This window comes from Lissotriton vulgaris, chromosome 6, assembly GCF_964263255.1.
Source record: "Lissotriton vulgaris chromosome 6, aLisVul1.2, whole genome shotgun sequence".
NCBI lineage: Eukaryota > Metazoa > Chordata > Amphibia > Caudata > Salamandridae > Lissotriton > Lissotriton vulgaris.
This window is the reverse complement of record NC_141694.1, coordinates 225,939,139-226,083,317: the sequence shown is the minus strand read 5'-3', so window position 1 is coordinate 226,083,317 and position 144,179 is coordinate 225,939,139.

Here is a 144,179-nt window from a genome sequence, read left to right as displayed (position 1 = left end):
TGTACTGGCGGTGCATTGGGGTCTGTGCGTTTAAGAATCGGAATGATAGGTGAATTACAGATATTGGAGTCGGTCTCTACGACCACTCCTTGGGCAATAAGCTCTTCAATGATTTTCAGTAGAGCCACTACAGCATCGGGTGGTAACTTGTATTGTCTGATTCTGGGTAGAACAACTCCTGTCTTGAGTGTAACACGGTATGGAGTGATATGCATACAACCTACGTCAGCTGGGCCTTTTGCCCATAGGTGATCTGGTACATTTTTCAATCTGACATCAAAATCTCGTAAAACATAATGACCCTTGAAATCCCGTAGAAAGAGTCTAACTCCCTCCGGGGAACAGCATATTATAGCTCCTAGAGCCTTCAGTGTTTTAATTCCTAACAGATTTTCTGGGCATGAGTTCGTAAGTAATAAATCTGTAACTCGTGATAATGGGCCCACAGCTAATGGTACTGGTTCCGATACTTCATTTACAATAGGCTGTCCTGAAAAACCAAGGGAAACGTTCTGTGAGCCTGAGAGGGGTGCCCCTGGGACTTCATTATGACTGATAGTGGTGCGGCTTGCCCCTGTGTCAATTAAAAACTTTCTGTCTTTTCCCAATACGTGACTGTGTACATAAGGACCTTCTTGATCTACAGGAATTTCAATAAGAGGCAAACCACCTTCCCTCTCTAGGCTGTTTCATGTATATCGGGGGTAATCTGGATATGCAGATTGGGCATACTGGTACATTTGTTGCGAAACTTGCTGAGTCGCGGCAATGGGCTGTGGTCCTGCTATTGTCTGTGCTGTATGAGATGGAGCATGCATAGGCTGTGTATTCTGCATTGGCTGTACATTTTGTGAGGTCTGTTGCTGAACCTGATCTTGTCTAGGCGGATGCGGTCTTTCTTTAGTTTTACCTGTTGAGATGTTATGTTTCAGGACTGGGCATTCATGTACATAATGACCTGGCTGTTTACAGTAATTACATGTCCCCTTAACGGGAGCTGTATTATGACTTGTCTGGGTCCCACCTTTTCTCTGACCGTCGGCTGGAACTGTCTGAGCTACTAACATTTTCATTTTCGTGTCTTTCATACGTTTCTGTTCTTGATCTTGTTCTTCTCTAATTCTGTTCTGATGATATTGTAACATTTGTAACATCTGGGATGGCGTATTTGCCTGCCAAGTACTTTCAACCTTGTACACTCTATTTTTAACTAATGGTAGGGAGTTCTCGACTAGTTTTGATACAAAAAGGTGTGGATATGATTCGCTGCTTGGTTGTAGGCCACTATTTATAATGAAACATTTCTCGAATCTTGAATAGAAGTCACTAGTATCTTCATCATGTTTCTGTTTACAGGACGAGATGGCGTCCCAATCTTCCTTTCTAGTTGTCAATAATCTTGGCAAAACCTGTACTATTAAACCGGGTAATGCTTTAGTCTTGTCCCCAAGGCCTACTCCTGGGATTCGTTTGCTTTCCTCGTCTTCTATTTCTGCCCATGCAATCTTTGTGTCCCCCACCTCCCATTCTTTTTCCTTTAATTTCTCGTAAATGCCCGTGGGCAACAGTACTTTTAACATTTTCATGATATCATCATACGTGTAATCCCCCATCAGTAACATGTCTTTAAGCTCTCTGTGAAAACCTGCAGGGTCTTTATCATGGCACGGAACTAGTTTCTTCATTTCTAACAGCTCTAACTTAGTCAATGGCGTGTGCACATATACACGTTTCAAGGCATGGTCCGCACCCATAACTGGGTGTACTTCTCGTAAGGGGTTCTGGCTTTCAATGCCACTCAGGCATTGCATGTGATACGTTTTCCTTTCTGGGGGCGGAGCGGGAACATATTCAGAACTTATGAAAGTGTTATATTTATGTCGTTGTTCTAGAATTATTTGTATTAACTTGGTACTGAAACCTCTCCATCTATCCATGAGTAGTGCTTCTAATGTTTCGTGTAAGGGACCTGGATCAGAATGTTGGTTTCTATACTTGATGAGGAGGTGCTGAATCATGTATACACCTGCTAATTTCTGCTCGTCTGGGGAGAGGTTCAAGAATGTCTGCGCTAACGTATCATCATGATATATGTCTGGGTTTTCGGCCCATAACACGGCTGACCGGGCTAGTTCCTGTTCATCCATAGAATTGAGTACATGGTACCCCATTCGGTCTCGAAGCCTTTTATCAGTTTCCTGGAACAGGTGTTCAGAAGAATTCGGGTTTGTTAAAGCAGAGAGAAAAACTCTCTTGTTTTCTGGACGGATGCCTTTCCTAAGGTAAGTTCCCTTACCTACATACGCTATAGTATCTGTAGCTCGTTCTGGTTCTTCAGGTTCTTCTTCTTCCTCGGAGGAAGCTTTTTCTTTCTGGTGTGCTGTTATTACTGCTTTTCTGATTTTCTTGTACATACTGGCTATGCAAGCCCCCTTGTCATGTTTTCCTTCGGCTATATTTTGACCCCACTTGTTTAGTGCATCTAATTCACTTTGATCTGTTCCGGGCCTGTCTCGTTCTCTTATTAGGCAATTTATAAAAAATCGTAGTATTTGTGCTTGAATGTCAACTTTCTGTTTCTCCATGGCATCCTTGATACTGTCAGGGTCTTTCCCTGTCTGAACAAACTCATATATTCTATCTAGACGGTCCTTCATTCCTACATAGCATAGCAAGATATCAGTAGCAGATCTTAACCGTAGTGATGCCAATATCATTAGATCGTTTTTACCGGGTACTGGATCATATCTGCAAACGGAAAGGTTTTCTTTAAATGCGTCAAGTCGGGGTGACTGGAACGTGAGAGGACTCTGCATATCCCTGAGATTGAATCTGTGTGTTAATGGCGGGGTCCGTAGACCCGCGGTCGCACCTCCTGAAGCGGATGCTTGGGCATTGTCTCCCTGTGGAGTCTGTACCTGAACTTGAATTTGTCGTTTGGTAGGATCAGGTCGGAGTGGTTTCGGTAGGTCAGTTTTCGGTATGGGAAGTGGCGGAGCTGGCGGAACATGATCTGGGGGCGTAGTGCCACCCCCGTCCCTGTCAGTAGGCAGGGCACGAACAGGCAAATTGGTGTAAGCTGGTGCTACATCCTCTAGATAAGAATTTAGGAATATGTCTTTAGTAGTCTTATGCATTACTTTAGTTGGAACTAATGGTGGCGGTAAGTTTTTCGGTATTTCTGATAGGGCCTCAGGTGTGCCCTCGGCCGCAAGATACATACCGTTTACAAGATTATTTCGGGCACGGTCTATTTGTTCTGTTTTTACTCGGATCCCTTCAATAACTAATTCGTTTTCTTGGGCCTTTTCTGATTCTTTAAGTCTGTCTTCTCTACGGAGTGCTTTCTCAGCACGCTTATGTGATTCCTTACGCCAAAATTCTATGGCGTCTTTCTGTGATTGTCTAGCTTTCTTTTTCCATAATGCTTCTTCTACCTTCATGATGCACTCGGCATCCCATGTTCCGGTAACAGGCCATCTGTGTCTTTCGTCTAGGTGTTTGGTATAATCGGCCCATAAATCTAGATATAATATGGCGTCTATGCCATGTTTATGATACATAAAGTTACCTGGAGTGTCCCTAGGGGGAATAGGAATTTCTTCCTCCAGTATCCCTTTCCTAGTTCCTATCTGCTTTAACTTGTTGAAAAACGGCATTTTGTTTACTTATTTCTGAATACTCGATCCTTACTACTTAATACTGGTTACAGCTACCTTATACAAGAAACACAAAAATGCACATTAAACGGTCACATTCATACCACGACATTAATCACATGAAAAGACATTTTTGAGACATAGATGACTACCCCCTATACTAGATGTACTGCTCAACAGTACAGATACACTGGTGTAACAGTGCAGAAATTCAGAATACTAGATATACTGCTAAACAGTACAGATACACTGCCTAAAAACAGTGCAGACCGGACTTGTGTACCCAAACCCGTCTAGATACGTCCCAGCAATGGTACTCACCGGGAAGCACGGAAACTGAAGGCCTCGGAAAACTCGATTGGACTGGACTCGACACTTCGGAAAACTTCGGAAAACTTCTGAAAACTTCGGAAAACCTGGTGGGCCTCTTGACACCTCGGACCTTGCTTCTTTCGGCTAGGCTCTGGTCGGGATCCTCCGCACTCCTCACCGCCTCGTCTGGGCACTGATCGCAGTCTTCGTCACCTCCGTGGGCCAGAGGGAGATGCAGGAAATCCTGCCAGTACGCGTAGATTCCGTCTAACTGATGGCAGGGGACAGAGCTTGCAATGCGCCAACCGGCGCGTGAGGTGGGGGAGGGGTCCCTGTTCGGGCGCCAAAATGACGTAAATAATGAATTTACTCTCTTAATTTCTATGCAGGTAAGTATTTAATCAATAATAACTCAGATCGGAAAGAAAAAACCAGAGTCCGTGGTGTTAGAGTTTCTAAGGGTTTTATTCCTCAAAAAGGAATGGTCGTGACCAAGATATCGGATTCTGAACACCACAGGGGTGTCAGAAGGGATAGATGAGCGCGCTGCAGTTTATTAACAATACATAGCTTATATACTTAATTCACATCATAAGTAATAGTGCAGGAGGCGTAACAGCTGAGAGAAGACAAGATAACAGTATACACGTGGTACTAGTACGTATTCAAGAGGCGTGAACTAGGCGTGAACTGGAGGTGTATGCTAGAAAACGTCACTGATAGGTGACGCGGGTGGGTGGCATCAAGCAGAAATGTGGCAATGTCAGCAGAAATCGGAAGCTTGGATGCGCGCGCAGCTGCATGACGTGTGCTTGGAGGGGTGCAGGGGACTTGACATTTACACTGACGGAAAGAGACAGAAGTCTGGCATGTCAGATCAACTTGTACTTCTATCATATCTGATATCTGATGTTTAGGAACCATATTATCTGGGCGGAAAGGTCTCTAGGGCAGAAGCTATTCTATGCTAACTGTGGATACGTGTATAAGCGCCTAAGTGTCTGCATGAGAAGCGTAGGGGGCACGGGGCCTTCCATGGAAGCATGGTAACAGAGGCTATGAATTACTTGCACTGAGACAGGTCGGCCCTTTGGCTCTGCAGCTGGGGAGGATGTTTACTGAAGCTGGTAGGCAGGAATGCATTTTCGAGGAGCGGACAGATAACTCGAAGGTTATAGTCAGTCTTGACAGAAAGCAGGCTGAGCTGAGCGCGAGGGGCCGCGCTGGGAGTAAGTCAGAGTTCACGGGTACAGATGCAGCCTGGGCTTGAGGCTGTCATAGTCAGAAGCCAGAAAAAGAGGCTCGATGGCAGAAATTCAGGGCCTACTCTGTCAGAGCAGGAAAAACATGTAGAGTACACTACAAAAAGACGTTGGCATAGCATACTTAGGAACGGACTATTTAACCCATTCAGGGTGGGTCTGAAAGAGGACAAGTTAACGTTGGACGCAAATGTATTTGCGTCTTCATAGCTGGCACAGGAGGGAAGTTACATGCACTTTAAGCTGGTACATGGAGTCGGTGGGGTACGCGCTAGGGAACATAACTTGACCATAAAATTTATATTTCCTCAGTAAGTTATTCTACAGCGTACATACCATCATGTTAGAAAAGGAAAGAGAAGATTTTATTTATTTTTTTAAATCGGGGGGGCTGTATTTTCCCCATTCATTGGAGCAGAGGCAATTTCAGGTGGGAGACAGCTAAAATTAAACAATATTTTGCATAAAAACTCTGGAGTTTGCTACGTGAATGTATGCTATAGTGCCCAAACTCCCCCATCCACCTTCCTTCCCCATAAGAGACAACTCCAGAACAGAAATAAATAGTTGTACACAGGGGCGTAGCGAGGGGGGTGCCCTGCGTGTGGGCCGCCCCGGGTGTCATCACTGAGGGGGCTGACAAAATGGCAAAAATATGTATTCTAAACACACGTTTTTGCCATTTTGTCAAAACAGGGGTGACAAGAAATTTTCCGCACCAGGTACCACCTGATCTTGCTATGCCACTGGTCTCTTTCAACTTATATGCATAAATAATAGGTCTAGTTGGAGCTTAGAGTCTGAGGTATTTGCAAATACTTTGCAGCTTCATAAAACATGGCTGATTGTTCGTGATGCAGCCAGCGGTAGAAGTGGGCGGGATCAGAAGGGCACGGCGTGCCCCTACTTAAAAAAATTATTTGAGTCCATTCCCCTACTTCTGTCTTTCAAAAAAAGCATCCCGGGACGGCAAGAATAGTTCTACTTTAAAACGATAACTTTTTCAATCAGCTTCCTGGGGCGGCTTGCCCTTCTTTTGAACTCCAGAGGCTGCAGCAGCCCCTCCCTGAGCTCACACAGGCTGTGGGCTGGCCCATTGTCATTACGATTAAGGCTGATTACACCCTTTCGAATGAAAATGCGCCTGCCCTCTGCCTTTAGCATGTCATGTGCCAGTGAGATCCTTGTTAGTGATTACAGAGGAGGTTTCCCCAAACAGAGTACTGTGGGGAACTTGAACCCTTGTGTAATTTGTCAATGTTGTACACAGAGTGAACAGGGCAGGAGCAGTGATGGGACAGAAGAGACAACAGAAAAGTAGAGGTGATGAGCAGGAGAGGTGATGGGGTAGGAGAAGTGACGGGGCAGGAGAAGTGATGGGGCAGGAGCAGTGACAGGACAGGAGCAGTGACGGGGCAGAAGAGGACACAGGAGAGGAGAGGTGATGGGACTGGGGCTGGAGAGGTAACCGGGCAAGAGAAGTAACAGGCAGGAGATGTGATGGGGCAGGAAACGTGAGAGGGTCGGAGAGAGGACGGGGCAGGAGAGGTGACGGCGCAGGAGCAGTGACGGGACAGGAGAGGTGACAGGAAAGGAGAGGTGATGGGGCAGAGAGGTGACCAGGCATGAGAAGTAACAGGCAGAAGGAGCGACGAGGCAGGAGAAGTGACGGGGCAGGAGCGGTGACGGCACAGGAGCAGTGACGGGACAGGAGAGGTGACAGGAAAGGAGAGGTGACAGGGCAGGAGAAGTGAGGGGGCAGGAGAAGTGATGGGGCAGGAGCGGTGATTAGGCATGAGCAGGAGTTGTAACCGGGCAAGTGCAGTGAACGGATATGGGCAGTGACCTGATAGGAGCACTGAATGGGGCAGGTGAACTGATGGGACAAGAGAAGTGATGGGGCAGCAGGGGTGATCGGGCAGGAGTGCTGACCAGACAGGAGCAGTGAACGGGCAGGAGCACTGAATGAACAGGAGCGGTGCTAGGGCAGGAAAAGTGATGGTGCAGGGGCAGGAGCAGTGACGGGGAAGGAGAGGCAACAGGGAAGTAGAGGTAACTGGGCAGGAGAGGTGACAGGGCAGGAGAGGTGACTAGACAGGAGAGTTGACCGGGCAGGAGTGGTGACCAGGCAGGAGTAGTGACCGGGCAGGAGAAGTGACAAGCAGGAGAAGTGATGGGGCAGGAGAAGTGACGGGGCAGGAGAAGTGATGGGGCAGGAGAGGTGACGTGGCAGAAGAGGTGACGGGGCAGAAGCAGTGATTAGGCATGAGCAGGAGCAGTGACCGGGCAGGAGCGGTGGACCTACAGGAGCGGTGAACGGACAGGAGCGGTGAACGGACAAGAGCGGTGAACGGACAAGCGCGGTGAACAAAAAAACAATGGATTTAGGGCCAGATCTCTGTACTGGGGTGAATGTATGACATTGTTTTGTATTCTGTCCATCAGTTGTTCTTTTTGCTTTTGTCACCCAGAGTGGGACGGGTATGCCCAGATGTGGGTCCCGTGCTCTCCATGCCACTGGAATCAAGCTATCCTGGCTGATGAGAGCTGAATGCCCGAAACCGGTCCAAGGATGCTTGTTTCCAGTCCTGGGAGGACATGGCCTGGCAGTTCGGGCTGGACTGTTGCCATTGGGCGCAGAATCAAGACTGATTTGCATATGGCTGGGTCCCAACTGGAATGGCATAGTGAGCAAAAAAACGATGGATTTAGGCACAGATCACTGTACTGGGGTAAATGTATGACATTTTTCTGCATTCTGCCCATGAGTTGTTCTTTTTGCTTTTGTCACCCCGAGTGTGACAGGTATGCCAGACGTGGGTCCCGTGCTTTCCATGCCACTGGAATCAAGCTATCCTGGCTGATGAGGGCTGAAAGTCCGAAACCAGTCCAAGGATGCTTGTTTCCAGTCCAGGGAGGACCTGGCCTGGCAGTTCGGGCTGGAATGTTTCCATTGGGAGCAGGATCAAGACTGATTTACATATGGATGGGTCCAATCTGGAATGCCATGGTGAGCAAAAAACACAATGGATTTAGGCCCAGATCTCTGTACTGGGGTGAATGTATGACATTGTTCTGCATTCTGTCCACCAGTTATTCTTATTGCTATATTATGATTGAGCAGCTAGTTGACTGACATGAATATGAAGGAGCCTTTGTGGGTTACCGTGAGTCTAGATTCTCCTGAGGAGTCCCTTTCTCTTCTGAGCGCTGCTTAACACATGTGTACAAGAGGAGCTCTGTATTCATGTCCTCAATGTTTGAGACAAAAAGTACTCATGGATTTCTGAACAATGAGAGTAAAAGCATTAAGGTAACATGTTGTTCCTGCTTATATTTTGCACGCTTTACAGAAACCTGTATTCCCTATGAGAGTTTGCTTTTTTCTGAATTAAACCTCAAATAAACATGTTTATCCATTGTTTGAATTAAATAACGTTATAAGCTGTAACTGGTCAGTGAAATGCCAAACATACTAAAAATTGGTATGTTTTGCTATTTCTAGGCACAGCCGTGATTCCGCCCACTGATCCAATCTTCGGTTATACCGCCCCCTGATTCTCCACCCACAGTTCCCCTACTTTTTTTCCCCCACTTCGACCACTAGATGCAGCCCTTCGGACACGCCACAGCTGTGGTCCTCCTCCTAGATGAAGCGGCCATTGTGTTTCATTGCGGTACATTCACCCAGTTGTTTCATCATGGCCGTCATTAATGTTCATACATCCTTCCTACTTTACGCACTCTTGTAACTGCAAACAGCTCCCAGACAGTCTACAATAGCGCTGTTTGGCACAACTTCACTTTTGAATGTGTGTTCCTTGAGCACCTTTGTAAACGTCTGTTTTTCAGGTAGCATGAAAAAACAAAAGGGTTACAAGGCATGTTTGAAAAACACGTATGCGAGCCGAAACTTCTGTTGCTCTCCCTTTACTGTGGCTTCGCTGCAGAGTTGAAAGGGCTAATCAGAGTAATGAGTCTCTCTCATGGAGAATAGAATGAAATTGCTGTTCGCCTTTGTTCAGACACGTGTGACTCCTTTGAAGAAGCCGAGAAAGGCACCTGTAATTTGATTAATAAAGAAAAGACACGGCAAATTGTGTCTGATGCCGACACCGGGAGTGGGAGATAAAGAGGGGCAATGCAGTCTGTCTTGAAAGAGGTCAGGTTATCATAAGAGAGCGATAATTCTATAATACTATCATAGCGTGCTGTTTCCAAAGAATATAAAAAGTTAAAAGTTACTGTAACAGGAAATGTACAGATAGATTAGATTTTGGAGCTGAGACCTTCTTTAGTAAATATTTCATATTTCAACAGACATTGTTTACCAAAACCCATACTTGTGAGATTTATGGAGAATTCACAGAACCGCATTTTGAAAATTCTATTGTCACTATGAATCAATAAATGTCTTGTTTTGCGTTTTCTGAATAATTTCTGATTTTGTTTGCATTATTTATTGTGTATTATACTTTGTATAATTACGTTTTATTTGTAATATTTTTTAACAGTATTTCATTTTAAAGTGTTCTCTATTTGGTGGCCATTGGGCTTGTAGGTTAATAGGATGGGACATGATTTTGAATACATATAGTTTGCATTTGTTTAATTGGTTAAATGTGCTACTTATAAAAATGTTGGTTAATTGATTAATTGTGTTACTTATGTAATTATTTATTTAATAGCCTATTCTTTTTGTATTTGTAATATTTTCATTAATTATTTATAAAAATAGATTTTACAATTTATAGTATTGTTATATTAAACTTTTTGTATAATGGTAATCACTGTAGTTTAATTAACATGCTATTTTATTGACGGAGCATTGAACTTGGAGCGGATACGCATGGAAGGTGTGTTGGAATAATATATATTTGTTATTTTTTAATATTTTAAATGGATTGTGTTAATTATTTAAATACTTCATTTTATTTGGGGTAATTGTTTTATTTGTATTTTTAAATGTTTAGTTTGAATTAGTATACTTATTAAAATAGTATTAATTGATTAGGTATTATTAATATGTTATTTTAGTTGGGGGTTGAAGGGTTCAATGTAATGTAATGATATACATTTTGTTTTTGAATTGAAATAGTTAATCATTTAATTTAATAAGCAAATTACTTCATTGATTATATTTGAATTTGTTTTAAAAATAATGTATTTTTTATGTAATTACTTTGAATGCATCTATTTAAATAATGTTTCCGTTTTTGCTTTTAAAAAAATCTATCTTTTTGTTTATTTTGTTAACACACATACAACGTAACTCTTGCTAGGCACAGAGCCACAGGCAATTAAAATTAAACATAAAAACCAATATAAATATCGGATTTAAAACCGCCGTTTTAATACCCCGAACTGCAAAAAGCTTCTGGTGTCTCTTAAATTTGTTTTTAAGGTATATGGAGGACATAGACCTTAAAATACATTTTTTAAAGTCTTACCTTATGACTTGTGGTAGCCCCAGTACCAGGTCAAAGTCTTTTAAGATGAGTAAGTCCGTCTTATTAAGATTAGTAAGCTTCAAAACAAACCAATTGAAGCAATGCTGAATAGTTACATGAGTAAGTGTATGTCAGCGTGACTTTATGGTACGGGCTATTGGGGACATAACAATGTGGAAACTTTACAATGCACAGAGAACCAATTTATGCGTAGACGTTTATCAGTCCCAGTAAGCACTTCCTCTTCAATTTGCCATTAAAATTTGCCATCTTGTTCTTGAAAGATGTGATTGGGCTAGCACCCCTATTACAGTGGACGAAAATGTGGTCATCACAAGAGGCCGTATTAACAAGATCTTGTATTTCCAAAATGCCTGCTACTAGATGGGGCAGATCAAATATATTAGCTTAAATACATGAAGGTTTCTGTTGAGTGTTTGGGTCTGTATGATTTTTACAACTTCCCTCTTTTAATTTTTCCAAATTTTAAGCTATGTGTTAAAAAATCATATCTGAAGCATTGCATAAATAACCATGTTGACACGGCCCAAAATATACCATGCATTGTAAATTATGCGCAAGCATCAACAACCCCTGGCTTAGAGCCTTATTCGGGATGGCTTGTTTTTCCTACCTATCGGTACTGGCTTAATCTTTTCAGACTAAGCACTTTGCACTTTAAATCTGCCTCTCTCTCAATGGGCGCATGGACTAAAGACCTATGCTCCTGCAGGTGTGACAAAAGCTCAATTCAAAGCCACTAACTTTTGTTTTGACACTTCTACACAAGGCCAATGTGATACAGAACGAGGAAGGCTATTGTTTAAGCAGGCACTAGGCTCACTTGAAGTCTGCTTTGCTGTACTGAATTGTATAAAATCAGCATTTTTCATGAGGAGCGGTTATGAACCTTGAAAGTGGTTGTTTTGTCTGAATTTTTTATCGGCAATGCCTTTTAATCTCTAACCCTGAGCGGAGATCTTCGCTCCTCCAGCGGAGTGTGCAGAGATTTGCCTTCTCCGTGTTCCACGGGAAAGAGTCTTGGTGTCATAGTTGACAACATGCTTTCTTTTGATCGCCAGGTTCATAGAACAGTCTCATCCTGTTACTGGGTTATTAGGACCTTGAGGTAGATCTTCCTATTTCTCTCTCTCTCTTCACTAAAACAAGCAGCTGTTGCGTTGATTCTGTCCAGGCTGCATCACTGTAAAGCTATTCACCTGGTCATTAACAGGGGACCCATCCATAAGCTGCAACTTGCCCAGGATGCCGCAGTGAGACTTATTTTTGATCTGCCCAAATGTCACTCGATTTCTGCTACTATTCGGAAATTGCATTGGATTCCATCTGAGAAACATATTCTGTTTAAGGCCCTATGTATTGCTCACTGGGCACTTCACAAGGAATTAAACACCTCTTCCAACGCTACATCCCTACTAGACAGCTGCAATCTGCCAACAAAAATTGCCTGGTTGTGCCCAGATTTAGGAGGGCAAGGTGGGGAGGAAGACCCTTTGCTGTGGCTGCATCTAAACTCTGGATCAACCTCCCTATAGCCATCTCCTGTCTCGTGTTGCACCTTCTCTTCCATAAATCTTTAAAGACCTGGCTCTTTGCCCTTAAACTTTCTTAGAAGGTTAATACCTCTTTCCCTCTGACTGTGGTACCGTTTCAGCACCTTGACACCTTTGTTTCTGCTTAACAAGCTGGTCATTCATTCATTCCTTCATGATTTTTTCAAAAAATTCTCTACCAACTCTTTAGACAAATATTTCCCAAATCTTTCCAGTTTGGAGTAATAACTTAAATAGCAATTGCGATCAACATATCAATACATTTGGCAACAGGTGTCTTATGTTGGTATGGATCCTGACAACCTCCTAAGAATATATTGATAAGAAAAAGGGACGGCCAAAGCACAGACAGTACTTATCTTATGCCAGACCTGGACCCAAAATTGTCAGACAACCAAGCATTCAAAAAATGTATGCATGGTCGTGGCTTGAACGCCGAGCAAAATGGCTGCATATCACTGAGGCTTCACGATTCACTGACCTTTGCCTGCTCGTAATCAGTTAAATCTATCTGTACCAACCCAAAAAATATACTCACAGATCGGTAATCCATAGCGGTGTGGAAGTCAGAGTGAAAGAACGCACGTAGAAAATTTGGGGACAGAATTGAGAACCTGAGCTTTCCCCTTAAAGCCTGGGTTCAAGACAAGTAGAAATTGATGACACTTGCCAATTGCAGGAGTCCTCTAAAAGCACCCTGACAGACCAGGTGGAGTGGTTTACCTCAAATGCAGGTGGCGGGCTGTACCCATGAGGGCTCCTGTTTGAAGCTGGGACATGGGCCAGGATGTCTGGCTCTAGCCGAGCATTTTTTCACCCTCCTGAGGCGATAGCCGGGAGGTTCCTCTGTACTAACTCTACTTAAGCTCCTTTTAGCGAATTTGATTGTACTCTGCTTGACTTAATAAGCAGCGTATTTTACATTGGTATTGTGGCACTTTTAGAATAATTTCGAAGCTTTCATTCACAAAACTTCCCTCCTCCCTCCTCCACTACTCGGGCCACTCTCAGCTGAGCATAAACGCTGAGAGATCGGTCCCGAGTAGACGAAGTGCAACGCAGCGGCCATCTTGGGGGTGGTAAGCGCTCTGATGCGCTCTAGTGTTCTATAAAAGGGGCTTCTTGCTTTTGGCGCCTGTTCTAGCCGAGCATTTTTTCACCCTCCTGAGGCGGAAGCCGGGAGGTTCCTCTGCACTAACTCTACTTAAGCTTCTTTTAGCGAATTTGATTGTACTCTGCTTGACTTAATAAGCGGCGTATTTTACATTGGTATTGTGGCACTTTTAGAATAATTTTGAAGCTTTCATTCACAAAACTTCCCTCCTCCCTCCTCCACTACTCGGGCCACTCTCAGCTGAGCATAGACGCTGAGAAATGGGTCCCGAGTAGACGAAGTGCATCCAGCGGCCATCTTGGGGGTGGTAAGCGCTCTGACGTGCTCTAGTGTTCTATAAAAGGGGCTTCTTGCTTTTGGCGCCTGTTCTAGCCGAGCATTTTTTCACCCTCCTGTGGGGGAAGCCGGGAGATTCCTCTGCACTAACTCTACTTACGCTTCTTTTAGCGAATTTGATTGTACTCTGCTTGACTTAATAAGCGGCGTATTTTACATTGGTATTGTGGCACTTTTAGAATAATTTCGAAGCTTTCATTCACGAAACTTCCCTCCTCCCTCCTCCACTACTCAGGCCAATCTCAGCTGAGCATAGACGCTGAGAGATCGGTCCCGAGTAGACAAAGTGCAACGCAGCGGCCATATTGGGGGTGGTAAGCGCTCTGACGCGCTCTAGTGTTCTATAAAAGGGGCTTCTTGCTTTTGGCGCCTGTTCTAGCCGAGCATTTTTTCACCCTCCTGAGGCGGAAGCCGGGAGGTTTCTCTGCACTAACTCTACTTAAGCTTCTTTTAGCGAATTTGATTGTACTCTGCTTTACTTAATAAGCGGCGTATTTTTCATTGGTATTGTGGCACTTTTAGAATAATTTCGAAGCTTTCATTCATGAAACTTCCCTCCTCCCTCCTCCACTACTCGGGCCACTCTAAGCTGAGCATAGACTCTGAGAGATCGGTCCCGAGTAGACGAAGTGCAACGCAGCGGCCATCTTGGGGGTGGTAAGCGCTCTGACGCGCTCTAGTGTTCTATAAAAGGGGACGTCCTCTCTCCGCGTAGCGGACGCGTCTTGCGGACGCGCCGGACTCACGCCGGAGTCATGCCAGAGTCCTGCCCGTCTGCGCCCGTCAGCGCTAAGGAAGCGCCAAGGGCCACGAGTAATGTACCATACAATAGAGGCTCCGGTTTATCTAGAGCATATCTCCTATCCATAAATAACACCTCCTCGCACTGTCACAACACTCTTAAACCTGATACCTGGTATGGCCCAATCCACTGCCAACACTGCAAGACAACTTTCTGGCCAGAGTCAACATCTAATAGAAAGCCACAATCCTTTACCCTACGGGGGGGGCTTATAAATGCTAGATCAATGTGTAAAAACGCTCAACACACCCACGATCTAATTACGGAAAGGGACCTTGATTGGCTCTTCATTACAGAAACATGGTTAAAATCCTGGTGTAACCCAGACATAGCAGTGGCTCTCCCACAAGGGTTTCAAATCCAACGTTTAGACAGACAAGAACAAAGTGGAGGGGGTTCGGCTATTATCCATCGCGACACCATAACATGTACCATCCAGGATCTGCCAGACATCAAGGGGGCAGAGGCCATGGCCTTCTGCTTAAACATACACGATTCCCTGACATTCTCTGGTGCCCTGGTATATCGCCCCCCGGGACAACCTCATGATTTCCTGGAGAGTATTGGGAACGTATTGAGCGATCTTACGCTCAGATCTGCCCATTTTACATTACTAGGGGATCTCAATCTCCATTTAGACTCCTCAAAAGACCCAGGAGTAATTTGCTTCATGGATATAATTAATGTCCTTGGACTAACCCTGCTGACTCAAGAACCCACACACAGTGCAGGCCACATACTGGATTGTATCTGTTCAAATTTCAACATGCTGACTAGTAAATCCCCATTGGTCCAAACCTGGTCAGATCACAAACTCATTCCTTTTGAGCTGACTTCTAATCTGAATCATAATACCCAAGGAAACACAAAAATCAGAACTGTGGGAGGTAATAAACCTGACTGGAAAAAAGTTCTTGCACAACCAAATCTCCTGACAAATGTAATAGAGACCAAACCCATATTATCTGGCAAGACCACGACAGATAACCAATATTTCTGTGCCTGGATTACAGCTTTAAGCAAGCAGCCAGACCTAATGAAGGTGAAAACTGTAGGAGGCATCAACAACAAAAGGAGCGCCCCCTGGTTCTCCCCCACCCTAAAAATGGAATTAGGTAGAGTAAGATCATTAGAGCGCAGATGGCGCAGAAATTATGAGGAAGATGCCCGCAAGATCTATAAAGTAGCATGTAGGCAGTATCATGCCTCAATCAAATCAGCAAAAAAAGTTCACTTCACAGAGGCTATTGCCTCTTCGGAAACGGACAAAAAGAAATATTCAAGATTGTCAACAGCTTTACTAATCCTAGAGCACTTGCACAGGATATCCCTCCCTCGCTACCCCTTTACAATTCTATAGCCGATTATTTTGAAAACAAAATTCAAACTATTGTTAAGGATTTCCCTCCACCAACCTCGACCTCTCTTGACAATGAAACGATGGAAGTAAATAGAAAGAGTGACCCTAACAAGCCCCATCTAAATGCATTTACACCTATTCCTTTAGAAGAATCACATCAGGCCATTCTGTCTAGTAAATCAGGCTCACCATTTGATCCCTGCCCCCCCATGTTTTTAAGAGCTTTGGTCAATGAGGTAAAGCCCATAGTCAACAGTATCATCAATTCATCTCTGGCGACTGCAGAGATTCCACCTGAATGGAAATTAGCTGCGGTCAAACCTCTTCAGAAAAAACCTTTATCTGACCCCACGATTCTTTCCAACTTGCGTCCTTTTTCACTGCTGCCTGTGTTGTCTAAACTGACCAAATCCTTTGTCAACAGTCAACTTACAACATTCTTGGAAGACAATAACATCTTGCATACTAATCAGTCTGGCTTCAGGTCCAAACACTCGACCGAAACGGCACTCCTGTTCTCTGCTGAATCCGTGCGTTCCGCCATGGACCAAGGGAAGAAGGCCGTCCTGATATTACTCGATCTATCGGCGTCCTTCGATACGGTCTCTCACACCATCCTGATTGACGTCTATTCAGCTCAGGGATAGGAGGAGTAGCGCTGGACTGGTTTAAAAACTTCCTCAGCTTAAGACGACAAGTCACAGTGTTGGGCGAATTTAGCTCCGAGGGAAAATCCATCAGCACAGGGGTACCTCAGGGCTCTACCTTGAGCCCTGTACTTTTCAATCTATATATGGTACCCCCGATCGAGCTCATTTTCTCGTATCAGATCAGCACTATATCCTACGCTGACGATACGCAGCTTATCCTGGTACTTGACAGGGACCTGCCAGGAGCCGGAGAAAATCTTAAGGCATGCCTAACTGCCACATTTGAATGGATGAAGACCAACCATCTCAAGTGCAATTCAGGGAAAACAGAAATCTCACCATTTGGTCCGCAAAATCTGTTCTCCCCTAAGTAGTGGTGGCCTGAAGATGCTGAAGCTCCCCCAAATACCATCTCTTCTGCCCGCAATCTGGGTGTTAAGTTTGATGATGCATTATCATTCAAGCAACAAGCCATTGGGGTGGCCAGTACATGCTTCTATATCATCCGAATGCTTAGAAAATTCTTCGACATCCTCCCACTGTCAACTAGGAAAACGGTAGCGGTGGCACTCATTACATCAAGACTGGACTACTGCAACAGCCTGTATGCGGGAGCCAATAAGCCTGTGCTCCACAGGCTGCAGCTGGTCCAGCATGCCACCGCCCGCCTGGTCCTGGGCTGGTCCAGGAAATCATCTGCTTCAGCAGCACTACATGCCCTCCACTGGCTTCCCATCCATAAACGTATCCTATTTAAAATTTTGATCATTACTTTCAGAGCCTATCACGCACAATGACCCAGGTATTTTCAAACGTCACCTCCCCATTCGGAATCTGAGATCCTCTAACCTGAATCTGCTTGTTGTCCCAAAATTCAGACTAGCCACCAAAGGTGGAAAATCCATTGTGGTGCTAGGTTCCAGAGCATGGAACAAATGGCCTCTCTCGCTCCGGCAAATTTCATCAGAATCTCTTTTCAGGAAGGCCTTGAAGACCTGGGTCTTCACTCTTACCGATGCTGCCTGTAGAGCTTTAGTGTAGGGGATTTGTCCCTGGAAATTGCTCCAGCTAACCACCTTCTCCACTCTGGGTTGGTACCAAGCGCCAAGATGCTCCTTGGAGTGATAGAATGCGCTATAGAAGAGCCATTTTACATTACATTACATAAAGTGTCGAAAGGTACGCTGCAAACTAAACTTGACAAATTAGCTGACCGAAGCCGGCTGACACAGAAACATTGCTCAAAGGAAAGACAACCCCAGAGATGGGATCGGACAGTGGTGATCCAACACTAAAAGATGTCATGCCATAGCAAGTGTGCGAACATCGCTTGAACATAGAATGGACTCCATTACTATCAAAGTGACACTGATTAGAGCAGACCTCCAGAAGATGAGCGAGAAAGTCAAAGCCTAGGAGATGACCACTACTGAGTTAAGTGGAGAAGCCAAGAAAATGCATCAGGAAATTAGAGAACTCCAAGCAGTGCGTAAAATGACAGAAAATAAACGGGAAGATTATGAGGATCGATCGAGATGCAACAATGTTTGAATAATTGGAGTCCCAGAAAAGGCAGAAGGTCCGGCGTTGGACCTTTTTGTTGAAGACTTGATCTTCAACCACCTGTGACTGAAGGGCTTGTCCAAATTCTTCACAGTAGAAAGAGTGCACAGAGTACCAGGTGGCAGACCAAGACCGGGAGCCCCCCCCGCCCCAAGCCTGTTGTTCGCAGGCCTTTTAAATTTCAGAGATCAAGACACTATATTACAAACTTCCAGCTCTGCCCCTCCCATTAAATATGAAAATAGTGAAATATCCTTTTTTTCCGGAATTCACGATCAACGTGCAAAGACAGGGAGATCCTTTTTGAACATCAAGAAACAACTCAGGGAAAAAGGGCTTTGCTATGCTATGCAATGCTGTTTCCAGCGGAGAGAAAGACCTGGAGCGGAGAGAAAGACCTGGTTCTTCGACACATCAGAATCTGCACTGGAGTGGCTAGAGAGATGGAGACAGGCAAACGCCAAAATTCCTGACGTGGGAAAGAATATCTTCCATAAGAGACATATCTCCAAGTGGAAGACCAGTGAGGATAGAGCTGGCGAATGAAGTGGACATTCGGAGATCGCTCGGCTGTGGCATCGCTACTGAACTGTGAGGAGCCAGGGCCGGATGTATCAAAGGGTTTCACCCATTTTGTGTCTATGGGAAAATGTGTTCATACATATGGCCCTAAGAACCCTAAGAGACTGCACCAACATTGTTTGATTCCAAAGCTGGATGGGTAAAATATCTATGTGCATAGGCAATCGGCATTGGGCAAGAAGTTTCATCCCCCCCAATTTCAATCTAGTTTAGAGTCAGGGCGACAGGCACTCTGCACAGTTGGGGACATGAGCCGTTTTAAGCCCAGAGTGTGGGGGAGCAGGGAGAGGGGGCATTGGGTTACAATTGTTGTATTTTATAAGTTAGATGAAAACACTACACCACACACCATGGAACATAAGAATTATATAGTCAAGAGGATGACATCTGGCTGCCCTCATGGAAGGGTTTGACTCATCCTAACATTGAAGCTGTAAGCTCTGAGGGAATCATATTCAATAGGTATAAACATGGGGTTGTCAAGTTATAAAAGATTCAGGCTCCTGGCCTGGAATGTTAACGGCCTGAGGGACAATCTTAAAAGAGGAATAGTGTTGCAATTTCTTAAGTGACATTCCCCTGTGGTGGTCCTGCTCAAAGAGACTTATTTTGTCAGAAACACCTGTAAAGCGCTGACCTGGAAGGGCTACCGCTTGGTTGCACATTCTGGGTTTACCAAGGGGTCCAGAGGTGTGTGCGCTATGATTCACCATACCTGGACTTGCAATCTGGGAAGATACGCTGCAGTGTTGGGAACATGGGAGGGTGTTCCAATTACCCTGGTATCTGTATATGTACCCTCAGGAATGCAAGCACTGGCATTCAGAGATCAGGGAAGTCTCCTACTAACATTCCCTGTGGGCAGTCTACTAATGGGAGGAGCGGAAAAGAAGGCAGCACTGAATAATCAAAAGCTGCACCACCTAATTATACACAAGTCACAAATATACTTTTGGTCAAAGTTGCCCACCTCCCTGGTCCACTGCCAACAGACCCTAAAACTATAGGACACTTAAAAAAGTACAAATGCACAGTAGACAAATTAATCCAGACTCTTCGATGATGTTAACAATTATCCTTTCATGGATTCTTGGACCACATATGGCGTAAGATGATGGAATAGTACAGCCAAAAGTGCAGCCAACGCGTTTCTCCCTAAATTGGGCTTCCTCAGGGCTGAAAGCATAACATAGATACAATCACATATCCTGTTGGTAGCACAAGGCAATTACATTGTGTATAGCAATATAATAAAATACTCTTCAAAAATTCACATGTTTAACATTGCTACCAAACTCATTATTGTGATAATCTTTTAGGTATTTTTCACCAGTGATTAGAGTTCATCTGCATGTGGCAAGACCTGAAAAAAGAGCCCAAGAAGGAAAAAAGAAAAACAGAAAGTTTGTGAACACCCCGTGAGTTCTTGAAAGATTCAAGAGAAAAGCTCGACAACGAAGCCAGCATTGAACAATGAGCTATCTAAACTATTTCTAAAAAATTCCAAAATTGTCATACAGAATTAAATATTAACATCACTAAAAAAAACACAACCATTACATACACATTTGACACCAACTAGTGTTAACCAATTTAGTCCAAACACCACAACTAAACTCAGTCATCACCAGTAAAAAAGTACTCCAATATTTTAATGGTCATTGATAATTCACCCAAGCATAATAGAAAATCTGCTACTGGAATTTGTTATAATCAAAGAAAAAGTATGTTCATAAGCACGATGGTTTGTCTCCATGGGTTGCTTTGATAAAATGTTGTTAGTGACATTGTGGAAATTTCAGCTAGCCAGGGATGCCTCTTTCGGCAAATACTCGGGATATACCATCAATTGGTCCAAATCACTGATATTTGTAATGAGGGGACGAATTACCCCCTGTCCAAAAACTCCAAAGTGACTGAGGCCATAGAAGGCTTTAAATATCTCAGGATCTATATCACCAGGGATTCCAAGCTATATCACTTTCATAATCACCTACCACTGCTGCAAAGACTACAAAGTGATGTAGATCACTGGAATACTCTCCTACTGTCACTTCTAGGTAGAGCAGTGCTATTCAAGATGATATCCCTGCCCCGCTTTTATAGGTCTTGCATAACTCACCCATTCCAGTTCCCACATCATACTTCTCGGCCATAGAAAACATGCCTCCTCCGGGTGGGAGGTACACCCCGAAAAGCATTTTCAAAACTGGTGAGGGGGTGGTAAGACGGAGGAATAGGACTCCCAGACATTAAAAAATATTAGTGGGCCACCCAGTTGGCTGCCATCAATCAAGGTATATACCGGCCTCATGATGATCCGGGGTAGCAAATGGATAGATGGCTTTTGCCGATGGGATCCCATACTTGGGCCATGTATTCCAGACCTGGTAAATTACAACTAACGGGACCCACATCACACGTGGTCCAGATATGGAATACCACTCACGAAAGTCTGGGTTGGGCCAACAAACTCACACAGGCAACCCCTCTGTGGGACTCGGAATGGCTGGAAAACTTGAGGAAATCGAAAGGCTTTGATAAATGGGGTACAATAGGACTGTATCGGGTGGGAGACCTATGGAAGGGGGAGAGGTAGTAGCATTTTCTTAAATGCAAAGAGAATATGATTTGGCAAACATGGAAAGATTTAGATACCTCCATGTGTGTCATGCCTTATAAACAAAATCCCAGCGGGAGAGACACTCCCTGAGGCCTTGCTATTGGGAGATAGACTCCTGGCCGAATATATGCCGACATAGGCAATGTCACTGACCTATCGTAAATTGATTAACCACACTCCTGCCCCCCTATCCAACTCCGCAAGAAATGGGAGATGGATCTAGAGGAACTAGACGACGAGGACTGGCTACAGGCACTAGCGTCTCCCATAGAAGTCGCAATTTCATCCAGACTTAAACAGGTACCGTTAAAAATATTGCATAGAATCTATTACTCGGGCCAGCGCTTGTCAAAATGGTCTATAGTATGGGATCAAGCTGTGGGTGAAAGTGTGGCTAAGAGGGCACATTCCTACACACTTTATGGGGGTGCACCTATATTAATAGATATTGGGCAGAAGAATTCCACAGTATGAAAGAAACCCTGGGGAAGAAACGGGCCCTTGATGCCAAACAATGCTTGCTAAATGTATGGGAGCCAATGGATCTAGGTAGCAAGGAGAAAATATAGGTAACACTCGGCCAAATGGTTGCAAAAAGGAATATTGCCAGACTCTGGGGAGCACATGAGGTTCCAACAGTCAATGCATGGAAAAAAAACATGGACTGGTGCATGATCAGGGAAAAACCTGTGCTTATATATCCTGGGGATTCCCGAGAAAATGGAGGCAAGTGTGGGTTAAATGGAACACATACAGAGGAAATATCTGTACTCCTCTTCTTCTGGGCCCCACACCCTCGATCAATCAGAGACTTCAAAAAAATGACGAGTAAACTGCTTATTGATGCTAGTAGTGTGAAATCAGTATAACCGTTAAGAACCAATACTGTCTAACTATCCTCTGAAAATGTGTAGTGTGTAATGTTATTGCATTATTTTCTTTTCAATAAAAAGATTTTTTTTTAATTTGTGCATATCAGATCCAATTTAATTATAACATGACTGTGGTCCACTTGAGCAGCTTTCCCCGAACTATCACTTCAGACTAATTCATTTCAAATTCCTACACCACCTATACTGTACCCCAACACAAACTGTTGGTGTTGCGGAACCCCATAGGCAACCTTGCTGCACCTGGCCCAGGAGTGCCGGCCCATAGCTGGCTTTTGGGTTGAAGTGATTAAACACATAGAGGACATGACCGAACAGTATTTGCCGGGGAATCCTCTGGTGACACTGTTGGGATCTGTACACAACACCCCGACTGTCAGGTGACGACTCACAGCATTTCTACTCTTATTGGCGAAAAGACGAGTGGCTATGCACTGGAGTAAAACAACATCCCCTGCCATAAAAGCCTGGGTGATGGACATTACATATTGTAGAGATCAACTGACATGCTATTGGGAACTTTTACCTGCCCGATCTCGACCTAAAGATATTTGGGCCCCATTTACATGCTGGCTCCGATCCACAGATGGGGATGTGCCAAAATATGTTGCAGACATGAACAGACTGGATGCTGACAATTGGAAAGGGTCATGATATAATTTGTGAGACTCAGTAACCCTGGATGAGTATAGTGAAGCCTATGTTATGCTACACATGTTGAACATTATGTGAACACGGTGTCTTGCAATGTCATCTGTATCAACGGCGCTACCAAGCCATTGCTGTAATGTTTATGTTCTATGTTTGTAACTGTAAAGTCCAAAAATAAAAAATTATGACATGACCAACATGTGTCATGTGGAAGAACGTTTGTTTTAAAAAGAAGTGTAGGAATGTAAAATAATTTTGAATAAACAAAATAGAGTTTGAGGATCCATTCCCTAGCAGAGAAGGAGGTAGTATAAACTTTGATGCAAATTTTATCCAATGACTCAATAGGAAATGCAGTTCCCAAATACACTTCCCATTTTATTTCTATAACAGTTTTTTCAGTGGGATATATGGGTGAAATAAGAGTTTTATATAAAATGGAGGCCTTCCAACCATCAGATTACTTCATGTTATTGAACAAAGTATTTGTAGACCTACCAGGAAGACAGAAGAGTTTTCAAGACCTCCATAAAGAAGCTTAGCTAAAATATTATATTGTTTACAGCAGGAATTGAGTAGATGATAAAGTTAAGCTAGTTGAGAGAAAAGTATCAATGTAGAGTTGTGAAAAAGTTGGGAGACAGTATTTACACCTCAGAGTTTCCAGGCTTTCCAGAAGAGTGTGTTGTCATTGATTTTAAGCATGTTATTGTACTACAGTGTACTGGCAGAAAAATATCTGTGATAGAGAGGCAATTAAGCAGATTCAGTCTATGCAAGGGTCAATAAAGTGGCATGTCCCATAAAATTTGTTGAGAGGTTTTGTCATAAAAATATTTTCTTTAACTGAAATGTTGTGATGTAGACTTATCTTGGAGACTAGAAGCAACAAACTGGATACCCCACACCTATTTTAAGCTTAAAAGGTTGACAATACTTAATAAAGTTCAGGAAATTTACATCCCTGTTCACCTTAGTTTTTTTTAGAGATTGCAAAGATATCCTTGCCTTGTTCCATGGAATACTTGACAATAAACTATCATTGTTGGTAAAAAAAAGACTTAACAATCTTAATCAGCAACAAAACAAAGTTAATAATAGGTAAGAGCATGCCTTTTATTGTGTCATACATACCCCACCAAGAAAGGTGTATTGGAGACCATTTCTGTAGTAAACCTTCTAGACATTGTCCTAGCATGTCCAAATATAATTTGAGAGTATTAAGTATAGATTTTGAACACCAAATCCCAAGTCACTTTATTTTGGTCATATTCCAGCTTAATCTTACGTGTTGAAATGGGTATCTAACACAGAACATGTTAATGGATCAAGCCTCAGATTTGTCTATATTCATTTCACAATCAGAAACATTTGAGAACTTAGACAGTTCCAGAAAAAAGGCTGGCAGGGAAATCTCTGGTTTTTAAACATATCATAAGATATCATGAGCATAGGTGGTAAATTATTTAAGTTGCTTAGAATTATAGGTGAATCCAGAAATTGAATAATTCTGCCTAATGGGTTCAAGAAATGGTTCAAAAGCTAAGAAAAACAGCAATGGAGACAATGGGAAAGACTGAATTGTGCCTCTATGTAACTGGAAATTAGGAAAATATTACCATTTACTAAAACACCAGTCTTCAGAGAGCAGTATTGTCAGGGTTAGCTCACCTGAGAGCCTGGTTCAGAGGGAACACAAATCGCCCACCCACACACCTTAAGGCTATCTTTCAACACTTGGTTTAGGAATACGTTTTACTGGATAACCTCCAGGGGAAAGGGGTTTGAGATGGAGAGAGAGAGCAGGGCCAGTGTAAGACTTCGGCGGTCTTGGATTATGTAACTGCTATGCGTTCAGGTTCTGGGTTTTTTCTCCTCATGGATCAGTATACGACTATATTCCTTTGAGTATTCACCTAGTGAAGCTTGGGCATAGAAGGAAACATGAAAGATTCAGTGTTACACAATGGTAGATGTAAACATGCAAGCAGTCTTATTTTTACAATTATGGACAAGCTTAAAGATCACTCACCAGAGCTGGCAAGTGAGGAACCTTCGTCTTTACGTTACAGGTATGTACTCTTGTTCTAGAGGTTTCCTATTTTCTCATAGGGGCATCAAGAATTAGGCCTTAGAGTCAACAACAGTGCTAGTTTTGAATAGGGCACAATCCACCCTTTTGACTTGAAGGGGTTTCTCAAGGTAGCATAGCTTTCCGAAGAGTCTCTTACCAATAGTTTAAAAAAAATCATGATACAGCGCACTCACCTTGTCTTCGATTAGCTGCGTTATTCAGGTTATTCAAGGTATCCTAATCGTCAGTTAACTTCTCCTTTTTGTCTTTGTAGGAGTTCGAGATGCCAAGAGAAAACTACCTGTAGGTAGTGCTGTGGTCCTGGATGAGGGCACTGGTCGGGGTTGAGATGCTGTATCGGCTGCATCCTTCTCCCTAGGTAAGTATAAAGCCAAGTAAGAACTGGAAGATTTCGGCACAATATTTATAGTTCGTACCCAAAGACGGCTGCCAAATCTCATAAGCCAACAAGATCTCGAGCCCTGTTTGTTCTGTACTCTAGGTGTAAGGAGGCGCATACAGAGGGGGTGTAGATGTTGTGGGATTATTTATTTGCAGTGCATTAGGTACTGTGGCAATTGTTCCCTCAACGGAATGGTGGAACATAATCTATGGGAGCAGGAAGAGCACTACATGGACGCACCTGCTGGGTCATGGTGTGAGTGGCCCATGGGATTATTTCTGAAGTGCTGATGGGTCTGCTTTGACAGAAACCTCATGAAGCACAATCCTTTACAAGTATAATTGTGAAATACATCTTAACATATTAGGACCAAACCTCAAAATAAGCCATTGAAGAGCTTGATACATAAAGGGCCTTATTATGATGAAGCTAGGAAAGCCTCCGACCACAGGTCAGAGGCTTTCCGAGCCTCATTGCAGTTTCATTTCCAACCGCCACATTACAGTACAGGAAATGAAACCAGCCAGTCATTCCGGCAGGATTCCAACGGGCTCAAGGAGCCCGTCGGCCATTCAGAGACTGGCACGAAATCCCAATGGACAGTGTTTCTACCGTTTGGATTACGACGCTCCGTTTTATACAGGCTTTCCATGTTGGGCTTTCCAACATGAAAAGCCTGTCAGAAAGCGAGTTTGGTGCCCCTAGTAGGACCCCCTTCTCCCTGCGACCTCCAGTTGGGGACCAAGAGTGCCCCTTGGTGCCCCACTGTTAATCCCTGTACCGTGTTGTAGACACATGAGGTGCCTGCCACTCGGTGCAGGGATTAACAGAATCTCCCATTAGGACTCGTACCCTCCAGATATGCCCCCGCCGCCCAACTACCCTAGACATGCAAGATCCCCACATTTGAAATCACCAGAGATTCAGGTGGGGTTAAAAAGTCCATGTTTATTCACACATTGTATAAACATGACAAGCAATAACATGCATATCAAAATCACAAGTTATAGCATAACTACATTTATGAGCATATCAGCTCCATGAGCATATCAGCTCCATCACCTTCCCAACCCTAAGGGAGGAACACCATCTGGTTCGCATCTCGCAACTGGGTATCCTACGCCAAGTGCCGTGCACCTGCCCCTAAGAGTGGTGGGTCCCGCCCTTCTATCCTTGTCCGCCATTACCGGGGCCCACCTCTCGACCACCAGGCTGCCCAGGCTCGCCCGGGAGGCTCGAAATCTGTCACCCTAGCCTCCCCAGCCGGTGGTCACTTCCTCCCAGTGGAGAGCTTCCCATATCCCCCCCTCAGAGCTGGCCTATGGAGCCCGGCAAGCGGGCTCCCATCCATCTTGTTTAGCCACTATTTACTGATCGCAGGTCTCTTCTCCGCAGAACGCCCCTCAAACCATTAATCTAAGGGACGGGTGGGTGGGAATTTCGGAAAGCCGGCCTGGATCTCGAGAATGGCCAGGAGCCGGCGTGAGCAGTCAGGTATCCAGGAGTGATAGCGGGAACAGAGTCCCCAGTCACAGGGAGTTGACCCTAAATAGGCCCAGAGTCTCCACCCCTTGACCCTCGGGTCACGCGATATCGCCAGAGCGGAAATGGGCCGGCCGGACGCCGATTGGGCCGTCCGCCCGACCAACCACCAGAGACCAGGAGCGGGCGGGGTCCGGAGAGGCCGGGTCCTAAGTGCGCGCGTCGTGATTCTCCACGCTTGTCATAGGACCCGTACCCTCCAGATATGCCCCCGCCGCCCAACTACCCTAGACATGCAAGATCCCCACATTTGAAATCACCAGAGATTCAGGTGGGGTTAAAAAGGCCATGTTTATTCACACATTGTATAAACATGACAAGCAATAACATGCATATCAAAATGACAAGTTATATCATAACTACATTTATGAGCATATCAGCTCCATGAGCATATCAGCTCCATCACCTTCCCAACCCTAAGGGAGGAACACCATCTGGTTCGCATCTCGCAACTGGGTATCCTATGCCAAGTGCTGTGCACCTGCCCCTTAGAGTGGTGGGTCCCGCCCTTCTATCCTTGTCCGCCTTACAGGGGCCACCTCTCGACCACCAGGCTGCCCAGGGTCGCCCGGGAGGCTCGAAATCTGTCGCCCTAGCCTCCCCAGCCGGTGGTCACTTCCTCCCAGTGGAGAGCTTGCCATATCCCCCCTCAGAGCTGGCCTATGGAGCCCGGCAAGCGGGCTCCCATCCATCTTGTTTAGCCACTATTTACTGATCGCAGGTCTCTTCTCCGCCACAAGGGTGGCCAAGGCCCACAGGTCCGACACCCTCCCCACCTGCGTTCAGAATAAATGACCAGAGTTCTTGGATAAACGTATCAGTTCCATAGTCCGACAAATGCACCCCATCCTTGTGGTACATTGCTTCTCCGGAAATCATCCGGTGCTGGAGGTAGCGCAAGCGGCCCTTCACTGAGCACAACCTTGCTAGTTCGCCGTTCAATCGCCTCACCGAGACGTTCAAAGATCTAGGACGCACTCCTGGGCCCCATGCCCTGCGCGATATCATGCCAGACCAGACTAGTTTCGTTGATGGGAACACATGTCCCAGCCAGGCAAACTCTGCTAGTAGGGCTTCCTTGACAGCCAAGCGCCCCCTGTCGACCATGTTGTTGCCTCCAAAATGCAAAATAATCCAATCCGGTGGTTTGTGCTCTCGTGCCCTGAGCTCCTCGACGATCCGCCTCAAGTGTCGGATCCGCATCCCTCCAACGCCATGCCATACGAATTCGGTCTCGCCCAATGCGGCCGGTTTCACCACCTCTCTTCTCTGCAAGCGCACCGCAACTGGATGTTGACCCCCTTTCCTGTTTGGTCTGTTTTGGACCGTCTCAACCGCACTACTAGGCCCCCTGGGGAAATGGAGATATCCTTGAGCTGCAGGCCCCCCCGTGGTCTACTCTGGAGGCCCCCATAATCTCACCCAGGCGAAAGGCCTCATAAAAGGCCAGGCAGAAGGCCGCCCCCAGCATGATTCCCTCGAATGGTTACTGGCAAATAACAGGCAGTACCCCCAAAATATCAATCAAGGTCGGGAGATCCAAAGGCCTACGACAGTCCCGCAGTGTCCCGTCTAATCGGGCCCATCCCGCTAAGGCCTTCCTGATCAAGAATGAAGCCCCAGTATCCCGCTCCCCCGCCAGTTTAGCAAAATTTAGCCTATCGCCGCCAGGGAAGCCCTACCATAGGACACTGTTTTGCCCTGATCCCGCAGAACCTGTAAAAAGGCGTACATCGTTTCAGTTGAGAAGACCCTTCCCCCACCCAACTGTTCAACAAATGATTTGTAAACATTAAACTGCGACTGATAGGCGCGTTTGGTGCGATCACTCAGAGCGGCACCTACCAGCCCTAATTAAGCGGGGCTCCAATTTTCCACAGTGACGTAGGGAACGTCGTCATGCACTCTTCTGCCTGTGGGTGGAACCTCCGGAAGTCCTGCAACTTGGAACGAGACAAAGCGTCAGCAGCATGGTTATCAACACCAGGTATATGTGCAGCTTTAAAAGTCAAATTCAATTTCAAGCATGCCAACACCAGCAACTTCAGCAACCTAAGCACGTGTGGGCAAGTCGCCCCTTGCCGATTGATAACCTGAACCACTGCCATGTTATCTGACCAGAAGGTCACGACCCTGTCCCTGAAGCGCTCTGCCCACACCGTAACTGCAACCCAGATGGGAAAGAGCTCTAAAAAGGCAAAATTCTTAGTCAAGCCTGCTAAGTGCCACTCCACTGGCCAGACCGCCCCACACCAGGCAGGGCCCAAGATTGCCCCAAAACCAACACTACCAGCTGAATCGGTGTATAATCCTAGTTCTTTACTGGACACAGGCGGCGCGGGCCACACCACCCGCCCGTTGAAATCTGCCAGGAAATCCCGCCACACCTTGAGGTCCTCCTTCACCCCTGCCTTTAACCTCACCCGGTGATGCTTCCGGGTAAGACCCACCATCGCTCTGGCTATAGACCTCGAGAAAGGATGTCCCATGGGAATGATCCGCAAAGCAGGGTTGAGCTGCCCCACAAGCACTTGTAACTGGTGCAACGTCACCTTTGGACATGCCAATGCTACCTCAATGGCTAGAGAAAAGGCCTTTACTTTATCCATTGGCAATCTACATTCCCCCGCTACTGTGTCAATTTCAATGCCCAGGAAGGACATGCACGTGTCAGGGCCGACTGTCTTGCTCGGTGCCAGCGGCACCCCAAATTCCTTTAACATCGCCACCAGCTGGCTTAGGGCCAACGCGCAGGCATCCGACGATGCGGGACCCATTACCATGAAATCATCTAAGTAATGCACCACATCCGTACATCCTGACTTTTGCGAAAACACCCATTGCAGCATTGAGCTAAAGGTCTCAAAGTACTTGCAAGAGACCGCACAACCCATAGGCATACATCTGTCGTAATAAAATTGCTGTTGGACCTGAAAGCCTAACAAATGGTAATCCTCAGGGTGTACCGGTAACAAGCGGAATGCTGACTCAATGTCGGTTTTTGCCAGTAACGCCCCTCGGCCTAGCTCCCTCACTTTCTGAACCGCGGCATCAAAGGACGAGTACATCACTGAGCACACCGCCGGGTCGATGGCATCGTTTACCGATGCACCTTTCGGTGCGGATAAGTTATGGATCATTCTGAACTGTCCCGGCTCCTTTTTGGGCACCACTCCTAAAGGGGAGCAGACAAAGTTCTCCCAGGGAGGAGCCGGGAACGGGCCTGCTACTCGGCCTAAGGCCCGCTCTTTCTCTACCTTTGTGGCCACTACTGAGGGATGGGTTCTTGCTGAAACTTGGTTCCTACACTGGTTAATAGGAGGGACATGCGATGCTGGTATACGAAAACCGCTGGAAAAACCTTCAAACAACATCCTGGCAGCTGCCCTATCCGGATACCTGCCCAACCAAAAGATCAGTTTCTCAATGTCAACAGGAGTAGGCAGATTAGACTTGGGGAGGCTTGATATCCTTAGGGGCGTTGCCCCCCCCGTTCTTTGGATTTCTTATTGCACTTTGACTCAGGATGGGACTGGTGACCGCAGTAGGCGCATGAGTGCTTGAACTTGCACTGCCCAGGGGGCCACGTGCACCCTTTACCATTGAATACCCAGCATGTACCTTTCTTCTCGCCCGGCCCTCCCTGGGAAGTCTGAAAGGGCTGCCTAGCCGGGTGTTCCCTATTGCTTACGCTCTCTAACCAAGCATTGACCTCACCTTGATCCCAACAAATGGAGGGGTTTTCTACCTTCGCCCAGCGAAACTCCCTATCGTATGTCAGCCAGGCAGAACTGCCATGAGTGGCGTGCGCCTTTACAATCTTATTAGTATAAAACACCAGCGGAATCGCCAACTCTGGCCTTTTTTCCAACAACACCGTAGCATAGACGTGAAAGCCGAACAACCAGTTGGTTATAGTCTCCTCTATCCTAGGTCTCCGATCTCAGAAGGAATGATCCTTCCCATCCCTGTCCTTGAAATCCTCTTCTCGCCTCTTCGGCCTGATAAGGGAGAATATATCTACGTAAGCACCTCTCCAAATCTTCTCTCGCATTTCCGTACTAACATGCGTAGCTAACATCCCTGACTGGGACAACATGTTCCCCTGACTAGTTCCCACCTCGCTGCTCCTTAGCGTGGTGTCACCAGGCTTACCTCCTGTAGGTGGCACCGCTATCGCTGTCGCGGGGGGCTGTGCTCCAATCGCTACGCTGGGCAACGCTTTATGCGACTCGACTAAAAGCGCCAACTGCCTCTGAATATCCTGCAATGCGCCCTGTTCTGTGACCTGCGGGGGCACCCACGGTGCTGCCGCCCCAGCGCTCCCTCTCTCTAATACCCTTTCCGGGGCTGATAATTGGCCCACTAGGGTGGAAACTGACGCCAGCAAGCTATCCAACGGATCGCTAGCGGCTACCACTGCGGCCACCGGCTGCGGTGGGAGTGGTGCCGGATGGACCGTAACTAATGGTACTGCGCCTCCCGGCGCCAACGCCCTAAGCGCCTCCCTAATCTCAGGCAAAACTGACCCCACTGGGTCTGCTGGTGTGACCACACCCGGCTCAGGATCCGAAGGAAAGACCCGTTCTGCATCTAGAGGAGGAGTGGGGATGGGACCTACTGATCCCTCGTCCTGTTACCCCCCGGCAGGGCTAGGCCTATTCTTCGTCCCTTTCCCTTTTGGCTGCGCGTTGGCCTTCTTCTTTAATGGCGGACAAGCAGCCTTCGGTCGCACCCCCCTGCGCGGCCGCTCTACTACTTTAGGCTGCTCCCCCTGGGAAGAATCACTCTCGTCCCCGCTATCGGGGGTCTCCTTGCTCAACTTTTTTAGCAGCAATTTCATAATCTGCGCTAATTCAGGTTCAGAGTCCTTTCGCTTTTGTCCACCCTTTTTTGGCGCCATGCTAACTATCGCGTGCTTCGCACTACCTCGCTATAGCACCTAACGCGCCCTGAGTTCCCTGTTCCCACACCCCTAAGCACCGTTCACGCCGCCCGGCAGGAGCCCGCACCACGAAGAACCCTGCACACAGCCGTAAGCCCCGTAAGGCAGCGACACTCCAATCCCTACCCTGCACCCACCGTGACTCACGGCTGCCCACGAGGCCCCCGAGGCACTCGACCCCTTATCTGGCTACACGAACAATGCTCAGTCCTTCTGCTTCTAGAATTTCAGAAAGCCGGCCTGGATCTCGAGAATGGCCAGGAGCCGGCGTGAGCAGTCAGGTATCCAGGAGTGATAGCGGGAACAGAGACCCCAGTCACAGGGAGTTGACCCTAAATAGGCCCAGAGTCTCCCCCCCTGACCCTCGGGTCACGCGATATCGCCAGAGCGGAAATGGGTCGGCCGGACGCCGATTGGGCCGTCCGCTCGACCAACCACCAGAGGACAGGAGCGGGCGGGGTCCGGAGAGGCCGGGTCCTAAGTGCGCGCCTCGTGATTCTCCACGCTTGTCATTCTCTATGGGAGGTTGTACTATGGTCAGTTTACAGCTGGAGCACAAGCTCCCACTGAGAATTGAGAGTATGCGACCACACCATGTTTGTGTCACATTGTGATTGCAGTGTCTGGACCACCGACCGGCGATCGGTCAGTCCCGAGACTGCAACAGCGTTAGTCAGAGGCAACTCCGACCAACATTATAATTAAGCCCAAACTCCCAATTAACTCGAACAAATTATTTTGCAGCATCAAGGGAGATTGCTACCAGTGGGTACTTTCTTTTTGATTAAACAGCAACAAGTTTCCTTTTCCGAATCATATATTTAGAGTGAAAAAACTCCTGTCCGATCAATGTTCTGAAGTAGAAATGGAAAATAGTATAGGGTCAAGACTTAAACAAGTTACCAAATTTACAACACTACTTGCTTATACATTGGAATTGTGTATCTAAAACAAATTACATAAAGCTAGACAGCAGAATTCGATGTGTATCTTTTTTATTATATTATTGTTGTTCAATCACCAGTACATTATAATAATCATCATACACAATTAAAAATTAAAAACACTTAATCACGTTATTTATTAATACATGAGACCTGACAATAAAATAAAAATTACATTAGAAATATATGTAGTATTCTCTCCATCTCCATTACCTGTGTATTCTATGGAACTTAGAGTACTCTATGATTGGGGATTCTTATTGAGTCAGTTGCTGTCTGTTAGCTGATGGTTAAGGTGTTTATGAATAAACCTTATACTATGAGCATATTTCTTTATGTGATTATTCATAACTTTTCATTGGCGACGAGGATGGGATGGAATTTAAAGAGGAAGAGCACCTTAACATCAAGATAAGTGAATTCATTTTTGACGGACTGTAATATTCAGGAAGAGATTCGATATATGTTTAAGGAGAAGAGAAGAACATTTTTGGAATTATACTTTTAGAAAGAATTCAGAAGTGCGAGTAATTTGATGTCTGAACTTCCCCAGCGGCAGTTGTTCTGGATGGGAAATGTAGACTTTCCCCAGCGGCAGTAATTTAGTAAAGGTGGAGGAAGGGAAGGAATTTAAAGATTTAAATAAATTAATGCAAGTGCGAACAGGAGAAATATAATTGTAATTTACCCTTTCTCCAGCGGCTGAGTTTGAAATTAGAGAAGTAAAGGAAAACTAATGTAACTTCTCCAGCGGCAGTTTAATTTGATGGTATATTGGAGAAAGTAGAAAAGGGAAATTACTGAAGAAAATTATCGTAGAAACATAAGAAAAACTTAAGATTTGAGTTAAACATCGGAAAAGTAAAGAGTTGACCGTTAACGTTTTGTTTGTGGGGAGAGCTCTTTCCTGTTCAATGTTTGCAGGCAAATGATGACGTAGAGGAATCAGTGTGAGGGATTCAGCGAACGACTAGCGATGAACAGTGCGTGAGTAGGAGTGGCTAAAAAGACGGCGCATGAAGATACGTCATAACGCAGTGTAGTGGAACTTGGAAACTGCTTGAGATCGTGATCTGAGTAAAACTTGATTTTTGTAAGAACGCATCGTAAAAAAAATATAGTTTGAAGTTGGCGAGTGAAATGAAGAAATCTTCAGAAGTCCACATCTACGCAAGTTTTAAAAAAAACATTTTAATCGGGAAGAAGTGTTTGGGGTGTTTAGAGTGCATGTGTAAACAGAATTTGTTTTGTAATTTAAAGTCATAGTGATGATATGTAAGGGATGAAAAAAAATATTATTAATATATTATTATTATAATATTGGTTTAATCAAAATTGTTTGTACTTTGTCAAATGATATATACAAAAAAATGTGTTTGAGGAAGGAAAATTTGCATTTGATATTTCTATATTAGTGATTTATGTACCTTGATGATATAGTGGTATATAGAATAAATACCAGAGGTATTAGGAATAGCCTTAGGAAAATATATAGTGTATAATAAGAAATATACATTACTAAACTCAATATGCAAAATGTGACTACACCTCCATTTTTTTTGAGTGATCCAGGAGAACCAAGAGTAAAATGGAGTAAGTGGAAAAAGATATTTGCACACTATGCAAAGGTTTGTGGCACAAATTTAAGTGCGGAGAAGAAACATTATTTGTTGTTACATTGTCTTGGGGGTGAGGGACAGGAAGTGCCGGATTTGTCTCCACAGGAGCAAACGGGCTTGGATGAATATGAAGTGTGTTTGATGCAACTGGATAAACATTATTTACCTCGTGTGAGTACAATAATGGAAAGATATCATTTTGGGAAATGTGAACAAGGAAAAGATGAGTCAGTTGAGGAATATATAACTGCTCTAAGTAAATTTTCTTCTACCTGTAAATATGGTGCAGCGAATGAATAACGTATAAGAGATCAGTTTGTTTTGAAGTGTAGAGAAGATAAGATCAGGGAAGAATTATGGCTCAAGGATGAACCGCCTTTGGAAGAAGTAATTGGTATAGCAAAGAGAGTAGAACATATGTTGAAATGTGTAAATGAGTTAAAAAATTACAAAGGGAAGTTAGAAGAAAAGGTGGAAGAGGTGAAGGAGGATGTTTCTCAAATAAAGGAGGTTAAGTCTTTTGTAAAAAAATATTGGTAAAGAGGAAACTAATTTGGCTGGTATAACATGCTTTAGATGTGGAAAGTCAGGTCATAAGGCTAACTCAAAGTTTTGTCCGGCAATGAGTTTTGTATGTCATGGCTGTGGTAAAATGGGACATTTTGTAAAATTCTGTAAAACAAAGGAAAAGAAAGTGGTCAACAAAGAGATAAACTAGATAATATGTCAGATAAAAGATAAAAATGAGAAAGATCATCCTACTGGTATGGTCAAGATTGATGATACAGAAATAGAGATGAAATTTGACTCTTGTGCACGCATTACAATTATTCCAAAAGAAATTTATGAGGAATATTTTAAAAGGAAGAATAAGCTTTGTAGAATGGATATGTGTCCAGGTGGTTATGGAGGTGCACCTATTACTATGATGGGTTATTTTAATGCATCCATTGAAATGGAGAAGAGGATAATTGTGGGGAAAATCTATTTTTCAAAGGTTGGTGATTGTTTGATTGGGTGGCCTCATCAACGTTTATTGGGTGTGATATTAAATCCTAACTCTGATCCCCCATGTGCAAATTCAAGAGGTTAATTTCATTAAAGAATTTCCTGAACTTTTTTGTTCAGGTTTAGGATGTTTAAAAGGTTATAAGCATTGTATAAAATTGAAAAAAGATGCTGTACCTGTTATTGCAAAAGTTAGGAGAATTCCAATAGCAATACAAGAAAAGGTGGAGCAAGAATTAAAGAAATTGCAAAAACAAGACATCATTTCTTCTGTAGAAGCAATAGAATGGTTGGCGCCAATTGTTGTCGCAAACAAACCCAATGGCGAGATAAGATTGTGCTGTGATTTAAGATCACTCAAAAGGGAGGTTGTAGTGGATAAATTCCCTTTGCCTAATATAGATGAATTATTAACATCTTTAGGTGATTCAAAGGTATTCACAACTTTAGATCTAACACAGGCATATCATCAAATAGAATTAACGCAGGATTCACAAGATCTAACGGCTTTTATAACACCGATGGGTCCATTTAAGAATAAGAGAATTCCGTTTGGTCTTGTGTCGGCTGCGTCAGTTTTTCAACGAGTAATGGCTTCAATTTTAAAAGGGATAAAATCTGTGAAATGTTATCAGGATGATTTATTAATATATGGTGAAAATCAGGAAGAACATGACAAGACACTTGGGGCCCATTGTAGGTGTCCATTTACTGACCGGTAACGGCCGATTTCGGCCGTTACCGACCGGTAAATGGTCATTTCAGATGTAGGTGCCCTATTCTACCGAATCGGTAAATTTACAGAATTGGTAAATTTACCGAATCGGTATATTTACCGATTTGGTAAATTGGAGATGTAGGTGGGAGTCCCACAGGGCTTACCGAATCGGTATTTTACCACCCAATCCAATTGGGTGGTAAAATACCGAATACAGGTGTGCATGCACATCTGTGCATGCACACCTGTGCAATGTGACACACAGACATGCCCTTAGGGCATGTCTGTGTGCCACATGGCACACAAGTCTGGAATTGGGGTGCTGAAGGGTGTCAAAGTGACACCCCCTGCACCCTTGCAACATTCGGAATTTACAGAATCGGTAAATACCGGTTCGCTATTCCACATTGATTCCTATGGACTTCAAGGCCCATAGGAATCAATGGGGGATACCGATTCGGTATTTACAGAATCAGTAAATACCGAATCTTACCGATTCGGTATTTACCGATTCAGAATTACCTACATTTCCCCCCCTCTAATTTACCACTTCTAAATACCAAATCGGTATGATTTGGTATTTAAGAAGTAATAAATTAGAATTACCTACATCGGGCCCTAAGAGTGGTGCTGAAAAGATTAGAAAATGCTGGATTAACTTTAAAATATGAAAAATGTAGGTTCTCAGTCAATGAGGTGAATTATTTAGGCCACCATATTTCAGCAGTTGGGATCTCACCCAAAAAAGAGTTGGTTGACACCATTGAGAAACTGATATCACCAAAAAACAAGGAAGAAGTAGTTTCATTTCTTGGAATGGTTGAATACTATGGGAAATGTATAAACAATCTAGCAGGTAAATCAAGTAATTTGAGAAATCTTCTAGGAAAGAACAAAGAATTTATGTGGACTGAAGAATGTCAAAGAGAGTTTGAAGATATTAAAAAAGATTTGGTTGATGCTCCAGATTTGCAAGCATTTGTACCTTTTGAGGAAACTTTTGTAGTAACAGATGCAAGTAACAAGGGTTTAGGTGCTATTTTGAAAGAAAAGAGGAATGGTCAAGGGAAACTTATTGCTTGTGCTTCAAGGAGTTTGAGAGGTACAGAACTGAACTATTCAGTTATAGAAAAAGAAGCCCTGGCTATATATTGGGCCCTAAGAAAGTTAAAAAAATTTCTTTGGGGGATGAAGTTTAAAGTTTGTACAGATCATAAGCCATTAGGAGAAATTTTTATGATGAAAGGATTAGATAGTGTGTCATCAAGGATTCGAAAATGGGTTATTGGTCTTCCAGAATTTAATTACAGTATAGATTATATACCAGGAGTAGAAAATGTGTCTGCCAATTGTCTTTCACGATTGGTTGATGAAGTTCAGGGAGTTGATCACGAAGAAAAAATATGTGAAAATGAAGTAAATGTATGTGAAATATTCTCGGGTACAATACTTGAAGATGAGAGGTTGGAGGAGATTGGTAAGGATTCTGAAATTAGCAAAGTAATTGCTAAGGTTTTAAGTAATGCAGTTTGGGACAGCTCTTTTTCTAAAGTATGGCATTTAGTTGAAAATGAATTATCGGTGGAGAATGGAATTCTTCTGAGGGGTTCTAAGTTGATTCCTCCAAGTTCTTTGAGGAAAAGATTGATTGAAGAGGCTCATCAGGGTCATCTAGGGATTGTTAAAACTAAAGAAAGGATTCGGTGTTCGTTTAGGTGGCCAGGGATGGATCAGGAAATAGAGAGAGAAGTGAGAGAGTGTTTGCAATGTAGGGTAAGTGACAAAATTTTAGTTTCAAGTACATCTCCAATGGTCTGTCGCAATCTTCCCACAGGTGCTTGGGAAGATATTGCTATAGATATTGTAGGTCCACTTACTGGTGAACATCGAACACCGTATCTTATAGTTTTGATTGATCTATATTCTAGGTGGGTGGAGATTTCATCTGTTTCTGAAGTTACATCTTCATGTGTCATTTCTTTTCTTGAAGACATTTTTAGAAGGGAAGGTTTTCCAAAAACTCTTTTATCAGACAATGGTCCACAATTTTGCTCGAGCATAATGTCTGAATTTTTAATATCCTGTGGAATTCAACATAAAAGGTCTTCTGTTTATCACCCAGAAACCAATGGAACTGTGGAAAGGTTCAACAGAGTGATTAAAGAAAATATACCACTTTCAAGGGTAAATTCAATGGATTGGAAAGAGGAGTTACAAAAGTGCATTTTAGCTCATAGATTTTCACCACAGATGACAACTAAAAAACTCCATTTGAATTATTTAAAGGGAGAATTCCCAATAAGAGTTTGAGTCCAGCATGGATGTTTTGGGGTAAAGGAATAATAAACAATGGAATTGGTGATTGGAGACTCAGAGAAGAGAAATTGCAATTAAAAAATTAAACTTGTTTTGATGAAAGGAAAAGAGTAAAATAAGGGAAAGTTGTAGTTGGTGATGTTGTTAGGGTCAGAGCACCTGTAGGAGCTATGGCTTGGTCAAAATACTCTGCTCTAATGCATGTTATCAAATGTTTTAAAAACTCAGTTAAATTGGAAAATGGTAAAATATGGAACTTAAATCATGTTGCCATTGTTAAGGATTACACTGTTGATGAGAAATCAAATGTAAAAGATTCTGTTTGTTGTAATGATGCAAATGTATCTCAGCAAAGGTTTAGCTCTCGTATTAAGAGAATTCCAACTTATCTTAAGGACTATTTGAGTTAAATTCATTGCATTATATGTATGGATATTTGAATCATTGTATTCTGCCTTCATTTTAAATGTATAATGTTTTGTTCTTAATATCTTCTTGCCTTTAGTTCAGCTTCTGTTATATGTGTAGTATTCTCTCCATCTCCATTACCTGTGTATTCTATTGAACTTAGAGTACTCTATGATTGGGGATTCTTATTGAGACAGTTGCTGTCTGTTAGCTGATGGTTAAGGTGTTTATGAATAAACCTTATACTATGAGCATATTTCTTTATGTGTTTATTCATAACTTTTCAATATACACTTAACACAATGATATTCTTCAGAAACAAACTGTCAACGCACCGTTTCAGTGTTCTACAATATCATCACCTTTTTCAGGACATTGATTTCAAATATAAAAACCATCTAAACAGAGATATAATGACATTGAGTTATTAAGCAGTACTGGTGCTTTTATTATTTGTTATCACAATTCTTAGCTGGTTCTAATTTCTGTTTCTGTTTTTTGGATATTAGTCATAAACATTTGATCCTTTATTTACACCTTACATCTCATTGCTGTTCATTCCTGTTAAACACATTCTTTTGAATAGCCTAGTTTTAACTCTTATCTTCTAGAGTACATATTTAAATTGGGCTTCTCCGGTCTTCCTTATTGCGGTCCTAGACCTTTTTAAGGAGCTAAAAAGTTTTATGTTGGAATTGTTAAGTTTTCTGTAGATATAACATATCGTGGGTATTTTTACGTTTCAGTGACGTTTTATGTTACTTGTCTCACAGGTCTTCATTCATTATTCCGATTTGACATTTTTACAATTTTACGGTTTTTTTAATTTTGACCAGTCAGGTATTTAAGTACTGACAGTTCATTTCCAGATCAAACTTCTGGGTAATGTATAGTTAGGAACATTTGGAAAGTCTGAACAAGTTACCAAATATGAAGCCATAGAGGTACAGTTGGTATATGTTACATCTAATGTAAATATGTACTCTAGAAGATAAGAGTTCAAACTAGGCTATTCAAAAGAATGTGTTTAACAGGAATGAACAGCAATGTGATGTAAGCTGTAAATGAAGGATCAAATGTTTATGACTAATATCCAAAAAACAGAAACAGAAATTAGAACCAGCTAAGAATTGTGATGATGAATAATAAACGCACCAGTACTGCTTAATAACTCAATGTCATTATATCTCTGTTTAGATGGTTTTTGTATCTGAAATCAATGTCCTGAAGAATGTGATGATATTGTAGAAAACTGAAACGCCGCATCGACAATTTGTTTAGAAAGAATATCATTAGTTTAAGTGTATATTTCTATTAGAAATGTTATTTTATTGTCAGGTCTCATAAATTTAAAAAAAACTTGATTAAGTGTTTTTAATTTTTAATTGTGTATGATGATTATTATAATGTACTGGTGATTGAACAACAATAATATAATAAAAAAAGATACACATTGAATTCTGCTGTCTAACTTTATGTAATTTGTATTAGATACATAATTTCAATGTATAAGCAAGTAGTGTTGTAAATTTGGTAACTTTAAGTCTTGACCCTATACTATTTTCCGTTTCTACTTTAGAACAGTGATCGGACAGGAGTTTTTTTCCCTCTAAATATATTATTCGGAAAAGGAAACTGGTTGCTGTTTAAACTTATTCATCCATTCCTTTACCTCAAAAGGGTACCTCCCATTATATTTAGACTACTTTCTATTTGAAGCACCATGTATAAAATGTAAAAAAATATGTGAGCTGTCAGGTATCATTCGACCCTTGACAAATCCTGTTTGTTCCGGACAATTAGACAGAGCAGAATTTTCCCAATACACACTAAAGATTTGGCAAATTTCTTATAATCTACATTTATGAATGAGATTGGGTGATCATTTTTTCAATGTCAGGGTACTTTATTCTTTCTTGAGATTAGATATAATATAGCCTCTGTGAATGTGCCTTCTGATTTTCCCATTGAAGCAAAGTGGCTGAAGAAGGCGAAGAAATACGGAATTAAAAACCGCAAATAAAATTCCACAGTGAAACCATCAGGTTCTGGAGGCTTATCTTTAGGAAGTCTAGTCAAAGCTCTTTGAATTTCCACAATAGCTAACAGATGATCAACATCAGCGAAATAAATCAATGAACGCCTGCTATGCAGTAGGTCAGAAAAGTAGCTAGTTAATTTGGGAATGGAAGATGTCCCATCAGCTGTATATACTTTTTATAGTATTCTACAAAACATTCAGACATTGTCCTATCATCAAATACTCCTGGGCACTTCCAATGAAAAACCTTTTAAATTAGGATACTTCTTTTTTAATTCTAAGGTAATTGGCCAACAATTTGCCAGATTTATTTTGACCTCCATAGAATCTGACATTAATGTTTAGTAAAAAGCAACATGCCCCTTCTGTAGAGGCTTTATTAAACTCTATTGGTTTTCATCAATCAACTTAGCCAATCTTTGTTATTTTTGGTGATGTAAAAAGCAGGGGGGTCATTACAATGCCGGTCGGACCCACCATCTGAGCACCATCCTCATTAGCCCTTTTTGACCACCAAGGGCGGAAAGGTTCCCCCTGCCATATTATGATGCAACCACAGCTACAGTGGTGGTTGCAACTATGGGGGAGCACATATCTTCAAATATGTTGCTGCAAATGCATATATTGCATGAATTGTACACACTTACACAACATATGTGGGGATATTCCTTGTGCACCATGTACTCCATTACTGGAGTGTGGTGGAATGTGCACAGTCCAGTCAATGGAGATACATACTGGAGAAGGACTTACCTGGACTGCTGTACCACAGGATCGGAGTAATCTGGGTTCAGCTGCCCAGGTATTTTGGGGACTTAGAGGTAGGGAATAAAGGTGGAGACAGCTGGAGAGAAGCAGATTTGGGTGACTATGTTCCTCAAATCCTCTATTTCCGATGACTCGAGGTAGCCAGTCAAATCACCACTGTCAAGTCATTGGAAATCCACATCATACTCCGGATGGCGGTCAGAGGTACCTGTTCTGCACTATGGATGCTGTTGGTCCCCTGAGAGAGGTTGTTGGAGTTGATGGTCTTTCAGCGGTCAGTTGAAGTATACAATGCATGCATTGTAATCCAATGGTTGGACCGACCACAATCGATGAGACAGCGGAGGTCTGACCGCCTCTGATAGGACCACAGAAGTCAAACAGACCGGCATCGTAAGGAGGCCATATATTACAGAGTTTTAATATCTGATAACATTTGTATTGATTTTCTATGGGCTCCTTTCCTTTTACCAGTCACATAATTAACCATAAAACCTTAGTGACTGCCATGAAATATTCCCATAAAACTGTGATTCATCTCTAAAAAGCTTTTAGAAACATTTCAGATTTGGACAAGAAAATCTGATCAGCTAATGAACATGGCATGATCTGAAATTACTATAGTCCTTATGTCCGTATTAACTACTACAGAAAGTACATTTTACTTAAAAAATAATAAAGATGAGAATGCGTGTGATGCACAGTAAAAAAAAATATTACTCTTTGCTATCTGGATAAAGCATTCTCCATGTGTCTAATTAGGTCGTCTTGCAAAAACTTTGAAACAACTTTAGTGGAGAACTGGGGACCTATCTTGATAAAGAATTTCTATCCATAAAGGGATGTAGACCTGCTACCAAAACTCTGTCACTGGAATATATCATTACTTTTGACAAAACTTTGCTCCAAAACTGAATACTGAGATTGTTAGGGCCATACATATTCATTAGTAAAAAAGGTATATTATTAATGATTAGTTCAATAATAATCTGTTTTTCCTCAACACTAATGTCTGGAATGAAGCCTCTGATGCAAGAAAACAATAAGTCAATTTTTGTTATTGGTAGCTGAAGAACCTAGAACTTCACCAACACAATGATAACAACATAATTTCCTGATGTCATCAGAATTGAGATGTGATTATTGTAAAAATACCCATTGGGCTTCAAACCTAGCAAGATGTTCTTATTGCCTGTTAAAGGTACAATCCAAATATCAGAAATTATGGAAGAACTGCTATAACATTTACACTGTTTTAGAAAATCAAAACAACATAGAATGAAAAAGGAAAAGGAGTACAGGAAAAAACAACTACCTATGAGACCCATGGAGACATGGATGTTAAAATAACAGAAAGAAAAGACAACAAGTGCAATGCATACACAATCGTAGGGGAGGCTAAAAAGGCTAGTCTGAATAAAGAGAAGCGAGGATGGTGGATACTAGACATTAAATATGGGCTGTCCATGAACAAATACAAATAGACTAGCATGTAACTACAAATAACTCTACAAACACTATGAATATCAAATATAATACACAACAGGAGCCATACCAAACCAAGAGCAGTAAAAGCAGGACTTATCATACACACAAGCAAGTGATCCGCAGTCAAGGAATATAACTAAGCACATACAGAGGAACAGACTCATATCACATAGGGTAGAACCTGGAAATAAAAACAAAGATATTTATGTAACCGAAGGTTGATAGGAAATGTGAATAATTATATTAACATATTAGGTTCATACATAACAACTTTAAAAAACTGTAACGAAGAACAGAGAGATAAAAAAACAACAAGATGAAAAAACCAAGACACCGATCCATGACTAGGGTCAATTACAGGGCTTGCTCGGGTCTTCAAAAGAAGTAATGTCTCAAAATGTGACCCTGAAGATACAAGAATGTATAAGACCATAGAGAGCATTCATCTGTTTAAGATGAGGGCATTGATCAAAAAACTATTTTCTCCTGGTAGTCCTTGAAACATCCTGTGAAATAAATATTGTATTATTTCTCCATTGTAGACTTTTCTTATTTTGAGCAACACAAAGTCGATGGTAATTGCATTTCCTAAATGCCCAATTCGAATTTAGGAAATGCTTTGTACATGTGCTTTAGGAATCGCAAATAGGTAATCCCTATTTGGGATTCCTAAATCACGGTCAAAATTTGCGGTTTCTACTGTGTAGAAATCATAATTTGCGACTGGTTTTGGCCCTGTGTACATCCAAAAAGGCCATTTAGCATTTCTTAACTAGCCAAAAAAGCAATTCAGCCTGTTGAGAATTTCGGAGGGCATTGATTAAAATGTATATTGCTGCCAAAAGAGTTCTTATTCTGGGATGGAGAGACCAATGTAGATTGGGGATCCTTCTCAATCCATGTTCCCTTGATCATGTTTTAGCTAGATTCTGACTATGATCCAGTACATGTTTTAGAGAGAAATTCCAGGAGATGTTGTGATGAGTTTAATGGAAGCTTCAGGAGTATCAGTTCAAGATCATTCTTAAGGCTGACACTGTCTATGTCAAACAAATTTAAGGGGAGTTACTAAACGTTTTGGGAAAGAACTTCATGACATGTTTAAGGAGATGTTTAACGATTATATTATACAAGAAGTGGAGTCACCTGAATGGGTTTTTCCAGTTGTATTATACAAGAAAGCTGATGGCAAATTGCATCTGTACATTTGATTTAAGAGCACTGAACTACTGTGTAGTATTTGCTAATTACCCATTACCAAATATGAATGCAATTCTGTCTACGTTGGATGGTGCATCAGTATTTGCTACATTAGACCTAAATCCTGCATACTAGCTAGTAGAGTTGGCTAATGAATACAGACTTCTTGCCACCTTTATTACCTACTTGGACTTTTCTGTTTCATAATTTTACCATTTGAACTAACCTCAGCTTTGGCTGTTTTCTCCAGAACCAAGGAAGATCACATGGAGATTCTTAGTGAAGTGTGCTTCATACTTTAAAAACATGGTTTGGTTTTAAAAGCTGGCAAGTGTGTGTTATATTTTGGAAAAGGGTGGTGTTCTTTAGTGGTTGCGCAGTGTTTCAAGGGAGGCAAAAGACATAAGTTGCTTGTGTGACAAGGCAGTTCAAACTCAAGCTTCTGTTTATTCTAATTTCCGGAGACAGATATATTAAACAAAGAAAAATAAATGTTCTTCATATAAGTTCACAAATAAAAATGAAAGGGAAATAAAAGAAATAAGTCTCTAATGTCTCTTTTTTTATGAAAGTGTTCCTGGCTTTTGGTTCTTCTTCTTCCTCTGAGTTTTCTCTGGTCTCTGGTTGGGCTCCGTTGTTCCAGAAAGGAGAGGAAAGGCACCAGCCAGCAAAAATAAACAAAAGAAAAGAGGAACTGAGTTTGATTCTGACACTTATTGCTTCATATCAGTGCTACCACCACCAGTCTGCAAAATATCACCGCAGTGAGGGAAAAGGGAGGTGAGGGCACGTTCAGAACTCAGTGCCCCTTTCCCTCCCTCCTCTTCTCTGACTAGTCGTCCTCCCTCCTCCCAACCCATTTAGTCTCCTCAAAACTTGTACCCAGTGCACTTGCCTGGGACTGCGGTCCTTCTGGACCGCAGTGGGGGTTATCGGGGCGTCCTCTCCTTCCTTAGAACGTCCGGATATATCAGCGTTTCTCTGCAAGGCTCCACCAAGTTCTTCTCTGGTCATGCCCATGTTCTTCTCTCTCCCGCGCCTTGGCTCTCTGTATTCAGCGTTCCCGCTCTGCTCCTCAAACAGCCTTCGGTCTGCTCCTTCTCCCGTTGTTTTCTCATTCGACTCTCTCCGTTCCGATTCCTCAGCACTTTCAACTATGGCGTCTTACGTCATAGGAGGGCGCCACTCCTCCACTGGACCGCTAACCACCGTGTCGCAGGTAGGAGCAACGGTATCCATGTTGGAATTCCCAACTAGCGGGGATTCCATACTACAGTGTGTTTTGCTTAAGATTAAGGATAATTATTTAGGTCATTTTATATTGAGTCAAAGGGTTCTTCAGAAAGTAGATCTAGTAGAGTCTAACAAAGGTGCACCTGGCCCATATGCCAAAGAAAGGTTCCTCTGATTTGCATAACTCTGCAAATCCTATAGCAGGTTTATTGCAGAATAATGGAACTTTTGAGGCTGATACTGCTAAAGGACAGCAATTCATGTGGGGTCAGTCACAGCAAAAAGCAGCTGATTACGACAAGATTGCCATTGTTAATGTCCCCACTCTTATGCCTTGCTGTTTTAATAACTGTGTGGGCAGCCAAACACAGCGGACACGCCAGGAGGGGAACGGCTCCGACACCGCTGTTGCCGGACTACCATGTTGCGTGTTTATCTAGGTTCCTGATCGATACTGCAACCTTATGCCCCTATTCGGCTATAAATCCATTTATTCCCTATATTGGCATAACCGTTCAAGTGTGATATTCAGAAAGTCATCTCTGGCCTCACACGAACAGAGCCACATTCCAGAATAGTTCTCTGCCACTTCCTTTGCAACCAATTAGTGCAATGACAGAGCAGAAGTCACTATCTGATATTCCTAGATTAACACTCCGAGTTCTTCAACAAGATAAAAACTCAGCAAACCTGGAAATCCCTGCTTGCTGTGTTTTGATTAGTAATGGAACTCTAATGAGCAACTGATAGCTATCACTTCCTAGTGACATCTTTAATTGACGTCTTATGTCCAGCAAACTTGCGTCAAACCAGGCACCTGTCAGGTATAAATACTACCAACGTTGCCTTAAGCAATAGCCTGTTGCTGCAGCCTGCTACCCTGTTGCTAGCTGTTGTATGCTGTATGCACCCTGCTGCTGCAGCCTGCTGCCCCACTGCTGTTGGTGAAGCTACTGATACCATTATCGCTGCTAAAGCGCGAACGATGGTGTGGTGAGCTTAGGAGCTGAACAGCCGTCCCTCTGCGAAGAGCCCAGCACATTCCAAGCTGCCCGCGAACGCTGTCCCCCCTCCTCCTCTCGACGCGCTGAACAGAGAAATCCAGCTCCAGCGCTTCTAGTCTGCCCTCGCGGGTGACTGGGATACCGAGTTCCCCCTGAAGGAAATACCAGACTTCCATCATTCTATTCAGAGGTATGGTGTTGACTAAACCCTTAGATGAGAATTCTTGAAGCAAACCTTGGCAAAACCAACTTAACTTAAAGCTACTTACTTACTCCCCTTCCACGTGTTAGGCTTAGGTCAGGCACACTGGGGTAGGCGTAGTTAGAAGCACCAGTTGAGTATTTTAGCCTAATGTATATATGACTGTATATATGTTTTATTACTTTTAAACCATTATATGGCTAGGAAACCATATCAATGCTTTTACAGTATTATTTCGCAATACTTATCTTACTGTACGTACTTTTTATAATAACAAGTCTTGCAATTGTGGCAATACATTTCTCTTGTACGAGAAGAAAGACTGTTCAATAAATGTTAACCCTTTATTGACAAAGGCCCGTCTCTCTATTCTCTACATCTCGTGAAAGTAAACTGCACTAATCTGACTGAGTGAAATACATGTCTATTGTTTCACACGACCCTAGAGATTGACTCTTGATCTGAGGAGCAAAGTTGTCATGTTGCACGGTTGTTGGAAAGCTGAATCCCTTCTTATCTGTGCCAGGGAAGCTGATCACTTCCTATGCAGAGAAGAAAGTTTCCAGTGACCTCTGAGCTAGTTGGTAACAAACCCAATTAAGTTTAGCATAGTCAGTGGAGGCCTGGAATATCCGCAGTTCCACGTCGATACCACTGTTTATGTTATTCCAATGCGCAGGGCCTAGTGGGAAACTAGATACTACACTACATGGCGCCCAAACGTTTGGTACGGCGATAAACTAACGCAAGACGTTAGAGTAACTCAGTCGTGCATATTTCATACAGACCCCTTTCTCCCGTAAATACTCCAATAGACGTCTGGAGTGGGTGAAAGGTTAAAATCCGCCCAAACTCAGTAGGAAGAGATTCCTATGTAAAGCTCTGGTTTATTCAACGTTGAAGGATACAGTGTTCCAAAATATTGTGCACCTAATCTTTGTCTCCTTGGAGACCAACTCTGCAAACCTTGCATTTTAACAATGCCAGGAGAAAACGGAACCACTGGGGCCGCAGCAGATGCGACTCAGCAGGGTCCCGAATACACAGACCCGGATGCTATTATCATCCCGGTCCACTTAAGAAAATCTATAACTTTAAAACTTATAGAAAACGGACTGACACCTCAAGGTGGTACAGTAATTTTCGTGATAGAGGCTCACGAGTATCGGCAAACAGAGGTATTCTATTCATGGATAAACTTTCCAGCGGCAAACGCTACAACAAAAGAGTTTCACTATTACAAAATAGAGGAACCTCCGGAAGAGTACGCTCCTTTCGAGGAGATTGAAATTCCACTTACATTTCAAGAGCACCTGCTCTGGTTTAATGGCGCCCTAAAACACAATGATCACATTACCAGGCTCGGTCCACTAGGTAGACCAGGAGCAACGTGGCCGGTTCTAGCCAGCTACACACCACATCCGGACATTGTAAAAATGTCAAAGGAAGAGCTGTTAGTACAGCTAAAAACACTTATAAAAATACATAGGCAATTAGTCCAATATGTAATGTGGACTGCAACAGTCCAGCCAGCTGTTAATGTATCACAGCTGACCCCTCATCAGGGGAACACTAATAAAATTACACCACAGAACATACAGCCATGTCTTGGTAAAACACCCGTAAAACGGGAACAAATTCCTTTCTGGTTAGCACAGAAAATCACTCCAATAGAGGCAGTATTTCCTGATACAACCCTATAGAGAAAGACAGAATCTTGACAATCTGCCTTCCTATGGGAATCGCACCACACGTGGAGGACTGTGACACTTGGGGTACAGTCTTTGCTTCCATTTACACAAAAACACACGGTGTTCCGTCTATGGCGGTAATACCAGAAGTGCTAAAACAGATTCAAAATGAATACGGTCCAGAGCCCGCTTTAAATCTAGGTATGAAATTACTGAAAGGCTTCAAGCAGGTCTCGGCTATATTATTAGCCAACATAAAAGGAGAAGCAGCATCTGTGGCGATCCGCCAGAAGTTGAAGGAAACAGATATAAAAGATCCTGTTGAGCTTGCCAAAATCATAGAAAAATGATATGAAGAATTAGGTAGAGACAGCTTGGGTGGGAAACCGGTAAAGCCCCAACTGCTCGAAAATCCTGAAAAATTATTTATTAAAAATAATTCAAACACTCCTAAAAAGAGCTGGGATGGAAATAAACAATCCACTCCCAAGGAAAAAGTTTTCCAGTCCAGAGGAAGGTCTCCTTGACGGAGGGAAAGAACTCCGACTCGAGAACGCCAGTCTCCCCAGAGGGAGCCCTCTGAGAAAAGATATAACCTCAGAAATAGGGATAATCTGAAAAAACCTGATAGATATCAAAGTATTGATACACGTCCCTCTCGATCTTTTCCACAGAATTCGGAAAGAAGAGGACGGTCAGACCCAGGAGAGCACACCAAGTCCAAAGACAAGGAACCTGCTCAGAGTAAAAAATCTCAATTTCAGAAAAAGAAGGTAGCCAGTATTAGAGTAATCAACCATGCAGAGAATACTGAGGACACAGTTGAAAAACGGGGAGTGGGCATTGACAATGTTGGACAGTGCAGCAGAAATCAGTATAGCGCGCAAGATCTTGATGAGTCATCTGGAGACAGTGGACACACATGAATACATTCAGGTTGAAACTGCCGACACCAGACTTAGCGAGCCCCATAAAATATACGAAATAACATTGCGTATAGAGGGTGATAAGACTAGGAAAATAAGAGGTCTATTTTGGGATAAGCTCTCAAAAGGCTATGATATTCTGTTAGCTGAAAAAGATTGGCCCCCAGAGTTTGTCAGGGAGTGCCCTCGTGGCGAAGACGTGATTATGCCTGCCTTCTCGAATCACATTCAGATTCACAAAAAATATACATATGCAAGGAAATGGGCAGTGGCCCAGGCACCTGCATTATATAAAAATCAAGTAGGATGGGATGAGGACTCTACTCCTCACAAAATCCAATTAAAAAGTGAACCAACTGCCCAACGGCAGTATCCCTTAAAGCAAGAAGCTAAAAAACAAGTCAGGGAGATCTTAGATCAACTTGAGTACCAGGGGGTGATTGAAACATGCACCTCTCAAATGAACAATCCTTTGTTTCCTGTCTCCAAGCCAGACAATTCATATCGTCTAGTTTTGGACTACAGACACCTTAATACATGTTGTAAAACTTTTGCAGTACAAAACTCGCATAGTGCAGCCCTAATGAATAACATAGTTAGGAAAAAATATAAAACGACATTAGACATATCTAATGGTTTCTTTTGTCAAAACATTGCACCGGAAAGCAGATATTTGACCGCTTTCTCTGCATTTGGGTCGCAGAAAAAATTCTGTTGACTCCCACAGGGGTTCAAGAACAGCCCAGGACTATTCTCAGCTAGAGTAACAGAGTTACTACAAATATATGATGATGAAGCATTATCTTACGTAGATGATATCTATCTCACAGACGACGACTTGGATACTCACTTGAAAAGAGTGAACACCATTATACTTGGGTTCGCAGCAGAGGGTTACAAATTCAACTTTAAAAAGTCCCGAATTGCCCATCTGACAGTACTATTTTTAGGGTACGAATTATCAAGTGAAGGGAAAAGCCTAGCGGACAACTTCTTAGAGAAGTGCGCTGTACTCCAAGCTCCAAAAACGCTGAAGAATTTACAATCCATTCTAGGTTTTCTGAATTTCGGAAGAACTTACATTATAAATTACGCAGAGAGGGTTAAACCTCTCTACGAACTAATTAAACCTGATTTTAAACAAATCAATTGGACTCAAAAACACACAGAAATTTTGAGATCACTGCAAACAGACATGTTAGCAAAAACAAAATTAGATACACGTGACAACACGATCGATCTTGTAATCCGAGTCATCCCAGGAAAATGCGGGTTCACGTACCTAACCTCTAATGAGGGAGAAAAGGTACCAATTTCAATTAAATCTCACTTGTACAAACAAGCAGACAAAACATTCAGTCACACAGAAAGAACTGTGAAAGCAGTGCAAATCGCATTAGCAAATGAACGAGAACTAGCACACAGCAAACGGATTAATATCCTCACAGCGGAATCCGCCTTCGAGGCGCTATTCAGCCCATTAAACTTGCCTACAGTGTCACTGGATCCGAAATGGATACAGTGTGTAGATTCTCTAGGAGCGGAAGATGTGAGATACTATTTCGCTCCGCAATTTGAAGAACTGAATGATTTAGAATATGAAGAAGAATATCCTCTGCCAATCTAAATTCTGCCTCTCCCACAATACGCCTGTATAATCTATACAGATGTATTAGTACAGCATTTCAACGTAGAGAGAAAATCCTACGATGCAGCATATGCGATCATTAAAGGTCGTTGGCTGTGCGGTAAATTCAGACCGAAAGTAACAAAAACTGAATCTGTAAGAAACTGTTCGGTTCAGAGAACTGAAATCAGATGTTTAAAGATGGCGCTCGAAAATGCAGAACGTGAATTCCCGACACTTATCGTGTGCGATTCTCATTTTTGCGTCAACTCTTACAACAATAAACTGCAGAGGTGGATTGAAAATGATTACAAAGATGACACGGGTGCCACAATAAAGCATAAATTGCTGTGGAAACAGGTAGCTCTTTTATACAAAGAACTACAAAAGACTCACGTGATTCACGCACAGAGTCTTCAACGTGATGGCGTTCACGTTGCAGGGAATTCATTGGCTAATACAGCCACAGCGGAAGCAACTAAACCGGCTTCCGTAGCCACAAAAAAGCGTACAGAAAAATACATAGACGGGGAAACCATGCTGGCAGTAAGAACGACCGTAAAAGGCGACTGTGCAGCACTACCCATGAACTATCCACTCAATTATGCATACGTAATCGATGCAAACTCCGTTCCTTTTGCTCGAATCCCTGGAGTGGGGGACAGAGTAATTCCAAACAGGAGCAGGAGGGGCTTCCTCTTACTGGAAGCACACATGGGGTTGGGTCTGAGACACCAAACAATTAAGGTTTCTCTGAAAGAATTACAATCAGAGTACTGGTGGCCAGGAATGAGCATAGATATTCAATGTTTTGCTCAAAATTGTGAAAACTGCAACAGAGATCACAGTAATGAACAGGCCAGTGTAGTTTCAGGATCCCTGCTAGACAGCATAAGGCGGTCTATCTGCGCAATCAAAGAAGAGAAGCGCGTCCCAATGTACACAGTTAAGGCTAAACACACTTAAAAATGTGGCCTCCAGCACTCGGATGACGCCTAGAACTGTTATAAGAGAGATCTGCGACTCCATATCGGCATATACGCAATTACCACATTCCATTCTGACCAGGGTCCTGCTTTCAGCTCTCGAGCTTATAAGGAGGCCATGGCCAGCATGGGAATTGGGTTGCGGTATTCTTGTCCGTCGCACCCCGAAGGGAATAGTGTGGTAGAATGAAAAAACCGGGACATAAAGCGATCTATAACAGCGAAGGTATTAGGTTCAGGCGCTGGGTGGGTCAAACATTTAATAAGTGTCCACACTAGTCTTAATAACTTGCCAAGAAATTCTCTAAAAGGTTTCAGCCCATACAAACTATTGTTCGGAATTAGAATGAACATTCAGGACCTCGATAGTCAGATGTCAGTGGTACAAGAAAAAACAACAGACTTTGACATCAAAGATCGTTTGGCTGTTTTACAGGAACTGAATGAAACAAGAAAATCCTTAAGCAACATAAAGTTAAAGCAACAGCCAGATACCACTGACGAGGCACCACAAGCAACAGCCCCAGCAAGGCCTGTCTGGATTCCAAAGATTGGGGATCTAGTCAGAGAAAAGATTGCGGTGAAGAAGGAATTTGGGCCTTCTTACAGAAAAGCAGTACCTGTCTTGGCAGTCACCGGAACAAGATCAGTAGTACTACCGCCCCTTGTTGGTAAAAAGGAGAACAGAGTCGTGTCTATCGACCTGGTAAAACCACAAGCATGTGGCCTATAATCAACAGTAGGCCCAGTGGACTCCCAAGAAACAACAGAATACCCAAACTTGCAACAATCCAAGAGGTTCAAACTGAAAGACTAATCACATTCGATCAGCCTGCAGTGCACGGTGAAGGACTATGCAATAATGCCATGGAACTCGTGCCTCTTAGAACACAGATTGAAACAGTTCGTCAAGAAACAACACCAGTCTACACTAATGTGGCATCAGAAAGTGCTACGGAGAGACAGATTGAAAGAACAATCCCATCAATTGACAGAACTGCCTCTGGTTATTTCATCAACTTCGACAACTTCTCTGAAGATCAAAACGACCCCGAAGTGATGCCAGAAACAAAAAAGTATTTGAAAGAAAATACAACAGGACTCCTTCAACAAATCAAAGAATTATATCTGGATTCACTGTTGATTGAGCATTGGATTATTTCAGGGGTATTCATACTCCTACTATGCCTAATTTTAGTTTTAATTTTAGGAAAGTTTATTACAATTGAATGGACACAGCAAGTCAGAACATCAACCTAGTCCTGAAACCACACAGATCATCCCATGTGAAGAAAAGAGAACTGTCAACAGTAAATGTCACAGCAATTCCAATACCTGGTGGGGTAGTATGGGAGAAAACTGACTATGAGATCTATGGTCCGGTCGAAATCCTGAAGTATCCTCATCAACTGAAGGTTTCCTTAAGTGACTTTGTAAAACCTAGTACATTCTCTGATGATTGGGACTTTAACAGTATTAATGACATGATGTCTGATTTAGTAATGTCAGCTAGATTCACAGATCATAATTATTTACAAGGTTCATCTAGTTATGAGCAGACATTCTGTTACACACATTATGGTGATCCCTATTTGCATAAATCTGCACAGCCTAGAAATGTTTTTATGTATAATCAATGGGAACATTGTGCTACACCACCTAAAAGCAGTTCTAACGCATTTTTTGAGAAATTCAAATACTTCTCAGGGTTTAACACCAGTAATGCAGAAACGTTTTATTACAAACTGTTAGATAAAACAGGAATGAAAACAATGCTGACAAATTCTAAATTGATATATTCAGAAGCATTTTATGATAAAATGATGACATTTGGTTTTGATTATTGGAAAGATAACATTGAAACGAAAACCATTTGGGGTACAAAAGATTGGCAGGTACAGGGCCTTGAAGCACTATTCAGAACCTGCATGATACCAGAACAAATGATGTTTTTAAATGACACAATACCCAAACATCCTGTCTTGGCCTAGCTAAGATCAAAGACCTTAACAAACCATCTATACCAAAGCCAATACCTGAAAATATAACTGCAGATATTGAGTTAGACGTTTCACAAATTTTACATTTTAACAGAACACATCCTGATTGGAAAAAGTGGTTAATCTGGCCTACTGACACAAACAACTGTCAAGATAGATTCCTGAATAAAACACAGGGGTTAAAAATGACCAGACTAGACCCTAGATACTCCCAGAGACAACATCCAGGGATAATAACAACATACAGTGTAGGGAAACTCTGCCTTGAATGGCTAACATCATCCACACTGGCTGAAATTAAGCAACACTTGTCTTTACTAAAAGATGGTGCTGGTTTGCGCGATTTCATTCTTGGACCACGCAAACAGCGTCAAAAGCGTTTCATAGCGACCAGTATCTATGCTGCTTACAACGAGGCTTGGAAAGTCAAACAAATTGAAACAGCAGAAAAAATACGAGAAATTGATTGTATTAATTTGGAAAAATCACTTTCTGTAGTGGACAATGGGTTAATGACTCTGTCTTCCAGAATATATTCGTTGGACAATATTGTATCCTCTGCCTTTGATGTGATAGATAGAGACTTGCTAATGTTACAACATGGCCAATCTCAATTACGTTCTATTATACAATTGGGCTGGACGCTGCAAAATCTTCGTTCAGGCTATGTGCCTTGGCGTTTAATCAACACAACGTCATTATTTTCCATTTTTAACCTTACTGATAAACAGATCAGTTTGGCACAGAAAGGAGCAGACTATACAATCCTGAGCATCGAAAAACTTGAGAGATTACCATTGACAATGTCAGAGAGTCCTGTCATTGAATGGATAATACACAGAATTATCACAATTCCGATAACAACTTTCCGATTTAAAAAGTGCCTTGAATACATACCTACCGGCCAGTATGAACAATTGGGTAAAGGATATGTAAAATCTGAATGGAAATTACCATACACACATTCTTGCTATAGTGACAGCGTCAAAAATGTATTTGTTAGTGGTGACAACTGTAAACATTCCCTGAGCGGTACACTTTTGTGTTGAGGTATTAATTTACACGGAGCATGTGATGGAAATTCTAACAACCTTTCATGCCACCAGCTAGTCACACCTGCAACTCAGATAGAGCCCTTCTTTATGCAACTTGCAAACGGGAGTTACATTCTTAGAACGGATCACAGATGTTGTGGCCTTGTGCCAGGGAAAAGTTATCTAGTAAGCGTAACATCCATGGTCAAATGCTGTATGCAAGCATTGTTTCCGAGTGGGCCTGCAGACACAGTGACTCCCATCTGGCCTCGTCTGAATCTCTATTCTATATGAATTGATACTTTAAGCAAAATGAAGTCTGTGCTTTTGCAGACAACAGTGCCTATAACGTCATCAAAAGAGACGTAGGATCTTCTAGTTGCAAGGACAGCTACTGAAGTTCATGAACTTTTATCAACAAATTGCCCCGTGCATTTCGTAGAAATGCTCAGCCAACTCCTTAACATGTCTAGTGCCACAGGCATCCCAGGCATATTTAAGACGATTTTTACGGGACTGCTAACACCTTTTCAGGCAATTTTGGGAATCGTTCCTAATTTTGTTCACTCTGTTTTTGGCGGCATACCACTATTTTTGGGACTCGTTGCAGGGATTTTATTTTTGACCCTCCTGCTTCGTTATGGCAAGCCGAAACTCAGACATAGCTCCCATGCGAATGGAAGAGACAATCCTAGCAATGCGCTACCGGGACAGGATAACTAACGTCCTTGGACTGGCCAGGCTGAGAGATCTGAACAAGACCTGGTTCCTTTCATTCAGACCTATATGGCAGAACTGTATCTTACCGGTACTTCGATGTATGCTATGCGGAGATGAGTGCGTGTTGGACATCTGTGTTTCACTTCCATCAGCAGTACCAATGGACGTCGATACTTTGCTCAGTCCGATAACGGCTCACGCATTGTGTTGTCCCCAGCGGCTACCAATCCTGATGACAGCATTCGTTGAGACTCCTGTGCTACGACTAGGTGGTAACAGTGGAGCGAGTGACAAAAGCAACACCACCCAGGTACGACCTTCTGTGAGCATTGCTTCTCCCGACTATGATGACAGCAATCATTCTCACAGCAATCATTCTCACACCTGCCAAGTTACAGCACTATCGAATTTGGTTGAACTGTCACCTGATTTTGTAGACCAATTCTTTGAGAGCCTGTCTGATACGAGGTTCTCACCCGTACAGAAACAATAACTTTGGAGAAGCTTTCCGACACACAGCGTTCCCATGAACTCTGAATTCGGCCTGCAGTTTTGATCAACAAAAACTGCTAAAAGCGTTGGAACTCTATTTTCACGTTCAAGCATTAATTCTTTTGAATTGAAAATTTTTAATATTGACCTTTTTTTGGCACAAACAATTCTTTGCTTAACGTAAAAACTATTCTTAGAGAACACAAGCTTCAAACTTCTATTTCTAAACACATCTAGAGACATAACAAACTTACATCAGCCTCTAGCACATTTATTGCAATGCATTTATATGTGATGATTTATCTCGCCCTTCTTCTGTTCAGAGATATTTCATGTGTAATTCTTTTTGCATAATCGTTCATTGATTTCATATGCAATAATTTTTGAATGATTTCTATGCTTCAAAAACGTACAGTACCTAAATTTCACGTATTACAATATACGCCTATTTCGAATGCATTTATGTATTTGGGGGTGGGCAATGTTACACATGCATCCTATTGCTCTAGTTTTTAGTAATTTGATGGACATGAAAACGTGGAGTGGGTGTTGCGTGTTTATCTAGGTTCCTGATCGATACTGCAACCTTATGCCCCTATTCGGCTATAAATCCATTTATTCCCTATATTGGCATAAACGTTCAAGTGCGATATTCAGAAAGTCATCTCTGGCCTCACACGAACAGAGCCACATTCCAGAATAGTTCTCTGCCACTTCCTTTGCAACCAATTAGTGCAATGACAGAGCAGAAGTCACTATCTGATATTCCTAGATTAACACTCCGAGTTCTTCAACAAGATAAACACTCAGCAAACCTGGAAATCCCCGCTTGCTGTGTTTTGATTAGTAATGTAACTCTAATGAGCAACTGATAGCTATCACTTCCTAGTGACATCTTTAATTGACGTCTTATGTCCAGCAAACTTGCGTCAAACCAGGCACCTGTCAGGTATAAATACTACCAACGATGCCTTAAGCAATAGCCTGTTGCTGCAGCCTGCTACCCTGTTGCTAGCTGTTGTATGCTGTATGCACCCTGCTGCTGCAGCCTGCTGCCCCGATGCTGTTGGTGAAGCTACTGATACCATTATCGCTGCTAAAGCGGGAACGATGGTGTGGTGAGCTTAGGAGCTGAACAGCCGTCCCTCTGCGAAGAGCCCAGCAGATTCCAAACTGCCCGCGGACGCTGTCCCCCCTCCTCCTGTCGACGCGCTGAACAGAGAAATCCAGCTCCAGCGCTTCTAGTCTGCCCTCGCGGGTGACTGGGATACCGAGTTCCCCCTGAAGGAAATACCAGACTTCCATCATTCTATTCAGAGGTATGGTGTTGACTAAACCCTTAGATGAGAATTCTTGAAGCAAACCTTGGCAAAACCAACTTAACTTAAAGCTACTTACTTACTCCCCTTCCAAGTGTTAGGCTTAGGTCAGGCACACTGGGGTAGGCGTAGTTAGAAGCACCAGTTGAGTATTTTAGCCTAATGTATATATGACTGTATATATGTTTTATTACTTTTAAACCATTATATGGCTAAGAAACCATATCAATGCTTTTACAGTATTATTTCGCAATACTTATCTTACTGTACGTACTTTTTATAATAACAAGTCTTTCAATTGTGGCAATACATTTCTCTTGTGCGAGAAGAAAGACTGTTCAATAAATGTTAACCCTTTATTGACAAACGCCCGTCTCTCTATTCTCTACATCTCGTGAAAGTAAACTGCACTAATCTGACTGAGTTAAATACATGTCTATTGTTTCACACGACCCTAGAGATTGACTCTTGATCTGAGGAGCAAAGTTGTCATGTTGTACGGTTACTGGAAAGCTGAATCCCTTCTTATCTGTGCCAGGGAAGCTGATCACTTCCTATGCAGAGAAGAAAGTTTCCAGTGACCTCTGAGCTAGTTGGTAACAAACCCAATTAAGTTTAGCATAGTCAGTGGAGGCCTGGAATATCCGCAGTTCCACGTCGATACTACTGTTTATGTTATTCCAATGCGCAGGGCCTAGTGGGAAACTAGGAACTACACTACAACCACTCCCAGCAGCACGAGGGAGTGGCGCTGCAACCGCGTAACGCCACCAGCGCGCCCGGAGGCGCATAAGTGAACGAAGCGCCCGGAGGTCCTGGGGGCAGCCAAACACACCGGACACGCCGTGAGGGGAACGGCTCCGACACCGCTGTTGCCGGACTACCACTCCCAGCAGCACGAGGGAGTGGCACTGCAACCGCGTAACGCCACCAACGCGCCCGGAGGCGCATAAGTGAACCGAGTGCCCGGAGTTCCTGGGGGCAGCCAAACGCAGCGGACACGCCATGAGGGGAACGGCTCCGACACCGCTGTTGCCGGACTACCACTCCCAGCATCACGAGGGAGTGGCGCTGCAACCGCGTAATGCCACCAGCGCGCCCGGAGGCGCATAAGTGAACAGAGCGCCCGGAGCTCCTGGGAGCAGCCAAACACAGCGGGCACGCCGTGAGGGGAACGGCTCCGACACCGCTGTTGCCGGACTACCAATCCCAGCAGCACGATGGAGTGGCGCTGCAACCGCGTAACGCCACCAGCGCGCCCGGAGGCGCATAAGTGAACAGAGCGCCCGGAGCTCCTGGGGGCAGCCAAACACAGCGGACACGCCATGAGGGGAACGGCTCCGACACCGCTATTGCCGGACTACCACTCCCAGCAGCACGAGGGAGTGGTGCTGCAACCCCGTAACGCCACCAGCGCGCCCGGAGGCGCATAAGTGAACAAAGCGACTCTCGCCCCGTGAGTCGCGCGCGGGAGCTGCCCGGGACAAGGGCGGGACAGTCTGTGCAGTCCGGGCAGAACGAGGCTGGGCTGGGCCACTCCCCTAAGAAGAGACCCACAAACTTTTAATATTATATTGTCACTTCAGTCCTAAATTACGGAAGTGCATAGAAGTTATAAAATTGTTGTTACCGCTTTCTTGCCTAATAATAGCGGGGGTCTAAAATATATTGTATCAAAAGGGACAGCACTCCGCTATTAGTTATGGCTAAAAACAAAGCAACCATGGACAACTACCTAGTTAAAATTGTAAGTAAAATTAACAATGACAGAAGGAAGTCACTGGGACGGGATAACCCGCCTGAGTTGATAACGACTGTATCAGATGCCAGTGGTGGGCCGGATTCACTCCCCCCTTCCACTACTGATGCCATACCCAGCACTCTTATAATGGACCCTCAGGAGGCAAATTTGATTGATCAGGACGATTTGGACGACGAGGCACCTGACGATCCTATGGACCCTACAGGTGTTTCTACCTATTGCTCCCCAGTCAAGAGAGCAGTAAGAAAATGTAGGAAAACAGCGCCAAAACGGGGAGGAACACACCCCAAGAGGAGTACTCCCAGCTACAAGGGTACTATGACCACTGACATTGCATTAACATAAACTCTGATCTCCTAGATCACATTTCTAAGTTGATGGAAGCCAAACTAGAAGTTTTTGTCAAGCCTCTAGTGGCTAAAATCGATGCCCTTACTACTGAAGTGGCTAGACTGGGGGAGCTGTTAAGTCATGGAAAAATGGGTGACCCGCTCCCTCTCGGGCTTCCTGGAAGAAATTGGATGGTTCGATGAGACACAGTTTGGCTTTCGTCCGGGGCATGGGACGGAATCCGCACTGGTAACCGTATTGGACAATCTTCGTTCGCGTGTCGACAGTGGCCGGGCAGCCTTCTTGGTGCTGCTCGACATGTCGGCCGCGTTCGATACGGTTTGCCATCGGACCCTTATCAGGAGGCTCGAGGAGTGCGGGATCACAGGGGGAGCAAGAGACTGGTTGGTTTCCTATCTCAGCAACCGGCAGCAGCTGGTCGCGCTTCCTCCATTTCGATCGGAGCCACGGAAAGTAGGGCAGGGGGTGCCACAGGGCTCCGCCATCAGCCCTATACTTTTTAATCTGTACCTCTGCCCTCTGGTCCAGCTTATAAAATCTTTCGGTATCTCGGCTTTTAACTACGCCGATGACACCCAGCTGGTCTTTTCCCTGGAAGGAAATAATGCGGTCCCGCTGGAGACATTCCATCGTTGTATGGCAGCCACAGCAGACTGGCTGCGGGCCAACTCCTTACAATTTAATAGCACAAAGACGGAGGTACTCCATTGCTCCATGGACCGGATTCCGCGGTCACTCCCAGAGAACTTTTGGCCTAATACCTTCCCCGAGCCAGTGTCTGCTGCGGAGTCAGCTCGCAACCTGGGGGTGATCTTTGGTCCAAACTTACAATTTGACTTGTACATCAATAAGACCATCTCCTCGTGCATGATGCTGCTACACATGCTGCGTAAAGTTCTGCCCCTCCTCCCCGCCCAGGCCAGACCGGAAGTAGTCCGCGGGACCATAGTGAGTCGTCTAGACTACTGTAACGCGCTGCTTCTGGAGGCCCCAAAAAATCTGCTGGGGAAGTTGCAACGGGTGCAGAATATGGCCGCCAAGCTGGCTCTCTCTCGCCCTAACTTTAGCTCTTCCACCTTAGCGTTAAGGGACCTACACTGGCTGCCGGTACACCTGCGCGTACTGTATAAAGCGGCGTGCCTGGTGTTTAAGGCAGTACATCGACAGGGCCCAGTGCCGCTGCAGAACACGTTTGCCTGGTACTCTGCCCCGCGGCTCCTCCGCTCTTCCTCTGCACCTCTGTTAGTGGTCCCTAGGTTCCAGAGAGTCAGGATGGGCGGCCGCTCATTTAGTGTTGCAGCGGCCAAACTCTGGAACTCCCTGCCACTCTCTTTGAAAGGCCATAGGGAATACTATCCATTCAGAAAAGCCTTAAAAACGCACCTCTTCCCCAGAATGGTCTGAGCAGTGATTAGTGTGGGGGACCGAACTTCAAGCGCCAGGATGCCCCCTGGGTGACAGGAACGCGCTTTACAAGTATACCTACATACATACATACATTCAACCAATAATGAGAAATCTAAAACGCGGGATAGGAGTGTTCCAACTAACAATATTGTACAGCCAATAATGGTGGGTGAACCAAACATAGCCATAGCTAAGGTGATGAGCCTAGTGGATGGGCAACCTACTAAGACCAAATTGTCCTCAACAAGCATGGAGGGGCCTTCCATTCCAGCAAGGAGAATACAACCTGCCAACCTCCCACCAGCTTGTGAACCATATGTAGTTGTACTTTCAAATGTTCCACCTGTACATCTAACTGAGTCCAATTCCCGGCAAGAGTCACATGACTCACTGAAGCATAAGACTGTTTCCTGGCTGCATAAAAACTGTGGGTTCCCGATACATTTCTCTGACCAGATATTATCAACTAGACGAGCCCTCTGGATTGGAAATGCCAAGAAAACTTGCAGGGGTGATTGTGTTATTGTTAATTTTAGACACCCCCAGCATGTTGCGACTGTATTGCTTAGAGCTGCTTCCCTAAAACAGGATGAGAATGGTGTTGGTGAAGCTACTGATACCATTATCGCTGCTAAAAGCGCGAACGATGGTGTGGTGAGCTTAGGAGCTGAACAGCCGTCCCTCTGCGAAGAGCCCAGCAGATGCCAAGCTGCCCGCGGACGCTGTCCCCCCTCCCCCTCCTCGACGCGCTGAACAGAGAAATCCAGCTCCAGCGCTTCTAGTCTGCCCTCGCGGGTGACTGGGATACCGAGTTCCCCCTGAAGGAAATACCAGACTTCCATCATTCTATTCAGAGGTATGGTGTTGACTAAACCCTTAGAAGAGAATTCTTGAAGCAAACCTTGGCAAAACCAACTTAACTTAAAGCTACTTACTTACTCCCCTTCCACGTGTTAGGCTTAGGTCAGGCACACTGGGGTAGGCTTAGTTAGAAGCACCAGTTGAGTATTTTAGCCTAATGTATATATGACTGTATATATGTTTTATTACTTTTAAACCATTGATGGCTAAGAAACCATATCAATGCTTTTACAGTATTATTTCGCAATACTTATCTTACTGTACGTACTTTTTATAATAACAAGTCTTGCAATTGTGGCAATACATTTCTCTTGTACGAGAAGAAAGACTGCTCAATAAATGTTAACCCTTTATTGACAAACGCCCGTCTCTCTATTCTCTACATCTCGTGAAAGTAAACTGCACTAATCTGACTGAGTGAAATACATGTCTATTGTTTCACACGACCCTAGAGATTGACTCTTGATCTGAGGAGCAAAGTTGTCATGTTGCACGGTTGTTGGAAAGCTGAATCCCTTCTTGTCTGTCCAGGGAAGCTGATCACTTCCTATGCAGAGAAGAAAGTTTCCAGTGACCTCTGAGCTAGTTGGTAACAAACCCAATTAAGTTTAGCATAGTCAGTGGAGGCCTGGAAGATCCGCACTTCTACGTCGATACTACTGTTTATGTTATTCCAATGCGCAGGGCCTAGTGGGAAACTAGGAACTACACTACATGGCGCCCAACGTTTGGTAAGGCGATAAACTAATGCAAGACGTTAGAGTAACTCAGTCGTGCATATTTCACACAGACCCCTTTCTCCCGTAAATACTCCAATAGATGTCTGGAGTGGGTGAAAGGTTAAAATCCGCCCGACCTTAGTAGGAAGAGATTCCTATGTAAAGCTCTCGTTTATTCAACGTTGAAGGATACAGTGTTCCAAAATATTGTGCACCTAATCTTTGTCTCCTTGGAGGCCAACTCTGCAAACCTTGCATTTTTACAATGCCAGGAGAAAACGGAACCACTGGGGGCGCAGCAGATGCGACTCAGCAAGGTCCCGAACACACAGACCCGGATGCAATTATCATTCCGGTCCACTTAAGAAAATCTATAACTTTAAAACTTATAGAGAACGGACTGACACCGCAAGGTGGTACAGTAAATTTCGTGATAGAGGCTCACGAATATCGACAGACAGAGGTATTCTATTCATGGATAAACTTTCCAGCGGCAAACGCTACAACAAAAGAGTTTCACTATTACAAAATAGAGGAACCTCCGGGAGAGTACGCTCCTTTCGAGGAGATTGAAATTCCACTTAAATTTCAAGAGCACCTGCTCTGGTTTAATGGCGCCCTAAAACACAATGATCACATTACCAGGCTCGGTCCACTAGGTAGACCAGGAGCAACGTGGCCGGTTCTAGCCAGCTACACACCACATCCGGACATTGTAAAAATGTCAAAGGAAGAGCTGTTAGTACAGCTAAAAACATTAATTAAAATACATAGGCAATTAGTCCAATATGTAATGCGGACTGCAACAGTCCAGCCAGCTGTTAATGTACCACAGCTGACCCCTCATCAGGGGAACACTAATAAAATTACACCACAGAACATACAGTCATGTCTTGGTAAAACACCCGTAAAACAGGAACAAATTCCTTTCTGGTTAGCACAGAAAATCACTCAAATAGAGGCAGTATTTCCTGATACTACCCCTATAGAGAAACACAGAATCTTGACAATCTGCCTTCCTATGGGAATTGCACCACACGTGGAGGACTGCGACACTTGGGGTACAGTCTTTGCTTCCATTTACACAAAAACACACGGTGTTCCATCTATGGCGGTAATACCAGAAGTGCTAAAACAGATTCAAAATGAATACGGTCCAGAGCCCGCTTTAAATCTAGGTATGAAATTACTGAAAGACTTCAAGCAGGTCTCGGCTATATTATTAGCCAACATAAAAGGAGAAGCAGCATCTGTGGCGATCCGCCAGAAGTTGAAGGAAACAGATATAAAAGATCCTGTTGAGCTTGCCAAACTCATAGAAAAATCCTATGAAGAATTAGGTAGAGGCAGCTTGGGTGGGAAACCGGTAAAGCCCCAACTGCTCGAAAATCCTGAAAAATTATTTATTAAAAATAATTTAAACACTCCTAAAAAGAGCTGGGATGGAAATAAACAATCCACTCCCAAGGAAAAAGTTTTCCAGTCCAGAGGAAGGTCTCCTCGACGGAGGGAAAGAACTCCGACTCGAGAACGCCAGTCTCCCCAGAGGGAGCCCTCTGGGAAAAGATATAACCTTAGAAATAGGGATAATTTGAAAAAACCTGATAGATATCAAAGTATTGATACACGTCCCTCTCGATCTTTTCCACAGAACTCGGAAAGAAGAGGATGGTCAGACCCAGGAGAGCATACCAAGTCCAAAGACAAGGAACCTGCTCAGAGTAAAAAATCTCAATTTCAGAAAAAGAAGGTAGCCAGTATTAGAGTAATCAACCATGCCGAGAATACTGAGGACACAGTTGAAAAACGGGGATTGGGCATTGACAATGTTGGACAGTGCAGCAGAAATCAGTATAGCGCGCAAGATCTTGATGAGTCATCTGGAGACAGTGGACACGAATGAATACATTCAGGTTGAAACTGCCGATACCAGACTTAGCGAGCCCCATGAAATATACGAAATAACATTGCGTATAGAGGGTGATAAGACTAGGAAAATAAGAGGTCTATTTTGGGATAAGCTCTCAAAAGGCTATGATATTCTGTTAGCTGAAAAAGATTGGCCCCCAGAGTTTGTCAGGGAGTGCCCTCGTGGCGAAGAAGTGATTATGCCTGCCTTCTCGAATCACATTCCGATTCACAAAAAATATACATATGCAAGGAAATAGGCAGTGGCCCAGGCACCTGCATTATATAAAAATCATGTAGGATGGGATGAGGACTCCACTCCTCACAAAATCCAATTAAAAAGTGAACCAACTGCCCAACGGCAGTATCCCATAAAGCAAGAAGCTAAAAAACAAGTCAGGGAGATTTTAGATCAACTTGAATACCAGGGGGTGATTGAAACATGCACCTCTCAAATGAACCATCCTTTGTTTCCTGTCTCCAAGCCAGACAATTCATATCCTCTAGTTTTGGACTACAGACATCTTAATACATGTTGCAAAGCTTTTGCAGTACAAAACTTGCATAGTGCAGCCCTAATGAATAACATAGTATGGAAAAAATATAAAACGACATTAGACATATCTAATGGTTTCTTTTCTCAAAACATTGCACAGAAAGCAGATATTTGACCGCTTTCTCTGCATTTGGGTCGCAGAAAAAATTCTGTCGACTCCCACAGGGGTTCAAGAACAGCCCAGGACTATTCTCAGCTAGAGTAACAGAGTTACTACAAATATATGATGATGAGGCATTATCTTACGTAGATGATATCTATCTCACAGACGACGACTTGGATACTCACTTGAAAAGAGTGAACACCATTATACTTGGGTTCGCAGCAGAGGGTTACAAATTCAACTTTAAAAAGTCCCGAATTGCCCATCTGACAGTACTATTTTTAGGGTACGAATTATCAAGTGAAGGGAAAAGCCTAGGGGACAACTTCTTAGAGAAATGCGCTGCACTCCAAGCTCCAAAAACGCTGAAGAATTTACAATCCATTCTAGGTTTTCTGAATTTCAGAAGAACTTACATTCTAAATTACGCAGAGAGCGTTAAACCTCTCTACGAACTAATTAAACCCGATTTTAAACAAATCAATTGGACTAAAAAACACACAGAAATTTTGAGATCACTGCAAACAGACATGTTAGCAAAAACGAAATTAGATACACGTGACAACACACGTGATCTTGTAATCCGAGTCATCCCAGGAAGATGCGGATTCACATACCTGACCTCTAATGAGGGAGAAAAGATACCAATAGCTTACAAATCACATTTGTACACAAAGGCTGAAATAAAATTCAGTTCAACTGAGAAAATTCTAACTGCGGTTCAGACTGCTGTAGCAAAAGAAAGGCCCCTAGCACAAGGTAAACGAATAATAATCGTAACACCTATACCGGCTTTAGAAGCGGTAACTAAAGCAAGAATTCCTAATGCTAAAGCTTTGCATCCAAGATGGATTCAGTGGGTTAATTCTCTTGCTGCAACAGACGTAGTTTACAAATTTGATCCTAACTTAAAAACACAGGAATTTTTACAATATGAATATGAATGTCCCCTGCCAATTGAAATCCTGCCTCTCGAAGAATACGGAAGTATTATATATACTGACGGATCAGCACAACCCGCAGTTGGGGGTAAGCAAGCTTACAGTGCTGCGTGCGCGATTGTTAAAGGTCGCTGGCACAAAGGTAAATTTAGACCAATGGTCACCAAAACACAATCTCTAGGAGATTGCTCGGCTCAACGAGCTGAATTAGTAGCATTTAAGATGGCGCTAGAAAATACCGATCGCGAATTCCCCACACTAATAGTGTGCGATTCTTTTTATTGCGTACAATCTTATAATGAATACTTGCAGAATTGGGTGGAAAACGGTTTCAAAGATGCAAAAGGTGGCACAATAAAGCATAAAATGCTTTGGGAACAGGTAGTTCTTTTGCAAAAAGAACTACAAAAGACTCACGTGATACACACTCTGAGTCATCAACGTGATGGCGTTCACGTTGCAGGGAATTCTTGGCTGATGAAGCCGCGAAGGCAGATGTGCAAATGGCTTCCGTAGCTGCGATAACTCGGTCACAAACAAAAATAGACAGCGATATTCTACAAGCTGTCAGTGCGTCAGTAAAAAATGATAAGAAAACACTCCCAAAAGGCTTTCCTGAAAAGTACTTGTACTTAACAGATACGAATAATGTTCCTTTTACTCGAATCCCTGGAGTGGGGGATAGAGTAATTCCAAACAGGGAACACAGGTTAGGACTAATCAAAGCGGCACACGAAGGGCTTGCTTCTGCACACGCTGGCGTTTCCGCAACAATATCGCTATTAAAACAGAGATATTGGTGGCCTCGCTTGGGAATACAAACTAAAAAGTATGTATTAGAATGCGACATATGCCAAAGGATAAAAGTATCAACAGTAAAACGACCAGCGCAGACACCCCTTCTTATCTCGGATAAACCATTTGCATGTGTTTACCTGGACCACTGTGGTCCCCTACAAAGGGACGGCAACTATAGATATATCATGGTAGCAGTGGATTCCTGTACGAGGTTCATATGGATGTGGCCCCAGCGCTCGGCTGACGCTAGAACGGTTATAAAAGATTTGCGAGTCTTTATCGGCACATACGCAATTACCACGTTCCATTCTGACCAGGGTCCTGCTTTCAGCTCTCGAGCTTATAAGGAGGCCATGGCCAGCATGGGAATTGGGTTGCGGTATTCTTGTCCGTCGCACCCCGAAGGGAATAGTGTGGTTGAAAGAAAAAACCGGGATATAAAGCGATCTATAACAGCGAAGGTATTAGGTTCAGGCGCTGGGTGGGTGAAACATTTAATAAGTGTCCAGACTAGTCTTAATAACTTGCCAAGAAATTCTCTAAAAGGTTTCAGCCCATACGGACTATTGTTCGGAATTAGAATGAACATTCAGGACCTCGATAGTCAGATGTCAGTGGTACAAGAAAAAACAACAGACTTTGACATCAAAGATCGTTTGGCTGTTTTACAGGAACTGAATGAAACAAGAAAATCCTTAAGCAACATAAAGTTAAATCAACAGCCATCTACCACTGATGAGGCACCACAAGCAACAGCCCCAGCAAGGCCTGTCTGGATTCCAAAGATTGGGGATCTAGTCAGAGAAAGGATCGCGGTGAAGAAGGAATTTGGGCCTTCTTACAGAAAAGCAGTACCTGTCTTAGCAGTCACCGGAACAAGATCAGTTGTACTACCGCCCCTTGCTGGTAAAAAGGAGAACAGAGTCGTGTCCATCGACCTGGTAAAACCACAAGCATGTGGCCTATAATCAACAGTAGGCCCAGTGGACTCCCAAGAAACAACAGAATACCCAAACTTGCAACAATCCAAGAGGTTCAAACTGAAAGACTAATCACATTCGATCAGCCTGCAGTGCACAGAGAAGGACTATGCAATAATGCCATGGAACTCGTGCCTCTTGAGACACAGATTGAAACAGTTCGTCAAGAAACAACACCAGTCTACACTAATGTGGCATCAGAAAGTGCTACCGAAAGACAGATTGAAAGAACAATCCCATCAATTGACAGAACTGCCTCTGGTTATTTCATCAACTTCGACAACTTCTCTGAAGATCAAGACGACCCCGAAGTGATGCCAGAAACAAAAAAGACTTTTAAAGAAAAAGCAACGGAACTCTTTCATCGACTGAAGGAAATCTACCTTATTTCACCTTGGTTAGAGTTCTGGTTCGGTCTAGGTGTATTTTTCCTCCTGCTTTGGCTCATCATGGTACTTTGTTTGGGAAAATTCATTGAGGGAAAATATATTACAATGGACACAGCAAGTCAGAACATCAACCTAGTCCTGAAACCACACAGATCATCACACGTGAAGAAAAGAGAACTGTCAACAGTAAATGTCACAGCAATTCCAATACCTGGTGGGGTAGTATGGGAGAAAACAGACTATGAAATATATGGTCTGGTCGAAATCCTGAAGTATCCTCATCAACTGAAGGTTTCCTTAAGTGACTTTGTAACACCTAGTACATTCTCTGATGATTGGGACTTTAACAGTATTAATGACATGATGTCTGATTTAGTAATGTCAGCTAGATTCACAGATCATGATTATTTACAAGGTTCATCTAGTTATGAGCAGTTATTCTGTTACACACACTATGGTGATCATTACTTGCATAAATCTGCACAGCCTAGAAATGTTTTTATGTATAATCAATGGGAACATTGTGCTACACCACATAAAAGCAGTTCTAAAGCATTTTTTGAGAAATTCAAATACTTCTCAGGGTTTAACACCAGAGATGCAGAAACATTTTATTACAAACTGTTAGATACAACAGGAATGAAAACAATGCTGACAAATTCTAAATTGATATATTCAGAAGCATTTTATGACAAAATGATGACATTTGGTTTTGATTATTGGAAAGATAACATTGAAACGAAAACAATTTGGGGTACAAAAGATTGGCAGGTACAGGGCATTGAAGCACTATTTAGAACCTGCATGATACCAGAACAAATGTTGTTTTTAAATGAAACAATACACCAAACATCCTGTCTTGGCCTAGCTAAGATCAAAGACCTTAAAACACCGTCTATACCAAAGCCAATACCTGAAAATGCAACTGCAGATATTGAGTTAGACGTGTCACAAATTTTACATTTCAACAGAACACATCCTGATTGGAAAAAGTGGTTAATCTGGCCTACTGACACAAACAGCTGTCAAGATAGATTTTTGAATAAAACACAGGGGTTAAAAATGAGCAGACTAGACCCGAGATATTCCCAGAGACAACATCCAGGGATAATAACAACATACAGTGTAGGGAAACTCTGCCTTGAATGGCTAACATCATCCACACTGGCTGAAATTAAGCAACACTTGTCTTTACTAAAAGATGGTGCTGATTTGCGCGATTTCATTCTTGGACCACGCAAACAGCGTCAAAAGCGTTTCATAGCGACCAGTATCTATGCTGCGTACAACGAGGCTTGGAAAGTCACACAAATTGAAACAGCAGAAAAAATACGAGAAATTGATTGTATTCATTTGGAAAAATCACTTTCTGTAGAATACAATGGGTTAATGACTCTGTCTTCCAGAATATATTCGTTGGACAATATTGTATCCTCTGCCTTTGATGTGATAGATAGAGACTTGCTAATGTTACAACATGGCCAATCTCAATTACGTTCTATTATACAATTGGGCTGGACGCTGCAAAATCTTCGTTCAGGCTATGTGCCTTGGCGTTTAATCAACACAACGTCATTATTTTCCATTTTTAACCTTACTGATAAACAGATCAGTTTGGCACAGAAAGGAGCAGACTATACAATCCTGAGCATCGAAAAACTTGAGAGATTACCATTGACAATGTCAGAGAGTCCTGTCATTGAATGGATAATACACAGAATTATCACAATTCCGATAACAACTTTCCGATTTAAAAAGTGCCTTGAATACATACCTACCGGCCAGTATGAACAATTGGGTAAAGGATATGTAAAATCTGAATGGAAATTACCATACACACATTCTTGCTATAGTGACAGCGACAAAAATGTATTTCTTAGTGGTGAAAATTGTAAACATTCACTAAGCGGTATACTTTTGTGTCAGGGTATTAATTTACACGGAGCATGTGATGGAAATTCTAACAACCTTTCATGCCACCAGCTAGTCACACCTGCAACTCAGATAGAGCCCTTCTTTATGCAACTCGCAAACGGGAGTTACATTCTTAGAACGGATCACAGATGTTGTGGCCTTGTGCCAGGGAAAAGTTATCTAGTAAGCGTAACATCCATGGTCAAATGCTGTATGCAGGCATTGTTCCCGAGTGGGCCAGCAGACACAGTGACTCCCATCTGGCCTCGTCTGAATCTCTATTCTATACGAATTGATACTTTAAGCAAAATGAGGTCTGTGCTTTTGCAGACAACAGTGCCTATAACGTCATCAAAAGAGACGTATGATCTTCTAGTTGCAAGGACAGCTACTGAAGTTCATGAACTTTTATCAACAAATTGCCCCGTGCATTCCGTAGAAATGCTCAGCCAACTCCTTAACATGTCTAGTGCCACAAGCATCCCAGGCATATTTAAGACGATTTTTACGGGACTGCTAACACCTTTTCAGGCAATTTTGGGAATCGTTCCTAATTTTGTACACTCTGTTTTTGGCGGCATACCATTATTTTTGGGACTTGTAGCAGGGATTTTATTTTTGACCCTCCTGCTTCGTTATGGCAAGCCGAAACTCAGACATAGCTCCCATGGGAATGGAAGAGACAATCCTAGCAATGCGCTACCGGGACAGGATAACTAACGTCCTCGGATTGGCCAGGCTGAGAGATCTAAACATGACCTGGTTCCTTTCATTCAGACCTATATGGCAGAACTGTATCTTACCGGTACTTCGATGTATGCTATGCGGAGATGAATGCGTGTTGGACATCTGTCTTTCACTTCCATCAGCAGTACCAATGGACGTCGATACTTTGCTCGGTCCAATAACGGCTCATGCATTGTGTTGTCCCCAGCGGCTACCAATCCTGATGACGGCATTCGTTGAGACTCCTGTACTACGACTAGGTGGTAACAGTGGAGCGAGTGACAAAAGCAACATCAAACAGGTACGACCTTCTGTGAGCATTGCTGCTCCCGACTATGATGACAGCAATCATTCTCACACCTGCCAAGTTACAGCGCTATCGAATTTGGTTGAACTGTCACCTGATTTTGTAGACCAATTCTTTGAGAGCCTGTCTGATACGATGTTCTCACCCGTACAGAAACAATAACTTTAGAGAAGCTTTCCGACACACAGCGTTCCCATGAACTCTGAATTCGGCCTTCAGTTGTGATCAACAAAAACTGCTAAAAGCGTTGGTACTCTATTTTCCCGTTCAAGCATTAATTCTTTTGAATTGGACATTTTTAATATTGACCTTTTTTGGCACGAACAATTCTTTGCTTAAGGTAAAAACTATTCTTAGAGAACAGAAGCTTCACACTTCTATTTCTAAACACATCTAGAGACATAACAAACTTACATCAGCCTCTAGCACATTTATTGCAATGCAGTTATATGTGATGATTTATCTCGCCCTTCTTCTGTTTCAGAGATACTTCATGTGTAATTCTTTTTGCATAATCGTTCATTGATTTCATATGCAATCATTTTTGAATGATTTCTATGCTTCAAAAACGTACAGTACCTAAATTTCACGTATTACAATATACGCCTATTTCGAATGCATTTATGTATTTGGGGGTGGGCAATGTTACACATGCATCCTATTGCTCTAGTTTTTAGTAATTTGATGGACATGAAAACGTGGAGTGGGTGTTGCGTGTTTATCTAGGTTCCTGATCGATACTGCGACCTTATGCCCCTATTCGGCTATAAATCCATTTATTCCCTATATTGGCATAACCGTTCAAGTGCGATATTCAGAAAGTCATCTCTGGCCTCACACGAACAGAGCCACATTCCAGAATAGTTTTCTGCCACTTCCTTTGCAACCAATTAGTGCAATGACAGAGCAGAAGTCACTATCTGATATTCCTAGATTAACACTCCGAGTTCTTCAACAAGATAAAAACTCAGCAAACCTGGAAATCCCCGCTTGCTGTGTTTTGATTAGTAATGGAACTCTAATGAGCAACTGATAGCTATCACTTCCTAGTGACATCTTTAATTGACGTCTTATGTCCAGCAAACTTGCGTCAAACCAGGCACCTGTCAGGTATAAATATTACCAACGTTGCCTTAAGCAATAGCCTGTTGCTGCAGCCTGCTACCCTGTTGCTAGCTGTTGTATGCTGTATGCAGCCTGCTGCTGTAGCCTGCTGCCCTGCTGCTGTTGGTGAAGCTACTGATACCATTATCGCTGCTAAAAGCGTGAACGATGGTGTGGTGAGCTTAGGAGCTGAACAGCCGTCCCTCTGCGAAGAGCCCAGCAGATGCCAAGCTGCCCGCGGACGCTGTCCCCCCTCCTCCTCCTCGACGCGCTGAACAGAGAAATCCAGCTCCAGCGCTTCTAGTCTGCCCTCGCTGGTGACTGGGATACCGAGTTCCCCCTGAAGGAAATACCAGACTTCCATCATTCTATTCAGAGGTATGGTGTTGACTAAACCCTTAGAAGAGAATTCTTGAAGCAAACCTTGGCAAAACCAACTTAACTTAAAGCTACTTACTTACTCCCCTTCCACGTGTTGGGCTTAGGTCAGGCACACTGGGGTAGGCTTAGTTAGAAGCACCAGTTGAGTATTTTAGCCTAATGTATATATGACTGTATATATGTTTTATTACTTTTAAACCATTGTATGGCTAAGAAACCATATCAATGCTTTTACAGTATTATTTCGCAATACTTATCTTACTGTACGTACTTTTTATAATAACAAGTCTTGCAATTGTGGCAATACATTTCTCTTGTACGAGAAGAAAGACTGTTCAATAAATGTTAACCCTTTATTGACAAACGCCCGTCTCTCTATTCTCTACATCTCGTGAAAGTAAACTGCACTAATCTGACTGAGTGAAATACATGTCTATTGTTTCACACGACCCTAGAGATTGACTCTTGATCTGAGGAGCAAAGTTGTCATGTTGCACGGTTGTTGGAAAGCTGAATCCCTTCTTGTCTGGGCCAGGGAAGCTGATCACTTCCTATGCAGAGAAGAAAGTTTCCAGTGACCTCTGAGCTAGTTGGTAACAAACCCAATTAAGTTTAGCATAGTCAGTGGAGGCCTGGAAGATACTTCTACGTCGATACTACTGTTTATGTTATTCCAATGCGCAGGGCCTAGTGGGAAACTAGGAACTACACTACACAATTGTTAATCTGTCCCACCTTGTTAATTGCAATATGTCATGCGATGAATTGTTGACAAAGGCATCTTTTTTCTTTTAAACTGTTGTTTGTAATTGTTTTTTTTCCTTGTTTGTACTTCCTGCTTTTATGGCTATATTAGCCGAAATAAAGTTGAACTGACTGACTGATAACTGTGTAATCACTATGGACGTTAGCGTGTATGGGTTAGAAGTCTTGTCTCAAACTTCTGCTAGTACAGAATGGAATGTTTATTATGTTTTGAACAATTCTTATTGTGACTAAGCACAAATACACTGTAAGTGAGAAAGAAGTACTAGCCTGAGTGTGGGCTTATTACCATTTCTGACGCTATTTGAGGGGGAATAAGTTCTTTATAAGGTCAAATCACAGTCATATTAATCAGCATCCTTTCTACAGCTGTGTGATGTAATGCTCCAGCTGGAATTGCATGGTTGTGTTATAAACTGTATGAATTCTGTTTAAAAAAAAACTCTCCTTTGTAAGAAAAATGTCACTGTAGAATGCTTGTCACAACTTACATTGGAACAACTGCCTTCTGATGATGATGAGACTGATATCTTATCTGCTGCACAGGACAGGGTACACCTTGAAATGTGGGCCATTCCTAAATTAGAATGCAAAGTGCAGATGCGAAAGATGGTCATTCCCATGCAACCACCAATGGTTTTTGACACAAAGCTCTATCTACTAGCATTTGAAGGCAGGGCTTTGCACCAAAACATTATGGGTACTTCAGTTAGGCCCAAACGGGTAATGTTGTCTTTTTGCTAAACCTTCCTTACTTTTCTTCCTCAAAACATACGTGCTCCTAAGCTCTTAATACAATTACTGCATTTCTGCTGCTTCAACTCTTCCATATTAACCTATTATGAGGCAACCCCATAACCCTGGGAAACTGTGCTACTGAAATGCAAACCAATAACAATGGTCCCCTCCATGGAGGATATAAGCCTAAGCCTCCTAGGCTAAATATAAACATCCAAACTAATTCAATAAAGTCTTCGAGGTACTTTTAATGCAACATATCAAAATACATGACAGGGGCTCCAAGAACGACTCAGTGAATGTGAGTAGTGACAATAGTGGAAGAATAGTGAGTTTGTGCTGTACCAAAAAAATTATCTACTACACATTGGATTTTATAACATATATATACATGTTTAACTAGGGACTGATGGAATATACATTTTTCAACACAACTCAAAATAGGAGTAGTATGTGAGCATCATGATAAATCATAAGAATCCACTAGCTTCCTTTTTGTCAACATGACTCAAAATAGGAATACAGTGTAAGCATCCAGATAAATCATAAGAGTCTACTAGTTTCTTTTGTTGACGTTTTGACCCTATAGCAAAATGGACAGGGTCATCATGTGGACATCAAAAATTGGTAGCAACCTTAAAGGGAATAAATACAAATTCTGCTTGAGGTTTTCCACCTGTACGGGTAGACTTCCTTAGTTCAACTTCATTATTTGACTAAGTACTTTTTGCACATCTATACGTATGGAGCCTGCTAATTCCATTTTGGTTCTGATTTATTTTCTTTGAGGTTGCCATCAATGTTTGTTCTCCTGATGGTGACCCTACCCATTTTGTTATAAGGTCAAAATGTCGATAAAATTAAACAAGTGGAATTATCTGGATGCTCACACTGTACTCCTATTCTGAGTCGTGTTCACAAAAAGGGAACTAATGGAATCTCATGATTTATCAGAATTCTCACACAGTACTCATTCTGAGTCCTGTTCAAAAAAAGGAAACTCGTGAATTCTTATGATTTATCAGGAATCTCACATAGTATTCCTATTTTGAGCCACGTTGAAAAAAAATGCATTCCATTAGTCTCTAGTTATACATGTATATATGTTGTATATAATTCAATGTGTTGTAGATAATGCATTTTTGTGCAGCACCTGCGCACAATTTTTTCCCTACTGTCACTAGTCAAGTTCACTGTGTCGTTTTTAGATCACCGATCATGTTATTTGATATGTTGAATTAAAATAGTTGGGGCCAGATGTAGGAAGGCAAATACCGGTCAGTAACGGCCGATTTCGGCCGTTACCGACCGGTGTTTGAAGATGGAGATGTAGGGGCATGTTAAAATACAGATTCGGTAATTTTACCGAATCGGTAATTTTACCGATTCTGTAAAATACCGAATCGGTAAAATTACTGACTCTGTATTTTGACATGTAGGTAGCACTGCAATAAGTGCTGCAGGGGTTTACAAATTCGTTATTTACCACCAACTAGAAGTTGGTGGTAAATAATGAAAACCCTTTTAAAAAAAAATTGCTTTTTAAACAGTGCCATGTTGCAGACATACATGCCCTTAGGGCATGTATGTCTGCAACATGTGCACCCATGCACAATTGAGGGGTGCAATAGGGTGTCAGAATGACACCCTGCCACCCTTCACTGTTTCCCCCAATTACAGAATCGGTATTTACCGATTCTGTAATTGACATTCATTCCTATGGGCCTCCAGGCCCATAGGAATAAATGGCAATTACCGAATCGGTAAATACTGATTCAGTAATTACCGAATAATACCGATTCGGTAATGAAATCGGTAAAAATGACCTAAATCCCGATTGCCAGTTCTTAAATACCGAATCGGTATGATTCAGTATTTAAGAATCGGTAATCTGGGATTACCTACATCTGGCCCTTGAAGACTTAATGAATTAGTTTGGATGATTGTATTTAGCCTAGGAGGCTTAGGCTCAAACTCTTCAAGCTGAACTTGGAGAGACAGCCCACAGGACCTTCCTGTACAGTGGTGCAATGCAGGGGTACCAAGAATATTGATGGGAGGACACATCCAGGTCCAGCACATGCCAATATCACTTCAAATTTGGGCCCTGATTGCAATGCTCATCTCGGTCTCTGTACTTTGGGCTCTCATGTCCCTTATTCATGTTTGGGGCATATGTGTCTAAAGAAGGAGCAGGATGGAGAAGGATGCTGTTTTGATGAAAAAATAGGTCAGAACGTGCAGAAAATGGCTGACTTCCCCTCTACGTATGTCATTTCCTGTTTGTTGCATTAGTCAGAGGAGTGTAGTTAATGAAAAGTGTTTGAATGTTACCGTAAAAAAATTAGTAATGTATTTTTAACTCAAGCATAACAGGTTTGTTAATGACATTATGGAAACAAAACAGAGTTGTGTCAGGATAGTATATGTGGACAGTGTGTAGTCCGCCGTCATCATTGAGAAGAGACTGTCCAACCACATAAATGCAACAACAAACTAACCTGTCAAGAAAGAAATTAATTAGGTAGTCGCCCCTGCATCATTTTTCCCTTACATCTATTTTTCACCCCACTCCAGGTATCTGGAATGTGAGGGCAGAGCAGGGTCTAAATGTACGTAAGATACATCAAACTTGCACACATAATTTGGGAAGTACACTAGTTCCCATTTCCCTTCATATGGTCAAGACATCTGATTCACAACTTAATGATCCCAAAAGAGTGTCCAATATTGGCTTGTGTATGTATATGAGACCTATTGTACCTCTAATGAGCTAATGCTGTGAGACATCTGTAGGGTATGATGAGTTGGGGAGAGAGCATACCTGGCATCACCTGCAACAAAGGCATGTGTAATTTCTTTGAAGGTGGTTTCACTCTAAATGTAATACGTTACGTCTTCATATATAGAGTAAGTGTCTAGTAATGTATGTGTATTTTGTTTTAGGGATTAATAAGTATGTTTAAAATGCTACCCCAGAAGCACAGGTAGCCTTTGTGTGAGTTTTTGTTACTTTACCAATGAGCTACAATTCATCACATACCCAACAACCAAGCAACATGCAAGAGGTGACTGATGCAAGATGTAGCAGATGTGTGTGCGTCATGTAAGCGAGCATACACATCAGTGAAGCAACCTTTGGCTTTGCTCACAGATTGCATTTTGATGGAGTGCCAGTAGTGTCTTTTGTAGAAAAGCTGTGCTGTGTGGTGCGGTGAGTGAAGTGCCTTGTGGCTACAATCAATAGCTCCTACCGTATGAGGGAAGAGGACAAGGTCAGAAAATTCCCTTGCCAACCCTTTGTCTTTTCGAGAGTGACTGTAGCAGGGTGATCAACTGGTGTACTCTTCTCCTGTTAAGTGATAATACATAATGCAAGCATCAACACTGGCTTACCTGAAATATGCCTGTGTTGTCAGACCTAGCCTTCTAGAAAGATTCAGTGGCCATGAAGTGGAGTGTAGTCAGTATTTTGACATGGACAACATAACCTGTGCATGGGCTGTTGGTGAATCAAGCTTCTGCTCCCAGTCTACAACTATGTCAAGGATTACTTCAGGTGAGAGGAGTTTTTCACAGTGACTGCTTCCATGGACATGCCAAAGTTGTTGATTCTTTGCTTGTTAACCCTCTCTTTCCTCCTCAAGTAATTATTCCTCAAAATAAAGGGCGAACACATTCATCAACATTGTGAAGAAAGAAAAGGTGTTTGGTGTTGTGCTATGTTATGCTATGCTATGCTATGCTATCCTATGTTATGTTATAATGTGGTGATTCTTCAGTGGTGGGGAATGTTGATTGAGAAGCAGATGGAAAGTGAGCTTATTGATTGTGATACCACTGACTAAGGTAAAGACGAGGTCCAGGATGTGCCCGGTATCGTGGGGGAGGGGCAGGGGGGCAGAGACTTGTTTGCAGTGTCTGAGATTTCAAAGACTTTCCAGAGGTGTGGTTGAGTTGGAGTTGGTTCGGTCTTCTACAAGAAAGTTTAGGTCTCCCAGGAGGATGTAGGGGCTGGAGTCTATGATCAGTGGGGCGAAAAAGTCTGAGAGGTAGTTGGTGAAGTTGGCTCGGGGTCCTGGGTTTTGACAGACAAGGGTTTAACCCAAGACAAGTTGTCTGTGATTTGCATGTTTAAATTGATGTGTTCCGTGTTGTTGGCCCTGGTTTCTGTGTTGGTGGTGCAGCTGATGGAGTCCTTGAATACTATTGTTATTCCTCCTCTGGATCTGTGTTGGAAATCTTGCTTAATGATTTTGCATCCAGCGAGGAAGGCTGCATCAATATCAGGAGTTGATACAGTCATTAGCTATGTTTTGCAGAGAAAGAGGAGTTTGGACAGACATTAAACAGGCTGTACTAGATCACTGTTTACTGAGCAACTTGGTGTTGAGGAGCATGCATGATGTAGAGATTTTGAGTAGAGACAGATGTTAGTTTGTAGGTTATTGTATATGTGGGGTGCTGTCAGTGTGGTTATGTTGGGCATAGGAGCAGTGGGTGCAGTAGTGGTACAGGTGAAAGCTCCTTTCTTGTTTTGCAGTGTAGCACAGCAGCAGCTCAGTGAGTGGAAGTTGAGGTTCAGGGTAAGGAGGAGCGTAGATAGGAAGTGGCAGGTCAGTGGAGGACCAGAGTTTCTTGCACTGGGTGCGGTGCAGCCACGGACAGGCACAGACATGCTTGTATGAATACATTTCTTATGCGGTTGCCCTCGATGTGACTTCTTGGTGTTGAAATATGTTTCACCTAGAAATGGTGGTGGAATTCAGAATAATCCGTACTTGACTTACCAGGTGTGTTGCAAGTGTTGTAAGTCTTGTTATAAATTTCATCAGGATATGCTTTAAGAAAAAAATGAATCTTCAAAAAATGCCTCCTTATAAAATTCTACAGGATTTGCTTTACAATAAAAATGACAAGTGCGGAGAATCACGCTGCGCGCACTTAGGACCCGGCCTCTCCGGACCCCGCCCGCCCCTGGTCTCTGGTGGTTGGTCGGGCGGACGGCCCAATCGGCGTCCGGTCGACCCGTTTCCGGTCCGGCGATATCGCGTGACCTGGGGGTCAGGGGTGGAGACTCTGGGCCTATTTAGGGTCAACTCCCTGTGACTGGGGTCTCTGTTCCCGCTATCACTCCTGGATACCTGACTGCTCACGACGGCACCTCGGCCATTCTCGTGATCCTGGCCGGCTTTCCGAAACTATAGAAGCAGAAGGATCGAGAATCATTCATGTAGCCAGGTAAGGTGTCGAGTGCCTCAGGGGGCCTCGTGGGCAGCCGTGAGTCACGGTGGGTGCTGGGAAGGGATAGGAGTGTCGCTGCCTTACGGGGCTTACGGCTGTGTGCGGGGATCCTCGTGGTGCGGGCTCCTTCCGGGCGGCGGGAACAGTGCTTAGGGGTGCGGGAGCAGGGAACTCAGGGCGCGTTAGGTGCTATAGCAAGGTAGTGCGAAGCGCGTTATAGTTAGCATGGCGCCAAAAAAGGGAGGACAAAAGCGAAAGGATTCTGAACCTGAATTAGCGCAGATTATGAAGTTGCTGCTAAAGAAGTTGAGCAAGGAGGCTCCCGATAGCGGGGATGAGAGCGATTCTTCCCTGGGGGAGCAGCCCGAGGTAGTAGAGAGGCCGCGCAGGGGGGTGCCACCGAAGGCCGCCATTAAAGAAGAAAGCCAAGGCACAGCCTAAAAGAAAAGGGGGAGCCAGGCAGGAGAAGAGTAGGCCTATCCCTGCCAGGGGGAAGTGGGACGAGGGATCAGTAGGTCCCGTCCCCACGCCTCCGTTTGATGCAGAGCAGGTTTACCCTTCTGATCCCATTCCGAATGTGCCCGTGCCAGTAGACCCAGTGGGTTCAGTTTTGTCTGAGATTAGGGAGGCGCTGAAGGCGTTGGCCCCGGGAGGCACGGTACCACTAGTTACGGTCCCTCCAGCCCCACTCCCACCGCAGCTGGTGGCCGCAGTGGCAGCCGCTGGTGATCTGTTGGATAGATTGCTGGCGTCAGTTTCCACACTAGTGGGCCAATTATCAGATCCGGAAAAAGTATTAGGCCACAGAACAGGGCGCGTTACAGGACATTCAGAGGCAGTTGGCGCTCTTAGTCGAGTCGCGCAAAGCGTTGCCCAGTGTAGCGATTGGAGCTCAGCCCCCCGCAACAGCGATAGCGGTGCCACCTACAGGAGGTAAGCCTGGTGGCGCTACAGCAAGGAACAGCGAAGTTGGGCCTAGTCAGGGGAACGTGTTGTCTCAGTCAGGGATGTTAGCTACGCATGTGAGTATGGAAATGCGAGAGAAGATTTGGAAAGGTGCCTATGTAGATATATTCTTCCTTATCAGGCCGAAGAGACGAGAGGAGGATTACAAGGACAGGGATGGGAAAGAGCACTCCTTCCGAGATCGGAGACCTAGGATAGATGAGACAATAACCAATTGGTTGTTCGACTTTCACGTCTATGTCACAGTGTTGTTGGAAAAAAGGCCAGAGTTGGCGATTCCGCTGGTGTTTTATACTAATAAGATTGTAAAGGCTCACGCCACTCATGGGGGTTCAGCCTGGCTGACATACGATAGGGAGTTTCGCTGGGCGAAGGAGGAAAACCCCTCCATTTGTTGGGACCAGGTTGAGGTCAATGCTTGGTTAGAGAGCGTAAGCAATAGGGAACACCCGGCTAGGCAGCCCTTTCGGACTTCCCAGGGAGGGGCGGGCGAGAAGAAAGGCACATGTTGGGCATTCAATGGCAAAGGTTGCACATGGCCCCCCGGGCAGTGCAAGTTTAAACACGCCTGCGCCTACTGCGGTCATCCGTCCCATCCCGAATCAAAGTGCAACAAGAAATCCAAAGAACGGGGGTACAACCCCTAAGGATATCAAGCCCCCCCAAGCCTAAACTGCCTACTCCAGTGGATATTGAAAAGATGATTTTTTGGTTGAACAGGTACCCAGACAGGGCAGCGGCTAGGATGTTGTTTGAGGGTTTTTCCAGGGGATTTCGTATCCCAGCGTCTCATGTTCCCCCTATTAGTCAATGTAGGAACCAAGTTTCAGCAAGGACCCATCCCTCAGTAGTGGCCACAAAGGTGGAAAAAGAGCGGGCCTTAGGCTAAGTAGCAGGCCCGTTCCCGGCTCCTCCATGGGAGAACTTTGTGTGCTCTCCTCTGGGGGTAGTGCCCAAGAAGGAGCCGGGACAATTCCGGATGATCCACAACCTATCCGCACCGAAGGGTGCATCGGTAAACAATGCCATCGACCCGGCAGTGTGCTCAGTGACGTACTCGTCCTTTGATGCCGCGGTTCAGAAAGTGAAGGAGCTAGACCGGGGGGCGTTGCTAGCAAAGACCGATATTGAGTCAGCATTCCGCTTGTTGCCGGTGCATCCCGAGGATTACCATTTGCTAGGCTTTCAGGTCCAACAGCAATTTTATTACGACAAATGTATGCCTATGGGTTGTGCGGTTTCTTGCAAGTCTTTGAGACCTTTAGCTCCATGCTGCAATGGGTGTTTTCGCAAAAGTCAGGATGTACAGATGTGGTGCATTACTTAGACGACTTCATGGTGATGGGCCCCGCGTCCTCAGATGCCTGCGCTTTGGCCCTGAGTCAGCTGGTGGCCATGTTGAAGGAATTTGGGGTGCCGCTGGCACCGAGCAAGACAGTCGGCCCGGACACGTGCATGTCCTTCCTGGGCATCGAAATTGACACAGTAGTGGGGGAATGTAGATTGCCAATGGATAAAGTAAGAGCCTTTTCCCTAGCCATTGAGATAGCCTTGGTGTGTCCGAAGGTGACATTGCATCAGTTACAAGTTCTTGTGGGTCAGCTAAATTTTGCTCTAAGCATCATTCCCATGGGACGCCCTTTCTCGAGGTCTATAGCCAGAGCGATGGTGGGTCTCACCCAGAAGCATCATCGGGTGCGATTAAAAGGAGGGGTTAAGGAAGACCTCAATGTATGGCGAGACTTCCTGACAGATTTCAACGGGCGGGTAGTTTGGCCGGCGCCGCCGGTGTCCAGTGTTGAGCTAGGCCTATACACCGACTCAGCCGGGAGTGTTGGATTTGGGGCGATCTTGGGCCCTTCCTGGTGCGGGGCGGTCTGGCCAGCGGAGTGGCACTTAGCAGGATTGACAAAGAATTTAGCTTTCCTAGAGCTTTTTCCAATTTGGGTGGCAGTTACAGTCTGGGCAGAGAGCTTCAGGGACCGGGCTGTGACCTTTTGGTCGGATAACATGGCGGTGGTTCAGGTTATCAACCGACAAGGGGCGACTTGCCCACATGTGCTTAGGTTGCTGAAGCTGTTGGTGTTGGCATGCTTGAAATTGAATTTGACTTTTAAGGCTGCGCATATACCTGGTGTTGATAACCATGCTGCTGACGCTTTGTCTCGTTCCAAGTTGCAGGACTTCCGGAGGTTCCACCCGCAGGCGGAAGAGCGCATGACGATGTTCCCTACTTCACTGTGGAAAATTGGAGCCCCGCATTAGCGGGGCTGGTAGGTGGCGCTCTGAGTGATCGCACCAAACGTGCCTATCAGTCACAGTTTAATGTTTACAGATCATTTGTGGAACAGTTGGGTGATGCGAGGGTCTTCTCAACTGAAACGATGTACGCCTTTTTACAGGTTCTGCGGGATCAGGGCAAAACAGTGTCCTATGCTAGGGCTATCCAGGCAGCGATAGGCTTCTTTGCTAAATTGGCGGGGGAGCGGGACCCTGGGGCTTCATTCTTGATCAGGAAGGCCTTAGCAGGATGGGCCCGTTTAGACGGGCCACGGCGGGACTGTCGTAGGCCTTTGGATCTCCCGACCTTGATTGATATTTTGGGGGTACTGCCTGTTATTTGCCAGTCACCATTCGAGGGAATCATGCTGGGGGCAGCCTTCTGCCTGGCCTTCTATGGGGCCTTTCGCCTGGGTGAGATTGTTGGGGCCTCCAGAGTAGACCATGGGGGGGCTTGCAGCTCAAGGATATCTCCATTACCCTGGGGGGCCTGGTATTGCGGTTGAGATGGTCCAAGACAGACCAAACAGGAAAGGGGGCCAACATCCAGTTGCGGCCAGCCCCAGGGATAGCTGCCTGCCCCGTATCCTGGATGCAGGCGTACCTGGCCCGACGCCCAGCAGGGGGGGGGTCGGCTCTTTTCGTCCATGAAAATGGGGATTGCCTGTCTCAATACCAGTTTAAGGCAGTATTTGGGTTGGCTCTGGGGAATCTGGGGCTGGGAGCAGCGGGCTATTCTTCTCATTCCTTTAGGATTGGCGCCGCAACTTTAGCGGCAGGGGCTGGTCTGGCCCCCAAAATGGTGAAAGGTGTAGGTCGCTGGACCTCTGATTGCTACAAACGATATGTATGGCCTGAATTGTTGTAATACATACGTGTGCAGTGTCTAACGGCTTCATCTCTCTCCTTTCTGATTAGTATGCCCACTTCCATGGTATGGGTACTCGGGCACTCTTTCGTGCGTCGCACGGCGGTGCGCTTGCAGCGAAGAGAGGTGGTGAAACCGGCCGCATTGGGCGAGACCGAATTCGTATGGCATGGCGTTGGAGGGATGCGGATCCGACACTTGAGGCGGATCGTCGAGGAGCTCAGGGCACGAGAGCACAAATCGCCGGATTGGATTATTTTGCATTTGGGAGGCAACGACATGGTCGACAGGGGGCGCTTGGCTGTCAAGGAGGCCCTACTAGCAGAGTTTGCCTGGCTGGGACATGAGTTCCCATCGACGAAAATAGTCTGGCCTGGCATGATATCACGCAGGGCATGGGGCCCAGGAGTGCGTCCTAGATCTTTGAACGTCTCGGTGAGGCGATTGAATGGCGAACTAGCAAGGTTGTGCTCAGTGAAGGGCCGCTTGAGCTACCTCCAGCATCGGATGATTTCCGGAGAAGTGATGTACTACCAGGACGGGGTACATTTGTCGGCATTTGGAACTGATACTTTTATCCAAGAACTTTGGTCATTTATTCTGAACGCAGGTGGGGAGGGTGTCAGACCTGTGGGCCTTGGCCACCCTTGTGGCGGAGAAGAGACCTGCGATCAGTAACTAGTGGCTAAACAAAATGGATGGGAACCCGCTTGCCGGGCTCCATAGGCCAGCTCTGAGGGGGGATATGGCAAGCTCTCCACTGGGAGGAAGTGACCACTGGCTGGGGAGGCTAGGGCGACAGATATCAAGCCTCATGGAGACCCAGGGCAGCCTGGTGGTCGAGAGGTGGGCCCCGGTAATGGCGGACAAGGATCGAAGGGCGGGACCCACCACTCTAACGGGCAGGTGCACGGCACTTGGCGTAGGGTACCCAGTTGCGAGATGTGAACCAGATGGTGTTCCTCCCTTAGGGTTGGGAAGGTGATGGAGCTGATATGCTCAAATGTAGTTATGAATGTAACTTGTAAATAGTAGATATGCATGTTATTGCTTGTCATGTTTATACAATGTGGTGAATAAACATGGCCTTTTTAACCCCACCTGAATCTCTGGTGATTTCAAAATGTGGGGACCTTGCATGTCTAGGGTAGTTGGGTGGCGGGGGAACTGGAGGGTACGGGTCCTAATATTTGATGTAAAAATGACTTGTTATAAAAGAAAAAAATACATTATGGACAAAAATATTGGATCTTAAAAAAATAAACCTTTCTACAATATTTAACAGGCTTTGCTTCAAAGAAAAAAATGAATCTTACAAAAATATAATAAAATAATGTTTCTCTCATTTTCCAATATATGTATGCAGTTATTTTGTGGTTCCCGTGTTTTCTCTGGGAGAGTGTTGAAGTGGTTGGCCATGTATGGTGCTGGATTTACTCCAAGGCTGCACTACGAAGTGCAGTTTGTGCAGAGCCCCATGAGTTTAAGTATTCTTGCTCTTGCCTTCACTATCAGAAAACTAAATAATACATCACTATCAATAGGAATCTCCCTAACCTGAAGAATGATATGACCACAAAGAAAGCAGATGCAGTTATAGAGAAATGGACCTCAAGCTGAGGTTTACTGTCAATGCATATTGCTGTCTCTGTAAGATTTATGTTAGTGTTGTCTTCATGTTTCAGATCTGAGTGTTAGATATGTAAGAATTAGAATGTCAGTGTTTGAGTGTACTCCCACTTTGACTCTTTTGTGGGTTTTGATGAAATGATTTTAGACTCGCAACTAAATTATGTGTTGCTTCTTAACATTGAAGACAAGCATTTTCAGAACCTACCTTGAACAATGTTGATACAGGTCACTGATTACATCTAACTAAATTGATTGTTACCACTTATAATCCCACCACGACTCTTCGGCTGATTTGTCAATGGATGGGTGAACTTCTTCAGCCTGTCGAGTTCAATTCATGCAAGTGTCAAATTTGGGGCCCATTGAGAAACTACTGTGGCTTGTCATGGTTTGTTCTGAATATAAGGTGTGATCCCAGTGGGATAAATATCGCCCCAATGTGCCCTCAGAGGAATTATTGGACTTGCGTCAATATTCTATCTGTAGGGCTGATTCCTGATGTCTAAGTAACAACCTGAGTACTGGGCTAAGCATCACACTTGGCAAGCTGTAATGTTGAGTATCTGTTATGCAGTAATAAGAACAGTAAAAAAAAAAGTTATGCAAGTGTCAAAGTAATTCTTAGCTTAGAAAGGAGAGTCAGTAGATCAGCATTGTGTGGGAGTGGGTGTAAGACATGTTCTATGAGGGTGTAAGTGGGTGTGTCAGTGTTTCTGTGGATGATGTCATCAGTGATGTCGTTTAAGATATCATCAGTGATGTCATGAGTGATGTAATATGGGAGGCCACAGGCAGTGCATTGTGGGTGTATGAGCTATACTTAGTTCACGTAACTAGAACTGCTGAATTTCTCTGGTTTTATACTAGTGAAATGTCAGCCTAACTATAACGTCCCTGTACCTTTGTTTTTTTCAGTGAATTTCTATGGTTTTTTAAAATCTATTTCTGAAGTATAACGTCCCTGTATACTTTGTTTTTTTCAGTGAATTTCCAACTGTTTTCAATTCTAATCCTCAACTATAAAGTCCCTGTATTTATTTCTATAATTAGATATTCAACATTACATCTGCATGGTGTACCGCTTATTGTTTTATTTGTCATCTATTTATTTAAAAGTACATTAATCGTCTTATTTCAAGATATTTATGATTTTCACAGTGATGTCGCGATTGCCGAGGACACACTGTGAATACAGAATGTTTTGACACATATATAGACATATTTTACATAAAGTGTCAGTGTTGTTGTTTAGTAAGATATTAATTTGATTTTCCCCTTTGTATTCATTTGTCCAAAAAAACGACATAAAAAATGCACAGCAACACTGGAGATTGCGATGACGTTAGTAGTCATACATACAATTGAGAAAGTGAAAAACAGATCTATAGACATATTTTACACAAAGTTTGAATCTAGCTGTTTACTAGTAATATATTGGTTTAACTTTATTTTCACAATGAATTTTTCAAAAACAACAGTTTCAAAACATAACTTTCAACATTGGAACTCCCGAATGGAACATAACTACCAACCAATGGCATTGCATTTGTACAGTTTCCCTTGTGAAAGGAAGTACACACCCATTTCTCCCTTTTTGAACTTTCCTGGCACTGGTTAGTTTATTATAGGAACTGTACCAACCTGATTTCTAAAACCGTGCTGATTTTGAACTTTTATTGGCTATATATGTACAAAAATAAACTGGCAACAGAAGAACCAAAGGAAGACCTACAACTGGTTGAAGTTGTTGAAGACTAGAAGGACTCAGTTGCACATGAAGAGTCTTCTGATGAAGAACCACCAATGAAAAAACAAAGCATACCTTTAGATTATTTCACTGTTCCAGCTGGTGAATCAAAGACCACAACTAAACTGGTGAGTTGCATCATATGTGAGAAGACATTATCTCGGGGCACAGCAAAAGAATCTTCATGTGGTATGTTGTACCACTTAAAAACATACCACAAGAAGCAACTTAAAATTGCAGAGAGAGAGGAAGAGAAGGAGAGAAGGAGAGAGAAGGAGAGGATCATCAGCCTCCACACCACCATACCCTGCTCCTGGCAACAAAGTTCCAGCTGAAGTGGAGAGAAGATGCAGTGTAATGTCACCAGAACTAAATGGCTTGCTACTTTCTGCATCTCATCGAAACAGCCAGGGAGAAATCTGTGGATGTAATTTTGCAGAATGAGAAAAACATACTTGTTAATTATATCTCCTTTTTTATTGAAAAAAACAAGCTTTCAGCTATCCAGGCTGAATGAAGGCTGATAGCCAGAAACCGGTCCTTGGATGCTTGATTCCGGTCTGGGAAAGACATGGCTTGGTAGTTCGGACTTTACTGTTCCATGGGCACAGGGTCAGAGCTGATTTGCATATAGCCAGTGTCTAACCCAGGGTGGTGTGGAGTGCAAAACAACGATGGATTTAGGCCCAGATCCTTGTACTGGGGTGAATGTATGACATTGTTCTACATTCTGTCCATCAACTGTATTTTTTTGCAATTTGTCTTTTTTATTGCAGCAGTTCAACTACTATGAAAAAATATAAACATTTTTTTTATTAGGATTTTTTGAACATTAGGCAATCAAAACAAGATACAATAGCGAAGACGTTAAGATATTTCCTAGATCCAACTTAAGGCTGCTGGTATTATAGTACCTCTATTTAGTTTCTAACTGTAGTAAGAGAATGTAGTCCTGTCATTTTTTTAAATTCCTTTTCTGCAGTTAGAAGGAGTCTTTCATGTGCTGCACACAGTACTCCTAAAAGGACGAACAATGTCTCAGAAACAAATAATTCATATACATGTCAACGCAACACCACATTGTTGTTATCCTAAATTGTCCTTAGAACTTCGGTTCTACAAATAGAAGACATGAGTTCAGTAACTTTTTAGGTACTCTTGATTTGAATGTCATTTCTATGCCATTGCACTCTGTCGATCCTCTTTGACATCTTAAATATATTGTGTATTGTAAAGAGGTTATATTAACTCGTTCATGAAATATGATTCTATGGTTTTAAAAGTTATTTTTTAAATGGAAATGTGTCCAGCTACAAAGTTTGTAATTCCACTTCCTAATTTAGTACAATCCTCTCCATATTGCTGTAGGATGACTATGATATTTTTTCTATACCTTTGTAGTTACAATGTAGATTTAAGTTCTGAACTTCAGTTTGGACATGTTATATATTGATCCTGAAAGGTGCTCTGGCACACTTTCTTTGATAAACAAGCTAGTGAGTCTCCCTCAAAATTTGTATGCTTTCTAACAACAAATATCCCATCCTTGTATAGTATTTATTTGTGTTTTAAACTTTGCCTTGGAAAGCTGCATAGAAATGTTCTTAATATATGAATGGATTACTGACGAATACTACAAACACTACTACAGATCCATTTGTATACAGGGCCTGACTATGCCTTCCTTGTACCTCTTCTGCAATAATTTGTTCTACATTTCTAGATACCATCACCTCTTTGACTATAGGAGTGCCATTCTTCTTCATTTCATAACATCGTCCTCTTCCATCAATAACATGAACTAATGTGTTTTATTGGAGATAGCGTTCTTCATTAAAGAAAGACTCTATATGAATCCATTCTCCATTCAAAACTGTGCAAAAGTTAGTTCTAGTCACTAATATTTTCTTCTGTTTTTGTTTCCTGATGTACAAACACAATTTTTTCAAGAGTCTTCATTCTATTTACCACAAAATGAAAAGCTTTCTCTTCAAAGCAAAGGCCTCATCAACTACTCCCTTAACTCAGTCTTTCTGTTTCAGCGCTTCTCTCCTTTTTCTATACTTTTTCATATTTCCCAGTAGGTTTACAACCGCTCTACTCCGATTCATCCTGGCTATGATTTCCCTAAACTGGTTCTGGCTCCTGGTTAAGGTGTGTCCGTCTTTGTTACATTCTTTCCTGTTATAGTAATATACATTTGGTCCACTCTTATTCTTTCCCATAGTTTGCTTTTTATTTTCTGTATTTGTAATTTATGCATGTGTCTACATATATATTTAAGAAAGTCTTCGTCCTCTTACCAGTAGCTCTTTTTTCCACCACCTTTTCTGCATTTTGCTCCTTTTGTGTTTCAGTTCTGTATAGATACTTTAGATCCTTCTGTTGGTTTATCCTCCAAGCTTTTGTAAGCATTATATTTTAGCAGATATTGGATGGAAGAAAAAGTATATTTAAAAGTTTACTTTAGCCAACTACTTTACTACTGACTTACACATAATACAAAAACTGTTTTTATGTTATGTTGCAGTTTTAAATCTACAGTTGAACATACCTATATAACTATATGCAATGACTCCAATATACCAAACAACATACTTTCCCATACAACCTCTCCAACACTTACTTACTTTACAAATCCACCCTCATTTGACCTCACATATTGCATCACTCAGAACATGGTCAGTGACATCACTCATTACTACTGATGCCATCTCAAATAACATCCCTCATGGCATATGAAATGCCATCACTGATGACATAATCCAGAGAAACAGAGACACACCCATTTACACCCCCATAAAATATGTCATACACCCACTTCCACACAATCAGTAAACAACTCATTCACTGAATGCATACAAACACTCTCATCACTCATTCATACAGCCAGTAACAGATTGACTCCCCCATAGAGCCACTAACAGAACCACGAACTCACATATATAATCACTAATGCACCTACTCACTTACCAATACAGCCAGTCACAGATTCAGTTAGAGAGACATAGACTCACTTGCATACCCACTCATACACACATACAGTTACTAACACAGTAAATGAGTTAACCATATACCTACTCACATACCTGCTTACTCACCCACAAAGTCACTCACACAGCCACTAACTCACCAATACAATTTTTCACACAGCCACTCAGTTACTTATACATATACTAATAAATATACTCAATCATCTATACAGTGAATGAGATAATCACAAATCTAAAGCAAAACACAAAACTTTATTAGTTACCTATTAATATTATAGCACCCTCACCTACAACACAGCTGCACCATATATATCAGTTCTCACTTATACCTGGTAAAAGACTAGTTTATCCCCTATGTAGTAAATTTTATAATGAACATCAACCAAAGTGTAGAAGTACATACAGTGTCTCATTAGCTATTTGTGTGCCTCTCTACCACTGTGTGACTGGTGAATTTAGTATCTCAGTATGTTTCTACCTAAATGCATCAGATTAAAATTTTAGGAAATGGTGCATATAGAAATCGGCACATTAATCGCTATCAGAGCATATAGCTCACTAATTCTTCTAAGTACATGCAAAGAAAATGACCCAGGTTGCATACATAATTCACTAGATGGTTCTAACAGACTACATATTCCTCACTAAAACTTGTAAATACATTTGTTTGTGGTTGAGTACATCAATACTCTGGATGATTGAATGAGTGCATAGGTAGTGCCTAGGTGATTCCCTAAGGATATAGGTAGTGTCTAGATGATTCCCTGAGTATGTGGGAACTTCATGGGCCATTCTATATCTGCATGTTTACTACGTGTGTGTTTGCATGAGTATATTAGTATCTGTGTTTTTGGATGAGTGCTTGGGTAGTGCCTGAATGATGAGATAGGTTCATGACTAATGCCGCAATAATTCAATGCATGCATAGTCAGTGGTTGGATGATTGAATGAGTGCAACTCTAGTACCTGGAGGATTGCAGGAGTGCATGCATAATATATAGGTGAATTATAGAGTGCATGGATAGTGAGTTCATGCATACCACCTGACAGATTGGATGAGAGCATGAGCATGAGTAATGATTCAGTGATTGGATGAGTACACAGCTGCTGCCCCAGTGTTTTTGTTTGAGTGAACAGGCAGTGTCTGGGTGATTAGATAAGTATATGGGTAGTGCCTGGATAACTGAATGAGTGCATCAGTAGTGCCTGGCTGATTAGATGAGTTCATGACTAGTTCTGAGTAATTGTACAAGTCCATTGTTTTTTTTAAAATCTTTTTATTTCGTCAAACATAAGGGGAGGTCAGCACCATCAGAATTACATTTGTTACACAAGCATCATTGGAAAACACACTAGACAAAGCAATTGTCCGGTAATAGGCTTTGTAAAGCAGCAGTAGAATATCAATCATTTACATTGCAATTAGGTCATCAATGGGTCTGATACATGGGGGTTCACAAAGGGTGCCTTGATACTCATTCCAGTTGGTCCACATCGCCACCCATTTCCGAGGGCAGCCCGAGCCACGTTCACTGTCTTTTCCTGGAGCATGCACCAGTCCATATTCTTTTTCCAGGAATTGAGAGTTGGAGGCGTCACTGCCCCCCACAGCCTAGCAATGTTGCGTTTCGTGACCGCCAATCCCAGGGTCACCCAGAGTTTCTCCCTCAATGGCAAATCAGTGGGCTCCCAGATGTTCAATAGGCATCTCTTCGCCTCCACCCGCAGTTCCACCCCCCACACCTCTTGCATACAGTCGTGCACCTGTTTCCAATAGGCCAAGAACATAGGGCATTCCCATAGTATGAGGAAGAAGGTTCCCACCTCTCCACACCCCTTTCTGCAGAGACCATTCCCACTTTGGCCCATCAGCATTAACCTGGTCCCTGATACATAAACCCGATGGAGTATCTTCAACTGGATCAATCTGAGCCTGGCTGATATTGCTATCTGTTTGGGGGATGCTAGTGCGCCTCTCCACTCCTCATCGTCTATCTATAGTCCATCTGCATCCCATTTCCTCTTTAGGGTGAGCAGGGGGTCAGGTGAATGGTTAATGAGCTTCTTATATGTGAGGGACATGGCATGTTCTGGGAGGTGATGAACAATTGTGCGCCGAGCACTCCTTATGATTTCAAATTTTACCAAATCTGAACCTAATATTGTGATCTGTGTGCAGCGACTGAATGAGTGTACCCTAACACTCGACAATATAGCATGAAAATGTGGCTGGTTAACAGACTGTTAACGCAGGCTCAGTAGCGCACAACACCATAAACTCTATTGATCAAACATGTTTAAACCTTTTCTTTACAGAAACATATTCTTTAATCATATGTTTTACTCATTAGTTGAACTTATTTCAGCACAACAATTTGTGTTTATACATAAACACTTTTTGATACAAAATCATACAACTTTATACATTAACAGTGCATTAAATTTTCTTGTATGCATCATAATTCGCCCGCCCAATGCATTTCGGGACAAATGTAGAGTCCCTTCGTCAGGGGCAATGATTTCTATACTATTGAATTCACTTATAACGAGCTTCAATCTGCCTCGGTCCAAACAAACTGTCTCTTCTCACGAAATCCCGAATTCAAAAAAACCTTTAACCTCTTAGCGAGTTGTCAGGCAATCAGTATCCTTCGCGTGTAACAGCAACTTGAACTCGTCAATAAACCTCGCGTGTCTCATCCGGCGTTCAGAGTCTTCCGCGTATGCATACGCGGAAGACTCTGAACGCCGGATGAGACACGCGAGGTTTATTGACGAGTTCAAGTTGCTGTTACACGCGAAGGATACTGATTGCCTGACAACTCGCTAAGAGGTTAAAGGTTTTTTTGAATTCGGGATTTCGTGAGAAGAGACAGTTTGTTTGGACCGAGGCAGATTGAAGCTCGTTATAAGTGAATTCAATAGTATAGAAATCATTGCCCCTGACGAAGGGACTCTACATTTGTCCCGAAATGCATTGGGCGGGCGAATTATGATGCATACAAGAAAATTTAATGCACTGTTAATGTATAAAGTTGTATGATTTTGTATCAAAAAGTGTTTATGTATAAACACAAATTGTTGTGCTGAAATAAGTTCAACTAATGAGTAAAACATATGATTAAAGAATATGTTTCTGTAAAGAAAAGGTTTAAACATGTTTGATCAATAGAGTTTATGGTGTTGTGCGCTACTGAGCCTGCGTTAACAGTCTGTTAACCAGCCACATTTTCATGCTATGTTCTGGGAGGTGGCCATCTAATAGTCTGACCTCCAGGGGGGAGGACTCTGGAGGTATGGTCCCCGTGGGGATGTGAGTTTGTAGGGAGTGTCGAACCTGTAGGTATCTAAAGTATTCAGTTGGTGCCAAATCGTAGGTTTTTTGGAGTGAGACAAAGTGCACAACACCGTTGGGGCCCCACAAGTCTTTATTGTGTGAAATTCCAATTAGGTCCCATTTGTGGAACCCTTTAGTGCGGCCTAGCTTGCCCAGTCGCTCTGAGACCCATAACAGAGTAGCCATCTTGAGAGTGTCTGCCCAGCCCAGTTTACGCTGGACAATGTGCCATAGCTGGACCGAATGCTGCGTGGGTCCAGTGAGAGAATATCTGCCTGGTTTGGAATAAAGTGCGGCCTCAAAATTCCCACCCGGGAGGAGCCATCGGTCCATCCCGTATGCAGGATCCTTCCCATCACAATATGTGCCCTGGTTTATGGCCGAAAGGTGTACGGCCCGTAGTATTTCCGTATGTCTGGGAGTGCAATACCCCTGTCAAACCATCCTAATTTGAGTTTCTGTAAGGCTATGTGGGGGGTACCAGTCCATAACAGATCTCTCTGCGCGGCTTCAATAGCAGGAAAGTAGGATTGCAGAACCAGGTCTTGGTGGTTTTGAAGAGCGTAGTGGAAGCGTGGCAGCGCCATCATTCTGAAGAGCGCTGCCCGACCCAGGAGAGAAAGCGGGAGCTTCATCCATGTGGCCGGGTCTCTTTTGACCTGTTGTAGAGGCGGCAGTAAGTTTTTTTGGTATGTAACAGCCTTCTCTTTGGAAACAAAGATACCCAAATACTTAAATCCTTCTGTGGTTACCCTGATTGGGCATTTACGCGGGAGAATTGGAGGGCTCCATGAAGGACTTAAAGGAGGGACTTACCCCAGTTGATACTGTACCCCGAGTTCCTCCCGAAACTGGTTAAAATATCCATGGCCACTATAAGAGACTTACGAGGCTTCGCTAAGTACAGCAGGATGTCATCCGCGTATAGCGAAATTTTGTCCTCCCAACTATCGGTCCATCGAAGTCCCTTCAGTGAAGTGTCCTGCCGGATCCAGGCAGCAAGCGGCTCCAGTGAAAGGGTGAATAATAACGGTGAGAGGGGACACCCCGGACGCGTCCCTCTACCTAGGATAAATGGCTCAGAGGTCTTGTTATTGACTGTGACTTGGGCCAAAGGTTCTGAGTAAAGGAGACAAACCCAACTGAGAAAATTAAGGCCAAAACCCAATTTCCATAGGACCACCATCATATACGGCCATTCAAGCATGTCAAACGCCATTGCGGCGTCCAGCAACACCACAACAGCATGTTCCTGTATAGTATGGCAACGTCCCATTACTCCGTGGAGACGGCGCAGATTGAGCACCGTGTTGCGGTGGGGCATAAAGCCTGATTGTTCATGATGGACCAATGTGGTCAAGACTGGTTTAAGCCTGTTGGCAAGGACCTTGGCCAGAACCTTTGGTTCGGCATTTAGCAGGGAGATTGGCCTGTAGGAGGCACACAAGTCTCTCGGCTTTCCTTCCTTAGGGATAGACACAATTGTGGCAATATGTTGATCTCTTGGCAGTATTGGCAGTGCTCTCCTCAAACATTTGTTTGAGGTGCAGGCTGACGCTGTCAGGTTTAAGCTTGTACAGCTCTATCGGAAGACCGTTGGGACCGAGGGCTTTCCCAGGACGGAGACCACGTATGGCCCCACAAAGCTCCTCTACAGTAAGTGGCATCTCTAGAGCATCGCGCTCAGTGTCTGAGAGGGAGAGGAGCCCTATGTCAATCAACAGGTCGATTGAGTCTTCCTCCGGCCGGTCAGACACTCTACTGTAGACTTTCTGATAGTGCCTTGCAAACTCTTGGACGATCTCACGGGGCTCCGTGAGAATGGCTCCCGACTCAGTGCGAATCTCAGCGACAACCCTACTTGCCTGTTGCTTTTTGTCTAACCAGGCTATTAGCTTGCCTGCCTTGTCCCCTTGATCATAGATCCTGCCTTCCCTATCTCTCGCCAGCGTCTTTGCGGCGTCAGTGGTGAGGGCCTTATACTCCGCCGCCTTGAACTACATTTTATGCAAACTCCTTGGATCGCCTTCATCTTGTGCCTCGTTTTACAAATCAAGGAGCTCAGATTCAACAGTCAGCATCTGTGACTCCCGCTCCTTACGACGGCCAGCTATCGCTGAAAGGGCTTCCCCCCTGAGTACGGTCCTAAAAGCCTCCGATAATACCGTTGAGGATTCCACTGTGCCCTCGTTATTCTCGAAGTACTGGCCGATGGAGAGAGTGAGTACCTTTTTTGTCTCCTTGTTGCGGAGGTACCAGGCGTTAATTGGCGCCACACATCCCTCCCTCTGATTACTGACAGTGAGGTGAGCCCACAACGACAAGTGGGCCGAGATGCCCCTTGCTAGATGTGTGACTTCCTGAATGGCAGTGCCCTGGTGCATTGGCGCTAGGATGTAGTCTATGCGTGAAAAGGAACGGTGCGGGCCAGAGAAGAAAGTAAATTGTTTTTGCGATGGGTGCCGGAGATGCCAAAGGTCTAGGAGGCCAAACGCCTCCAGGAAATCAAACAGCCACATGTGCCCTAGAGCTATGCTCCTAGGCGGATGTCTGTCCGAGCATTAAAGTCCCCTCCTATCAATAAGTGCCCCTCCGGTAGGGAAGGGAGAAGCTTGCCCAGATCCTGAAACGATTGGGTTCGAAGGCCCGGCAGAATGTACGCACTGACAAGGTTGAGCCTGCGCCCCTCCCACCTCCCCGAGACCGCCGCAAAGCGCCCCAGAGGGTCGGAATCAGTGTGGTCAATGACTAAAGGGAAGTTCCGGCGGGTAAGGATACCTACACCCCTGGAGCCCAAGGTAAAGCCAGCGTGCAACACCAACGAGTACCCCCATCTATTCAATGCATGGCACGTGTTGCCTAACAAGTGCGTCTCCTGCAGGAGTACCACATCTGGGAGGTGCCACTTAAGAAATTGCAGTACGATAGTCCTTTTGAGCTTGTCCCCCAGCCCATTAACCTTCCAACTCAGGATTTTAACACTCTTATCCCACTTCATACCATCCGAACTTTTCAGTGTGATGTCAACCCTGCGAAGTTTTTCAACAAATGGTTACTATATCGTACTCCTGCCTTAATTTAAAAAATGTATGCTAATACGTCCGCTACTTGCTTTAGATGTAAACACTTTGCTCCCGCCAATTGGTCCCATAATATTGCACTGTGTCCAAAAATCCTGGCATTTTGGAACGAAATTTTTGATTTCCTTGGCTCTAATTACAATATCAAGATCACTCACACCCTTCAATTAACACTTTATGGTTACGACTCGGCTCTTGGGCTGGTAGTTCATTTGGTTAAACTGCTACATATAGTCTCAGCTGTAGCAAGATCCTTGATACTCCAGAACTGGCAGTCAATACAGGTTCCTTCGTTTCCGGGATGGTTGGATAAAATGAAAAGAGTAAGAAAGACTGAACTGTTATATGCACAACGAATCGGAGGGACTAGAAAGTTCGATAAAATTTGGAATTCAGTTTTTGATTAAAGTGTATTTGTATGTTTGGTGTCCAAAAAGCATATTATGATTTTATCTCTGTATTTGTTAATTAGTATTATTAATTAGTATCCTTGAGAGATCATTTTGCTCTTTTCTGCTGACTTACTTTAAACATGTTATTGTTTATTTTGACTCCAAAGTACCTCAATAAAAATGTTAAAAAAAAGAAAACCTGCGAAGTCCAATACATTTTCCGTGCATATCTCTACACTTCAGGTGCGACATTTCCCAACAACTCACCCCACCCCCAACCGCCCCCCCATCCGCCCCTGAACTCCCGAACCCCCCAACACCCTCCAGCCCCGCCGCCCTGCTCCGTAGGCTTTGAACTACCCACATCCTCAATTAGCAGAGTGCCTTTCGCCCGATACTCAATCTGGAAAAGGAAGAAACCAACAAATCAAAAACCCCTGTCTTCCCTTCCGGTGAACCTCCTGCAAGGAGCGTGCACCGGCTCCAGCTCCACCCGCCACCCATGTCCCCCCCACATAAATAAGAACAGCATGGCATTAATTCCTACACTCCGTGACAGTTGGATGATGACCATGTAGAGTCTGCGGCCCACCAAGTTCGGTACTGTTCCAGCCCTTCACGGGATTTTCCGGCCACTGGAGCAAGAAGTAAGAAGAAAGGAGAGGGCCCATAACAATGTCTACTAATCAGAGAAAAGTCCCCATCGCTTTAGAGGGTCAAATCATTCCCCCCAACAGGACCTACTAGATGGAACCCGACCCACCCTCCAGCATCACCTCTAGCAATACGTTACATAATAAAACGGTCCATCGTGGCAGGTCCATCACCCTCAGTGGTCAGCCACTTCTCGAAGAGTGTTCCCCAGCGGGGTATTGTGGACCGTGACCTCAAGGAGCGCTGACTCGGGCCGTCCAAATCTGACCTCCCAGCCGTTGATTCCGGTGATGCAGCCTGGTTGTCTCTCCAGCTCTCCCCACCAGCCCGGTCTCGAGCTTCCAACGACTCCCGGTCAATCCAGTCCTGCACGTCCGATGGTGAAGTAAAAAACAGGGACTTGCCCCCAGCAAGGACTTTGAGCTTGACAGGAAAAAACATCATGTATTTGATACTTCTCTCCTTCAGAGCCGCCTTTACACCTACAAAGGATCGCCTCTCTCGCTGGACCTGAAGAGTACAGTCGGGGAAAAAACGAATTGTGGTATTGTCGTATTGCAAGTCCCCAGCCTGCCTGGCAGTCTGCAATATGGTGTCTCTATTCATATAGTATAGGATTTTTGTGATTATTGTCCAGGGCAGAGCCCCTGGCTTAGGTTTAGGGATAGGCGCACGATGTGCCCGCTCAATAGTAAAAATGTTTGACAGGCGTTTGGGCTTAAGATGGTTGAGGATCAGGTCCTCCAAAAAGAGTTCCATGCTGGGCCCCTCCAAACCTTTTGGTACACCTACTATGCGGATATTGCTCCTTTGGGCCCTTCCTTGCTGGTCCTCCAGCCTCAGGGCCATTTGGTGGTGTTGATGCACCAGATCGTTTATGCGCTGTTCCAGTACCTTGGTAGATGCCTGTAGCTCCTTGATGCTTCATTGACTCTGGTCTTCTCTGACGTTTTATTAAGATCTGCGTGAAGGAGGTTGACCTCTTTGAAGACTTTGTCGATTTTAGTCTCCAGGTTGTTGCCAAGGGACTGGATGGCCGCCATGATGGACGCCAACGATGGCTCTTTCGGGCTTGACTGATCTCCATCTGGACCCTTCGCCTGTGGAGTTCCCGTCTGGACCGTGTACTTTTCCAGTTTATTGGTTTGTGCCTCATGACGGCTGTCTCCACCCGTGTGTCACAGCCACGTGGAGTACACAGACCCGTCCAGGAGCACTACTTATGTCCTCTGTGGGTATGCGAAACCCCACAAGTGTCTCAGTCGCTCCACTGCACCGTCACCCAGGTCACTCAAGGGGTATGTGGGGCCCTCCGTACCAGCTGTCCGGGCTCCCGGCCCTAGGTCGTCCACTCAACGCATTCACCACTACGGGCCAGTGGTCGCCAAACTCCGCCTCATTCGCCGGGCGCCGCCTCGCCGGGGGCACATATGTTGCGTACTCCAACACTCTCCTGCCAGTCTCCTACCCAGCAGAGACTCCTCGATGCATGTGTAGACGCTATCGCTACTGTCCACTGTCCTCCACAGAGAGGACAACGCAGGCGGTCAATGGGCCTGCCAGGGCCTCCCCGACTGGATCTCACTCCGCTTCTCAGGCCCTTTAGGTCCCGTCCTTTGTTGCGGCAAGGTCCCAGTGTCAAGTGGACCCTCTGTAGGTGGTGCCCCTCACTGCGCCTTGTGTTGCTGTCCTTCACCGTGCTCCAGGACTAGGCAGCTGCCGGGTACCTGGCTTCCTCTCCAATCCACACCGGCCTCAGATCTCTCGTCGCCTGGGCCTATGCTCGATCTCCACGCCGGCACCCAGCGTTTTTGGGCGGATTATGTTGCCCCAATGGTGTAGCGTGATAACTGTTGTGCCCCCTGATGGAGGCAAAGGACCTTTACAGAGGCCGGGTCGGGCTCCGTTGTGCCCCGACTAGGCCGCAAAGCCGGGGCCTCGCCTGATATCTGTGCCGCACCTATGCTCCGAGCCGGGGCCCTGTCCTCCGAAGACGGGGGCGCCGCGCTGCAACGGAGGCAGACAGCGGGCAGGAGTCGGACCGCTTGATTCTCCTGTCAGTCGTCTAGTCAGCGCTACTTCAGGAGTGCAGGAATTGGCAGATATTTGCCAGATTTTGTGGAGGTGAAGGCTCGGTGACACGGAGATCTAGGGTTAGGCGGCCATCTTAGCCGGCGCCTGGTCACGCCCCCCCACAAGTCCATTGTTAAAGCTTTAGTGATTGGATGAAGACAAGTGGACTACCAGGTTGATTGTATTAGTGCAACAGTATTCCCTCAGTAACTGAATGAGTGCATAGGAACTGGATAGGTATTTTTTGGAAAGTGGAATGTGCACACCGGGTTATGTGTACTGGTAATTCGTGAGTAACTTAGACATGCATTTTATAATAAATCATTCTCCACCCATGGAAATCTGATAGATGTCATTTATTTTTTGCATATATTTGATATTTATTCTTTGTTGTTTTGTTTCTTTTTTATCTTTTTTTCCCTTATTTATCTTTTTTTAGATATATATACTTTTACTCTTTTTGTTACAAAAGACATTGTTACATACAAAACATTAAGATAGTTTCACATAAAAAACTGTTTTTTTTAAAACAACATCATCACTGTTTGAGACTTAATATAAACGCAGAATTAATTCCTTCAACGCGTTTCGGCCGTTCGCCTTCCTCAGGAAATCTGCCTTGTTCTTTGCTATAATAACCGTGTCTAAAATGATGAAAAAGTAATACTTTAGTATTTATCTTATGTACAGATTTATTTAATACTCATGTCTAGCTGCTTACTTCATTCGGTTGTATCTTTATAAATGATTATATCCTTATCTGTTACAATTATGCAAACCCCTAAGTGATCAGTAGGCCCTCATTGGCTAGGTGCTGTCATATCTACATACACTTGTCTACATACATTTGTTTACACACCACGTACATTTTTTTCCATCTATTTCTTCTTATATGTATTTTTCTATACAATATGTACATCTATGTCAAATTTACACTTTTAACTCTTTAGACCTCATAATTTGGCCTATTGCTTGCAGATGGGAGCTTCAAGGGTAAAAAGCAAGACTCATTCAAAGTCGGTGGAGCCCGGGACAAGACACCCAAATAAGGGAGAAAACTTCCCATAAAGATGTTTTCTGCTAGTACCGATAGTAGCATTTTAGTACCTTAATTATAGGAGCGTCGAGGCTTCTAATAGATTTATTTCTACACTTCTACCCGGTTTAACGTGGGACTGGTTCTTTGTTTCTGAAAGAAGGGGAGATATATCTATTAACGCCTTTCTCTTGCTAAAAGATTATTATATTTCTATCCCGCTGCCCGGATTACCTTGAATGATGGTTATCTTTAGCTGTGCTTGGCTGTCTATCTGTCTTGTGTCCAACGTGGCAAAAAATGCTTCTTTTATCTCAATTTCGGTTCAAAGGATGTGGGAATTATTCCCTACATTGAAAGACACAAGGACATCGTGTTTTGTTTGGATTATGTTGATATTATCGCACATTGTGTCCATTGTGTAGATCCTGCGTAAATTACCTGCAGATAGTCAGTTGGCTCCGCTAAATTTGCTGCCTCATTCAGTTTAGCCGGTCCTGAAGTCCGGGTGACCTAAAACTTTTCTGTTGTGATGGTCTGTACTCAAGCTAGAAATAATTTAAGACCTGTGACGAGAAACACAGGGGCATCGTTTTAATTTCGATTCCAACTACTATTAGGTATGTTAACCACTATGTAGAATGGCGCGACCCTTACCTGAAGCAGATCTTAAGATTCTTCTACTCTTAACAGTATGGCCGGCTCAAAGGTTAGACTTCTTGATAACCCCGGTTGTTATCAAGAAAAAAAATACTTTACCTTGCTAGGGTTTATCCTATTAGGCAGGGGCCTCGTTTTTCCTAAAAAAATAGGAACTGGATAGGTTCACTGCAATGGTACTGCATGCGTAATTAGATGAGTGCATGGGTTGTGCCTCAGTATTTCGATGAGTGCATGGGTTGTAAGTGTGTGTTTGGATGAGTGCATGGGTTGTGCCTGGGTGTTTGAATGACTGCATAGGTACAGCCTTGGTGATTGTATAAGTGAATGGTTAGTGCCTGCATGATTGGATGACTGAATGAGTAGTGACTGCATAGTTCACTGACAACATTATTAATGCCTGCGTGATTTGAAGAGTGCATTTGTAGTGCCTGGATGATTTAATAAGTGCATGGATAGTGCATGAGTGATTTTATGACTTCTTGATTAGTGGCTTGGTGATTGGATGAGTGGCTGAGTAGTGCCTGACTGACTGTAAAAGAACCCCCATTGCTGTTCGATACCTAACAGTTGTGACTATATCTGTGATTCATTATTTAAGTAATTCTGTCAATATCAAACTAACTATTTAGTGTATCTATCCTTTTCTACTGAGCTATGTGTGAGTGAAGTTGACATATCACACATGACATATAATTGCATACATGAATGTTTAGGAGCATACATTGCTCGGTTACTCAGCGTGCACATGCATCAGCAACTTTCTAAAATTGTAAACAACAATTCTCACTTTTTCAAAACGCAAAACATTTTCTTAATGGCACCCCTACACAATTTCTCCAATTTTTTTGTGTCTTTAAAACATATATTGAGCATTTCTCAAAGCAAAGTTAAACACCAAGTGAAGCTAGCACAAGAACTCTCAAAGACATTCTGCACTAGTAACTCTCCCCAATTTTAAACACATTATCAAAGAAATACACCACCTTTAGCATATACAATGACATTTTCAACAGCCTTAAGGAACATAGATCACCATGTAAACATATGTGTGATTTCATAATAGATATACATCTTCAAGCCATATTTCTAAAAATATATAGTTCTCTTAATCTTTAAGTAAACTCAAGAGTCTCATCATTACATGCATACACCATATCACACCATCTAAACGTATGCAAACTGCTCATTTAAGTTAAAACACATAGACAACCACTTTCTAATGCATAACTAACAACTAATACTACTTCAAAATGCATGTACTGCACAGCACATTTTCTTACCTTTTTTCATGACTACACTACTCCTGTTAAATAATGTGACTAAAAGTACTAACATTCCAATAATACAAAAAATAGATCTTTCTATTCTGCACATGATGCTTAGACATTTAAAACATTATCATTTTTAAAGGCATTGCTCATTGTAACTTTCAAAGCCACTAACATCTTAAACACGTAGCCTTTGCCAGATACAGGTTATCTGATATATTTCTTTTCATTTCACTGATACTCTTTTTTTTATCAAACTCCCATATGCATCTTTATTTCTAATGTAAAATTTAAAAATAATTAAAAAGTTATCTACATACCAGTGAAATGAGTTTGTACATTATGTTGTTGTTTTAGGTCTTTCTTGATAGTTTTGACACAGTTAGGATTTGTAACAACTGAGCACAAAAATGGTACACCACTCTCATACAAAGCAACTAAAAAATGGCACCCTATTCAGCTTTCCACTCTATGATCATGAGAAAGGCAGCAAATGAAACCATGTCTTTCATTTTAGTCTACACTATCTCCTCTTGTGAACAGTTAGCCACTGTTGACCCCTTTCCTCTCTTTCAAAAAGAGATTCCAGTCTATACGTTTTTGCATTTTTTTTATCATCGCAGAGTAATCATGAAAAAGAACAGGAGTCAAAACCTATATTTAGCTTTAGTTTTTGTAAATTGAAATACTGCTCAGCAGTTTATTACATAGTGCTGAGTTGGAAATTAAAGTTTATCATTACTTAATTTTTAAAACTCCTTAACGTCTAAAGAAATGTTCTGTCTCTTTAACACTCTTTCCCCAATACACTCTTAGCTTAGTGTATTTAGCAACCCAGTGGAACCAGTAAGTCACAAGTTCACAGGACATTCTAGAAGGAACATCACTGTTAACTTTAGATTCTCCACCTAAAACCGATAACTCTTTTGTTTGGTACGGGGCTTCTGATCTTATCTCAGAGCATTCAGAACCGGTTGCAGTAAGCACCGCAGACTTGGTGGACACAAACGTAGTGATGCCCACCCCAACATCCGCTCTAATTATCAGAGAAACTTTTACCTGCCCTGTATCCGATGACTGTGCAAGCCTAATCTCATGGAACATAGCTGGCTTGGCCAATAAGTTACGAGACCCAGTATGGTTATCATTCATCAAAAAATTTAGTATTGTGTGTCTTCAAGAGACTTGGTTGGTGGATAAAAATGTTCATATTGATGGTTTTTTAAGTTTCATTATCCCAGCGGTCGCCTCGATTAGGGGCAGAGCTAAGGGTGGCCTGGCCACCTTTATTAACCTGGGTTTGCTCTGCAAAATAAGTAACTGTCATAACGATAATTTGAACATTCAGATGATTGACCTAAAAAATGGCAAGAATGTGTTGACCCTGGTTAACTTTTACAATGCTAATAGCAGTAATGATGTATGTAATATTGCTTCCTTAACAGAATTAATGAGCAAGAATGTTTACACTGTATCACGGCATCTGTTGATAGTAGGTGATTTTAATGTCCAACCATGTGGTAATCCAGGCTGTACCCCAATGGGTTCCTTGGGGTGTAATAGTGTTGAAGGTTTTCACTTCTCCCACACTAGGGGTGGCAAGAACTTAAATGACTTAGTGAATGACAATAATTTGACTGTAGCTATGTCCTTGGTTCCTGACACAAAAATTTTCGACACCCCAACCTTTAAAGGACATGGGCAGGGATCCTTCATTGATCATATATTAGTATCTTCAGATCTTGTACAATGGGTCTCGCACTTTACTATCCATATCAGTGTCTACAGTGATCATAATCCCCTCGTCATTAATTTGGGCGGGCCTCTACTTATAAAGCGACAGTCTCGCATTGATCGTGGCACGCTGAGTTGCATAAATGGCAGACGCCGCATCAAATGGACAATGATAAACCAAGACACTTTATACTCCAATATAAACAGTGCATGTGAAGAGGAGCTGTTTGCATGTTCATCCTTTGACTCAACCCCCACGAATATTCTGACCGGGTTTGCGGGGTTGGTCTCCAAAATTGGTTCCATGCTTACAGCGCCAACAAAGGGGCAAAGTGGAAAAAATTCCAAATGGTTTGATCATAACTGCTCAAAGGCAAGTAGGGATCTGAAACATGCTCTAAAAACTAAACCTAGAGATTCTGAGATGATAAAAAATCTTCGCTTGGCCTATAGGAAGACAATAGCTGTTAGAAAAAAGGAAATAAAGGTCAACGTTATAGAATCCCTTTTAGATCCATCAGTGTTGGGGAATAGCAGCAAGTTTTGGCAAATAATCAACAAACCTTTGTTTGATAACCCAAATGACACAGCTCTTGGTACAAATATCTCAGAGGGGGAGTGGGTGACTCACTTCAGCACAATTTTTAAGAGCAATGAGCATTGGGAAGATCATGATTTTTTAACACCAACTGTGATCCCATTATGCTTCACAGCAAATGAGGTTGCTAGGGGAATACAGGGTCTAACTAGCAACAAGGCCCCGGGCCCGGATGGACTACCGCCGGACCTGTTCAAGTCCAGCATCCCCTTTTGGGCTCCAGTTCTCACGGCTGTAATAAATGCAGCAGTGATAACGGGGTGCCCAAAAACGTGGGGTCTATCGACTATAGTCCCCGTTTTTAAAAAGGGCGATCGCAGCAGCCCATTATGTTACGGGCCGATTTCCTTAATAAATTCAGTAGCTAAAGTGGTAGGGGATGTAATTCTTAACAGGTTATCCACATGGGCTAAAGATAATAACATCCTTTCACCTATACAATATGGGTTCAGACCAGGCCATTCGACCATTACACAGTGCCTGAACCTATATCTGATTCTAAGTAAATATACCCTGGCGAGACAAGGTACTGTCTACATGGCATTTATGGACTTGTCGTCCGCTTTTGACTGCGTGGACAGAAGCTTACTATGGGCTACCTTGCTGAGAATGGGTGTAGAGAGGAATCTTGTCAACTTCCTAGCCGATTTGCACTCGGATACAAGAGCAAACGTCCGTTACACTCAAGATCTCAAAGTAACGGACGAATTTAAAATAAACCGGGGAGTTCGACAAGGCTGTATTCTGGCCCCATTCCTCTTTAACCTGTACATTAACGAATTGGAGGAATTTCTCTTAAATACAGAAGCAGATTACCCCCTAGTTGAGCGCAAAGGGGTACCTGTATTACTCTATGCTGACGATGCTGTTCTTATATCTAGAACAGCAATCGGTCTCCAGAAATTACTAAATTCCTTTTTTAAATTTATGGAATCACGTGGCCTAAGTATAAACAATTCCAAGTCCTATGTCATGAAAACAGGAAAGGGTACCCGGAAAATTGATTCCTTTAGCATAAATGGGGAGAAAATCCCATCAACTAACTCCTTCTCATACCTTGGGGTCCTTCTAGATCATAAACTATCGTGGGGCCCAGCAGTCTCTAAAAAGAAGGGCGAAACAACAAGGGTAAATGCGGCCATTCTTGGCTTTGCAAAAAAAATCGGCAATTGCCCTACAGCCGCATTGCTTAAACTGTATCAGGCAAAAAGTGTTGCTGTCGCCTGCTATGGAAGCGAGCTCTGGGGCTATCGCAAGATAAAAGACCTAGAGGTTACAGAAAATAACTTCTTGAAAAAGACACTGAGGCTGCCAAGGGGTATTGGGAATTACTCTGTACATGAGGAGTTGGGGATCCCCTATTTAGGCGACAGAATAGCAGTAAATCCGGTTTTGTGTTGGCTGAATTGTTGGCTTAATACTGACATTCCACTAACACATGCCCTACTGAAAGAAGCCTTACTGCTAGACGGGAGGTTCAAAGTACCATGGGTGAAGTACATAAAGGATTGCTTAACGGCAATTGGTCGCCCGGACCTGTTTTATGCTCCCAACTCAATTATAAAATCTGATGTTACCTCTGTCAAGAACGCTATACTATTGTTAAGATGTACTGACAGAGAAGAGGTTGAGATACAGAAGGACAGTGTAAGGAAACACTTACTATTAAAAACCTGTCCACAACTGGAACCTTACCTGACATGGCCCATGACTAGCTATGAACGGTTTCTGCTAATAAGGTTCCGTTTTGATCTATATCATCTTCTATTGGCAGTACCAAGTGGGGCTCAACGGGGTGAAGTGTTGCCAGCTTGTGGCTGCGACGGAAAGTCTCCTCAAGATCTGGTGCACTTTCTCTTCATCTGCCCCTATTACTCCATCCCACGGAAATTATATCTCAAACCGTGCCTTAAAAAATTGAGTTTTGCACAAATCAAACCTGCACTTTACTATTTACCACTACTGAATAGCGATTGTACATTATTTGTCTGTAACTTTTTTAAAAAAGCCATCTGTTTTAGGAAAAGTATGGATGGTTAATTATGCTGCAAATGTTTTAGGTGCTCTTTTAAGAATACAGTTATTTATGTTTTTAACCAAATACTGCTCACGCTCATAGTGTCTGATGCACCATCCTCTTCTTCGTACTGTATACTGTGTCTCTATTTGCCATATGAAATGAACTGTTTGTAATGTTTTTAAATGTGTACTTATGAATTGTACTTTTATGATTGTAAAATCTACAATCGAATAAAGATTTTTGAATTGAAATTGAAATTCTAGAAGGAACCTGCTACTTCCAAATGAGATACACCAGGTGTGATTTACTTCACAGATTCAAAAGCATATCCATGTCTGTATTACATTTCTTTTTATGAACAAGAGAAAATAAGTGGACTTCTTGTTAATGCATCCAACATGATACCTCATTTTTTTCACTCACATGCTGAAAGCATCCAATGAGATATATCTTTTTTTTTAAGAAAACATCTCCATTTTAACTGCTTTTGATTTGGAAAACTACCTCATTCAGCTCCAGTCTTCTCTTGACTGCTATTGCTCTTTCAATTCAAAATACTTTGAGTGTGGATTATTGGCCATAGCTGTGTCTATTGGGCTAAATAGGCTGCAAAAAAGAGAGGTATTGACAGGGACTTGGGTTTGTGAAATGTAGAGATTACTTGGTTTGGCCAGAGATGGTTAAGTTTCATCCGTTGCTGGTTTTAGTTAAAACCATTGTATATTGCCTAGCTCCTCACCTCATGATTTTGCACTGTGGTGGCAATGACCTAGGCACATTGACTAGGGTAGGGCTGGTAATCCTAATGAAAGATACCTTTGCAGAAATTATGTTGCTTTTCCATCACACTGTCTTGGTGTACAATATATGCCAAAGACAGAAATGGAAGTGTTCCAATCAATTCTGTCCACAGATTGACAAAAGCCAGGAAACATGTTCATAGAACTGTTTCTGCATTCCTCAGAGACCATAACACAGGTTCAATCTATAACAATCTATAACAACAACCTGCATTTTGACATGCATGGAATTTATAGAAACAATGGAGTGCACTCTACAGATGAAGGCAACAGGGTGTTTCTAAGTAACCTGAAACTCTGCATTCTGTCTTATGTGTAACTGTCATATACACACAATCAACACAAAGGCTCTTGTCAGAGCTAACCTAATACCCAAAACATTGATTTTTTGTACTTTTGTTTTGTTTTTGGGAATCTTCACAACAACATCCCGATGGTCGCAAATACATTGTGGAATTGCAAAACAAAAACAGACATTCAACAGCCACCTGCACATGCAAAAATAATAACAAAATAAAATCCATTCTAAACATTGCACTACACATATTACTATATACATGGTTCTTATAAAAACATATTTAAACTCATGTTTTTGTGCTGTGGCATTAAAAACCACCTCTCAACCTATTTTCCGAATTTGTGGTTATTCACAACATCGCAACAACATTTTAGAAATTCAGAAAGTGTAAAACAAATACATGCACACATAATACGGCATTTTACACTCTCGGGGTTTATTACTGTATTGTCTAAAGTCATATTTTTCTACTGCGTTTCTATAAAAACCATCTCTAAAACTTATTTTCCATTTTCTCAGTGATGCCGGGACTCACAATGACATTGCTGCACACGATCACCGCAAAGGTGTCACGAAAAAGAAAAGCAAAAACAGGAATTCAATAGCCACATTCAAAAATAACAACTAAATAATTCATTCTAACATCACACTAGATAAATTCCTATAAATCTATAAAACATTTATAAGTCTCTCAATATCTCTATAGAAGTATGTATTAATGGTTCACTGGCTTATATGAGTGTCTCCTGGTGGGTGTGTGACTGGCTGTATCAGTCCTTCACTAGGTGTGTAAAAGTCTCTGAGTGGGCACATTAATTGGTGAATTAATTTTTGAGAGGGTTTGTGAGTGGGTGTATAAGTCTCAGACTTGGTATGTGAGTGGGCGTGTGAGTGTCTGAGTGGGTATGTGAATGGGTGCATGAGTCCGAGTGAATATATTAGTAGGTGCATAAGTGTCTGCATGGGCCTGTCTATCAGTGGGTGTTTGAGCAAGCATAAACGTCTCAGTACAGCTGTGAGTAGGTGCAAGAGTGTCTGAGTGGGTCTGTGACTGGGTGCATGAGTCTCTGAGTGGGTCTGTGAGTGGTTATATAGGTCTGACTATGTGTGTGAATAGGCGCATAAGTCTCTGAGTGAGTCTGTGAGTTGGGGCATTAGTGTCTGAGTGGGTATGCGAGTGGGTGTATGAGTGACAGAGTAAATATGTGAGTAGGTACATATGTCTGTGACCAGCGAGGGTGTGTATGTAGATATAGATATTTTGTGTTTTATATTTCCACCAATAGCTGCGAAGACGTAACAATAGTCAGGATGTCCCCGCACCAGTACAGAGGGGGGCCGTGCTGGCTGTTGCTGCATCATTGCGAATATCGGGAGGCATTAAAAATCCATTTGGTTCACATAACTTGGGTCACTAACACCTCCATTTCTCAAACATGGGCTCAGGTGGAGGTCCTTTTGACAAAAATGTCCAGCCCGGGGAACCGTTCCCGATCGATAAAATAGCAGCCACAACTTTCTGTTCAGGTTGAGGCCAGCCAATCACAACACCAGCGCTGGCATGCGCATTTGCGATTGACCATGAAATTGTTGCAATATACCCGCAGTCCTCGTGAAAGCGCTGTAAAATATCCGTGGCCAGAGATATTGCTATATTGTTCGACCTAAATTTATCAAAAACTAATTAACGAATTTACACCGAAAAAGCACAATCTACGTAACAACATCTACCTTTCTTCCAAATTTCTTGGTGTTCGTCCGTCCTGCATTCGAGCTGTAGGTTCAACAAATTGTTCCAATGGGAATTAACATTACAAATGCAGCCTTATTTTGCACCCCTATTACTCGGTCCCCACTGCACGGATGACCTCCAAACTTTCCATGACACACAAAACCTACTGTGACACCTTTTGCCGAAAACTACATGCAGATTGGTCAAATGACGAAGTTATAGGCAAGTCAAAAATACTTTTCCTATGGACACTAGGTCCTAACTATAACTACCTACTGGTGACCGCCAGTAGGTAATATATATTAACCCTGGGCATAGTGGGTGTAGCGGGGCTAAGCGGAGGTCCACGGAGTTGTGAACAAACTCCGTGAAACTCCGTTCTTCTTAGCTCTGCCACCCGCCTCCACCCCCCCATTAACAATTAATTCTGTATTAATACAAATTAAATTAAAAACCACTTACCTATACCGTGGCATCCCCGGGGCTGCCCTCCTCCTCTTCCTCGAGGTCTGGGTAATCCTTGAGAAAACTGCGCATGCACACATACATGTTCATTTCTTGCGAGAAATGCGCATGCATGGGCGCACCGGCATGCACAGTTTTCTCAAGGATTACCCATTCGGTGAAGAAGAGAAGGAGTTCAGCCCAGGGATGCGGCGGTACAGGTAAGTGGTTTTTAATTTAGTTTGTATTAATGCAGAATGAATTGTTAATAGAGGCGATGGAGGCAGAGGCTGGCCAACTCCGCTCTGCTGCGGAGTGTGCAGAGATTTGCCTTCTCTGTGGAAAGCGAAGTAGGCAAATCTCTGCACACTTCGCGGGCGGAGTGGAGTTCTCCACCCGGGCTTAATATATATGTTCACTGAAAAAAAACAAAGGTTAAAATGATGTTATAGTTAGGAAATACAATTTCAAAAACCTTAGAAATTCACTGAAAAAAACAATGTTACAGAAACGTTATAGTTAGTCTCAGATTTCACTCGTACAAAAACAGACAATTCAGCAGTTATAGTTACCTGAGCTAACTGTAACTTACGCACCCACAATGCACTGAGTGGGTCTGTGAGTGGGTGTGTGAGCCTCTTAGTGGGTCTGTGTCTGTGAGTGGGTGTGTGAGTGTCTGGTTGGGACTATGAGCATGTGTGTGAGTCTCTCTTTGGGTCTGCCACTCCAGGCATCCCTGGGGCCCAACCACAATAGGTTCAAGCGTGTGGTCCCCAGGCCTAATGACAAGGAAGCAAGGGAGGAGGGCCATGCTGTCCTCCTCCCCGGGCCAATTTTGACCCAGGGACCCAGTCTTAAAATGTATATACTTCTAATGGGAGTGGGGGGTGCACAGCCCACCTCTCCTGGCTGATTTCAGTCCCAGGGACCCCATCCTGTGGGCCTGGCCATAAACAAATGGGGGAGGGGCACTGCAGCCCCCATCCCCTGGCTTTAAAATGTATATATTTTTGATGGGAGAAAGGAGCCATGCAGCACCCCTCCCTGGGCTGATATCCATGTCTCCTGGGTGCCCTGGACATCCAGTATGCAGCATGGGGATGGCAGGGGGATCAAGGCCCCACGGTCCCAGCCGGCTCCCCACCTCTTGAGGGAGCCGGCATTACTGCTGCACACAAAGGAGCTGCAGTTAAGGCATCTCCCTCCGTACAGCAGCAACCATTTAATCTCTTTCCCTTCCCACATGTCTGTGGGCAGGAAAAGAGATGAAGTCTCAATTTTTCAGTGGGCGGGAGCACTTTGACAGCTTCCGCCCACTGGAACCGGAGTGTTTCCTATTGCTTCGTGGGAGCTGTCAAAGCAAAGAAAGCAAACAGCTATGTCTTGGGGATAGGCACCCCAGGACATAGTCGGAGCCAGCCTTGGGGGACGGCGGTCCCCAGGACCACGTATGGCTCCAGAAGAGTGGCCACACGGACTCCCTCCTTTCATGTTAATGGCCCGGAAGGGATGCGGCACAGACCCTCTCCCATATTTTGTAAAAAATATTTTTGGCCCCAGGAAGCTGATAGTCACCTGGGAGGTCCATGCCCCCCCCCCCAATGTTTTATTCAGCCCAAGGAGGTGGTGGTTCCCAGGGCTCGGGGGTCCACACAACCCCCAGCAATGTTTGTTTAGCCCCAGGGAGGTGGTGGTTCCTGGGGCTTATAAAGCCTTAGGAGGAGGGTCCCGTGCACACCCTTTTTTTCTACAAATTAAGACCAGAGGAGTTGGTGTTCCCTGGGGCTCCAAGAGCCGATGAGGGGGCCCTGTACACCTCCTCCTTTTTAATAAAAATGGCCTGGGAACTTGCCCACCCAGCGGCTCTATTCTAAACAAGATCCGAGCCGGTGCTTGTTTTTTTGCCACACATTTGCCCAAATATTTTTTTTAAATACTTTTCTTTCCCTGCCAGTGTTCTTCTGGAACCCCAAGACCAAGGCAGGGAATTTCTACCCTGCCCCCTTTTCTATTTTCATACTTTGGTTTTAGACTCAGCTCTAGCTGAGTCCCAAGATGGTTGTCAACACTTCTTGGCTGAAGTGTTGGCAGCCAATCAGAGCTCTGCATGAGCTCATTATTATTTGAAAAAGAGCAGCAATCACAGATAAACAAATTTGGATTTCCTTAAATTTCTCAACAACTACTGAACTAATTTACACTAAATAAGGGAAAGTGTGTTCTGCGTAACAAAATCTACCTGTCTGCCAAATTTGGTGTCATTCCGTCAAGCAGTTCGGGCAGTGTGGCCCCCACCCCAGGCCTATTTTGGCCCTGTGGACCCCATCTCCGGGGGCTCAGCCTTAAAATGTACATGTATTTAATGGGAGAGAGGAGCTGTGCATCCCTCCTCTTTGGGCTGATATCCATGTCTCCTGGGTTCCCTGGACACCGAGTGTGCAGAATGGGGTTAGCAAGGGAGCATCAAGGCTTCCGCAGTCCCAGCCAGTTCGTCACCTCTTGTGGGAGCCAGTATTGCTGCGGCACAGAGGGAGCTGCGGGAAAGGCAGCTCCCTCCATGCAGGAGCAATCATTTCATCTCTTTCCCTGCCCACATGTCTGTGGCAGGGAAAGAGATTAAATCTCCATTTCCAGCGGGCATGAGCACTTTGACAACTCCTGCCCACTGGAACCGGAGTGTTTTCTTTTGCTTGGTGGGAGCTGTCGAAGCTCATGCCTGTGGCCAGGATGGGTACCCTATTGAATTTTATAAAGATTTCTTGCAGAACTAGAACAACCTCTAATAAAATTATTTAACCATATTAAATTAGGGGGCCACGTTCCTGGGGTTTTCAAAGAATCGACAATTATATGCTTTATAAAAAAAGATAAAAAAAAGGATGATGTAAATTCATATAGGCCAATCAGCCTTTTGAACTCTGATTATAAAATGTTTATGAAGATATGGGCAGAAAGATTTGTTCTGGCAGCCCAGGAAGTAATTCATTATGATCAGACTGGGTTTATTGCAGGACGTTATATGGCCACAAATACGGAATATCTAATTCAGGCATTGGACTATCTGAATGCCAATTCGGTGCCAGCTTGCATTTTAATGGTCGATGCTGAAAAGGCATTCGACTTGGTGAATTGGGAAGCCCTATTCTATTCTCTCGGCCAATTTGGATTCCCGATGCTACATAATATATATACTGGAGCTTCTGCTCAGGTAATAATTAATGCGAAACAGGCCGGGAGGATTAATGTAACTAGGGGCACCAGGCAGGGCTGTCCTTTATCTCCCTTGCTTTTTACCTTTTTTATTGAGCCCTTGGTGGCAAGGATTAGGGATAATGCAGCTATCGTGCCCCCCATCATCGGCATGTCTAAACTAAAACTATTTGCCGACGACATTATCCTTTATCTTGCTCCTGAAAAGAAGGTAGTTGAGAACTTACTGAAAGAGTTTAAAGCCTATGAAAAGATCGGGGGATATAAGATAAATGCTAAAAAAAAACTGAAGTCCTTGCTTTAAATACAGATATAGGATTTCTCCCTAATTTCTTGCAAGTCCAAGCTGCAAGAAGAGACCCAATAAGATATCTGGGTATTTTTGTAAATGCAGAGTATGATAGGCTTTTTGACCTAAACTACATCCGAATGAAAAATAAAATCAAGCACATGTTAGATAAATGGCTTTTGCTACCATTGTCAGTGATTGGTAGGGTGTCGATGGTTAAAATGTCAGTTCTGCCTTTACTTATATTTTTGTTTACTAATGTACCGATAAAAATTAATCTGTCTTTTTTTAAAGAATTAGAAACAATGTTAAGAGGATTTATCTGGGGCAATAAAACTCCTAGAATTAAGCTCCCGGCGGTACAACTCTTAATAGATCAGGGAGGGTTAGCGTTACCCCACTTAAAGACATATTACGAAGCTGCTTTTTTTGATATAGTGGCAGGTCTTTTGAGGGTTTATCAGACAAGAGATAATTTTTTGGGGGAGAAGATGGTTCAAGAAGCAGGTTCCCAAATCCCAATTTTTTTAAAGACCGCAAAGCTTCCTAAAAAATCGAGGTATAAGACGTTGAAAGAATATACAACGCGCTTGTTGCTGCTTTTTAAAAAACATGGTTCTGATGGTTCCCAGTATTTAAGTTTGTCCAAATGTAGTAAAATAGGCCTTCCATTAAGTTTGTCTAAGATTAAAAAATGGGATTTGTGTGGGTTTCGGGAATTGAGAGACTTGCTAGTCCAAAATAGGGTTATTAGTTGGGAAGAGGTGATAACTAGAACGAACATTCTAAGGCGACCGTCCTTTTTTGAATATCTACAGGTTATTTATATTATTAAAAAGGAGGTAAGTGGTCTGTTGAATGCCCCTAATAACTTACTAAATACCCTTTACGGAAGGAAGAGCAGCGGGATAGGGCAGTGGTATAAATTGCTCCATTGCTCTGGTCAATCCCCACTGATCGATAAACATTTGAATAAAGTAAGTCTCTCGACCCAGTGCTTTTTCTCCTTGAAAGATTGGGAGGCTCTCTGTTTGCTGGGAAACAAATCCTCGCGCGCTGCCAACTATAAGAGGATAGCCTTCTTGTCTCGTTGGCTAGCTTATTATACGCCTGAGGCTATGGAAAGAATGTTTCCTGGAACAGAAAACAAGTGTTTTAGATGCTTAGCACATGGTCAGGGAGGATGGTATCATATCTTTTTTGCCTGCCCGATGTTGGAGTCTTTCTGGAAAGAGATATTTGCGGAAATTGAATTGGCCATTGGAAAATCATTTCCGCCTATGGTAGAAGTGGCCTTGTTTGGCATAAGCAAGGATAGGAGCAGGTTCAATGAATCCGAAGAGGTATTTATATTTATATCATGTGCGATCGCTCGCTCTTTAATACTACAAAATTGGAAATCAAGGGAAATTCCATCACTGATAAAATGGTTCAATAAGATGAGGAGAACCTGTCTCTTTGAAAAAGCATACGCGGGCAGAGTAGGTTCTATTAGGAGGTTTGAAAGGAATTGAAAATATTTTGGGGATTTGGAACAACTAAAGGAGGGATGAGCTGCAAAAGAAGGATGGAGATAAGGAAAGGGTCTATACATTTGATTGCACTAGCACTTTTTTAGATTTCACTTTCTTATAGCTTTTTGCACATGCAGTAGCACTTTATTGCAGGTTTTTGCACTTTTTTGCAGTGTCACTTTATAGATTGCGGATTTTGCACAGACCCTTCTTGATAAAATTGTTGTTTGTATTCCCTTTCTGTGCTTGATGAATTTCTTCTCCTTTTCCTAATTTTTGTGTCTCATGTCTGATATATATATATATATATATATATTACCCACGATGTCTCCTCCAACAGAAAGAAACAGGCAGCACACGAGGCTTGTGGAGCATCCACCTTTAATCTTTCATCAGACCATGGGCATGACGCGTTTCGGGGGTTTTTCCTTTCTCAAATGCCCCCCTGGTCGAGTTGTGTCTCTCGCTTACAGTCCAAGAGTAAAGTTCAATTGTCCGTCCCACCTCATAAAGTAGTGTGGGTTACCTGACAAACACGGCATGGAGTCGCCTCTGCCTTGGGTAGTAAACTGCATTTCCCAGCATGCAGTGTTCCATGCATGCCGGCGGCGATACCAATTACCGGCTCAATTTCTTTGTTGGGTCAACAGCTGGTGTGCCATGTCGTCTGGAAGGAACTGTGGCTGTTGTGGGTTCAGGTGATGACCTCCACACTCCTCTCCCCCTTCCTCGCACTTCAGACTGTCCTGGACAAGGAAACGCCAATGAAGTAGGGGCGTGGCTCCATGCAGGTATGGACTGTTTTCACAGCATTATCCGGTGCAGGCTTGATGCGGGGTAGTCCGAGGGTCTACCTTTTTGCGACCCCCTTTGGACACTTGCGGGGGGTGCACGCCTTGCGTGTGGTTCAGCACGAATGCCAAACGCTTGCAACACGCTAAATGTTACCCACGATGTCTCCTCCAACAGAAAGAAACAGGCAGCACACGAGGCTTGTGGAGCATCCACCTTTAATCTTTCATCAGACCATGGGCATGACGCGTTTCGGGGGTTTTTCCTTTCTCAAATGCCCCCCTGGTCGATTTGTGTCTCTCGCTTACAGTCCCAGAGTAAAGTTCAATTGTCCGTCCCACCTCCTAAAGTAGTGTGGGTTACCTGACAAACACGGCATGGAGTCGCCTCTGCCTTGGGTAGTAAACTGCATTTCCCAACATGCAGTGTTCCATGCATGCCGGCGGCGATACCAATTACCGGCTCAATTTCTTTGTTGGGTCAACAGCCGGTGTGCCATGTCGTCTGGAAGGAACTGTGGCTGTTGTGAGTTCAGGTGATGACCTCCACACTCCTCTCCCCCTTCCTCGCACTTCAGACTGTCCTGGACAAGGAAAAGCCAATGAAGTAGGGGCGTGGCTCCATGCAGGTATGGACTGTTTTCACAGCATTATCCGGTGCAGGCTTGATGCGGGGTAGTCAGAGGGTCTACCTTTTTGCGACCCCCTTTGGACACTTGCGGGGGGTGCACGCCTTGCGTGTGGTTCAGCACGAATGCCAAACGCTTGCGACACGCTAAATGTTACCCACGATGTCTCCTCCAACAGAAAGAAACAGGCAGCACACGAGGCTTGTGGAGCATCCACCTTTAATCTTTCATCAGACCATGGGCATGACGCGTTTCGGGGGTTTTTCCTTTCTCAAATGCCCCCCTGGTCGAGTTGTGTCTCTCGCTTACAGTCCCAGAGTAAAGTTCAATTGTCCGTCCCACCTCCTAAAGTAGTGTGGGTTACCTGACAAACACGGCATGGAGTCGCCTCTGCCTTGGGTAGTAAACTGCATTTCCCAGCATGCAGTGTTCCATGCATGCCGGCGGCGATACCAATTACCGGCTCAATTTCTTTGTTGGGTAAACAGCCGGTGTGCCATGTCGTCTGGAAGGAACTGTGGCTGTTGTGGGTTCAGGTGATGACCTCCACACTCCTCTCCCCCTTCCTCGCACTTCAGACTGTCCTGGACAAGGAAACGCCAATGAAGTAGGGGCGTGGCTCCATGCAGGTATGGACTGTTTTCACAGCATTTTCCGGTGCAGGCTTGATGCGGGGTAGTCCGAGGGTCTACCTTTTTGCGACCCCCTTTGGACACTTGCGGGGGGTGCACGCCTTGCGTGTGGTTCAGCACGAATGCCAAACGCTTGCGACACGCTAAATGTTACCCACGATGTCTCCTCCAACAGAAAGAAACAGGCAGCACACGAGGCTTGTGGAGCATCCACCTTTAATCTTTCATCAGACCATGGGCATGACGCGTTTCGGGGGGTTTTCCTTTCTCAAATGCCCCCCTGGTCGATATATATTTATATATATATATATTTCTTTCTTTTTTTATTGCTTTTTTAAGCCTTTTTAACTATTGAAATGATTATTGAAAATGAAAATTGAAAAGATGCTTTGTACCATTGATAATCCATTGCTATGTTCAATAAAAAATGTATATAAAAAAAAAAACTTTAGGATTGTTTTTAACTGTAAAAAATTATTGAAAATGATTGTGTATATGAATCGTTTTTTACTTGATTAAAAAAAAAACAAAAAAAAAAAAAGAAGCTCATGCCTAGCAAAAGTAAGCAGCTATGTCCTGAGTACGGGAACTCCAGGACATAGCAGGAGCCAGCCCTGGTGGGGCAGCGGTCCCCTGGGCCACTTATGGCACCAGAAGGGTGGCCACATGGCCTCCCTCCTTTCGTGTTCACATGCCACCACAGGGAGGCGGTGCTTCCCGGGGACTTATATTGTCCAGGAGGGGTGCCACGCAGCCCCTCTCCATTTAAAAAAAAAACATTTTGGCTCCGAGGAGGTTGTAGTCCCTGGAGGTCCATGGGCTCCCCTACATTGTTTGATTTAGCCCTGGGAGGTGGTGTCTCCAGGACCTTGCCCACCCAGAGGCTCTATTCAAAACAAACTCAGAGCCGACACTTGTATTTTTTGCTGAAAATTTGCCCAAATATATATATTTTTCAATACTTTTTTTGCCCTGCCAGGGTTCTTCTAGAACCCCAAGACCCAGGCGTTCCTACCCTACCCGGACCCCTTTACTTTTTTAGACTCAGCTCAAGCTGAGTCCCAAGATGGTTGTCAACATTTCCTGGTTGAAGTGTTGGCAGCCATCAAAACTCTGCATTTCCCTGCATGAGCTCATTATTATTGCGAGTTAGTCACAATCACAGATAAACAAATTTAGATTTACGTACATTTCTCAACAACTACTAAACTAATGTACACCAAATAAGTGGAAGCGTGATCTGCGTAACCAAATCTACCTTTCTGCCAAATTTGGTGTAATTCTGTCAAGCAGTTCTGGCTGTAGTCCTGTTCAAAGCTCCTATGGGAATTAACATGGTATGCACCCTTTTTTGCCCCCCCCCCGTTTTTCGGCCCTCACTTGACAGATGACTCCAAAACTTTCCATGCGCACCACTAATCACGGCGCACTTTTTGGAAAAATTTTGTGAAGAGTTGTCCGACAGCTCCAAAGATTTAGGCAAGTCAAAAAACACTTTTCCAATGGAATATATATCATACAAAGAACACAGAGCTAACTGAAAGTCAGCAAAGCACTGTGGTGATGTACAAGCAAATCAAGTGGGTCATACTGGGTGAGGATACGTGACACAATTTTCTTTATGCCAGAGAACTACACAGCAAAAGGTAGTGGACCTTGAAAGCAACACATTATAAATGCGGAGCCACCAAGGAAACAAGTTCTGATTGTTTCCTTATTTACTACTTGGCTTTTGTGGTCATTGAATCTACAACTTTAGGAGGTGTCTTAGTTAAAACTGGACCTCTCTGCAGGGTCACCCCCAAACGATTTACCTTAACCCTCCATTTTTTGCTGAATTCGTTTTTGTTGGCCTTAGGGCTCTGTGCACTTTACCATAGCTAACCAGTGCTAAAGCGCTTGCTTATAGAGTGGTATACCATGTACCCAGGGCCTATAAATTAAATGCTACCAGTGGCATATTGTGGCACCCACTTAAGTGGTACCTTCAAACATGTCCCAGTTATGCCACTGCAGCCTGAATGCAGTTTTAAACTGCCAAGGCGTCTTGGGAATAAAACACCCTTTCCAAGCTCTATACTCCACATTTATTACTTATAAATCCCCCCTAAAATAGGCCATAGGTAGCCCATAGGGTAGGGTGCCTTGTAGTTGAAAGGTTGGACATGTACTTTTCAGTTTTACAGGTCCTGGTATTGAAAACCCCTAAATTTGTTTTCACTACTGTGAGGTCTACCCCTCAACCCCAAGGATAACATTAGAGACTCCGTATTACATTTAATAAACTGTCATTTCGAATTGGGAGCAAGTAGCTATGTCATATTTGGTGTCTTTGGAATTGCAATGAAAACCCCCCGCTTAATGGTAATGTTAGGGTTTTGATTGGAACTTTAAAAAATGCCTATTTTATAAAGTTGGCATTTTTCTGCCCTTAGCCCTTTTTTGCCTGCAATCTGTCTTTCACATGACTGAATGACAGTTAGACTTTATGAATTCCTCCCAGATAGACACACAAATTGTGTGCCCAAGTGGACCATCTGTTAGCATAAGGGGGGCGGAGATTAGCGCAGCCCATATTGCAAATGAATAGGGAGTGCTCTGCCTCCACCCAAAGGACCGATCACTTCCACATTGTCACTACAGCCAACTTAGAATCAGGGCAGGGGAGTTAAGAAATTCCATACACTTCAAAACCACTGTGTAGGAGCTTCTGCCACTTTTCAGAAAAAATAGGGCCTCAGACACCAACTCTTAATTACACTATTTTGTGGATACTCTGCCAGGATGAAGGGCTGCTGTGCTGCTGAAAGGACAGCCATTCTGCCGGACTGCTGCTCTGAAGGTCTTCTGGCCTGCTGTGCTGACTTGCTGCCTACTGCCCTCTTACCTAGGTGAAAAGAACTGGACCTGCATCTGTTGAACCCAGGAGCCCAAAGTGATTCCAAGGCTAGTTGGCTGGCCTCCTGTCTAGGGTCTCAGGGACACTTAAGGCTCCCTTCAACTTGGACCCACACCTGAACCCAGCCTGAATGAGTCCTGACCATACAAGTGGTGTCGCACCAATCCTGAACGCTGGAAATTGGTGCTGAAGGTGACCAGATGTGTATTGAGATCCAGGAGGAGGCCAGGACCAATTGCTTGCCTATCCGCCCAAGGTGCATCGCCAGTCAGATTGACTTTGCGGCTGCTAGCTCTACATTTTTCTCCACAGCAGCAAATCCTTTTCAGTGGTCCTTCACCAATAGGGATCCAGCCTGGTGGAGCTGTCTTTGGCTACAACCCTCTTTCTCATTCTGCTGGAGAGTTTTGACTTCCATTTCAGAGACTTTGATCAAAGGCTGTGCACCGATGACGGTCCCTCCTTGGACACCTCATGCAGCCTGGCCCCCCTGAACGTTACCTTCTTATGAACATTTTATCTCAAAACATTTTCTAAGTCTGATAGTAAGCTCTGGATGGCCCAATCCACTTTGTGTATCCGAACACTTTGTTATCTGAATGAGCAGTTATATTTTGTTTCTAGGGATAAGGAAGGGGAATAACAATAGCTGCACATATAGCTAAGCGTCTATCCTGTTTTTCAGGAAGTGGAATTATAGGGATTATTTGTAACCACCCATCCAAGAAGGGACCACATGAATTCTGGGAACCACCAGTACATTCCCTTTCTCCCCCATTCTCCTTTTCCCCCAGTGGGTCACAGTTACCTCATCGAAAACACTGATTGGGTGGCTTGTGTCTGGTGGCGGAGTTGGGAACTAGCAGCAAGCACTCCAGCTCACTCTTGCAGGAATCTCAGGTGAGTGCTTGATAGCAACAGCCACAATCCCTTGCAGGGTGAACCACAAAAAAAATCACAAAATTAACGTGTGCTTAACCCTGGACAGATTGGTACAAAAATAATTCTGGCTTAACTTAGAGGCAATGCTTAAAATATTTATGAAGCACACAAACAGTAATACAGTGAAACACATTGCAAGAAAATTCCCACCCCAATATAGAGAAATAGAGTACACTCTAATAAATGATTTGACATAAAAATGACAAAAATCCAATCAGTAGAACTGGAGTCATAAATGTGTAAACATTTTAGTAAAAACAAGTACCTAAAAGATCAAAGCGCCAACTGTTGATATCTAGTCAAAGTAGAAAAACATAGCCGACCACGATGGAGCATGGTTCGGATACACAAAGTGGATTGGGCCATTAGGAGAGGGTTGTCAGGATTTCTTGGAAGATCTGCCAGCTCTGTCTGATGTCTGTGAACACACAAAAACATGTAGGTTAGGAAATATTCACCAAAAACTTGAAGGTTGTTTCAGACTCTAGAAAAACATAATTTTGTATGGTGCAAATGGAGAGGGAACATGGAATTGTGGAAGAAGTGGTATCTTGGGAGAAAACATTAGTCCCTTGGTAGAACAAGCATTTGCAATGCAATCGGTCTTGCCTTTGGGACCTTCTATGTATTTAGCTATGCTGCACATTAGCCTGGGTGCTGAAACATATATTGTTCTTTAACATGGAGAGAAATATTGCCTTCCAGCAGTAAATGGGATGGTCCAAAGCTCTGTGTATAATATAAAATCAGGGCCTTCGGTGGTCATATCACTGAAAATACAAGATTTGAAAAAAATATTATTGTCTACGGGTGCTCGTGGAAGACAATTTCTATGGACTGGAATCTAGAGAATGCTAAAGTGATTCTGGTATTTTACTGGCCTCTGCTGTTCGTTTTCTATCAAGAAAGTGAAATAGAGGCAGTTTCCGGAAATTTTTTAAAAATAAAGTCCCTAAGCAGAAAGCAAATCTGGTATTTTACTAACCTCTGCTGGTCATTTTTTATTAAAACAGTTAAATAGAGCCAGTTGAACAGAAAAAAAGTCCCTAAGCGGAAGCAGACAAGTCCTAGGGCTGATCTCCAGAGCCCACAAAGTACATACATATATAAGTATATAATAAAGTAAATACAAGAGGCTTTGAATGCTCAACCTTAAAAGGAAATACAAATGTAAATATAGAAATTGTTAGGTTAACTAAATGTTATGTATCAAAATGGCTCTCCAAAGTGTCTGGGGCTCATAATATCATGGGGGATACCTGAGGTATGGTTGTATTTTGTGACAAAAATATTGTCTGATATAAGTTTTTTGTCATAAATTCTGTTTACAAAAATAGTTTATCTTTGGATGTTGATGTTCTCTTATTAGATATAATGGGACAATATTTCTGTAAAGAACATATAGGACATAGTATATTTTTCAGATGATAATTTGTCCACGATATTCTGGTTCCACACCTGGGACACATCATGGCATTGACTAATCAGTCAAGGATGCCTGGGGCACATCATTGAGAACAAGAAAAGCAGACAGAGACAACAAAAGGAGTTTTAGCAAAACAAACCAACATGGTTTGCTTTGCTTGAAATAAAACAAGATTAAAGGTCTTTCACAAGTCAGTCAGGAGGGAATTTCAGAGTTGGGTGCCCAAGACTCTGAGTATCTTCCTCCACTTCATTCCTTCTTAAATCATAGAATTTTGAGGAAAGTAAATGAGTATGATTTTAGTGACCTACTGGGGACATGAGCTGTCAAAAGACTAAAAAGCATCTATGGAAAGAACCTACCTTTGTTCTACCAGACTTTGGTGTCCGGTTTTATTGTGGGTGCAGTGTTTGCTTCAAACTTAATTTTAAGTTTCATGTGCGAGGACGCTAGGATTACCAAGGTACACTTCCCATTCAAATCCCTAGCCTCAGAGTCCAACTTTAGTGTGGATGAAGGCCTTTGCCATTTTGGATTTGCCCAAACCCAGCAGGCTGGTGAACCCTATAAAACTGGACCCTCATCCAGCCTTCCACAGAACAATGTTAGACTTGTGAAAGGATACCACGCAGAGAGAACCTGCTGCACTTGCCATCTATGACCTGTGAGAAAAACCTGAGGAGGTTGGAGCTCCTTCCACTTGACATCGAAACATCTCCAAGCTCCATAAGGCTGATCCGCCTAGGTGGCTTAAGGAACATAAAAGCCAAAGGGGACATTTCTGTTAAGAATCACAGTTGAGTGGACTGGACTTTACCTCCTCCCGGATGACCTAAGAGTCTTTAGGGGCTCCCCCTGAGATCCTGGGGGCCTTAGAAGTGTGCCTCTGTGGTTATTTGGGCGCCAAAAGAAATTTGAATTTTTTTTCAAAACCTTTAGTCTAGAACTTCAAGGGGACTGACAGAAAAAAGCACCTGACTGGAAACCCACACCATAGAATTGAATGACAGGTTTATCCCATATGGAAAATAAGTTTTCGTCAGAAAAATGACAAAGTCCCAATTGAATGACAGGTTTATCCCATATGGAAAATAATTTTTCCTCAGAAAAATGAGAAAGTCCCTTTCCAGATTGAGACTGAGAAGCTTTTTGCAGCTTCTCTACTTTCAGGTCCTATAGAGGTCAATCTACTTGGACTATCCGACCCATGCTCCATTGTGGTCTGTCTCAGATTGCGCTTAGGTCCCAGTCTACTGTCACCATGGACTACCATTGGTGCTTTGCTCTTTTTGGTGCTATTTTCGCCTCATTCTTTTAAACAATCATATCACTAGTTCCCCTTACTGGAGTTTTGTTGTTTTGGTGTCATTTTGCCTATTAAATCTCTTTCTAGTTTAATAAATTGGAGTGGGATTTTTACTGTGTTGTGTTTTCAACTTTTTAAGTCTTTTTTACTTTCAAACGCTTTACACATTTTCATGAAGTTAAGTATGTCTGCTCTGTGCTATAGTTACTAGGGGTTGAGCTCATGTTTAAATTTATTAAAGCCTTTGACTAGATCTAACAACCCCTTTCTCACAATGACCAAACCCCCAGATTTTTCACTTCAGAGACAATAGAAAGCAAGTCTCACAGGGAGGGAGGCCACAGGTTGTTTGACCGAATGACTTGTGACTGATAATCAAAATTTCAACCTTGTTGCCTTTCAGTGTTAGAAAGTTGAATCTTTGAATCACACAATTCTATGGCAGATATAATATCAAAAATATTGTGCTACCATAATATTGGGAGCAAAATATTGGGAGGGTAAGTGCATATATGTAAGTATAGATCTATCATCAGGGTACATATATGAGGAATTAATTAAAGCAACCCTATACTTATCTATACATTCTTCCTAGGAGGACGAATTTAAGCCGAGGGTATCTACTAGTATGAAGGTTGCACCATCGGTTGTCTGGGCTAAAAGCATATAGAAGATTAGCCATCATCTAATTTTGCAACTATCCTTTAACCCATCGAATTAACATCTTGTGGTTTGCTCGAAGAAAAAAAGAAAGGAATTTGACAATATACTGGCTTGTTCAAGGACCCATTTCCATCTAAGAGGGTCACAAAGCTAAGCTGGCAAGATGGTCCAGCATGTTAGATGCTTCCAAAATATGTTGAGCTGTACGTCACAAGTTTGAATCCAGTAAAGGACAACTCAGCCACCTGTAGTTCCGAGGTGGGTGAATTGAGTGCCATTGAATTTAGCACTTGTAAGAACTGGTATTTACAACACTTAGAAACGCATATGTGAAGAAAGAAGCTTTTTCTATTAAAACATGGAATTATAGATTTAGAAACTATGGGGCAGATTTACAAGAAACTGACACATCTGTAGAGATGCGTCAGTCTCCCTGCGGCAGCCTGCGATACCTTTCCGCCACCATGGATGAGCAATATTTACAATACGGTGCACCATGGAACACGGATTGACAAATTTGTCAGGAATTCTGACGCATCTGTTGGCCCGAAAGTCACGCATTGCTGGATTCGTGTCTCAAGCATGACACAACTCCAGCAATGCATGTGGAGGCCTATACTTATTGTACTGTGGCACTACTTACACCAGCTTGAAGTAGGCATAAGTTTTTGATGCTGTGACGTCCTAGAAGTGGTGCAGTGAAATCTTGTAGATTCCACTGCCTCACTTTTACGAGGCTTTCCAGCGTGGGAATGCCCACTCTACATACATTGTACATGCCGCAGGTATAATGTGACGCCAGGCTCTACAACATGAAGCATTTCCCTTGGTTGTAAATTGGCTGCCTTGTATTCACCGCCTCTGCGTCACAAAAGTGATGCAACAGCGGCACAAAAGTGTCGCAAAGGGCTTGTAAATATACCCCATTGTTTGTAACCTAAATTTCCAGTACTTAAAACAATACGTGGTGTTCAGAGTAGTTGATGTGTGTTGTTTTACCCACGCCAAGTGGGCAATAGCAGGCAAGTGTTTGCATCAAAATGGAAATGAACATAGCGATATTAAATAAAACTCTCAAAGCAGTCTATGGATTGCTACAAATCTCACAGTGCCTGCAGAAATGTTTCTCTGCCACTTTAAGTTTGAACATTATGAAACGGTGTGATAGGAGTTGACCTCTGTTCTGCGCCGCGTGCGGATTCTCCATTCTCTCGGAGTAAGTAAACACAAACCACCCCCTGCAGTCGCAGCACAGCGCCAACCTGCATCAAGCCAGCATTGCCGATAGCACAGCAAGAACTCTCCCTGTTTCATTAACCTTTGTCGTTCAGGATTAGTCATGCAATCATGTGCCAACAAAATAAAAGTCAAAATAACCCTTCTGCCTGATGTAGCAAATGAAATAGTATTTAAAGTTATGATTTACTATTTTGAGTCATTACCCAACAGAGTTGGCATACAAAATCATCACGTTGCAATGCAAATGCTTGTCATAAACAATACATGTAAGAAACCCATGATTTGGTACCTAGACGCTGCATTAATTAAGCAAGGTTTTCCTCTGTGCAGGGTGTAAATCTTTTTCAATATGTTCACCTGATTTTCTTGGGTTTTCTAACATGCTTTTGATGTTTGGGCTATTGAAATGCTGAGTATGATGATATTCATGAAAGGCCTTTCTTTCTCACCGGGGTTGCATCAAGTGAGTTTTGTTTTATTAATTGTTTCTGTCTAATGTCAACTTCACTCAAGGATTTAAGATTATGCAGGAATAAGGAGTTTGCTCTCCTGCGGTGGACGTTGCTTGATCATGCATAATTTGGGGCAGAAATGACACAGGAAAGATGGCAGGAGTCTTAGGTACCCCACCCCTAGTCTCCCTCATGTTAGTTGTGCTTGTGAGACAGAAGGGTCAAACCATTACTAGTTTTCAATGTACGAAGGTTGCATTTGAGCTGGCTAACTAGTTCTTTTCACATGGCCCCTGTGCTGTAACCCTGCAGCTTGTGTCATCATCAGACCTCTGATCCAGGTTACTCATGTCGTAGGTTCAGACCAGCTCACCAACACGGACGTGGATTTATTTGAGCGGAAATGACATCAAGCGCTCATTGACCCCTCACAGCATTCAAGGCCCTATTCAACTATTTAAATATTCCTCTCAAACTACCCCGTCCCTCCACTAATATAGTGTATTTATTAAACAGTTCTATATAGCGCCCCTACACCCTGAAAGTATAAGTGCTCTTGGCAGACTTTTCTGATCATACTGGATAAAACATTCAATGAATTGGGCGGTGCAAAGCTGTGAATGTGCACAATTATGAGATGAACACCACATATGGGAGCAATCGACTCCATGAGGGAGTCAACATCCCCTGCAACTACACTGTCACCTCAGCAGAGCCGGACTGGCCATAGCGGGCACAGGGCATTTTCCCAGTGGGACGGGCGGGTGGGGGCCGGTTTTGGACACATGGGGGCCGGTTTTGGACCCATGGGGGGGGGGGGTTGGGGGGGTTTGGACCCTGGGAGGGGTGGCGGTTTTGCAGTAGTGCTGCAATATCAGCCCCCTGTAACAAAAGCAGGAGCAGTGTTTCTCACCAGCATTCCCCCCACCGCTACTGGGGCAGGTCTAGCAGATTGCCAGGGCTGGTTGATGGTCCCTGTCTGGCCGTGTACCTCAGTTCTTGTGGCAAAAAGCCATCTGCAGCAGGCCCATATCACAGCGCACTTCATTATGCAATGTTTCAGAGTTCCTGCTTTGGTTCTCCACCTCTACCAGAATATCTGCAATATGGGATGCATGTGCCATGGCTAGAATGTCCTCATGCCTGGGTCAGGCTGGAACCGGAATTAGGTTTGGGCACCAAATTAAAAGTGGGCCCCATTAGCAAATCAGACAACTAACAAAATGGTACACATTTGCAAATCATTGTAGTTTTAAAATTGCAAAGACAATCAATATAAGGGTTTTGTATTTGTTACAGGCACTGCTTATGGTAATGTAAGAGCAATCAACAGTAAGCTGACCCACCATACCTTCGAGTACTGCAAGATTACCCTATAGGCAGGGCCGTAGCATCAGTGGGGTGGGGGGATTAACCCCTCTTATATATGTATTCTGTAGTAAATAGTTGGGCCATTTGCCTGTCGGATTTCACCTGGGATTTTTACATATCCACACTGACAAAAACTCACACACGTGTGTACACCCACCCACACACACACGTCTCTGTTTTGAATGCCCATAAAGCTGCTGATTAGTTTATAGAATATTGTGTTTTAGGTAGCTCACGCTCCTTTCCACTGCCACTTAAGCCCCCGTTATGTCATGCGTCTCATACAATGGGGCAGATTTACAATAACTGTAACATCCATGCATATCAGCAGGGATGCACCTGTTATTGTGCGTCACGGCTCCGCCAGCATGGATGTGCCGCATGATGAGGATTATGAATCCGAAACCGGTCCCAGGATGCTTGTTTCCAGTCCAGGGAAGACAGGGCTTGGCAGTTCGGGCTGGACTCTTCCCATGAGGCACATGGTCAGACTGATTTGCATATGGCCATGTCTGAACTGGGGTGACTGAGTGAGCTAAAGAATGGTGATGGATTAAACCCAGATTAGTTGACTGGGGGTGAGTGTTTGATTGGCTCAAACGCTACGTCCATCATCCCCTTTTGTGTCGCTTTGTTCGCCCTAAGTTGGCAGGGTATGCTCAGACGTGACTCCCTTGCTCACTTGGCCACTGGATTCAAGATATCCTAGCTGATGAGGATTATGAATCCGAAACCGGTCCCAGGATGCTTGTTTACGGTCCAGGGAAGACATGGCTTGGCAGTTCGGTCTGGACTGTTCCCCTGAGGCACATGGTCAGACTGATTTGCATATGGCCATGTCTGAACTGGGGTGACTGAGTGAGCTAAAGAATGGTGATGGATTAAACCCAGATTAGTTGACTGGGGGTGAGTGTTTGATTGGCTCAAACGCTACGTCCATCATCCCCTTTTGTGTCGCTTTGTTCGCCCTAAGTTGGCAGGGTATGCTCAGACGTGACTCCCTTGCTCACTTGGCCACTGGATTCAAGATAGCCTAGCTGATGAGGATTATGAATCCGAAACCGGTCCCAGGATGCTTGTTTCCGGTCCAGAGAAGACATGGCTTGGCAGTTCGGTCTGGACTGTTCCCCTGAGGCACAGGGTCAGACTGATTTGCATATGGCCATGTCTGAACTGGGGTGGCTGAGTGAGCTAAAGAATGGTGATGGATTAAACCCAGATCAGTTGACTGGGGGTGAGTGTTTGATTGGCTCAAACGCTCCGTCCATCATCCCCTTTTGTATCGCTTTGTTCGCCCTAAGTTGGCAGGGTATGCTCAGACGTGAGTCCCTTGCTCACTTGGCCACCGAATTCAAGATAGCCTGGCTAATGAGGAATATGAATCTGAAACCGGTCCCTGGATGCTTGTTTCCGGTCCAGGAAAGACATGGCTTGGCAGTTAAGGCTGGACTGTTCCCATGAGGCACAGGGTCAGACTGATTTGCATATGGCCATGTCTGAACTGGGGTGGGTGAGCAAGCTAAAGAATGGTGATGGATTAAACCCAGATCAGTTGACTGGGGGTGAGTGTTTGATTGACTCAAACGCTCCGTCCATCATCCCCTTTTGTATCGCATTCACAATGCGGCGCACCATGGGACAAAAATGGACATATGCGTAACACATCTGCTGCCTTATAGGCAGCGCATTGCTGGAGTTGCATCGTAAGCGCGACGCAGCTCTAGCAAGGCTCGGGGGTGCCTTATCCTTACAATGCTGCATCAATCCTTACGCCTGCTTCAAGCAGGCACAGGGTTTTGACGTAGCATGGCCTTAAAAGTTGCTGAGGGAATTCTTGTAGATTTTACTCAGCCACTTTTAGGAGGCATTCCTGCGCTGGAACGCCCCCCGTGCAGGAACGCCTAAATGTGGCCCAGGGCTTTACAACGTGACGCATCTCCCAGATGCATCACATTGTAAGTATCCCACACCATGGTGCTGGATTTGCGCCGCCGCTGCGTCACAAAAGTGACGCAACGGCGGCGTAAAAGAGGTGCAAGAGGCTTGTAAATCTGCCTCAATATATTTTAACAAGATATGCCAGTGAAATTGTTGGGAAATCTGAAGCTCACTCCCCCCAATCTTACTGACCATGCTACGCCTCTGCCTATAAGCCAGTCCACGGCTGCTTAGAGCTGTTTGGCTTTCAGTGGCTGCCTTCTGGTGAACGTATTCCCTCTCTGCAGCAGCTCACATAATTTTATATTTTGTTCACTAGTCCATCCTTTACAGTCATGCTCAGTCCGGCCCACTCCAGTTCACCACGTCATGGAAGGCATGTGCGGCCTGAATGATGCCCTTTCTGCTTTTGGGCTGCACAATATTTCGCTGAGCCAGACCTATATCTAACCCCTCATCATCGAATTTTGTGCACCAGTGTTTGAAGCCTCTGTCCCAGATCATGTACAACACCAGGGTAGTGAGATATTCGAATTACGGTCAGACAATATCACTACCCTCAACCCCTGATGCAGGTTCACCTGCCTGGAACCAATAAACGCACACTTCAAATTTTGAGGCATTGTTTCCTTCCTTTGCACTATACAAGGTACACTGACAATCGTTTGCCATTCGTTTTGCTCTCTTCTTGTTGTGTTTCATGTGCTTGTAAACATTGTGATATCCTCGCGGGTGATAGTGAGCTGTACAAATACACATAACACGTTACCAACTAATAACAAAGTATCAATTTTGGGAGCATTTTCAAGGAATCCATTGTTATATTGTTGAAGCCTTTTTGAATTTAATTAGTGTAAAAATCAAAAATATCTCTCTGGCGGTGCTCAAAACAGGACTGGCACTCACCAATAAACTTCAGCTGTGGATTTCAAGTGAAACTTGACTCAGTTGCCCTCCCATTGCATTATGATCATTGTGGCCTATGTTTGTAAAGTTGTAGTTTTTCCACTGAAGCAAAGTTTGATAATACTATTCATTTCTTTCAATATCTCATGCATTCCCTGGACAGAAAGCAATCATTCTGCTGCTATAAAAAGTGTATTTCCAGTATTCATGAATCTGTATCTTTAATGACTTTACAAGTGATAAATTGTTACACAAAATTATCTTTCAAATGACAGCTCTTTGCAACAAGCTATCAACCCAACAGGATACAAGTTTTGTTTTACTCATACAAGTAGCTTTCTTGATTGTCTGCCATCTTCGCATAGATTTGCCAACACTTTTCATGTGGGTTGTATTACTTTTGTAATGCTAACCTGATGTAAAGTGTTGACATGGGATTTACTATCACTAACACAAGCCTGGATTTGTATTAGACAGTATCCTATAGTTTATTATATTAATTATTTATTTAGAAGTCTTATATAGCGCTAGTGTTAGAAATGGGGGTCTCTAGTTGGCAGAGGTAGGTACCTTTGTCCAAATAAGTGCCCTTGCTTCTTGTCAAGGTAAGGGGGATAACTCCTAAAATTACCCCTGCTCGCCCCCTTGGTAGCTTGGCACGAGCAGACAGGCTTATTTCAGAGGCAGTGTGTAAAGCATTTGTGAATACATACAGTAATAAAGTGAAAACACTGCAAATGGACACCAAACCAGTTTAGAAAAATAAGTAATCTTTATCTATTTTTAAAACAAGACCAAACGACAAAAATCCACAATACAGTATCCAAAGTATCCTTAAAATTGGGTTATTCACTTAAATCAAGCTTGTAGCAACAAATAACTCCACTTGGAGTCATAACAACGTCGTGACCGATGAAAATCCCAAAGTAGGGCGCCGACCGCGAGGTGAGCGGCGTCGGGCCCACACAGAACAGTACCTTGGAAGATGGTGAAAACAAAGACAGTTCACGGCGTCAGGGAGGTGCGGCTTCATTGGCGCTGTGCAGCGTTTGACTCCTTACGACCCCAGGGGAGGTGAGACGACGGCTCCTTACTGCATCGGGGGGATGACTTCATGACGGCCCGAAATCCCTGTTCCTTATGATGACGCGATGTCGACAGATTCGGGGAGTCACCCACGTCTGGGATTGGCTCTGTGATGATGAAGTTGGCTGGGGAGACGACGTGGCACGGCGGCCGGCAGCGGGTCTACTTTGCAAGTCGAAGCATCGCTCACGGCTTCGGTGCAGATTACAGCTTTGCTTGCCGGTCTCGGTGTTGCAATTTCCTTCTGTAGCAGCTAAAACAGCAGTTCTAGTTGCAGGCAGACAGAAGGGGTGAAGTCTTTGTGTTCCTGAGACTTCAAAACAGGAGGCAAGCTCAGTTTCAAACCTTTGGAGATCTTTTCTTCAATCAGGTAACAAAGCAAAACAGCAAAGTCCTTTTTCTCCTTTCCTTAGCAGCAAGCAGCCACTGCAGGCCAACCCCCAGACAGCAAACCGCACAGGGGCAGTATTTCTCCTCTGCTTCTCCGGCTCTTCTCCTTGGCAAAGGGCTCCTCTTGATTTCCCAGAATTGATCTAAAAGTCTGGAGTCTGACCCCCTCTTTTTATACATACAAATCCTTTGTTCTCTGAAGGCAGGGGGTGTCTGTACCCAGCCAAAACCAGTTCTGTCTTCACTAGTACAGCTTCCTGGCAGGAGGTGAGGACAGCATTGTTGAAGGCAGACCATGCTCATTCATGTGAGAAGGAAATCTCCTCCCCCTACTCCAAATGCAACCCAGGTCTACTCAGCCCAGCCCTAACTCATCAGTCTTCCGGAGCCACAGCCTCTCCAGCCCCCTGTCAAAAGCCAGACATGCAATATACAAACCTAGCAGAGACACACTGGATGGTTAGGCAAGAAAATTCCCACTTTCTAAAAGTGGTATTTTCAAACGCAGAATGTAAAAATCACACTTACTAAAAGATGCATCTTAACATTCTGAGTTCAGGCATACTAAACTGTATTTTCCTATCTTGTTCCCAGGGTCAGTTATGTTTATAGGATGTTATAAACTAACCCACATTCTGGCATATGGGAACAGATAGCCTTGCAATAGTAAAAAACAAAATTGGCAGTATTTCACTATCAGGACATGCCACACACATCAGGGCATGTCCTTCCTTTCACATACAATGCATACCTGCCCACAGGGGCACTTTGGGCCTACCTTAGGGGTGAACAATATGTAGAAAAGGGAAGGTTTTCGGACTGGCAAGTGTGTGCACTTGCCAAGTCGACATGGCAGTCCCAGACTGCACACAGGCTCTGCAATGGCAGGCCTGAGCCACATTTTACAGGCTGTTTCTGTGGGTGGCACAATCAGTGGTGCAAGCCCACCAGCAGCATTTGATTTACAGACCCTGGGCACACATGGTGCACTGTACTATGGTCTGACAAGTAAATCAAATAACCAATCATGGAATCACTAATCTATAACCACAATTTACAAAGGGAGCACTTGCATTTGGCACTGACCAGCAGTGGCAAAGTGCCCAAAGCACCTAGACCAGCAGAAACACAGGAGGAAACAGCAAAAACAAGCATTTGCAATGCAATAGGTCTCGCATTATGAAAGTTTGTGCTATTTGTATTGTAAATGACACATTTTTTATTTATGTGTTGGTTTTGAAAATAGCTGAATTAAAAACTTTGTCAATTACAACGCCAATAGTTTTAACTTTCGCAAACGTGACACCTATAGCATTTGTAATGCAAGATGTGTTGTATTTACATGACTTAGATGTATTAATATTACAAATAACAATGGCTTTTATTTTTTTAGTAATTAATACTTAAATAAAAGTTATTGTAATTTATAATGGCAATAGCTTAAACTTTTGTAAATAACTTTTGGGAAAATTATGTTCAGTGTATTTTATTGTGATGAAAATCCAAGAACAGAAGTGAAATATTAACATCTTTTAGTGACATTTGTAATAAAGCCTGAAACATTGAGAGAACATATTAGAACCAGTTGTTGTTGAATGGTTGCACAGAGTGATGCTGTTGCGTTCAGTGGTGCTGAGTGATGCTGTGGTCTTCAGTGGTGCTGAGTGATGCTGTGGCCTTCAGTGGTGCTGAGTGATGCTGTGGCGTTGAGTGGTGCTGTGGCATTGAGTGGTGCTGAGTGATGCTGTGGCATTGAGGGATGCTGTGGCATTGAGTGATGCTGTGGCATTGAGTAATGCAGTGGTGTTGAGTAATGCTGTGGCATTGAGTGATGCTGTGGTGTTGAGTAATGCTGAGACGTTGAGTAATGCTGTGACATTGAGTGATGCTTTGGCGTTGAGGGCTGCTGTGCGCTGAGTGGTTCTGTGGCATTGAGTGGTGCTGTGTCATTGAGTGGTGCTGTGGCATTGAGTGATGCTGTGGTGTTGAGTAATGCTGTGAAGTTGAGTGATGCCGTGGTGTTTAGGGCTGCTGTGTGCTGAGTGGTGCTGTGGCGTTGAGTGGTGCTGTGGCATTGAGTGGTGCTGTAGCATTGAAGGGTGCTGTGGCATTCAGTGGTGCTGAGTGATTCTGTGGCATTGAGTGGTGCTGTGGTGTTGAGTGGTGCTGTGGCATTGAGTGGTGCTGTGGCGTTGAGTGGTGCTGTGGCGTTGAGTGGTGCTGTGCATTGAGTGGTGCTGTGGCATTGAGTGGTGCTGTTGCATTGAGTGGTGCTGTGGCATTGAGTGATGCTGTGGCGTTGAGTGATGCTATGGCGTTGAGTGATGCTGTGGTGTTGAGTGATGGTGTGGTGTTGAGTGATGCTGTGGCGTTGGGTGATGCTGTGGAGTTGAGGGATGCTGTGCGCTGAGGGATGCTGAGTGGTGCTGTGGTGTTGAGGGGTGCTGTGGCATTGAGGGGTGCTGTGGCATTCAGTGGTGCTGAGTGATTCTGTGGTGCTGAGTGATGCTGTGGCATTGAGTGATGCTGTGGCATTGAGTAATGCAGTGGCGTTGAGTAATACTGTGGCATTGAGTAATGCTGTGGTGTTGAGTAATGCTGTGGCATTGAGTGGTGCTGTGGCATTGAGTGGTGCTGTGGCATTGAGGGGTGCTGTGGCATTGAGGGGTGCTGAGTGATTCTGTGGCACTGAGTGATGCTGTTGCGTTGAGTGATGCTTTTGCGTTGAGTGATGCTGTTGCGTTGAGTGATGCTGTGGCATTGAGTGATGCTGTGGCATTGAGTGGTGCTGTGGTGTTGAGTGGTGCTGTGGTGTTGAGTGGTTCTCTGGTATTTTGTGGTGCTGTGGCGTTGAATTGTGCTTTGCCATTCAGTGGTACTGAGTGATGCTGTGGCGTTGAGTGATGCTGTGGCATTGAGTGATGCTGTGGCATTGAGTGATGCTGTGGCGTTGAGTGGTGCTGTGGCATTGAGTGGTGCTGTTGCGTTGATTGGTACTGTGGCATTGAGTGGTGCTGTGGTATTGAGTGGTGCTGTGGCGTTTAGTGGTGCTGTGGCGTTGAGTGGTGCAATGCAGTAGGTCTCGCAATTATGCGGGTTTGGGCTATTGCATTGTAAATGACAATGCCTTTTATTTATGTTTTTGTTTGTAAAACATAAATAAAAGGCATTGGCATTTACTATTGCATTGCAAATGCTTGTTCGACGAAGGTTTTGCCTTGTGTGGCCGTATTGTAGGAGTGCTAACAGCTGTGGGGACTATGGGCAGTCACGGAAAGCATGAGGGGAGGAGAACCTGGATGCCGCTCAAACACAAACAAATGTTTGCAAAAAGCTGGCTCCATTAAACAAGCAATGCGTGCAACTAAATAAATAATTCAAATCGGGCGCCATGCTAAATATAAAACTTGCACAACTAAATAAATAATTAAAAGTGGGAAGAAGTGAAAGGGGAGAAGAACCTGGCAGGGAAGGGGGAGGGGGTTGAATTTTTCAGATGCAGCAGTGCGGAGAGGGGATCTTGGGTGGCGCCAGAACAAAAGTGGAGTGAAAAATTGTGATGGAATGGTGCGAAGAGGAGGGATAGGAAAGGTTGGGGGGCGGGGAAGCAGACGAGGAGGTGGGGAAGGGCAGCGAGGTGCTTGGAGAGCGCTTTGTTTTGAGGCATGACGGCCTAAAGGAAGGCGATACATTGTGGAAAGAGGTTCAGGGGGAGAATGTAACAAGAGCTAACATCTGGCTCTGCCAGTGGAAAACTACCTGCCGGCCCAACTCTAAATGAGGCGGGCAGAGGGTATGCTATCGCAATTGGAATGGAGTACCTCTGGAGTGCTCTGACACCTTCAGGTAATGTTCGCGCTATATAACATTGCATTAAATAAATACTCTGTTCGCAAGACTCTTAATCCAGCCCCAGCAGTGAAATTATATAACTCGCAATTTGAGTCAAAAGGAAAAACAAGCTGTAGAGTGAGAAATATTAATCTAACAGTTGTAGAGTTATTGTACGGGGCACCGGGTGTACTACGAAAGCACCCACATGCAGCGCCATTCACGCCGGTGGAACTGTGCGTGGCGCCACCAGCTCTGGATCACTAGGGCCAACTCGTTCTTCTTGTGAGACTGGCAGTGAGGCTGCGGCGAGCTGGGAGAGATGTGGAGAGAGCACTGGGGTGAGGGTGAAGGGAGAGGAAGGCAAGAGAGAGGGGGACCGCGTGGAACAGAGAGAAGAGAACGGGGGAGACAAAGTGGAAAAAGAACGAGAAGGAAAAAAGAGTAATTTAGCAATAAAATGAAACAAACAAAAACAGACGGGTAAGAGAAGCAAAAGGGAGAGACACAGTAAGAAACAAATGGCGAAAGGCAGATGAGAGTCCCAAGTTAGAGGGGTAAGTGTTGGTAGGAAGGGAAATATGGAAAACATTGAATGGCAAAGATGGAGAAATGAAGGGCAGAAGTTACAGGGGCAGGAGAAAGAAAGGTATAATATATAATGAGGTGATGTGATACAGGCAAGAGGTAACCATAAGAGCGAAACAAGAGGTAACGATAAGAGCGAAACAAGTCGGATGGGGGTTGGGGGGCGGGGGAGCTGGGGAGGGAGCGAGTGGGAGGGAACGAGCATATGGGGTATGAGTGAGGCCAAGCGCGCGCTGGCGAAGCATCGTGCTTCAAGAGTCTGGTGGTGTGCGAGGAAACTTGCAAGTCGGATGGGGGTGGTGGGGTGACAGAGTGAGCGAGTGGGAGGGAATGAGCATATGGGGTATGAGTGAGCTGGCGAAGCGTCACGCTTCAATAGATCACATGCATTGGGAGGAATCCGCTTGGAATCCGCTTGCTCAAGAGTGTTGTTTCTCCTACAATATGTCAGAGCTATAAATAGCTCGACCTAAAAATTGAAGGGAGACCCACGCCAATGGTGCCAAGTCTAACAGCTGTATAAAGGAAACAATATCCCAACTGGTATAATTAAAGGACAAATAATAAGGATATGAAAACATTATCCATGAGGGCACAAGGAGACTCTATTCACTCATTACATATGCTAAAAGCATCAGTTTTAATCAACATATAAAGAATAGGGCAGAGAAATGATTCACAATTAATATCAGCACTGCAATTGTAAATACACAAATTTCATTGTGACCCAAGTGTGTACAAGGTGCACGAGTGACAAGTGAGTGACACTACGGTGACGCAAGTGACAGAAAGATCAGCGTGAACGGCGCAAAGTGTTCTGTGCAAGGATATTTACAGTGACTACAAACATAGAGGTTTCTAAGCACTTTCAACAATTGTCTTTGTTTGTTATTTATACAGAGAACCGCTATGCAGGAGGCGCCTCCACTTGGGTCACAATGAAATTTGTGTATTTACAATTGCAGTGCTGATATTAATTGTGAATCAACGTGCAATTCTCAAACGTCTGAAAAATTATCCCTCATCTTCAAATTGCCCATTGCATGGGGCTCACAAGATGCCCAGTCAGTGGGGTACATACACTACTGTACCATACTTATACAGGCTTCTCAATGAGGTTGATTAACAATATTAAAAGACTCCCAAAGCATACAGTCAAGATATACCTAAACTTACAAATGTTTGCCAATGCAAAACTAGCCCTGAAAGCACTGAACTGGCTTTCAATGGATAGTAGGGTGAAATTGAAACCGCTTTATGTTAACAGTAAATTTTACTAGACGAATGACCCCAAAGCTACAAAATGGTTTTTTTTTTTTTTTTTTTTTTTAAACCTTTATTGGAAAACGAGCAGGAGATAGTAGTGGTACATTCACAAAACCATACAAATAGTCATAGATAGTGCAATGCAGCAATAGACCTCAAGGAACCAGGTGTCATGTCCAGGCAAAGTACAGTTGTAGACATCAATGGAAAATCACATAACAACAGTAATTGCTCTGCGTGCAACGCATCTTCACAGAACAGTAGGCAACAGTAGGCGTATGGGCCCGTAGCTTATACTCGGAAAGGAAGGGTGAAAAATAGCAACATAGTACACGCCGAGCCACCACTCAACATTTGATCAGATGAGAGACCCCCAATACCACCACACGAAAAGCAGTTGGTGACCCACCATACCGCCCACAGGGACAGCGCAGTGTAACTCACCCAATTAGCAGAGCAATAGAGTAAAGCAACATCACCACTCCCCACGAAACATGGTGATCGGCAGTTGCCAGTGCAGCCTAACAAACATTGCAGCACTAGCCAACCCCAACCCGATCTTCACTCTCAGGTTCAGAGTCCTGCACCGCCCTAGTAAGGAGGTACACTTGCAACGGGCTCCAAAAATCCCTAGGCCTAGAGCACACAGCCATCATGTCCGCATATATGTTGTACTGGTCCTGGCAGTAAATGATGTCACCCAACCAGTCCTCGAACTTCGGCACTCTGCCCCGTCCCCAACAGCAAGCCACTCGCCGCTTAGCCAGCAATAAGGCCACGTCCACAAATCGACGGTGGACCGCTGGCACCTCCCTAGTATACCCCAATAGTAGGACCACAGAGTCGAACAACACCCCATCCTCAGTAATAGTCTGAAGAGCAGTATGGACCTGTACCCAGTATTCCAAGATGGCCGCACATTCCCATGCCAGGTGCAGAAAATCGGCACCCGCTGCCCGGCAACGGGCACATCTATCGTCCTCTGACAACCAAAATCTAAGTTTCCTGGCCGGGGTGTAATAAAACCTTTGTATGAACTTGAAGTGTATGATTTTCAAGGGGCAACTAGAGGAGATATTGGCAGTCACACCACAACAGTACGCCCATTGCTCACCAGAGATGGTGATCTCAAGTTCAGCGTCCCATTGTTCCCGTACCCGACTAGCCGGCGTAACTCGTTGCCGTCTGATGGCGCCATACAGTTTAGAAACCAAGTGTCGCCCATCGGAGACTAACAGAACGTGGAGCGGTAAGGTCACGTCTGGTTCCTTAGGGAACTCAGGCAGTAAGGTCCGCAGGCCCTGTCGCAAGCGGACATAGTAAAACATCTCCAAAGGGGAACAAGCCACACTGCCAAAAAATTGTTCACGGGTACGGAAGGTGCCCTCGCGGAAGAGGCTCCCCCACGTAAGCGTCCCAAGCCGCTTGCATAGCCGCTGGATCCCTGTCTCATGTAACAGGGACAAAGCAGGATGATATGCTAGGGGCAGTGCAGGTGAGTAGAGGATAGAATGTCCCAGTAGCTTCGCCACACGTTTCCAAGCATCCACCGTGCAAGTCACCGTTGTCTGGTGTGTATCCACATCGCCTACATTGCCCAGTACCATGCCCTCCAATGGGAGAGGATGGGCGACCCATTGTTCAGCCTCAATCTGTGGCATAAACGGTGTGGGGCGCATCCAGTGGTATGCATAGTGTGTTTGAGCGCTCAAATAATAAAGTTCAAAGTCAGGAACATCAAAACCTCCATCAACAAAGGGCAACGTTATGGTAGCCCACGCTACTCTTGGTAGTTTACCCCCCCAGAACAGATGAATCAGCTCCGAACGGAGACGTTTAAAAAAATACGCGCCAGGGTGGTATGGTATATTTTGAAAGAGATACAAAAAACGGGGTAGGATCACCATTTTTATTAGAGAGGCTCTGCCCGCCATAGACAACGGCAGAGACATCCACCTCGTAACGTTATCCGCAAGTTTAGTGATAGTGACCCCGTAGTTAAGCCTAATAGTCTCCTCCTTGCTCAGCGAGACCTCAATACCAAGATACCGCAGCTCCGAATCACATCACTCCAGAGGGTAGTCCAACGGAAAGCGATGAACCGCTGCAGTGAGTGGGAAGAATTGGGATTTCTGCCAATTAATATGTATCCCAGAGATACCCCCAAAGGCAACAAGCTCTCGTAAAAGCGCGTTAAGGTTCGCTTGCGGATCTTTCACATAGAGCGTGACATTGTCCGCGTACAAAGAAATCCCCACTTGGCGCTGAAAACAATTAAACGCACTCTGTTGGTGCAGTTGGCGAATACGACAGGCAAGAGGCTCTATGGCAATGGCAAACAGGAGGGGAGAGAGGGGGCATCCCTGCCTAGTTCCTCTCGTAATAGGAAACTGGGGGGAAAGCACACCATTCACGACCACCCTCGCCACCGGGTCAGTGTACAGCAATTTGGCCCACGAGATAAAAATTCGAGGAAACCCCATCCTGCATAAGACATCGATCAGGTAACCCCACTCCACGGAATCAAACGCTTTCGTAGCGTCTAGAAAAACGGCGGCTACCGGGAGCTCCGGAGCTATAGTTGGGATCAGGGAAAACAGCGTTCGAAGATTATGAGACGTCGCCCGGCCAGGCACGAACCCGGACTGATCGGGCAATACAATAACAGGCATAAGCTCTGAAAGCCGCGCCGCCAACACTTTTGCCAGTATCTTGACATCACAGTTAAGCAATGAAAGAGGCCTATAGGATCCCACGTCCAGGGGGTCCTTACCTGGTTTGAGTAACGAGGTGATAGCAACCTCCCTCATAGACCCTGGCAATTTCCCCACATCAAGGGACTCCTCAAAGACCTCACGGAGGACTGGAGCCATAGTATCTACATAACATTTATAAAATTCGGCGGGTAGGCCGTCCAGCCCTGTAGCTTTTCCGTTATTAAGAGACATAATAGCGCCTCTAATCTCCTCCACTTCAAGGGGCCTGCCTAGGAACGCCCTGTGATCGTCTGATAGCCAGCAAAGCGCCAGATCATCAAGGAATCCCCCATACCTCACATCTCCCGATTGCTGAGTAGTGTACAGTTGAGCGTAGTGGCGGAGAAATGTCTCCTGAATCTCCCCCGTGTCCCTACAGCGTGTGCCATCCGGCAAGACCAGTTCCAACACATCCGAGCTATACCGCTGATGCCTCGTGAGCGCGGCCAGTACCTTCCCAGGCCTCTCACCCTCGCAGTATCTCCTCGCCATCCAGTATTTCCCCCTGTGCTTGGCCTCCCTGGCAGCCTCCTCTTCGTACTCTGAGAGCTTACCCCTAAACTGATGCATGAGGTCAGGATCAGAACCAGCCTGTAGGCCGCGTTCCAGCTGTCTTAAGTCAGCCTCTAAAGCCGCGAGATTTCGAACAATAGACCTAAGCACCCCGCAGCTCTTGGATATGGTGACACCTCGAATCGTGACCTTGAACGCCTCCCATATCACCTCCACACTATCCACAGATCCTTTATTCCTTGGAAAGAAAGCTTCTACTTCCTCGCCAAGTTCTGTCTTAAAAACGGGATCCAACAAAGCAGAGGGGAAAATCCTCCAGGGCGGTTGCGGCCTGTGCAGCCCAGGCACTGAAAGTACAACTTTAACCGGGCAATGATCAGAGTATGTTCTGGCTAGGTGTACCACCTCCCGCAACCCTGCCACCAGTCCTCTGGAGAGGAAGACATAGTCCAGTCTCGCCCAGGAGCAAGCCTGGGCAGTGAAGTGCGTGCCCTCTCTATCTGTCGGGTGAGCATACCTCCAACTGTCAATCAGGCCTGCTTCCTCCACAATGCCCAGTAAGACATCCCTGGCTTGTGTATTGTACTGAGGACTCCCCTCTGATCTGTCCACCAAGGCCTGAACTGCTAAATTGAAATCCCCCCCCCATACAATGTGTGAGGCTTCCACAGCAAGAACATGGCCCCAAAGCGTAAGAAAAAAAGCAGGTGTATCAATATTCGGTGCATAACAATTCACAAAGAGTACAGTGATTTGCCCAAGCCTCCCCCACAACAACACAAATCTCCCTTCAGGATCCACATGCGACCCCAATTCTTGAAAGGAGAGCGTCCTCTTGATAAGTATAAGAGCCCCATGAGCATACGAGGAGTACGATGCAAATTTCCTCACTGCAGCCCACTTCCCCCCAAACGTAGGAGCAGGCACACGTCGCAGATGCGTTTCCTGCAGCAAAGCTGTTTGTATGGCATGTCTATCCAAATAGTGCAGTACATTTCGACATTTCCTGGCATCATTAAGCCCACGCACATTCCAAGACAAGATCGATATCTTATCCACAGCATCAGTCGACATCACCCGTGATCAACGTGCAACGGGTCATACGCAAGCAGTGCACCATCCCACTCTCTCGGGACAAGGCAGTGGAACGGTACCATCGCACACACCATCCACTCCAACAACCTCACACCACATTCACCCCTGCCATCTTCAATCCAAAACACCAAACACCCCCCTTCCAAACACAAACAACAGCATCCGTGCAACAGGCACGCATACAGCTCAGAAATTAGCACGTGGCAAACACACCACATCCCCTCAGCAACGAACATGAGCGACACAGGAGCGGCCTCACATCGTCCGCCCCCACCCCCGCAACAGTGACCCCCATGAGCGGGCAGAGCAGTCCCCCCACCGTCCGCATCAGACCAAATTAGACACGGCAAGGCCGAAGAAGAAGCAGAACAGTATTCCCGGACCTCCGCCAGGACAGACACACAGCCGTAGCCAGCCCTGCCACAATCACAAGGAGCAAGTGGGACATGCGCTGCCAACACAGCTTCCCCCCCTCCCACCCACCTGACCAACCCCAACTCGGCAGGACCCCCAGGTGCCCTCCCCTCCCTCCCTCCCCCCATCCATCCATCCATACAACCAACAAGTCATTCGTACAAGGAAACTCAAAAATATCGGGGCATTCCCAGTGGGGTGCCCACCAGAGGTGCACTTCACCACTCCCACACACTACGCCGTACTCCGACCCACAGGGCGTATACACGGCCCAGTCGCAGCGTGGGGGTGGGTGCCCGGAGCACATCAATGTCATCAACCATCGCCCCCTCAGTGACCCCCAACAACGGCCACTCGGACCAAATCGGTTACCCCCGTGTCCAACTCCAACAGTACAAGGTTGGGGGAGCCCAAGCCACAAGCGCAGCTATGCGGATGTCCGTGCACAGTTTCCAGCACAGTCTCCATGCTGAGATAAACGCAGTCAAGCGTCATCCTCCTCTCCCGCCGAGCGGTGGCCCTCCTGTTCCTCCCCATCCCGCCAGTCATGCGCAGATCGTTCCCTCCTGAGGCGCTTCGCAAAGTCCTCTGCATGTTGAGGATTCGTGAAAAAATGCTGTTTTGCCTGATGGGTCACCCTAAGTTTTGCAGGATACAGCAAAGCATAGTCCACCTGCAGCTCATGAAGTTTTTTCTTGACCGCCAGGATATTTTTCGCCGTTGCTCCTGCACCATAGGCGTAAAGTCAGGGTAAATGGTGAAGTTGACCCCCTCAAAGGAAAGCGCACGATTAGCGTGAGCCGCCCGAAGAGCAGCGTCCCGGTCCCGATAGTTCAAGAGACGGGCAATGATAGGGCGCGGCGTAGCCCCCGTGGCAGGCCGCGGCCCAAGGGAGCGGTGCGCCCGTTCAACAATGAATTGCGTAGAGAATGTCTCCGCGCCAATCGCGCCAACCAGGAGTCTCTCCACATACGTCTCCATTTTCCCCCCCACATTGGTCGTCTCCGGCACACCTACCACGCGTATGTTATTACGCCGACTTCTCGCCTCCAACTCCTCATTCTTAGCGGCGATCACTCGTAGGATATTGTCCATTCTCGCCAGCTGGGTGGTATGAGTGGCGGCAGTGTCGTCATGATCCGAGATGCGCTGCTCCGCCGTAGTCAGGCGTTCCTCATGCACATCTAGTTTCTGCACCACTGCGTCCATGCGCGAGGATAGTTTGTCCACTTTATCCACAATAGTGGCAAAACCCTGCCTCATCTCCTGCATCATCTGCTGAAAGTCTGGGGTGGGAGGCTGCAGAACAGCATCAGCGACAGGTGGGGGGGGGATCGCGAACTCCCGTCCTCCTGCACCAGACGAGCACCCCTCCTGGCCGCCACGGAGTCAAAGGACAGCTCAGGCTGCTTGCTATCAGGCTTCCCCATGTTGACACGCTCTCAGCGCGTGGTGCGTGGCGCCTTGACACCTTCGGGTTTAGTTTGCGCGATACAAGTTGCTTAATAAATAAATAAATAAATAAATAGCCCCCACAAAGGTGCACAGGGAGAAGCCAAGGGACTGCAGGGTCCAAAGCCACGAGGTCCTAACGGTGTGTCCCACCAGCCAGAACGCACAACGCACCAAAGCCCCAGACTAGCGTGTAGTGCCCGGCCAGCCCCACAATGTCGCCACGCCACCACTGGATCTGACCCCTCCAACAATCCCAAAACCAGCCACTCCTTCAATGGCAAAGAAGAGCACTCTCAGTTGTAGGCAAGATTAGGCAGGGGGGGCCCAACAGTAGTGCAGCAGAACACCTCCCAGCGCAGGAAAATAGGCGCCACACAAAGGCTACACCAAGGACGGCTTGCACAGCCCTGCACCGGAGATGCCTCAGCAGATATCACACTCCGGACAATCTGGCCAGTGTTCCAGGGCAGGGA